General features: G+C 38.2%; 1 protein-coding gene across 1 annotated transcript; it reads left to right on the forward strand.

The window, feature by feature from the left end:
- The first annotated feature begins 1,108 nt into the window (after positions 1–1,108).
- On the forward strand, positions 1,109–55,452 carry LOC139727018 (neprilysin-1-like). The gene is made up of 20 exons (XM_071638000.1): positions 1,109–2,231; positions 23,169–23,207; positions 30,487–30,648; positions 32,149–32,235; positions 34,781–34,986; positions 35,409–35,471; positions 36,288–36,410; positions 37,723–37,809; positions 38,813–38,940; positions 39,434–39,656; positions 40,855–40,953; positions 42,964–43,041; positions 44,244–44,350; positions 45,239–45,297; positions 46,288–46,339; positions 49,671–49,738; positions 50,677–50,813; positions 51,340–51,405; positions 54,225–54,400; positions 55,353–55,452. The coding sequence occupies exons 1-20, from the start codon at positions 2,009–2,011 to the stop codon at positions 55,450–55,452; spliced, it is 2,283 nt and encodes a 760-aa protein (XP_071494101.1). The 5' UTR covers positions 1,109–2,008.
- Positions 55,453–144,179: the final 88,727 nt, after the last annotated feature.

Below are 144,179 nucleotides of genomic sequence, written 5' to 3' on the forward strand. Positions count from 1 at the left end.
TTTGGACGGAAGACCGGTCAAACGCCATTTTTAAAACATTTTAAAGTAAGTCCACTACCAGATACAGCAAAACACTACCTTTTCTGTGATACCTCACTTGTTACATAGGAATATTCTTGAAGTTATGATTAGAAATATTCATTTTCTTTGCTTCTTAGAACCTTCAACCTCAAATATCTCAAATTAGGAAAAATAAAGTTTACACGTTTTGCGATCGAACTATTCATACAGTATCTTCTATGCGATTTTGACAGCACTCGTATAAACGTAGGAGGCGACGTTTCAAAAAAAAATCGTGGCTGAATACAATGAGACCACAAGAAGTGATACAGGTGATGAAGACTTTCTTTATGCCGTTTCAAATTAATGACTTATAGCCGTGGTAACAGTCATGGGCATACAAACTCGGGCAGGATTCGAATCAACGACCTCCTGATCACCGGAAACAAATATTCTTCACTGGACTACCTAGCTTTTGCTCGACAGCCAACGTTGTTTCTAATCCTTGTAGCATGCAGCGGGTGCTGCGTAATTCTGATCAATGAAATTCTAGCGTAGAGGTGTTTTTATTGCAGTTGATTGACAAGTTGTCCTAAATCGACGTAAATAAGCACCGGATTGATCAATGTTTAGCAGAAGCCATGCAACCTTATGCTGTTTGTTGGAAAATATGTTGTCAGAAGTTCTTTGATACATATGTGCATATGAACATGTATATGTATAGTGTACACATTTTATTATACTAATTGGTAAAAGTATAATTGCCTCCCTCCCTCCCCCCCCCACACACACTTTTCTCTCCCCCTCTCCCTCTCTGAGCAGACGAATCCCAAAGCACAGGGACATTTTGCGGGCAGCACTCAACTGCTTTTTACGCTGATCGATCATCTCTTTCCTTTGTTTTGTTTCTTTCATTTTTTTCTTTGACATCTATATTATCGATTATCCCCAGGGTCATCGTGCTGGAAACTGAAGCGGCGCAAGCGAGTGACCATAAACCCACGTTCGAAAGACAGACAAACACCCCACTGTTCACCTTGGATGAACGCGTCACTTGTCCGTGTCTCGCTCGCTGAGCAAAAGAAACAAGATTTCCTTTCATCTGGTTGGGAGGCAGTGATTCCATACACAATCAAAGCCGGAAAAGACAGGCGAGGAAGGACGTTGATACACTGCTTTAGTATTTAGGTCTGCCACTACAGGAATACCAGTCAGCAAAATCCTCTCCACGACATCAAGTTCAACCTGACGACTTTAGAAAGCAAAGCAGCCTATTCTGAGCACATAATACGAGGTGTATCTTTTGCTACGACATACCCGTGCGCTCTGGCATTACTGAGATCCTGTGTGTTTTTGTTCGCCTGAATATCCCCTGATGATTCTAAAGGCACATTTTACGTCGTGCGAATAAAATGACTGCTTCGCTGGCTAGCAACAGCACTCGCCGGTTCAGTTCGTAACATGCATTCGTGTCGAAACACTGGCGGAGCACACACACGAGCATGACACTTCTCACAAGAAGCAGCAAGGTGCGAAGGCGAGGCGGACGCGTGCTAAACGCGGCATTCTTCGCTAGGAAATTGGTTCTCACGAACGGGCAAGCATCGGCTTACCCTGGATCTGGGCACCTCCGTCTTGAGTAGATAATGAAGTAATCGGAGAGGGGGGAACATTGTCTCGGCTGCGGGGTCAGAAAGAGTCAACGAGTTTTTGAAATTGCGATTATCCGCCCGAGATTCGCTCTCACTTCGCGCTACTCACCTCTCTGAATTACCGTAGCGCCACTGAGACGCTATCGTCACCTGCGAGCTGTGTGGAGAGAATGTACGCCGGAAGGCTCGCAGCCGATGTACATAACCAAACACTCGAACACGTGGGGTAAATAGAACGATTACCCGCCACAGAGCTCTTTCTGAAGTCGGAGTGTGTGGGGATTTTTTTTTCTGTCTTCTTGCCGGTAAGTCGCGAGCTACCGTTTTCGCGCGTTATTAGGAAATACTCCAGCATCATGGGTGACTCGAAGGAGGCTGAGTACGTTTCTGTATCTGTGGAGGAGCCGGGCAAAAAGGCCGCGAACAATACAAATGCGAGGAAATCGTCGCTCCGGGCGCAAGGAGTAAAATGCGTCAAAAGACGGACTACACTGGAGAAGATTCTCATCTTTCTCCTCCTCATCATCGTCCTGTTGGCCGTCCTACTCGTCGTCGGGCTCGTCATCAGCAGGCGAAAAGGTGAGACGTTACCGCATTCAAGACATGTCTCTGTATATGGAGTGTTGTGAGACCCCAAAACAGATTGCATCACATATTGCATTTTTTTTTCTAATTTCACTTAATGTAATAGGAAGTATAAATCTGTTTGACACCACAGCAGAAAAAAAAATCAATTAGAATAAAAACTACAATTCCTTTACTAGGGATATAATTTTACTATGCTCTGTTGTAAAAAGAAAAGAAAAGAAAATAATGTGTGTGAATATTTCGCGATCAGGCCCCGCTAATGTATATATATATATATATATATATATACATACCTACATACATATAAATACAAATACACACACACATATATAAATGTAGGCCTATGTATACAAAAATACATCTTAACACACCGTCTGATTAATTTCACAATTATGTTCTAAAAAACGTTATTCAATTTTAGCTCGAGATTCCGTGATGGTAATCATATGAAGGCTTCTTCATTCAGACGTTGATTATCATGATACATTGCAACTCCTGAAAAGAAGCATCCCCTTATATTAATGGATTATGTTTGAAAAAGTGCTGACCACATACCACCTATCGGAGTCTTGAAACCCGACGTGGAGTGAGTAGATAGCAAACACGAGTCATCGTCTAGATTCTATCACACCGCGGATGAGTCACAAGTGTGGTGATTACCACTGTGATGACTTAACGTTTATCTAAGGATGACTAAAAGACGCCATTTTTTTTCTCTAAAGAAAATTAAAGACATCTATCATGTGCAAAGAACTCACTATATGTAGGAGTAAAGTATAACACTGATTGGGGGAAAAACAACATCTACTGCAGATGTGAGCTCAATCCTTTCCTAAATCACGTCTAGTGAGAAAAGCAGTATGAACTTTGTGAAGTGTGCCATAATCACGCCATTGTGTCATATGGTAGTTAGACAGCTTTTCAAGAAGAAAGAACAAAATTACAGTTGGTGGTGCTGGTCATTACACAGTATCAACACTACCCCATATGGTATGTTTACATTTGGTTCATTTCGTGAAGAAAAGAAAAAAATTACTTTTCGTCACTGGTCCTTACATCTATTCTCCAAGTTGAACGGACTGATTTTTCCTCGCTCCGCAAGTACATTATTCTTTCCTGCTTGCTTCCATTTTAAACATATGCATGTACGAGTATGCTTGTATCGATATACACGTGTGTGTGTGTGTGTGTGTGTTAAGATTAACATCATTTTAGGTTCTTTGTATAAAGAGAAGCGCCAAAAGTTGTTTAAAAACGTAATTGTGGATACACTGTAAAAACATCGGTGTTAGATTTAACACCACGGGTGTTAAATCTAACACCGATCAAACTTCAATAGAGGACCACACCCACAGGTGTTAAAAATGCACTGTGATGGTGTTGAAAAGTGTTCACCTGACACTTCGTGGTGTTAATTTGACACTGTACCTGGTGTTATTTTGACACTGTACTGGTGTTTATTCAAAAATGACACCACATGGTGTTGCTTTGATATTTGTTGGTGTTAATATCAATGGTTTAACACCTGTCCAGCTTCAATAAGAGACCACACCAGCTGGTGTTACTTTGGTGTAAATTTATTTTCACATTTTTTTCAAAAATCTAGTATTTTAATGTGAAATTCTTGATCGTCTTGTTTAAATTAAAAATCAACAAGAAGTGCAGTTACTAAGAAACTCTTCAAAAAACAGTTTAAAATTTGGAAATGACACCCGGAGGTGTTAATTTAACACCATAAATGAGCACCGAAAATTTAACACCAGCTCGGCGTTCAATATTAAACACCGGAATTTTTGCAGTGTAAGCACAATCGCGAGAAATAGTTTCACAATCCTACACCAAGGGCATTTCGGCTTATTCTTGGGATAATAAATCTGGTGTACACAGGTGAGAGTGATGGTCCGTTCACGCGAAAGTCCCAGTAATCCGGAATCCCTCTAGTAATTTGATCTTCCAGTGTTCTAGCAATGAAAGCTATTAAAGAAATAAAGAATGCAGTACAGGAGACCTCCATCATAATCACAGCTTGATCTAAAGGAACACCATCACAGCCTATACAGTAACATATGGAAAGGATTTGAACCCACTTACCTCAGTCCAGGGTTGCAGAACTGGAACTACTATGCCGCGGCATTGTACTCTATGTTTGTTGTCCCATGTTTTGATAACCATAGTGAATGATGAATCACGAACTTGGTGAGGGACATGTTCAAAGGCACTGGATATTTACTTTTTAACGGATTAGCTGGTTGCAGAATCATCTGTGTGCGGGGGGGGGGGGGGGGGGGTGGGTGGGGGCAGGGACTATTTCATTATACCATCTAGCATCCAGCACCATGACTCAGCACTCCTGTCGCATCAGTGCATGGGTCAATTTTAGATGTTCGGCTCTCTCAGCAAAGACTGCTCGGAGATGAAAAAAAAAATAGAAACCCAAACAACCAAACATAAAAGATGAATCGGTGGTCTAGAGTACAGTGTAGCGAATCAGGTATCCAGGTGACCAGATAATGTACATGTGAAATGGTTGCGACTCACACTTACTGTGCATATATATATATATATATATATATATATATATGTGTGTGTGTGTGTGTGTGTGTGTGTGTGTGTCTGTGTATGTGTGTGTGTGTGTCTTCGACTTACTGGGCGTCATCATAGATAATTCAGGAAATTCAGGTAATTCAGTGTGTGCGTGTATGTGTGTGTATGATACTGTATCACAAAACCACCAAAAAGTCGCCATACATGGAGTTTTAGTCAAGGGCAGATTCGAAAAGAGCAGACTTTAAGCATTAAAATCAAATGACATATAACTCAACACAAAAGAACTCTCTTAACCAATCTAAACAATTGAGGAAAGTATACCCCGTCGAAAAGTGTTTACTGAGAAAGGAGGCTTTGAAGGTTAGGGTCTATTCAAGTAGGCTCCTACCTATTCTCATCCAGCAGAGCTATGCGCAATGTTTAGTGGAACAAAAAACAAAAAACAAACAAACAAACAAACAAACAGAAAATGAACAAACAAACAGGATATAAATCTCCTTAGCGACTTCAACGAAGGGATTATCAGATTAAGTAGAAATGTGCTCTTGTCATTAAGGGCATTCTACGCATGACTACAACCGACTGTAAATGCAGGCAGGTAGCATCATCCTCTCAAAAGCTATAGAATTGGAAGAAAAGTGTATTAGGGATTTTTAAGAAATAAGAAAGGACCTCTTGGGTATGCCTAATCATACTATTTAAGACAAAAAAGTTACAGAAAAAATGCAAAGCAAACAAACAAACCCAATTTGCTATTAATTTTTTGTATAATAATTTTTTTTCAGAAAAAAAACCAACAAAGAAAAGCTAAAGAGTGACTAGGATGACGAAATTTCGACTATTTTGAGTCTTCTCGTAAAATGCGACTTTTTGTTGGTTTTGTAATGCACGGTCATTTACGGTCTGTGCCTCAATGTTTGTGTGCTTTATAGTATGTACAACGATTTGAGTATATCGGTCAGACATGTACATGCAATTCGTGAATCGATGTTTTGCAAGTCAGACACACTCTATGTACACATTCGGGACATTCCCATTAATGAGCCATCAGGTGCGTACATAATATGTGTGTGTGCGTGTCTATTTGTGTGTGCGTGTTTATTTGTGGTTTTTTTTTATAGACAAAGTAGGTGATTAGAAGTAACTCGATGCCTTCTAGGTACCATTGCTTGCTGTGCGTTCAGTTTATAGGCCTACCAAGCATGGGTATAACGAATATAAACATATGTTTTATAGAAACCGAGGTCATGTATTAAAACTCCCTTGATTATACTCGTCTTAAATGTATTTATCATTATAAGCGAAGATATGCCGGAGCACATATTCATTTAAGATATGGCTTGGTTTGGTTTGTTGAGATTTTATTTTTCTTTTTTTATTTTCTGTAGGGTACACTTACAAATGAAACAGAGAGCATGCAAGACAAGCAGAAGATACGAACCACAAAACAAATATAGTTACTGTCAATAATCAATTCCTTTTATCAGTGACCGTGCATAAACATAACGTGTAGGAAAGAGATTTCAAATACTTCTACGATAATCATCATCAAAGGAGGGCAAAACCATACAGGAGGGGGCCGTTATATAAGCAGAACCTGACATGGATGTATCTTTAAAAAAAGAAAGAAAGATAAATACTTATACATTTACATTAGTATCACCAAACGTATTTTACGAATTTAAATTTTGCGATGATGATTTCTTGTTTAAATGCTTTTGAAGGCAAGTGTTGGGGGTGTTAGGCTTTAATAAAGGAAATCGCAGTATTATTGAGTTTATGTTAGAATGTTGTGAGTGCAAGTCTGACAGTGTGGTATGCAGTAACAGAAAACATGACGACATGATGTAGTAGGTCTATGTACAGCGGTATCAGATCCCGGCTTCGGGAAGTATCTCAAGAGTTTATTGTACTACAGAGTTGTGTTTTCCATATAATTTTCCAGAACCAGTCATCAAAATGAAAACTGACTTCATGATTAGTTGACGCTGACAAAAAGAAATGAAATCAAATAAACAGTGCTGTGAAAGTCACAAAGCCGTCGATACACACACACACACACACACACACACACACACATATATATATATATATATATATATATATATATATATATATATATACAGTGCGAGAAGGGGTCCCGACCGTGTACAGAACCAGTGTAGCTCCTTCATTATTAATATTCAGTGCGAGAAGAAGAGCAATCGTGGACGTAGCTAGTGATCAACGTGTGTGTTTATTGCCGAGCTTTCGGTCTTGTTTAGACCTTCATCAGGGCTGTGAAATGATACAAAAATGACTCACTCGTATGGCTGCACTCGTAACGATATAAATCTGACTAACATGAGTCTATAATGACTATCATCAATGAATCCGTAGTTAATATAACAGAATACAATAATGATATACATAATTAATTTCATATTATTGAGTGCATTTCATAAAAATATAATATCAAACTGAACATCCCCTTGTTATTGGTTATAATGAGGGTATACAACAACAAAAAACACGCCAATTTAAAGGGATCGTACAGTTTTGGTTGAGACCTAATTTCATGTTTCTAACATTTTTTTGTGAAATAATGAGAAACCTCTTATGAAATATGACATAGCATGTAATTCTATGAGGAATTCAATGTTTATTTGATGAAAATTGGTTTTGAAATGGCTGAGATATCCCCAAAAGAAGGATTCTAATAAAGTGTGGGACCCACACTTTATTACGATCGCTTTGTTTTACTTTGTTTTTGGATGTTTCAGTCATTCCAAACCCGATTTTCATCAAATAAACTTTGAATTCCTCTTAAAAGGGTAAGCTCTGTACTATATCATAAGTGTTTTCTTGGTATCTCGCAAAAGGTTAAAAGCCCAATTCTCATCTCCACCAATACTGTACCATCCCTTTAATATCTTCATGTTGTATGTTATAACATAAGACTATAATATAAAAATAAAAATTTTCATGTTGTCGACAACAATACAGAGCATAATGTGGCAGCAGTGCAAAACGTATGTGGCTATATATAACGCGGTAAAACAGCCACGCGTTGTCTTCTGGCTATCGTATGATTATGACATAAATGATACTAGTAACATAACAAAACCATTCGTTCACATATTATAAACCAATAGCATAGCATAATGAGAGAATATTACATAAAATACAAAAAATGTGAACGGTTCACAAACTAGCAAAATAAGGGTTTACCTTGTTGGTGGCGGATATAATGTCTGTGTGGGTTGAGTGTGTCTGTTCGTGTGTGTATGTGTGTGTGTATATGTATACATATATAGTATTACATATGCGTATATATATATATATATATATATATAACAGATATATATATATATATATATATATATATATATATATAAAACAGGTGACAAAATTAAGAAATCGTATACAACTTCAAACGTTTTTACCAAAAAATAAATCCGCAACATTCTCATGAAAAAATAAAATGAAACGATGATGATGTTACTTTGAAATTATTATCAAGGTTTTAGAATACAGTACGCTGAATTATTACCAGAGCTGCTTCGTTGCTGTGATGTTAGACATCTATAATCTAAACATGGAGGAGGATTTGGAGGAGCGCATGCTTGTGTCTATTGCGGTCTAGTTTTTGTATCTCTCATATTGCATTTGTGCACGGTCTACTTGGTAATAAATGGGGCGGGTCGCCAAAGTCAAAAACCCATTTTGGTGCATGATTTATCACCAAGCGTCCGAGATTGTACGACATTCAGTTGAACAAATGCATAGATTCCATGCATTTACAAACAGACACTGGAGAAAAAAAAAGACACAACAAAAGTAATGCAGACAAATATAATACGGGAGCCCCCCCCCCTAAAGGGATGGAAAAATGATTATCCAAGTGACTATCGACTGGCAAATATTTCCTCTCGCACCTTTTACCTGTATCTCTTTTTTTCTTATTTTCATTTGTCTTGCTCTACCTGGGGTTCATAAAATGACATGGTGTAAATTACAACATCATAACAATCGCACAGGTGCGTTTTGACTCTGATAATCAATATAACAAATATCCTAAATATTTTGCTGTTTTTGACATATTCTACCTCTTTTTTTTTTCCTAAAGAATCGTAATCTTTCAATCTATACACTAGCTTCAGCTGTCGATATAGTGTTTGCATTCCGCAAGGTGAGCTAGCAGCCAAGAACTAAATGCAATAACGTGGACGCTTAATAATTGACTCTTTTATCCCCCTGCGGCATTTCGCTCCGTACATGACACCTGCTATTGAGATAGCGTTGTTAGTTAGCACTCCAACAATGTTAACAGTCATTTTGGAAGTCGGACTTCATCTCAGCTCCCAACAAATTCCCCCACCCCCTCCTCTTTCTCCCTCTCTTTCACCCTCTCCTCTCTCTTCTCGCTGTCTAACTTCAAGAACACTTTTTCATGCCACCGCAAATAAGGTAGTGAGGGAAAGAATGAACTATTAGAATATTTAGCCTCAGGTACCTGCCGAAACCACCATTAGCAGAAAAAAAGACACCTCAACTCTCTTCCTTTGAAAACAGCGTTTGTCGAAATCAGGCTAGCATGTAATCCCAGCAATGAATTTTCATTTCCGTTCATTTGTGCCAGATACACGGCTGATACATGCAAAGTTACAGATTCCACCCCCCCCCTCCCCTTTCCACACTCGCATCTGCAGGCCACAGGCGCAAATCAATTCGGTGCTCTTTCATTCCGTCTCATTATTATTGCATGATCGACCATCATGCAATCTAGGTACAGATTCTGTCGATTGGAAAAAAAAGGACACACACACACAAAAAAAGGGGGGGGGGTCACATACATAATACACGTCGACGTCTTGACTTATAGATTGCGTTTTTGCCCAGCGATGTACAAATTCGTGTGCTATAACCCCTCCGTATTGGTGCATTTACCCATTTTCCTCCTCGACCAATCTGACATGGTTGCCAAATTTGTGCTTATTGTTCTATGAAGTGATTTCTTATTAGCGCAGCTTTGGATAGGGCTTAAAGGGTATGCCGAGTACAAAGATGTGATGGCGTTCGTCGTGAAAATACATGAAGTCATGTAAGAAAACTTATAGAAACTTATAGAAGGATATACCGTCGGCCTTATGCCAAAAGGGTCTTAAAAAAACTTCCCCTCTTATGCCAAAAGGGGACTAATAGTGTACAAAGTTTATAGTGTTAAGGGCCTTTTGGCATAACAGTGGAAGAGGTTTAAGGCCTTTTTGGCATTAAGACCGACGATTTACAGTCTTTCCTCAAACTCGCAGTACCCAAGAGCATAATAATAATAATAATAGTAAATGATAATTACAGTGGCCTCTTGTAAAGCGCTGAAGTCCATCAAAAATGACGCTCATTGCGCTGTAACATAACCAGCATGCATACAATAAGAGCGAAGTAAATTTTTCGTAACACACACACACAACACACAAGCAGAAACACACAGGCATACACACATACACGCACACATACACACACACGCACACACACATACACACACACAAGCAGAAACAGGCAGACATACACACATACACACATACACACACATACGCACACACACACACACAAGCAGAAACAGGCAGGCATACACACATACACGCACACACACACACGCACACACACATACACACACGCACCGTCTCTGCCCTTGTTTCCAAGGAAAGAACAAGCAGTCTCCGAATCCTACAATCACATTGAGTTCCACCCACCTACACAGACACCCCTGGTCCCCCATCCCACTTAACGGCAAAACGAGTTATTCTAATGGCCTAATTCATCACAGCCACATCCGAAGCACGCTGCAATGACAATCGTCATTCAATAACAAATCCTTTTATTCCCTCAAAATGACCGACGTCGCCTAATGGTACACCCGCCTATATTTTTTCCCCACTACGAGCACTGGTGGGCACGATAACTTAACTTGTGGAGCATTTACTCATTCTGTTCTGTACACGTGAGATTAACGAGGTGAGCGACCTTCGGTAAAGGTGTGTGTGTGTATTATTTGTGTGTGTGTGTGGGGGGGGGATGTAAGAATAATAATAATAATAATAATAATAATAATAATAATAATAATAATAATAATAATGGCTACTTGTAGCGCAGAGGTGTTTTGTATAATGTATTGGAATATTGGAGGTAGGTTTCCTTGTTATGAGGGCAGATATGTTACAAGGGGTGTGGGGTGTACCATCTGTACCGTCGGGGAAGTTAATGCACATGATATCTATTGTACCTTGTGATAAACATCACTGTGTTCGTACGAAAAGGTTTGGGGTCTCCTAGTAACTTATCGTGCATGCAAAATCTTCTATTCGACTTGCTTGCTGTTATTTTTTTTTTCTTGTATATCTATTCTTCGTCCTTTTATATTGGATAGTACTCTATAAAATACCCCCCCCCCCAAAAAAAAAAAAAATGTAAGTATCAAGCTCTTTGTTTGAGACTACTTTTTTTTTCACCAAAAATATTCCACCTACCTACAAAGCGACGAGTGATTGTCGCCAAGATTGAAAATTCACTTCATTTATCCACCTGGAACAGGCAATGATTTTCATGATTGCACATCCTTCAACTTCATTCCAGAGATCTTTGATTCGTTTGTTTTTCTTCTATTTCTGTATTTGGTTTGTTTTCAAGTACAAAAACAACAAATTAATACAAAATAATTATGCTCTGAAACAGAAGATATATATATCAATGAAGGAATTGTCAATAGACTGTCCCTTATAACGTAACACAAAGGGAAGTAGCGATAGCGATTACAATGTACTAAAATCGTAATCAAACCCGGAAGGAATGAGTTGATGTTGGAATGGGTGGTTTGGTTTGATGTGTGTGTGTGTGTGTGTTTCGTTTGTTTGCAGGTACAACAACAGATTCAGAATGTGCTCGGGAAACAGAAGATTATACATATTAATAAAGAAATTGTCAATAGACTGTCCCTAACAACGTAAAATAAAGGAAAGTATAGCTATAAAGCGTACAATGTTATCATATTCAAACCAAGAAGGAAAGGGCATAGGTTTTGGGACGGGTGGTTTGAAAGAAGTCGCTTTATGATATAATGTCTAGATATGAAATAAACCATACATAAATGCGATTTGATCTATACTTTCCATGCTTTTTAACGATACATACCATTTTTGTGGAGCAGAATTTTGCCCTCTCTCTAGCACCAGCTCTGAAAAAAAGAGAGAAAAGGATAGGCCTGCATCGTCAAACAAAGTGTCTTTGTTATTCAATCCATTGCAATGATTTGATAAGGATAAAGTGCCTTGCATAGCAAGAACACTACAGCTACAATAAATTGAACGTTTACTTGAACCGGAGGCCCCAAGACTCAGTGTTTATATTGTCGCAATCCACTGATTCAGAACCACAGCAGCTCTTTTTTTAAAGCAAATATAATAGGCCTATACTGTATCCTAACAGGCTTGTTCTTTTTTCATGACTCTCTCTCTCTCTTTAGTATATATATATATATATATATATATATATATATATGTATGTATATATATATATATATATATATATATATATATATGTAATGAATTCATATTTATGATTGAAATTTAAATTAAAATCTACTTCATCTTTAGAGCGCTGACATTCCACATAGAGAATAAGACAAAGAGTAAAGCAGAAGATCATATAAGTCACAAAAAATTTCCGGTATTTGTAACATGATGATTCTGTTTTTAGGAAAAGAAAGGAACTTCAGTAAAATTTTGTTGAAAGATGAACGAGAGACTAGCAAGGCGATGCTGCTATTACGTTATCCGATTTGTTTATTAGATTTTTACTAATACACCATTTCAAGAAAGAGCAAAGCATTGAAAATCTCTAACTTTCGACTGTTCCTAATGAAATTTCAATGTATTCAAAATAATGAATCTAAATATGAACGACTAAGTAGCCTATGGATTTCAACGCGGTTATTACTCAGACTCGATGTCTATTTACGTCGATAAAGGACAATTTGCAAATTGGTTGTAAAATAACATTTCAAAGCAATTCACCGTGATCTGTGCCGCAAACATTAATATCTCTGCATTCTTGTCAAAATTCGCGCGTCTAATGTGAAAGCAATCAGTTTGCCGATCATCCAACCCAAATCCTCCAGATCACTCCACCAAAGTTCAGACGAAATCACACTGATCGTATTATCACCTATCGCTATGCCATTCAATGGAGTGAGGATTAAATTCTTGCTGTTATCAATGTTAGTACATTATATATATATATATATATATATATATATATATATATATATATACATATATATATTCCACTGGTATATTCGCTGGTATATTCGATATTTTTACATGTCGTGCGTGACTCAAAATTGGTGTCCATGCCGTGTCACTGCGGGAAGTGGAAACTAATAACGTCAGAAAAGGGGATCGGTGATGCCTGCGAATTCAGGAATAGAAAGGATCGTTGGGTTCATGCTGAGTTTGGAACACGCCACTTGTAGCGGCTCCTGTCAATCACTGCAAAGGCTGTCTCCATCTACAAAGGGGGAGTTTATCCTTTTTAGCAACTTAACATTCTGTACATAATGGCCTATGGTTCCCTGGAAGGTACAGCAATATAGCTCTCATTTCGACAAATTTCTAAATGATGTAAAATAGCTGACTGCATCTTTATTTCTGTCTACTATAAGTTATGTTTATATATTTGAAAGCCTAATAAGACTTTACCAAGAGAATGGTGTGTCACAGAAGTACAGCTGTAATTCTGACATACTTCTGTTGACGTTTGACCTCTTTCAAAATACATAATTACATATTCTATAGGAAGAAAAAATGGTAAAGCATAAAAAAAGGGGGGTTGGGGGTTTAGGGAGTAAGAAGACAGGCAGTTTGGGGCGTTTCGGTGACTAATGTATAGGTTAGGCCTACGCACTAAGCATACGTGCATCGAGATCAGAAATTCTCATTTTATGTTTCGAAGCGGAGACTGAAATACATTCCAATTCTACTAATCAAAATAGTATACCATGCACTGAGAGGTTCCAGAAGAAATTATGGATTGTGAGTTGACTGGCAGTGCAGTATTTCCGAAGACAAATAGTGCAATGCTAGTCACCGAAAAATTCAGAATTTCAACTGGAACCTCGAAAAGAGTGCATGGCATAAGAATTATTTGATTTATATCCTACTAGAAAAAAAAAAATCTAGACCTAGATCTAGATCTAATTTGGACGGATAAATCCGCCTTTTGTTAACTGTGGGCCTACGGTCGATCGGTAATAGGTTGGCCCCGTATTACCGAAGGTAGAATTTACAAGAGGCCACCGAACAGGAGGCAGATTTATCGGTCTAGACCTAACTGATAATAATGATAACAGTAATAACAATTATAACAATAATAAAATAATGATAATGATGATAATGATAATAATAATAATGATGATAATAATAATAATAATAATAATGATAACGATAATGATAATAATATAATGATAAAATGTCTTTCTATATTGTATCAACTAGGTTCTTCTTGATGATACTAGACCAGCGCAGTATACGGCACTAGTCTAGACCATGAATCTTAGGATATAGACCCGAGCATCTTTAACCTTTAACGATGCGACAGTAACCATTGGTAACGACGAAGACTTGAAGTTGCATTGAATAAGATAAGAAACGATGAAAACTGGAAAACTTGAAAGACAGTAACAATGTCTATAGTCGTCACGTTTCAATCATTTGTTATTAATATTTACCACGCAACCATTGAAATGGAATGAGTGCGGTTGTGCTATTCCCTGCTAGTGCGGCGTCTTTATAACCGAGTGGTGCCAGTGCGTACTCGATGCACACAGCACAGTGCTAGTATAGTGCAGTGCAGGCGCTCGCTGCTACGCTGACTGGCTATCAGCGCCGCGCCGAAGTCTTATGCGATTGCGATTGCGGTATCGCTGGCTCGATACCCCATTATTTAAAAAAAAACACTAACCAAAGTGACATCATGGGGGCATTTCATGAAGCATTTTGTCCGACAAAGTTGTCGGACAAATTTGCTCTCAGCCAATCAGATGTAAGGATATCAGTAGCTTGTAATAGTTTGTCAGAAAAATATCCGACCAAACTGCTTCATGAAATGCCCCCCCCCCCCAGGAAATTGGTCGGGCGAAAAATATTCCGAGGCTGACGTCACGGCACATCCGCTTTTTTTTTTTCCATGGTGAACTTATCTTGAGTCACATGAGTTTCGGCCAATGCTAGTTCTACAATTTAATGATGTAGGATATAATATTAACTATCATCTCCTGGAAATTTCCAGATTAAGTGTTATTTAGAAGTAAAGTGGATTCCTCTGTTTCTGATTATGTGTCCTTTAAAAAGAGTTGGATTCAATATTTATGTCCGTCGAAAGCTGTATACACATTGACGCGCATAAAGTACGCCGCCTTCTAACTTGCGTGCTTGTATGACATTCCACACAGAGAGTAAACAAGGAATTTCTGTAGGCCTACTATGGAAGTGGAAGTGGTGATGTGAAGTGAAGATGGTTGCTGAATTTTACGGGGTCATCCCATGAGACCAACACCCACGAGTCGTACGGCCCACGAGTTCGACGTTGAATAAAGGTCCATGGGTCATACAGCCTACGAGCCATGCAGCCCATGAACTGGATAGCAAATAAGGGCCATGAGTCCAACACTATAGGCAAGCAAGGCCCGCAAGTTTGACACTAAGCAAAAAAGGTCCGAGTTCGACACAAAGTAAAAACGACCCACGAGTTCGACATTACATCACGGAGCTTAATGTGTCGGTGTCCTGGGCCTTGATTGCTTAGTGTGAACTCGTGGGCCTTTATACCTAGTGGACTGTAATATGACTCTTGGGCCGTGTGACTCGTGGGCTGTATGATTCGTGGGTGCGCCCAAATTAAAGGAGACCTCCGGATGATTTTAAGGCTTTTACATATTAACAACTATAAACATTATTGGTAACACTGAGTGCAGAGTTTCAGAATTTGTAGTGATTGGGATGAGGAATATGAGTGTTTTCATAATGATTATATAACAAATCACAATGAACAAGGATGATGACATGGCAGCCTCACAACAAGAATGCATGAGTTGGGGCTCAAGGAAGCAGAACAAAAGAAGAAGGTATGCATAAATTTTACATAGGCTATAGGTGAACTTGTTAAGCATGTGGTATTGTAATGAATTACATTGCCACATTTCTGAAATATGTGAGGTTCCTATGTCATCATCTTTGGTCAGTGTAATTTGTTTTGGGTTTTCAGAGTATTGATTTCGCTGCTCAAGGACCGAAAGGGTCTTGATTGTTGAATTTATTAGTAATTCTTGAATAAACATAAATACATAAACATAAGATGAATGAACTTCTTAATTCTCTCTTAAAGACGGAATTTTATAAATTTCTGTTCGATTTTATACAGGCATACTGAATAAGTCTAGCTCCTATATCACCTTTTCCCGATATGAGATATACAGGTAAATGCAGAGATGTCAATGTAAAAATGTCATAATGCTAACTTTGCCTCCAAGTCAAAATGGGTCTTATCGAATTTCCGTTGCCGGGGAGGGAAGTGGGTCTCACCGTATTTGAATGGACTTCTGGCGGCATGTATAGTGTGAATGTTTCACGCTGCTCCACGTATACTGTAAAGAAAAAGGAAAACAGATTGAGAAGGCGAACAAACACGACCCTTTGACCGCATTCATCCATCGACAGGTGTGCGAAAAATGTCGTCACACAAGACGGCACCATTTTTCATCAATACCTCGTTAAAAACCACTCGCTGTTGTACACCAGCCAACTTCCCGTGTTCAACTCAGCGTGCTTGGCGTTTGCGCGCTGTGAATTAAATAGATTCCACCATGCGGCTAATTATTCCGTTCCCTTGAATAGGTGGAAAGGCATTTTGTGTTTTATATATATATATATATATATATATATATATGTGTGTGTGTGTGTACTTTTGTGTGCGTTTCCACTGGGATTTTTTTTTTCTCTTCTGAAATAGAAACGTATCATACAAATGCAGGCAATTCTTTTTATCCATAGCGTCTGAATATCCGAAATTCTACTTTGTCTGCCTCGCTCCGTAGAAAATCAGCTGAGGCATGGACTGAATTTTCAATTTAGAGCCCGTCCCACAGAAATAATGTGTAAAAACTTTCAAATGAATAAGCCAGTTCGGAGTTCCACTTTGCGCATGAGCAAATAAAGGTCATTTGTACCAACAGGCGAATTGTCTCTTCAGTTCACTGAGATAAGCATTTGTTATGTAATGATCATTCATGTAATCCTACGTATTAAATGGTGCATGCCGGCACATTCAACAAACAGAAAACAGATGACAAGCCTGGTAGAACCTATTTGGATATCATAATAATCATGAAATGTTTGCTAGTGCATTCATTGCTACATAATGATATTGATACTTCTTCATGTGCTTATTGACGGACCATTCTGGTCAACATGCTACGCAAGTTCATTCTTTATTTCAACGTGATTTTTGAATCCATAAAATTGTTCCGTCGGGGAGGTTTTATCAAGAAAAAGTTCATTTTTACCAATACACACATGAGCTATCCCCAAACTGACTTATTGCAATACCATCCCACTATCTCATCTAATGTGGATCTTGGCAGCCACCGATATAACCTTTCCTATTACACCTTTAAGATCGGATAATTTCTTTAATCTTGATGAAACCATTAGCAATATGTCGTGTTTGATTTGACTCTTTCTCTCGCCTATAACGTCAACTTGAAAATGGGGTAGAATTGCACTTTAAACCAGCGGGAAAACCCTTTGCCCGGAGAGAGAGTGTTCAATAACACAACGGCAGCCAGTTCTTCGTAAATTACTAGCAATATCGGAGCCATCAGCAGCGCAGATGGTATTTCGATCCGGCCGATACGAGATACTATCAGATACGAAATTGACATTTCCGCATGACTCCATCTACTCATTAAATTGGCAACACCTGTGGGAGCATCGCGAGGCAGCAATTGCATCGACTCCAGCCGCAGCTATTACAGAGCAAAAGCTTGGACTCCAAAGAGATAGGTGCCGATTTCCTCTATTTATAGGAAGAGCACAACACACTTGCAACTTCCCATGGATCCATTTTGTTTATCGTCTTAGTTTTGGCATTAATTCAGGGTATATATATATATATATATATATATATATATATATATATATATATGAAGAGTTTGTTCGCAAAAACCATAAGTCCATTTTTGAAGATTTTGAAGTACGGTCTCTGTCATAAAGTACAAAATAATACTTTTAAATGATATATTGGTCACTACATATAAAGGTACATTTTTGAAGTTATGGCCAAAAGAAGCAAAAATTTGATTATTATTCTCTTTATTTTTCTTGAGCTTTCATCGCAAATATCGCCATTTGGCAAATATGGACTTACCGGTTTTTGCAAACAAACTCTTCATATATATACATATATATATATATATATATATATATATATATATATATATATATATTGTATCGTTTGATGGTCGATGGATTCTGAATCTGAGAAATGACTGTATTTGAGAATTTGCCTGTAGTTCTATCAGCGACTACCCCTTCTGTCTACTGTCTGATGTAGAAAGCGTGCCTTGCGCCAGGGACAGTCTGCCTCGTCCACGGTAGAACACTCACGCATGATTACACAATTCAGCATACTCACACAAAGCAAGCCCTAACACACACACACACACACACACACACACACACAAACACACACTTTCTTAAACATACACACGCACACACACACACATTATTATTGTGTGGTACCACTGGCACAAATTCACCATTCACTGAAATTTAACAATAGTGGGGAGCTTTGCTCATCGTTTGGCATGTTTATGCAAGCAACCAACAAAAGAGAAACAAAAAGAGTTCAACCACATCAAAGATACTAAGTAATCGTATTCTTTGCTGAGCTCGACTTTTCGTCAAACGGAAACACATTCAAACATTTTGCGCACAGAGGTGCGAAATCAAGCACTGAAATGTGTCTTTAGGTCACATCTATTTTTTTTTTCAATTGTGCATACTTATTTACAATCATAAATGTTAACTAAAAATCGATCACAAAGTTTACTGTAATACGCACACACACACACACCCACACATAATATGTATTGTATCATGTATAGGCCCTATAGGCGGCTCTCCTTATAACCAAATCCTCGAAACCGGTAGGTTTCTTGCGGTTTATCAAAACTTGGTTACAGCGGAACAAAAATATATATAAAGATATATAGGTAATAATTTTGGGACCTGAACTTTATCGAGATATTCGTTATAATTGTTGTTCGTTAAGACGGGATTGCACTGTATACAATACGTATAATTAACGCCAACAAATAGTCATCGATGAGAATTTGTCAGTTAAGGTCGATTCTAAAAGTCGATATTAATTATGTTCTACATTATTGTAACCCACCAACTGGATGATGGAAAAAGAAATCGAGTCAAGTAGACTACTTTTGAGAAAATGAGATTTGGTCTCACGGGGTCTTTTCCTGAATCGTCTGTGGAACCATGGAGCTACTACATTAATGGTGGAACGAGGACGGGATTGAACACTGTGAGACAAAAGTTGTGAAAGGATTATCAGAACACATACTGTTAGTAGATGATATAAAGATAACTCCGCCATGCAGAAACACCCAAACTGAGTTGATTCGGAGTGTACTATTTTCAGGTGTATACATTGTACTAGAAACTTACCCTCATCTAAATTTCACAAGATGGGTCACAGAGAATCAAAGTTGCTTTTTTTTTTGGTTGTTGTTGTAAAAACAATCTTTGTGTCATGTCTGTAGTGTCTGCACTTTAAAGTGTACATCACTGGTTTTGGAGCTTTCATGCAACACGTTCCCGAAGCTCAGCCAAAGGAAATGAAAAGCAATTTCATGAGACTGCAATATGTATGATTTAAAAGGAAAACAAAAAGAAAGAAGGAAATGTTGATCTTTCGTTATCGACGTTGACGTCACAGGTAGAATATTATATCAAGTCGTTTTCGGTCCCGTGATCTGCTTCAATTCGATTTCATTTTTATCCCTACTTCCTTTCAGTTATCTCCCATTCATCCTATATCCCCCGTCTGTTAATAGACGAAATTGCCAGAGTGGTATTAAAGAGTTGAAGTTGTGATAGACTCCCGGACGTGGGAACTTTTTTTTTCTTCTTTTTCTTCCAAGTGGCGCGACGCCCCTCTAAAATGGCACAATGCGTCCGCCTCGGGTTTAGTCTCTGCGGTGGAAATCCGATAACCTTCGGAGCACTTCGCGGGGCCTGCCATTTTACCCGCGCCGCCTCTAAAAATACCACCCCGCTTGGCCAGACGAGATGGGTACTGATCCCCTTTTCTGCTCCGAGATCGTTGTATGTGTGTGTGAGTGAGTGAGTGTGTGTGTGTGTGTGTGTGTGTGTGTGTGTGTGGGTGTGTGTGTGTGGACGTAAAGCGAAATATTACACGGGTAACCTTTAATAAGCCAATTTTCGTTCGAATAAGTTCCGCGATTAGATGAGAAGTGGAAGGGATCTCCCATCTGTGACAGATTGGCAATGATGATGTCGTCAATGATGCAGATGGTGAAAGTGACGATTATGACGATACCGATGTCGAAAACACACACACACACACACACACACACACACATACAAACCGTCAAACATTGCATGATATCTTAGGAAGACTTATTCATTGTTGTTCCACACGCTGGGGAAAACGGAAATGGGGAAAAAAGATAATTGAAAATCTTGCATCTTGCAATCACCAGTACAGGAAGAAAATTATATCAAGAACAATTTTCAACAAAAAAAGAAGAAGAAAAGATATGGCTAATATCGGAGAGGGAAATACAGTGTTTGGAATGTTTTGAACATTCTGTTGAAATCGTAAAAATCATTACACTCGAAAGAGTGACATGACAGAGCATCTGACATCAAACTGAAAAGAAGAGAAATAAACGAACGAATATCATAGGCCATCTTACGCTTATCTAATTTACTTCTTTGAGGGTTTCATACGGTTTTTTTATAACCATCCAGACGACATCCATGTTTTTAGAAATTTGACATTTTGTTTCGTAAGTTCTTTAGCCTTTGCCCTTAAATCTACCCACAAAAATAAATGCACTTGACAAATGAAATAAAGCAAAACAAGCATAAATCCATATGCGCGCAGATATGGATAGATATTTTATACATGAATTTAGAGGAGTGTTTGTGTGTGAGAGAGAGCGTTTGTGCATGCTGTGTGCCTCCAGAGGTTTAAGCAGTAATCGGATGAAGGGCAGACGACTTTTAACATGCACTGTATTAAAATTCTGTAAATGTAATGTAAAGTGGTGATGCCATTTTCGGGGTGGGGGTTGGGGTTGGGATGAATTGTACAGAAATGAAACAAAAACTGACTTTCTCCGTGTTTACACGACTGTCTGTCGCGTAATTTAGCAGAATGCAATCATCGTTGGACTGCTGTGAGTCATTGGGGTGTATAAAATCAGTTGGTCTCACAAGTGTGGATATTGATGCCATGTTCCACGAAGAAAGGTGACAACTAGGCAAAGGCGCCATAATAATATTTGGAAATCAAAATATCGACTGGAAAAAATAGGTCGAGTTATTGTAACTGACATAGTAATGCACGGTCGCGTCATCAGTCACACCGATTTTCTTGGTGTGCCGACAATTCGTCTATTCATAACCCAACAACAAAGTGGGTGTGTTGATCACATACCATTTTGTTTATGTTTGCCGCTTTACAATGAGTGAATGAAGACGTATTCAGACCAGGTGCAAGGCTCCAAAAAGGAACAAAAGCGACTACCTTGATAATGCGCCGCGGTCGTAAACGCGAGCGTCTGCCATGAAACATACATCCAGTTCATGACTTCGGTGACAATTCCACAGAGGGTAAATCACACACGCTATGTTTGAAATAATCGATAAAACTTTAAGGAGACAGGTGCATTTGAAGCCGCTGGCGCGTCGCGTGGAGGCAAGTCGATGACTGTGTATTACCTTTGGAAGCGATGGGTGACGTCTGTTTATGCGGCTGTCTGCCGAGTGGCCAGCGATATAAACAGTCGATTATTTGTGCTTTCAATCGGTTTAATGCGGACACTTGTTGTCACGTGTTTGTCAAATGGTGCGCATTGATAGTTTTCACAGCAGTACGTGATTCTGTGGCTTAGGTTCTGTTTTTTAGGCGTGCTTATGGAAACGTTTTCTTTTTTCTTTATTTCTTTCTTGGCACACGTTTTTAAAAGGTATATTTTGTTTTTGCGATTTATTTCGTATGTAACTAATGATCTTTGGAGTACAGTACAGTATTAAAGGTCCTGTTTACCTTTGGGAACAGTGATTTAAAAAATGTTTAAGATAGCAGTAAGGATCGTTATTCCAAAGGTTCGTTAATCCGAAAATGAAACAAAGCTCGTTATTCCGAAGGTTCGTTACTGACCTATTCCATTTTCGGATAAACGAGCCTTCGGAATAGCGAACCCTATTTCATTTTCGGATTAACGAACCTTCGGAATAACGTCACAAATGTTCGGATTAACGAATCCTTTTTCATTTTCGGATTAACGAACCTCTAGGTATAGGGAATTTGTGTGTTTCAGATTAACGAACCTTCGGAATAACGAACCTTTGGAATAACGAACAGCACCAGTATGACTAGTGGACTGTATGACTCGCGGATGTCGATCTTGTGACGTGCACCTCATCTGAACAACGGAATATCAGGCCGTGTCCACCATTATTGTATTATGTGATCATATTCGTGTTGTTGTTTTAAATGGGATGTCTAGTACCTGATCAGTGAGAATCAGTGGGAATGCTGGAGGATGATTGCTCCAATCTTTGTGGGATTCATTTAAAGAGTACATTATATATCTATTGTTGTGTGAAAATCATTTGCTTCAGAATGGTCTCATATTCAAATAATGTGCACTTTAATGTTTCCATGTTAGCGTACCTGGTCAGTGACGGGGCATTAATCTGCACATTACTTGAATATGAGACCGTTCTGAAGCAAATAATTTTCACACAACAGTAGATATATAATGTACTCTTAAATGAATCCCACAAGGATTGGAACAATCATCCCTCAGCATTCCCACTGATGCCCACTGATCGGTTACTAGCCATCCCCTTTAAACAAAAAATGACAAATAAAATTAAAAAATACCAATGTGTTTAACTTTACTCATTTGGGCAGATCTTAATTCCATGCTAATACCTCTAAGCGATTTGAAGATATATCGCATAACACTTTTTTGATGTTCTTTATTTTTCTTTTCATTTTCCTTTCCGGTTTACCAAGGACCAAACATATGTATGTCAAAAGAATGCGTCGCGGCAGGTGAGTTTAATTCTTATTTCTGTCATTTATCTTTAATAAGGCACTTAAGAGAGCAAAGAAGAAAACTTGAAGATCATTTCCAAGCTTACTGATGATTTATTGAATAATGAAACAGAAAACAGACCTGTTATTAAATTTGATTAGTGGCTTGAGTAACAAAATCTTCTGTTGATGTTCTTAATCTTCACTACACTTATCATACTGCATTGTAATCCATCGAAGATGAATCACCGCATCGTGTGTTACTGTATATACTTCTGTTATAACTTAGAAATGATGCATTTTAATAGTTGAATGGACTCTCGGTGCACTATTCATTAAAACGCTAATGATACATTATTGTGAATGTGGGTGTGTTTGGATGTGTGGTTAACTTGCAGAATCGTAAGTGACTATCATCTCATCATCTAAATTCCTGTTTTAGTTGCTATCAGTATTTCATTAAAGAAATGAGGATCTTTACGATTATGAAATATTCTTCATCAACAAAAAGTAATACATAATACAAAGTGTGCTTTTGTCATTTCATTTTATTGAGCAATAAAAAAAAAAGACATGAAATGTATCGTACAGGTAATCACATAATATTCTAGTATAACTAACAGCATTCCATGCCTACTGAAACCTCTTTTACTGCGACTTGTTTGATGATTTCAACATGGATACAATTTTATTGACTGACATTTTTATGCACAGATCATAACAAGAAACAGTATGGCTAATGTGAATGTCAACTCGTGTACATGCAGATTCAATTCTTTCAGTGATTACCTAATGTAAAAAAAAATCTCGCATTTTAATGATGTTAGGACAAAAAAAAATGTCATTTTTAACCCTTTCAGTGTCATTGAGTCGAATATGCACAAATTTCATAGACATATCTGTGGACGAGATATTATTTCATGGCACACTGAGGGTTAATATAAGGGATAACATATCATCGTCATACGAGGTAACATCCTTTCACACGCCTTGCATGTCACATCAAATTCAGCCATGAAATGTTATTTAGAAATCAGCTAAATACTTTGCATATCAATAATGGTTAACGATTTGGTCATGATAAATGAAATTGTATTTCTCTTTTATTTGCTATTGTTTAATTAATCATTGCAATGTCTTCCAATGGCTTTTATACAGATAAATTTGTATTATCCATCTTCAAAGTTCTATAGAACTGTCTTGATTTAACCGCAGTTTATGTTGACTGATGTTTTAGGCGCTTTATCTCTGAAGTTCTAGGACACTTGAATTTGCTTGTATTTGCATGTTTGCCCGCTATTGATGGAGAATATATAGCCCTCATGTTAATTTCATCATTACAGAATCCAAGGGGTAGCGACGACGCGGTGAAACATTACAAGCTGTGTCGCATTTGGACTTAAGAGTGTCTCGGTGGACTGCACCGTATATCCACGACATTTTAGTTGACATTTGCGGCGTCTGATAAACCGAGGTCGGAAACCCCACTTGCGGGCGTTCCTTTTGATCCGACAAACAATATAATACTGATAAAAATGCCAAACGTATCGAGATATACAGAGAATCCTCCATACATTTTACATGAAGCCTACTTGCTGACTTTTGCAGACGGGTACACGCGTTGCATGCGAGATGTTTGTTCTCATCAATGCGATATTGGAGAAAAGGTTCCTCGACAATGTCAAGGCTCAGTTGGCGAAATAAAATCGGATTCGGACCCTTAGGGCGTCGAGTGTTGTTTACAGTTATACCCTTGTAACCACGGCTAAGCAAAACTGAGAGATGGAGTATGTGCGTCACATAGCCTGAACAATACGTCAAAAAACGATTGAATAGAGCTTAGTGAGAGAGAACTCTTTCGTTTTAGGCGCTAATATCAGTCAAATAAATGCGATTACGTTTCTCGGGTATATACTCGAACGCTGGTTTGATAGACAAATGAGTGATTGCTTTGACCGAGAATTCCTAATCTCGCCGTTTTGGTGTCATATAGCTTCGTTTTACAAGTTTTCAGTTCCTTATTGATAGGAAATCACTCCAAGTTCCAGCTGAATTAGTGTCTATTGCTCACCGTGCTCACAATAAACCGCATTAATAATGTATTCAATGGAATATGAAAATGTAATTGAAATAATTAAAGAAAAAACACGGTTAGACAATTTGTTTTAAAAGTGAAATGATATGAGACACATGTCAGAGACATTACGAACTTTCGATTTCGATGATTAGCCTCATACACTTTATAGTACATTATGCAATGATTATAATAGGTCTTTATACAACGCGTTTCAAACTTGTTGATATCTTCAACGAGCTTTATACAGACTACATTTTACACATTATATATGTGTATACATATTATATGTATATATATATATATATATATATATATATCTTTGTAGGGCTCAATATTCAAATTCAATTCAATTCAAAGGTTTTATTTTCACTTCTTTCAATGGAATGTACAAAAAATATAGATTCGACATGCGTTTGAAGGAATGATACAACGATAGCAAAGAATAACATTTGTTAATAATCATTACAAAATTAGGCATTTTTCATACAGACATATTTATACATTCTGCGAAAAAAAGTGGTCGTACCCACTCAAAAGACTATGCTTGTACAACGTGGGCACCTCACAGGAGGAAAAAAAAAGTGAAAACTTAACTACAAGTGTGCGGGATGAAAAAAGAAGTGGAAAAGGGGAAAGGGAAGAAGCAGAAATACAAGTAAACAGACGAGACAACTAAAAACAAAAAGCCTAGATCAATCGATACATTCAAGATCAAACCAACAGAGACTATTAGCCATGTTAGAAGTGTAGAACGTTGAAAGCGACGAGAAAGTGATATATACAATTGTATGGAATTGCTGATAGCAGAACATAATCTGTTCTGTGAAGGCACGTGTAATAATGTACAAGTTTGCAATAAGAAAAACAGGGGATCCGATGCGGAATTCCGCGAAAGACGCGACCTAACAAACCTATGAAAAATCAATAGCATCCTGGTGCTTACAAAACCTACTTACTGAAAAAGATAAACAAACAAAATTAATTTCTTTCTGTTACATTATAAGACTTAAGAAGGAATGATTTCAATCTTTTTTTAAATGAAAACAAAGAAGGAGCATTTTTTATGTCTGGACTAAGGGAGTTCCAGAATCTTGGGCCTGTATAAATAAATGTCTGCTGAGCTAACACAGCTCTAAGCAGGGGCAAATGAAATTCATTAGACTGTCTTTTTGGGTAACTATGGTATGTCAGGTTACGAGGAAACATAGAATCAAATCTAAGCGGAAGACAGTTATTATTATAACTATACATAAATTGTCCTAAATGAAATAAAAACAAATCTTTAATTTCCAGAATCTTATTTTCAGAAAACAAAGAAGCTGTATGAGAGCAAGGAGCGGCATTACAAATGATTCGAAGTGCCTTCGACGAATACAGTATGAATAATGAATGTTGGGGAAGAAACAATTTGAACCTGTTAATGACGCCTATATTGCGTGAAATAATTTTACAAACATAATCTATATGAAATTTCCAAGAAAGTTTATTATCTACTGTAATTCCAAGAAATTTTGTTCATGAAACACTTTCTAAAACAGTATCATCAAAATAAATATCCATATTCAATTTATCTAAAGTGTTACTAAAAAACATATACTTGGTTTTATTGATATTCAGGGACAGCTTATTAGCTCGTATCCAATCTCGTAAATTTTGTAACTCCGAATTTACTGTGTGCACAAGAATATTTGGATCTTCATGTGAATAAAACACATTTGAGTCATCGGCGAAAAGTATGAATGATAGCACTTGGGAGGAAGCACATAAATCATTAATATAAACAATAAACAACAACGGCCCCAATATACTACCTTGTGGCACGCCACAAATTAGTTCTCTCATATCAGAGTTATAATTGTTTATTGACACATATTGTTTACGATCAGTTAGATAACTCCTGAACCACTCCAAGGCCTTCCCACGTATACCATAGTGGGACAGCTTATAAAGCAATATTTTATGAATAATAGTGTCGAAGGCCTTGGAGAAGTCCAGGAAGAAACCGATCAAATGAGAGTGATTATGTAAAGCATGTGCTACTTTATCAATGAAATTCAAAAATGCATGAGAGGTGCTATGCCTTTCTCGAAAACCAAACTGGGAGTTTGTTAGAACACAATGCGTCTTCAAAAAATTCATTGTTCTTTTATATATAATTTTCTCTAAGATTTTTAATATACAAGATAATAAAGAAATAGGTCTATAATTACTAATATCTAAATTATCACCATTCTTAAATATAGGAATAACTTTTGCTATTTTCATTTGTTCCGGAAACTGACCATTTGACATTGACAAATTGATAATATACACCAAAGGATCCACAATTGAATATATTGCTCCTTTTAAAATCATATTGCTTATATCATCATAACCTGCACTTTTTTTATTTTTCAAACCAGAAACAATATCAATAACCTCATACCTAGTGGTAGGAGTAAAAAATATAGAATGTGTATCATACTGATTCAAAAAATCAGTAAAATGTTTATCAGTATTGGGAATTTCTTGAGCAATATCTTCTCCAATAGTTGTAAAATATTTATTGAAAATATTTACAATATCTTGCGAATTATCAATAACCTTGTCATCAAATCGAATTTTCGATATACCAGAGATTTCGGTAGATATATTCATAGCTTGTTTTAATACATTCCACGTACTTTTTATATCATATCTATATCTCTGCAATTGCTTATGATAATATTTTTTCTTTTCTATACGTAATATTTTTGTGAGGGTATTTTTATACGAAGTGTATTTCAAACGTGCTTGCTCAGTTCTTTTCATCTTAAATGAATAAAACCATCTATTTTTCTATTAATAGATCGCAAAATGGACTTTGTAATCCAGGGAAGCCTTGGTGTTGTTTTATAATTCCCCCGTTTGTATTTTCTTTTGGGAATACATATATCCAAATGATTATTCAAAACATCAAAAAAATTATTCAAAGACAAATTAATGTCATCTGTATCAAACACACATTCCCAATTAGCATTATCTAAAGAAGCACAAAAAGAAAACAAGTTTTTTTGAGTTACTCTACGCCTTTCCTGACGATGAAATGAATTAACATTAATATGATTATTACTTAAAATGCGTCATAACAGGAAAATGATCAGTCATATCAGACAAAATTATAAAAGAATCTGGGAGAGTTAAAACATTACCAAAAATATTATCAATCAAAGTAGCCGAATGACTAGAAACACGAGTTGGTTTGGAAATAAGAGATACAAAAGAAAAGGATAAGAATGTATCAAGGAATTCACCCGGTATATTGTCTGTTGTATGTTTTAAAAAAATCAATATTAAAATCACCGAGTATAAAGGACTCTGAGTTAGCAAATAAAGGATCTGTGAGCAACTCGATGAGATATGATAAAAAATCTTTGTTATTAGAATTTGGGGGTCTATAAATAATGCCTATCACAATATTTTTACTACCGGGAACATTAATTTGAACAAAAAGGGACTCCACAATATCATTCATTTTGCTCAACTTTTCACAAACAATACATTCAAAACTGCTTAAAACATATAAGGCAATCCCACCGCCAGAACGAGCGGGTATGTTATTCACAAAAACATTATATCCTTCAAGCGAGAAAGATCGTTTGGGGCATGAAGATAACCACGTTTCAGTTAGTCCTATCACTGTAAATAAAGGGTTATTTGGGTTATCCAACAATAACTGTAATTCATCAAAATGCTTACTTAAACTTCTTATATTCAAATGTATCAACGAAAATGTGTCTTTACGTAAACCCTTACGAATTTCTTTAAATTGATTCATAGTAACATAACTACATAATGGGGCTTGGGTTAAATCATCAGAATCATACTGCATTTCTTCATCTGTTGAGTTCATATTATCGGCAACTATTCAATTCAATTCAATTCAATTCATTTATTTTCATTCTTCTTCTTTCTTCTTTTTCAACAAAAACATAACACAAGATAAATCAGGTTTTACATCATAAACAAAGAACATTTGTCTTAATTAATAAATGGTATCAATAAACATAGGAGCGCATACTGACAAAAAAAAATAATACAAAGTCATGCTTCAGTTGAAAAAAAAAAAGGAAGAAAGAATAGAGAGGTCCACTAAAAAGCAAAGCTTGTAGATTGTGAACCACTCATAAAACCTATAAATTACTTATTTACAAACACTTGTGACAAATATAATATACGACAGGACGGGACAAAACAGAAGAAACGCAACAACATGACACAACTTGCCAGAATAGATGAAAAGTATGGAAGGAAAGAAAGAAGAAAAGAGAGAATGAGAGAATACCTACACGCTGAATAAGGGAAATGGAACAGAGGATGGTAGAGAATGTGCTTCATAGAGTTGGTACTGCATGCAGCTGAGCAAGGATTGTAATGGCTACTTCTTTACGTAATAATAAATTCAGTGTTTGAATGATTGGTGGGTGGATGATGAACTCTGAGGTTAACAAAAACTATAGCTGTTAATGGAAAAAAAACATGTCAGGGAGGATTTAATAAAAAAAGTTTCAACTTGCGCTTAAAAGAATACAAAGATGGGGAATTTTTTATTTCACAGCTCAGTGAGTTCCAAAATCTAGGACCAGTGTATATAAATGTATTCTGAGCCAATAAAGTTCTCAGGAGGGGTAAATGAAACTCATTAGATTGTCTAGTGGGATAATCATGAAAAGACTGGTTCCGTGGGAACATTGAATTAAAAATACTGGGAAGTGCATTTAACTAACATCATAAAAAGATGTATGCGAATTAGAAACTAAATCATCTAGGAAATCATATTCTGGTGTAAATGGTCTAAATAGATCAAAAAAACTCATTATCCAATACGGAATGAAAAGGCACATTTATCCCTTCAGCCATTTTGAATGAGAAATTCTCTGACAATTGAGCGCGCAGATGATGCTAGCAGGGAGAAACCAGCATAGGCATAACAGCAAGCAGACTATTATATTGCATATAATAGTCACTTTTTTTCCCCTGGTGGCTCGTTCGGCCACTAAAATATGTAATTTTGGCGGCCCGAAATAAACGGAAATATACTAATCCCTTTTGAATCATATAAGTGCCCGATCAGGCCAGCAAAGGATAACCTCTTGGAAATTTGGTGGCCGGACATAAATTTCAATGGCCCCAGGCTTCTCGACCACCGTTAATGTCGAGCTCTGATATATAAGCACATAATGATATTACACCACATTACAGCTGGCGCCTTGATCGAGAACATGGATCTGAACGCGGATCCGTGTGAGGACTTCTACCAGTACTCGTGCGGAGGATGGAAGAAGAGGACCACGATACCAGAGGAGAGGGATCGCATCACTGTTTTAGCCCAGCTCCAGGACCGACTGCAGGTGTTGTCAAGAGGTAAACGTGGCAGAAATAATGTTTGATGCCTCTACATGGTAATCTCTTTATTATAGTGATGCCATCTCTTCGCAATTTGATAATGAAAGCACATGTTCTTGTTTTTTTTTTAAACAAACACTTTCATGGAAGCACCCCTTATAATAGTGTTCCCTAAAGTTTGTTATCACAGCATTGCAAAGTTTTAGATAGACACTTTTTTTGTTTAAATCTATGGTCGAGACGGTTTGTTTGGGTAAAATACAGTAGGGCCTACTTTGCTTTGGTATCAACGGAATGCGACCTCAACATCGCCCGCTCCCTATCCAATAATCCCGGAACTTTATCTGCCAGTCGTTCTTTCTGGGTGTCCTTTTGGAATTAGCTAAAATCAGAAGGCTTTAAAATCGGCCACAACAAACATCAGTGTTCGTTTGGATATATCTGCCCAATAGTGGCGAGGTTACATTCCTTCTCGTCAGGGTTCATCTGAAACAAGTGCATATCATGGTCATTTAGATAATACAATTCGAAATCTATACAGCTCAAACTACCTAGCATGTTGGGAGTAAACGTAAAAACGAAATATAATTTGAAGATTTCTGTCAAAAACATTTGCAAATATAAATTGCATAATGTGAATTATCTGAGACACAAGGTTTATGACATGGACTGTGAATTTGACTCATTATATTGGTTGCTTTGTTGTATCTTTACCACGAGCTCTTCTATCGTCTATAATGATTCAACGAGTAGGTCCCATTCTGTTGCGGCTTCTAGATACTTTGAAGTTCTCATGATGTAAAGATTAAAATCATCAGGTTAACTCTTTTCAATAATCGAGTATGAAATCCAGGGGGCGTTTCATCAAGCGTTCTGTCAGATTTTTATTTTTTCCCAAACAAAACTGTTTTAAGCTATATTATACTGAAATTCTTGCGCCTGATTGGCCGAGAGCAAAATTGTAACAAAAACAAAATCTGACAAAACGATTTATGAAACGCCTCCTGCAGGTCGCGCCAACAAACCGTCCAATACGTAGCGTACACGATTATAATCTTTTAGCTTCGTTGCGGAAGGAAATAAAAGGCATCCTCGGAACCATCATCAATCCCAATTATCTGAAAAAAATTACACAATGTACCTTGAATTTGTTCCCTCCCTAAATGCAAGCGAGAGGAGAAGAGGAAGACATTGGTCGAATAGCGAGAGTGGATGGGAGATAAAAACGAATTCGAACAGAGATAAAACAAGGAGAATATACGCGATGAAGTTCACGCTCTGTAGAAAGCATGTATGTTTGTAAGAACGGAGAGGAACTACATGTATGAAAATAAATGGCAATACTCTTATTTCATTTCAACGCCAACTTGTTCGCCTGTCGCATTCTATCTACAAACCTTTTTTTATAACAACGCCCCTCGATGGTGACCCGGGGAAAGTGCTCGCTGGATTTGAAACAGTCTAGACCTCGTTTTGATCGATGTGGAAGTCACAAAAAGACTACTCCTCTCCCATTAGGTCTCTTGGAGGAGGAAGGTACTATGTCGGATGAGACAAGTGCTGAGTTCAAGGTCAAAAGGCTCTACAGGGCTTGCATCGACGAGGGTGAGACCTACATTAGCTTACTACGATGTCAAGATATGTCTTGATATATTCCACTATTCAAATAGTGATTTACAACAGTATAGTGATAAAAGTTTTATTAATATCAGTCATGATTGTGGTAACACCAATGATACTACTATTGCCGCTACTACTGCATATAATCTTCAGTATCTATTTCATTTCCGTGAGGGGATATTGTTTATACTAACATATATGTTATGTATACCTCTTCCTGACGAATATTAATGCCATTGTGCTTCATTGGCATAGCTAATGAGTTTATTCACATTCATACATTGATCAGTTAACAGTTACTATGTTTTACATACATGCATATGTAATGATAGTATTCATATATATTTATTTACTCATTTATTTTGCGATATGAATTATGTCATAACGTATAAAGGTTGCATTTGCAGAAATTTACCTCACAAACAGTGTGAAAAAACTCCGAAAAAATATGTTCTTCTTATTAGACACAAAAGATAAAGACAGAGTATTCAATTAGCTTTTGTAATGCAACAATAATGTGTGTGTGTATTTATATAAACCGTAACGCTGTATGCGCTTACTAGAGCTAGACTCACCATTTACCATGAGCTGTGCAACGCAAATTGCATCAATATGTTTATGTTCGGTTGCCTCTGTTTGATTCAAATCAAATCAAATCAAATCAAATCAATTCAATTCAATTAATTTATTTTTCATTCTCATTCTTCTTCTAACAAAACATAATTCAGAATAAAACATGAATTATACACATTCGAATGTGCGAATATAAACGATAATTAACAAATAAAGATATACATATTTTACATACCGGCAAAATATAGAGTTATGTTTGGAAGGGAAAAAGAGAACTTAGAAGTACACTAAAGAGCAATATGAGATGCACGAACCTAACACCACACATGACCGAGAAAAGATCGAGGAAACCGACTTTTTTTTTGTTGTTGAGAAGAGTGATGTCTTGGAAAGACTACTAAACATTCTGTGATTCTTTCTTTCTTTCTTCTAAAGTCACTGGAGACAAACTGGCCCAATTTACAGGCACAAGGGTGTCTTGATCTAACAAAAGAGCACATATTGAGTTACCTTCCGCAAACTTTCCGCAAACTTTCCCTCAACTTTCCTTTCTACCTCCTTCTTTAATTCCCACCCCTGCCTGTAGGACCGGTTGCACGCGAAGGATATTGCGTTTTTATACCTCTTTGTTCGTCATCTACTTGGAAAAAAAAAGAAGAAATATTAATGGGCGTTAATGATGCTAAACATGGCAGATGGTTTTACAAAGATGGTATAGTACTGGTGGAAATAACTTTTTTACGAGATACCAAGAAACCATTTATGAAATAATGTACAGCATACCATTCTAGAGGAATTCAAAGTTCATTTGAGGAAAATTGGTTTGGAATGACTGAGATATCCAAAAAGAAAGTAAAACAAAGCGATCATAATACAAGGTGGGTCCCATCTTTTATTACAATCGCTCTGTTTTGGATATCTCAGCCATTCAAAAAACAATTTTCATCAAATAAACATTGAATTCCTTTTGGAATTATGTGCGAAAAAAAATATAAAAAAAACCTGAAGTTAATTCTCAACAAAAACCATAGGCTCCCTATAAGATCCTTTTAAGCTATTTCGGGGGTGCTGCATTCGAATCAGCATGAATCTGCTCATGCATCCATGAGGTTTTTGAGATATCCAAAATAGCCGTCAAAAATGTAAATTTTGATATAGCTATTTCCTTTTAAAATGTGAATGAATTGGAAATAGATTAATGGTTTTACCCTATTTCGAAGGTGCTGAATCTGAATCTGGTTGATGCGCGTCTTGCATCATTGAGGTTTTGAAATATTCAAGATAGTGGTCAAAATGGATATAAAAAATCTTGAATATCTCAAAAACCTCAAGGATTAAAGAGTTACATCGACAAGATTCGGATTCAGCACCCTGAATAGGATGAAACCATTAATTTACTTTCCATTTTGTATAAAAATCTTTACGGAAATATTTAAGATTAAAATTTCAATTTTGGGCGGCCATTTGGATATCCCAAAACCCTTAGGGATACAAAAAAAAAAATGGCATATCCATATTCGGATTCAGCACCCTGGAAATAGGTTAATCCATCAATCTTTTGAACTTCTCATTATCTAAAAGGAAATATACAGGAATGTAGTTATATATATATATACTTAGTATATATATACATGTATATATATATATATACATATATACATATATATTTATATGTATATATGTATATATATATGTATATATGTATATATACATATATATATCTATATATTTTTATTTTTTATTTTTTGCAGCCATTCAGAATAATCTCTGAAACGTGAAAAACGCAAAAGTTTCATCATCCAGATTCGGATTCAGCACCCTTGAAATACGGTGAAACTCTATTGTTAATTCACATGCTAACATGTTTTCTTTACAGTTTTGACAAAAGATCTTTTTTGTTTCTTTTTTTATGTTTAAGTCTGCTAAATGTCTTCATTTCCCCTCCCCCCATTTTCAGAGAGGATAACGGAGCAAGACGTCGCGCCTCTCTTGAAGTTCGTTGACAGTGTCGGAGGATGGCCCGTCATCAGCGAGGACTTCGACGAAGATGCGTGGGACCTGGAGGAGATACTTGCTAGAATTCGCCTCTCGGCAGACACCAACTTTCTCTTCACCCAGCGCGTTAACCGGGATACGCGGAACACGTCCATCTATTTACCTTTCGTAAGGCCGTTTACACACTTCCATGATTAAAGGAGACCTCCGAATGATTTTTAAACACTTACTTTTGAACAACTATAAAGTGCTCCTACTGGATACAACTTTTGAAGTTTCAGAATTTATAGTTAATTCATTCATTTCATAAAAACAAATTCATCTATATATTGTGTTATCATTTCATAATGGAATAAATAAATAAAATAAAATGAAGCATTTCACTTCACTTCCTTTTATATTTCAATTATTCCCATCTGTGTTATTAAGCTACCTTGTTGTAAGATACACAAGCCTTTTCAAACTGCATTCTACTTGGAAAACTTAGAATATGCAACCAATGTATGCGTTTATCTGCGTGTTACTATTCTTGTGGAAGTCCGGAGGGGTATATTTCACCGAAATGTTTCCTTCTTTTCCCGCCTTGACAGATAGACCAACCAATGCTCGGTATGAAATCTAGGGAAAGCTTCTTGAAAGACAAATCGGACAAGGTAGGTGTGTGTACATTACACCTCATCCTTCTTTACTGTTATAGAGAGAGTAAGCTTGTAAGAGAGACAGACAGCCGTATTTTTCACGCAAAGTTTTCGGCAACAGGGCATTGGTGTCTACTAAAGAAAAGGTCCCCTGACCTAAAGTAATCATTGAAACTTGCCTACATAGTTTATGTTTGCGCGGGTAACTGCTTCTAACGTGGTAATCTCTGGTGTATTTTAACAAATTACAGTTCGCCTACAGCAGTATTGTGACCCACAGACGCATGGTTTATCAAATTACATTGCGATCGCACCAGCGCTCCATGGATATCGAATGTAGGGCAACGATGTATCGAATCACTCATTACAAGTAGTTTCGTCATGCGATTTGCTATGTACAAATATAACCTCACGTTATGAAATATGCTCCAGCGCACGTCACACACTGATATACATGTACAAAGATAAACCATGCACATTATACACATACAATGTGCTCACATGAATACATGTGCACATGCGAACGTACATTATTAGGTAGGTGTATAAAGTGTGTGTATGAGTGTGAGTGTATATATAGACACAGTCATACTGTCAAACAAGAGGATAAGACAAATCACACGCCAATATGTGAGCTTCCTCAATGTAATGCGAAAAGAAAAAAAATGAGAAAGGAAAACAATGATGTTCTTTAGACATGTTTGTACAAAAACGCGTCAACATTTTCACGTCTGCGCTACCTACCTTAAATGATCGTCTGTATAATATATATATTTCATATATTGTCACGTCGAAAGCATTCTTGTCTTGTTCTCTCTCTCACTCTTTTAGGTTATCCAGGCGTATTTAACCTTTATGGTTTCCTTGGCAACCGAGCTGAAACCGGACGTGAATAAAACAAAGGTGATGCGAGCAGCGGATGATGCCTTCGAACTGGAGAAACAAATTGCAATGGTATAAAAGACCACGTGTTGCTGAATTCACGGTCACTTTCTCTCCATTATTTGATTTGTTCACCATTTGCTTGCCTTCCTCTCTCTACCTGACTTTGATGAAGGAAACAAACAAACCAACAAACAAACCAACCAACAAACAAACAAACAAACAAACAAAAGAATTCCATTTTATAAATTGAATAAGGGTTGCTTTATTTCATCTCAGTAGACAGAATATCTCCACTCTTATTCCCCTGCGAATGAACGTTGGGCGATTTTTAGAGAAAGAAAGGAACAACTAAGTCACATAACGGTTTGATGATATATATATATATATATATATATATATATATACGTCTGCTCCTTTCGACCAGGAGCAGACGTATACCCTTGTGTGTATGTCTGCTTCAGAAACGGATTTTAATTTAACATCACATCGCATCCTGGTCGCTGATGAAGAATGCGATGACTATTACCTGTTTGGTGTCTTGTTTCTAAATCATGCGCTTTCCTCGCCAGGATAAAGCGTTTTTAGATCTATTGCCATTTTAGGTTTTTATCACATATATATATATATATATATATATATATATATATATATACAGGGCTCGACACTAAACGGTGGCCCGGTGGCCCGGGGCCACCAAAAATGAAAGTCGGGCCACCAAATTTCAAAAAAGGGCAAATTTGGTGGCCCGCCCACCAACATTTTTTGAAAAGTATGTCAACAAATTCGTAACTTTTTGCGCCGGAAATGCATAAATGCATGCAGTGAGTGTGTGACTCATTAAAAAAAACAAACAGGACTTTTAATGCTTTTTATTGTTTTTTTTTCGGGCCACTAAATTTTTCTCTCGGGCCATCAAAAAAAAAAGTTAGTGTGGAGCCCTGGTATATATATATATATTGTTTTTTGCTTGTTTTTTTTTTGTTCTGTTTCAAACAATGATGACGTCAGCTGCATGATTATCAGGATCTTGCAATCACCAAATGTCTTTAACTGACAGACAACCAACATTTATCTTTGCATTTATTCTCTATGTGTGGGTGTATGTGTGTATGTGTGTACTTATATGTATATCTGTATATACGTATGTGTGTATATTTATTTACATAATAAGTTTTTATGTTTTCATTCATTCATCATTCGTTAACATGGCAACGTAATCGTTTATATACCTGTTCAGTTATCTGTTGTATCTTTATCAGTTAATTATTTGATTGAATAATGATATATTTATTCATTATTTGTTTCTTCCTTATTTTCAGCTACTTACACAAGTAATATTCATGTTTTAGTGCGTATCTCAATCATATTTCCTTTCGAACAGGCCTCACTTCCAAAGGACAAAAGAAGGGATGTGCTACAGATGTACGACAAGCTTACCATCCAAGAACTGAGTCGTCTTGCTCCTCAGGTGAGAACAACGTGGATTAGAATCATTGGCATAAATGCCTGGGTTCCGCAAGAACAATTGACACTTAACAGAGTTAACACATGCTTTGAAATTACATGTATTTTATGTACTTGAATAATTTATGTCGTGATGCGTTCCAGAATTTCAGAATTCATTGCACACGCTTTTCTTTGTCCCAACTTCTTGATGGACCTTGTTGACGAATATACACAGCCGTCATGAGACACCTATGTTTTTCAAAACTTGAATAAAAACCATAATACTTATATTGATAACTATGCCACATTCAAAAGTGGTTAATGAAGGTTTTGGAACTCAAAATGTTGAAGAAAACCCAAACACACACTGACACAAGCACGCAAAAAAGAAGAAACAGAAATTTCAAAGCGGATGCTACACTCGTTCACCACTATCTTTTATAACATGGAGATAGTATTTGTTATAAACCATCAGAAAATTTCAGTGTGCAAATGGCTACCCTATCTGAACAGATGTCTGTGGTTCCGTGAAACCAAATTACATAATGATTATACAAAATAATTATATTTCCAGTGTGGTGTGTGAAATTATTTTTGTTAATTTTAACTATATGGAGCCACGGAACGTGTCAATTTTGGCGTCGATATTCGACATTGGGCATCGCTCAGTACCGAAACACTTGGATTGCGGTTGGTACGTAACTAGCCTGTTCGGATTTTGACAATTTCTCATCGTAATGAAACTAACCTCTTACTTGATAATACGGATCAGCTCCAGCGCTGACATTCAACTGGGGTTTACAGAAGCCTCTGACACATGGCGTATGCGTGAATGTTACAATTCTTTGTGAATCACGTGTACCATTCTAAAATCTAATTCTGAAATACTGCCATCTACGACAAAGGAGATCACGCTCTACGTTCGTGTCACTTTCCATTCGCATTTAAAGTACTGACGGTAATGTTATCTCGGGTGCATTGTTTTTACACATCTGTATTAAATTTCTTTACATGGTCAACCTCAGTTTAACTGGATTAAATATTTCCGACTGGTGTTTGACGACGAGAATTTCGACGGGACGAATGAGGTTTTCACCTTTGACCTCCAGTACATGACCAGCATGGCATCCTTCGTCAGCCGTACCCCGAAAAGGTATGTGGAGAAATGATAATCGTTTACATTGTTCAACAGTATAAACTTCCAAGAGTTTATTTTGTGAGGGGTAGTGGATTAGTAAATAATAGTAAATTGTGCATATGCATGAGATTGTCGTGTGCTATTCACTATCAGGTGCTTTTTATCCCAGGGATCAAAGTGTCCGTGGACATCGTGTTTTACGGTTTAAGAGCTTAAATTTGTCACAAGGCTACATATGATTGTTGTAATTGACTTCTGCATCCATATTGTAACGTCTTCGAAAAAAATTGAAGTGATATCTACGAGGGGGAAATTCATTAAATTTAGTGGATTTCGGTTTTGTTTTGCTGAGGATGTCTAAAATGTCCGCGTGAGTATAAGAAACGAATTGCTAGATATGTTATAATCCTTGTTACTGATTTGATGTCGTAACGATGTCCCTCTTTGCCAAGAGTAAGGGTCCTAGCCAGATTATGAAAAGGTTTGATTTTTTTTTTCTTCTCTCCAGTGTCTTAGCCAACTTTTTCATGTGGCGATTAACAATGAAGAGTGTGGACCACCTTTGCCCTCGGCTACGGCAACATCGTCTGAACTTCCGCCGCGTCGTCGGCGGAGAGGAGGGCGACGAGCCCCGATGGAGTACATGTGTGCAGCGCTGCAACCGTCTGATGGGCAACGCCCTGGGGGCCATGTTCATACGGGAACACTTTGACGAGAGAAGCAAAATTGAGGCAAGAATGTTAGAAATAATGCAATCCTAATATGGTCATCAAATTAGCAGTGAGTACTTATGGTAGCTTATTCAGGGAAACCACTGTGCGACCATCCTTGTTGCCCCATCTACAGAATGTCCAAAGAAAAAAAATAATGTCCCAAAAAGACATTTGGATTTCCGCATTGATAACTTTCAAAATTATTAAACAATCTAAATACTATTTCAGAGAATGAAACTATAACTTCTTACCAACATTTTGCAGAAGACCTCATTCAGTTAAGTTTGGTTAAGTGGTCACAGAGAATTATGGATTGTTTTAACGCATTCCATAGGTCCGTTTCTTCCATGTGTAGCACTTGGATGCTCTTGGGAACTGTAAACACAATAGACAAAACTTGGAGGGAAGGGATACCTCATTTCTCTTTGACCACTGAAGTAAATCGGATATGATTTTCTGTAAGATGGAGGCAATAAGTTATAGTTTCATACCTTGAAATTGCATTTAAATTGATTCACTTTTTTTAAAGTTATCGTTGCAGAAAGTCCGATTGTATTTTTTTTTTTTTTTGGGGGGGGGGGGGTCATACATTGCTTACCTGCTTCAACAGAAACATTGTTGATAAGACATCTTGCCAATGGTTTCTTAACTGAGAAGAACCTGAAGAGCGAACCTCTAATGTAAAATGTCCGGACCTGTTTACCCTATGCCAAAACATGTCCATAAGTCCAGTCAATTCCAACAGTTCTGTCATTTCCCAAAGTCTCTTTTGAAAAAGAGCATGATGATGACGACAGTTAAAGGGGAGGGGGTGGGGTAAAGACGATCGCGAATATTATCAATGATAGTAATAAAAATCTTTACATCAAAGGAAAAACAACTACAGTATCAAAAGTATTATTATCAAAAGCACTGTCAGCACTGGGATGCTTTACACTTGGTGATGTATGTTTAACGCATTAGAATAGTGGCATAGTATGTGACGTTTACTAGGAAAATTCACTGGTGCGGGTATGGTACTAATTTGACCAACAGAATTAGCAACATAAAAAAAGAAACCTTCCATTAACAATCCAGTAACAATAAAAAAAAAAAATTCGTCACACGTAGGTGAAGGTGTCGGTATCTGTTCCTTATAACATTATGATATATTGTGCCAGAGCCATTGCAATAGTTATGTATATATGTTCCCCCAATCTATCTGGTACTCCTAAAGGCAGAGATTATGGTGCACGATATTCGGGCGATCCTGCTTGAGATACTGCAAGCAACAGACTGGATGGACGAAGATACGAGACAGCTGGCCATTGACAAAGTAAGCTGTCGTACAATATAATTCAAACTCCGCAAAGCCAAGGTAATAGTACGTTATTCGGTCATTTCGGAGATTCATTATTGCCAAGGTTCGTTAATTCCGAAAGTCAATTATTCCGAAAATGAAATAAGAATCGCTATTCCTAAAGTTCATTCATCAGAAAATGAAATGAGGTTTCATGGAGCCGAAAATGAGATTAGGTTCATAATTCCAATGGTTTGATAGTATACGCACCCTTTTTACTTTTGTTTTCGGATCAATGAGCCTTATTTTATTCTTTTATTAACAAATATGTAACGATATAGCAAACCTTATTTCATTTTTCGGAGTAACAAAGCTTCGGAATAACGAACTTTAGAAGTAATGCCATAAAAATGTTCAGATTAACGAATCCTATTCAATTTTCGGATCTATGAACATCTAGGTAAAGGGAATTTTTGTGTCTTGGAATAACGAACATTTGGAATAACGTACCCGAGGAATAACGAAAATCATCCCAAAATTACACACATACCAGAAAATTCCACCTAGGGGTGCTGACAAAAGGCTGAAATAATATGAAGAAGTGAATTAAAAAGTTGTCCATGGATTGTGCAAATTTTGACTGCGTGAATGCATATAAAAAGTACTCGTGTTTCGTGTTACGTGTTTCACTCGCATGAACTTGTTTAATTTCGTTTTGTTTCGACTTTTTGATTAAGGTGTTTAGGGGTTTGTAGAGTTTGAAGGTGGTTGCTGTTTCTGAGTATATATGTGTTTGGTTTAATCCCTTTTCGCTAGGTTTTGTTTCAATTTCAATTTTAAAGTTTATTTCATATGTCGACAAATCATATACCCTTCACTTCCTTTGATAACATAGAATAAGGTGAACAGATCACTGTAGAATGAAAAGACTATACAACAATTGAGGAACCCTATAGTTTGTTTCTTTCTAAGACATCATCTAGAATTTGCTTTAGTGTCCGTTTTCAAAACATTCGAGTTTGTCAGAGGGTACAATATTAATCGAACCATCAAAGATATGTAAGAGTATTTAGAATCAGCGCTGGTTTTGTTCACGTTGCTAGACCATAAAGCCCGGTCACACTGCGCTTTAAGGCTTAATCAAGGCCAAAACACGTCAAAAAGTGGTCTCCTGTGAAGCAGACGATGTTGTTCACGTTGATGTCGAGTTTAAGACGAGCTACGGTCGATTTATAGACGTGGCAGGACGCGGGGAAAAATCGGAACGGCGTCGCACGTGGTAAAAAGTTTTGAACTGCTCAAAATTTCATTCCGCGGACAACCACGGGCGGCACACGTGGTAAAGACGTGCGGCACACGTGGTAAAGACGTGAAACACACGTGAAACACACGTGATAATCCGTGTTCCGGCAGTGATTAAAACTTGGGGAGACGCGGTAAGACGCGAAAGTTTAGCGGTCTGTCACGGGCAGAGCACGGTCATCTGACGCGTGTTACGCGTTGGTATCACGGGAAATAGCGTGTGTTTAGCGGCTTATCACTGACAAATGGATTTTTCCGCGTACATACACGTGGCTGGACGTGGTTAGCCGTGCTTAGGCAGTGCTTCAGCAGTGGAACAGCCGCCAACGGCCATACCCCGTACAAAGCACGGCCAAACCAAAATTGACCCAAAAATTACCACTTACGACCACGTCCACCAGATTTTCATAACTTTTTGTCCGTGATTTAGACGTGGAGTGCTGTGTGACCGGGGCTTTAAGTTGTATCTTATTGATCTCTTTAATCATGCTCAGATACTTGTGAGAAAAAGAATAGCATGCAAAACAAGAAATACACAAACTGCTGCAGTTGAATTATACTTTCAGTCTTGATTTAAATGAATATTATGTCTGGGTCTAAGAAATACCTTTAAAAATCAATTACGCTATAGATCTGTCTCCTTTCGAAATGATTGCCCACTGCATTGGAAATCAATATTTGCTTTAGATATCGCTTCATTTACTGCCCTGTGTTTTAAAGTTTACCTTTTGCTTTGGTGTACAGGCTTCAAAAATTGTAGAAATGATCGGATACGGAGAGCACTTAACAGATGTCGATTATGTCGATCATGAATTTGAAATGGTGAGTGCATTTTATCATAATTGGTATTCGTAGCAGACGTTGCGTTGTGACGTGACCACGCACCGTGTAAATCGTCACAACAATCCCGTATAATGTCTAAAATTCTGTAGATTTCCCCTTAAATTTTGTGATATTATTGGTGCGATAATAGCTAGCACACATTTTTCATCGGTATACACGCTATCAGTGTTTGAGAAAGAAACCGAATGACTCATATTTAAAAACATCAAGTATACTAGCGTTTGGACATAAGCTTACATCTCATAATTTCATATTCGCAATTTCTCATGGCTTTCCGCCTTGGGATTTAATCCAATGCTATCAGTCGATCACGTCGAATACATAATTACGAACTATTGTAGAAATTTTAGAATGGATTGTTTTAATTTTGTTTTCTTCCTCCTCCCTTTTTTTAAAAATTCATCTTATACATGTACTGCTACTTCTCCTCATTCTTCCTCTTCTATTTCTTTTGCTTCTTGTCTTTTTTTTTTCTTCTGTACAGTATAGTTGCACATTATGCCAATACAAACAAAGCTTTGAAAATTAGCTTTTGAGACCTGGCTAATTCTGCACACAATTACTATCGGAGGAATCAAAACTTTGTGAGAAAGTAAATCTAAATACATCACATTCTCTTAAAGGGATGGTGTGGCATTGGTAAAGATGAGGATTGGGCTTTCAACTTTTTGCGAGATCCCCCCCCCCCCCCAAAAAAAAAAGAAAAAAGAAAAAGAAAAAAAGAACTTATGAAATAGTACAGACAACACCATTCTAAGACGAATTCAAAGTTTATTTGATTAAAATCGGTTTTGGAATGGATGAGACATCCAAAAACAAAGTAAAACAAAGCGATCATACTAAAAGGTGGGTCCCACCTTTTATTACAATCGCTCTGTTTTGGATTTCTCAGCCATTTCAAAACCAATTTTCATCAAATGAACGATGAATTCCTCTTGGAATTACATGCTCTTTCATATTTCATAAGAAGTTTTTTCATTATCTCACCAAGAAATGCTAGAAAAGAGTAGTTAAGTCTCAACCAAACCTGTACGATCCCTTTAACCAATAAGAACAGACTCCTCCTTATGATACCTTTTGTCGGCATGCCGACAGAAAGAGAAAAGAGAGATCATTGCATCTAACTTTGCTCACCTGATCTGCACGCTTATATCATAATTACCCGTCTTCTCTTGTAATAGGTAAACATCACAAGACAGTACCATTTTGAGAATGTCGTCGAAATCTGGAAGAATAATGCGAGGGATCAGAGAGCACAGATGCAAAGACCGGTACATAATAACAAAGAGTACGTAGGTATTATTTCCTCTTTTTTAATTTCAAATTCAGTATTGGAGTGAAATCAAATATCAACACTCAATGTATATTTTCGCACAGTTTATGTCTAATTTTCCTTTAAAGTGCATTTATATATACTTTGAAAGGAAAAATGGTACTTCACACTTGCGTCGTTTTTAAGTCATCATCTTTAAACTGTGGGCGAGATTGTTAGTAATAGTTTATCTTTGTGAACGCTTAAAGGGGATGGCTATAGTAACTGATCAGTGGGAATGCTGGGGGATGATTGTTCCAATTCTTGTGGGATTCATTTCAAAGAGTACATTATTATATCTATTGTTGTGTGAAAATTATTTGCTTCAGAACGGTCTCGTATTCAAGTAATGTGCAGTTTAATGCCTTGTCATTGTACAGGCGTGCTAACCTACATGTAGAAACATTAAACTGCATATTACTTGAATATGAGACCATTCTGAAGCAAACAATGTTCGCACAACAATAGATATTAACAGCTTGTATATATATGTACTCTTAAATGAATCCCACAAAAATTGAACAATCATCCCCCAGCATTCATATTGATTCCCACTGATCAGTTACTAGCCATCCCCTTTAAATGTGTTTTGGGTCATATTTATTCTAATCTTCTTTTTTCCTAATTAGGGAAGTTAGCTTAATTGATTATGCAATTCTAGTCTAATTTCGAGAAAAAAACACGAACATACGTTTAACCTATTCATTTCAATTGTACAGTTACACTGTTTCCGTGTTTTGCTGGAAGACCATTGTACTATAAGTTCCAACACTGCCAGAGGAAGTGCACAGTACAGTAAGAAACTCTCTTTTTTATTTCTGGTTGTTTTTTGAGGTTGTCAGTCATTTATCCATATCGTTACAGATCTCTGGAAACGCCGGTAGTGGCCAACGCGTTCTACTTGAACCAGTTCAATAGGATATGTGAGTCATATGCGATGTATTTCTATGTAGAACTGCCCAGTAAGGATTGCATGCAAGAGGAATGGCTGGATTATATTATCAGGATTACTATTTGAAATAAACACACACACACAACACACACACACAAAAAAAAAACCCCAATATAATCTTTTGGGTATAGGTCTTTAATTTTGTGTAAATCGTTGTACCGCATGTTGCTTTGTTATATAATCTAGGGTCTTTGTGTGTTCATCGTACCTTATAAACATAATGGGTTGCTTATCTTTTTTTTTTTTTCAGTTCGACATCAGGAGTTCACTCAATCATTTAATATAGGAATAAAGATTGTCGCTTTCCAAACGTATTTTCTTCTAACGCATTCATTTAAGGTTTTATATATTTTGACTTTTAATTGACTATCAGCAAACTCAAAGTGACGAAAATTTCATCACCTCACTACTGCGCCTCGGATGTTTGCACAAAATCTTTTTTGAGAATAATGTTCATGTTCAATGCTTTAACAACTGCAACATCTCTCCCTGAAAGTCATCGTTGCTTGATTACTGCAAGACTGATTTAATGTTATTCGAAAAAAAAACCCCACAAGAACAACAACATCTCATTCTCATTGATTTTATTACCAAAGAGGATATCTAGGTAAGACCTGTGTAACGTTGAATGTGAAATTTTCATATGAACTTTGTGTAACGTTGAATGGGAAAATTATGACATCATTACCTTGCCAATTTGAGTATGGGATTGCGCCTAACGCGCCTAATATCACTAATTTGTAGACACAAGGGGGGCTTTGAAACTCAAATTCATCTGGTACCTAAGGTATGCTTTTGATGAAAAATCGACCATGCTGCTCGTTTGAATTTTACTCTATTCACTATAGCCAACTCAAGCGGAGTGTGAAATAGAATATCTGTTTAGTATTGTCGTTTGTCAGTATCCATGAGAAGTATTAAAATGTGATGATTATTTTCTCTTGTTTTACTTGGCTCTTAGATTTCCCTGCTGGAATTTTCCAACCACCATTCTATTCGAGGCACTTTCCAAAGTAAGTTGTTTACATGATATATGATTTCTCAGTTTGTTTGTTTGTTTGTTTTAGTTTTGGTCCTGTTATCCTTTCTTTTTTCATCAACGTATCAAGTCTTGAAGGAATCTTTCTGCTTAAATCATCATTTTATCATCGAGTTAGAATTTCCGAATTTTATATGGATCTGGTTAAATTTATTACATTTTCACGACAGACTAAAGTTTACAAGGTTTGTCAATTTGTGAGCGAAACGTGAGCTTTAATCTTCTAAAATTTGTCATTAATATACAGCCGGGTTTTACCAGACCTCACCCCGACAACGTCGGGACAAAGTCCGGAGCAAAAAATTCCGGCAGGAGAGAGCAAGGGGTACCGATTTAACAGATACACATCAAAAACCTCCCGGTGTAGGTTTCCATAACGGGTGCACGTCACGAGACCGACACCCACGAGTCATACAGCCCACGAGTCATACAGCTCACAAGTCATACAGCCCACCAGTTATACAGCCCACGAGTTCGACACTGAGTAAATAAAGCCCACGAGTTCGACATCAAGTAAAATAAGCCCAGGAGTTATACGGCTCACGAGACCGACACTACGCACAAAAGGCTCATGAGACCGACAGTAAGCAAACAAAGCCCACGAGACCGACACTACACTTAAAAGGTCCACGAGACCGACGCTACGCATACAAGGCTCACGAGACCGACATTACGCAAAAGAGGTTCACGAGACCGACACTAAGCAAAGAAGGCCCACGAGACCGACAGGATGAACAGCGCCACCTATAGACCAATAAATTGTATAGGGTGTCCTGATAATAGCATAGGAAGATATGAGAGATGGAAAAGAAGAGTTGCCATCTCCGGCAGGGTGTAACCCTATCAGTTGCCCCCCCCCCCCCCCCCCCCCCCCGAAATGATCAGGATCTTTAATTGTGTTTGCATGGGTGTTTGTTTGTGAAAAAAAAAATGAACAAAGTACAGTAAAAGTGTATAACAGATCTTTCCACAGTAAACCTGCCAGGGTGTTGAATTAGTATTAATTAAAAATAAAAAATAACGTAATCGTCTATTAAGGTAGCGTAAGGGATTCGGAAAAAAATAGATGCATCCATGAAAACAGCTATTGTATTTCACGAAAAATTGTACTGTTTGGAGGAGAATAACACAAGCCACAAATTGAGGTGAATCCCTGCGATATAAAACGTTTTAATCAGTAGCATTACATTATAGTTACAGAGAAAATTACAAATAGATCTTACGGCAAAACTTCCAAGCAGGAGGGTAGAATATCTAAAATAGAATAAGTAACTAGTGAATCGGGAAAGAGAAGAGGTAAATATTATATCCTGTCCATCTTCTAGCTAAAAACTGGGAAAGCCTATTAAAATAGCACGATGGCATTATCAAAGCTCTAAAATTAATCCATACATCGTTCTTGCCCTCTTTTTAATTCATTTGTGGGTTTGTTTGTTGTTTTTTTTTGTCTCTTTTTCTTTTTTTTTTGGGGGGGGGGATGAAGAATACTAATTCTTCTATTTTTTTTTTGGGGGGGGAGGGGGGCATGAAGAATACAATTCTATTTTTCTACTTGATAACAATGTCGCTCCCTGACACACTTGCCCCCCCCCCCCCCGAAGTATGTAGAAATACATGTTTGATGTCGTTCATAATTATGTAGATGGTCACCATCTTTCGATTGATAGCGTGACGAAATTACAACCGCCAGTATGTTATTTTGCCGTTCATGGAACACCCTGTACAGGTGATTGACATGTAGATGGCGCTGTTTATCCTGTCGGTCTCGTGGGCCTTCTTTGCCTACTGTCGGTCTCGTGGGCTTTCTTTGCTTAGTGTCGGTCTCGTGAGCCTTTTTAGCTTAGTGTCGGTCTCGTGGGCCTTTTTTGCCTACTGTCGGTCTCGTGGGCTTTCTTTGCTTAGTGTCGGTCTCATGAGCCTTTATTGCTTAGTGTCGGTCTCGTGGGCTATGTTTGCTTAGTGTCGGTCTCATGAGCCTTTTGTGCGTAGTGTCGAACTCATGGGCTGTATGACTCCTGAGCCGTATAACTCGTGGGCTGTATGACTCATGGACCTATTATTGATGTCGGTCTCGTGGACCGTATGACTCGTGGGTGTCGGTCTCGTGGGATGCCCCCTCCATAACAACCTACCACTTCATGCGCAAAGCGGTTGTGGTTACAATACATGCACGTGATGGGCAAGCGACGTGTCATTCTGTGTGGAGTATTGCGCGTGCGTGTTGAGTGTACTAAAAGGAATGTTACCGCGAGAGCGTTTTAACAGATGGCTTGTCGGGGTAATGTCGGGGCAATGTCGGGGTAATTACCCTAGGTGCGTAGAGCATAATTTTGCAAAAGTTTACGCGACAACGTCTGAGCAACATTTTGAGGGGACTGTTTTAACAGGCATGGCAAATATATATATAATCTATATTGCTCGGACGTTGTCGTGGCAGCTCTGGTTTGACAGGCTCTGTGAAAACGGGGCCTAATGAAGATTCTGCAACTAAAATTACAGATACACATAAAAAACCTCCCGGTGTAAGTTTACGCGACAACGTCTGAGCAACATTTTGAGGGGACTGTTTTAACAGACATGGCAAATATATATATATAATCTATATTGCTCGGACGTTGTCGTGGCAGCTCTGGTTTGACAGGCTCTGTGAAAACGGGGCTTAATGAAGATTCTGCAACTAAAATAAACGCATATTTTTTTAAATGGGAAAATGTGTTCTTTCGACAGTGAAAAGTAAATAATCATTACAGCACAGAACCATAAAATTGTGGTACCTTGGACTTGACGGCTTTACGACAAATTTAGTTATACAAATTTGAATTATACTTCGGTTTTACAGAAAAAAGTGATATAACTGGAAGAGTTTGCCGCTATCAAAAGTCGACCTTCCAAAAAGATATCCAGGCCGTTGGTCCCAATATACGATTGGTTACGGTAGAGTTGATATTATAGTAGATGATTATGTAAAACAATTCAGTTCCCCTCCGAAATGTCAAAAGTTTTGAAGCTAATTTCTTTTTAAAGAATGTAGCCTTAGTCTACATTAATTTTAAGTTTATCTCTGTGAACAAAAGACACGGTAATTACCTACACACCAAAAAAAAAAAAAAAAAGGGTATTGTGACTGGTTAATACTATTTTCTCCTGAAATTGCAGAAAAGGAGACATTCGAGAAACAAAGAACAGTGTAAAACAAACAAACTAGTTAAGCAGTATTCATAATTATACAATTGCTCTATGTTATCCATCATCAGCAGTCTTTGATTGTTTGATAAAGTTTGCATCCTCGACATTACTTTCCACAGAGCCATGAACTACGGCGGAATTGGAATGGTCATAGGACATGAACTTACACACGGCTTCGATGACAAAGGTAACGGACATTACGATAGCAGAATGATTTAGCTCCATTTTGTGTTGATAAATGTCTTTATTCATCATTTTCAATCCTTCTAAATTGACTTCCGAATGAACGTGTTTCGGTCTTATGATTCCACACTCTTTTTGTTATATTGGGCTTCATCAATGTTCAACAGTTATTGTGACTGATATGTTACAATTCAATGTAGTATTCCTCAACTCTAACAGAATCAGGCACAGTGAGAAATAAAAAAGAAAGTATTAGCTAACATCACTAGTGATCGCGCTCCATGTTGCTAAACCAACAGGAATGAGATTAATATGTCTTAAAAAAAGGAAATCAGTCTAACACGGCTTGGCGTATCATCTTTGGCTGAATATCGACTTACGAAGTTGTCAAAGGTATCGATGATGTTACGTATTTATCTCACCGTCACCATTATGACACTGCTTACATTATAATTATCTTGCTTGTCAATCCAGTGTGACTCCAATGTTCGCAAACTATACATATACATTCCCTTGATCATTTAATCATTCGTGACTGATCATAACAAAATTAAGTATTTATTAAGTATTAAGTATTTATAGTTAAGTATGATATAAGTCTGTAACAGGCATAGGCTAAATACTACTTTCGCCTTGTCCAGTTCTACTAAATCATTCCAAAGACCGACTCCTGTCGACAAGAGACGCACGTTTGGTAACAGGAACGCTTTCCTGGTTTTCCAGCGCTAATTTTTCTCTTAAATAAGTCTATTGTTTTCATTATACACAATACTAAACAATTTATACATTATCATAATATCTGGCTGACATACGATGACTCACTCGTAGAGAACATTTAAGCAGACGAGCTGTGTTCTACGTTTAGTTAAACGTTTTGCTGCCCTCCCCGACCATTCTGTTACAACTGAGCTAACAATATATTATGATTCTCTGCTCTTTTAGGGAGGAATTTCGACAAGGACGGTCTACTCCGCGAATGGTTCTCCGAACACTCCATTGAAGCATTCAATAAAAAGAAGCAATGCTTAATCGATCAGTACTCAAACTTTAGTGAAACGATTGAAGGAGAAAAGGTTTACGTGAGTGACTATTCTCTGTTTTCCTTCTTTTATCACTAATGCGTGTAATCACAATACAATAACGCACCAATGTGTGTAATCATAAAATTACTTGAATTGAATCATCGACGTGTACATTGTATAAATTGACATTTTCTGTTATATTACAGAAAAGAATTTTGATAAAAGATATGAAATTATGTTGAAAAAAATGAATAAAACAAAAGACAAAACAAAAAGTATAATTAGTCTCGTTCTGCTATTAATATGATGTTAGTTGATGAAATCATTCCACTTTGTGTGTTTTATGTGATATTGTCACTATACAAAGCATCTATATGCCTCTTAGTTCTTACTATGATGTTATCTCTAACCCTAATATATCATTGTGGTAGAACGATCCCACATACCGGTACTTAATGTAAGGCCTCAAACACATGATGTTGGTGCCCGCTTGCGACTTCAATGTGATTCATTTCCATATCAACGTTACTAGGAAGCACTACAAAAAAAAAAACTTTAATCCTATCAACCATTTCCCCCGCAGCTTAATGGCATTCTCACACAGGGGGAAAACATTGCGGACAACGGCGGACTCAAAGAAGCATATCTGGTAAGGCGCCCCCTGTCGTTTACGGCAGCGGAGATAATCAGAAAACGGTCATTTTGCAGGCAACTGTAATATTTTTCTTTCACATAATAATTCTGCAACTCTAACTAAGTTTGTTTGAGCTGAGTGTATAGACGCATATCACGGCAAAATGAAATATTTGTGTGTGCATTATGTGTGTGTGTGTGTTTTTTTTTTATACTTAACTTCACAATAAGAATGTTTGAGAGATATACTAACCCCCGGCATTTGCTTTTGAATATGGATATTATGATTATATATGCATTTATTCTAAAAATCTATAAACTGTAGTTGAATTTTTTTCTCAACAGCTTATACGTTGTATTACTAACCACGTCCCTGAATGTCTATTATATTATACAATTATCGTTACTATGTATCTTTAAGTAGCTTTAAAATTGACGGAAGTATGATATAAATCGTCCTTGAGCACTACTTTTATCTTGTGTCTCTGATATTGATGCATGTAAACACTACGAAGAAATGATATCAATAGGGCGATGAAGAAAATAACAGGGATGATGTTAAACGTAACCACAAGAATTAATCTGGTACGGTAGTAGATGGTGAATCTCCCTCATGCCATGATTGAACCCCGCCTTGCCGTGAGCGTTGATGAGGTCAAAAAGATACATCATGAATTGAATTAGGATGGACATGATAATCAGACCACCTCCACCACGGCCTCGGCGCAATTCACAACACTATAATAGCATGAATGCCACGAACTGACAGCTTAGGTTATAGTTGAGACCATTTCGACCACTTCGTATAACGAATGAATAAGCCAGTTCACAGTTCCCATCTGAGCATGTGCAGATAAAGGTCATTGCAGACCTAATCTTGAAATGAATTTGCAACTGAGGTATTCAAAACCTAGATAGGGCTTCATGACTACCTACTGTGTTATAAATGAACCAGGTGCAGATTGGTATTTGCAGGTGAATGTGCATTCTTTTCAGCAACATTGACAAAAGCCATTCATGCAGCTCTGACATGTAAATTACTTCCTGCATGGCTGTTTAACGCTCTTCTTGAAGACTATTCCATGTTTTACAAAGTCTGTGGTTGGAGAGGTCATTTGAGACTAGTGCTAATTGTGAACTGGCTTATTCATTCCCGCTATTTGCGCGTCGTTATCTCGAACACCTGCAAAGGGCGTCGGCACCCTCCCCATTTACCGTCTATGTCCATCTAATCTTTCTTCAATCATGCTAAACATTTCACACCAAATCCACTTTTTTTCGGTTCCTCCTCTATACCATTGCTTCTAATACCTGCACATAATTCGCTCTATCCCCTGCCCATTTGAATGCGCAGATGTACGTGGAGAGAGAAAAATACGTTCGGTTTTTCATTGTATGTTTGTTCTCTCTCTCCCTTTCTCTCCCCTCTCTCTGCCTGTTTATACATTGCCCTTTTTTTCTCTCACTCCGTTGTATAAACATATAGATATAGATAGATATATAAATAGATAGATAGACGAATAGATAGATAGATATATCATACATTTATATTCAGTAATTGTACACACCCTTACTTCAGTGTCGCTTGATCCCTGGACTGCGTTACCTGAGATATTTGGCGCCAAACCACTTAACTCAATGCTAACTGGCATCAGATTATGGTCTTAAGTTATTTGTCTGTCAAGGTTAATTCAACAGGTCATGAAATCTGCATCAGCGACATGCAAGGACGCGAATCTCTTGGATTATGTTACCCCTCAGAGCACCGCGCCAACGTGCACGCACACGAAATTTTACGGCTGCACTGAGCAGATTTGACAAAACAAAAATCACACCTACCGCAATTTGCCCATTTCGGTACCCCGATGTGAAATAAAGCACGACAGATCAGTAACGGCCTCGAATGCCTGGCTACCCTGCGATTCATGTACTCTATAATCCTATTCCAGAATCACCTTCATGAGATCTTTTAATCATTCATACTTGCTGGAAGCTCGGATTCAGACAAAATGAATGAGATGGAGCGATCTGCTTCAACAACAATGGCACTTCGGCGAGATGCACATAGAATAATAATAACTCGGCGGAAATGAATGTAATGGATGAGAGATTTAATGTAGCAGTCGTCATTGTCGACAGATCCATATGAACTCCAAGTGAAGTTACTGTGTTCACCAAAGCTGCAATACTGATTCTATCGAAATTAAACAAATTACATATATATTATACTTTTCCCTTTAATCAGGCTTTCAGCCTGTATTGGCCTTTACCAGGATCTACCAAGAGAACACACATTGCAATAATAGCATTGATAGCATAATGTACCATGATATGATAAGTGCAATATTATATAATTGTTGTTTATAATTGTTATATAATGTTGTTGTTTTTTTTTTGCAATTATATTTTTTTCTCTATGAGGGGACTGTAATATTGTTTATGCATTTACCACAGTGACGTAACAGTTTATATTTGTATATTCTGTTGAGAATTTACCTGTATCTCTTTTACAATGTTATTCTGTTCATCGCATTGTGGTACTGATTTCATGACGTCTGTGCATATGAGCCTTTCTTTGTATTTCTAATTATTTGTTTGTTGGAAGTGAAATAAATCAACTTGAATATAATTTGATAAATTGTGATTTGATATGATTTATCTTGGCACATTGGACAATAAGATTATGTAATGCGTTTTCTTGGTAGATGCTGATGAAGGCTATGCGATTGCATTTTGTTGCATTATATGTATATATACTTTTTTTAATACTATGTCTATGTGTGTCTGCGTACATGCTTTTGTACTCATGTATGTGTATTTACCTCATGCTGTCAGGCCTACAGGAGACTGATAAAACGCCAGGGAGCTGAGGAGCCAGTACTACCCGGACTGGGCTTGACCAATAACCAGCTCTTCTTCCTCAACTTCGGCCAGATCTGGTGCAGCATGTATCGGCCGGAGTCGCTGAAGGAGAAGCTAACGGGGAGCGCCCATCCGCCAGAGCATGTCAGGTAAAACAAAAACAAAAAAGAGATAATCTATTATACAGTATTATGATAGTGGGAGATTGTTACGTCTCACCCTCTCTTTCCTGCACATACCCTTGCTGATTATTCGAAAAGACCCCAGTCGATGTGAACAATTAAAAACACATTTCTGATACAATACTACTGCTACTACTACTGCTAATATTACTTCTATTGCCATTTGTACCACTACTGCTGCTACTGCTACTACTTCTATTAATACCATTACCACTACTACTACTACTACTACTACTACTACTACTATTACTACTACTACTACTACTATTGCTTATACTACTACTCCTACTTCAACAACAATTACTACTACTGCTACTATTACTATTACTATTACTATTACTATTACTCCTACTACTACTACTACTACTACTACTACTACTACTAATCCTACACCTACTATTACTACTACTATATTAAAATAAGATTGACAATAGAAATCAAAATAATCCCGATGTAGACTCTTCATTGGTTGCACTACACTCGCAAAGGGACCATGAGCAGAGTCGTATCCCCCGACCACAGTGCTAATTCGTGTTTGATCATTTTACGCAATGTCTTGAAAACTTTAGACTGAAATACATTTTCCATAACATTCATGTAATTCAAACTATGCCGATTGACACATTCTTTTTTTTTTTCATGTGATATAGATTTGGAAACGGTCAATACCAGGAGTAGATATTACACAATTTATCTGATCTATCTATCTTCCTTAAATCAGAGCAATTGATCAGGAAAAAATACCGAGTTAGAAGGACTATTAAGGCAACATACCGTCTAAAGTAAAAGAAGTTAAGAACAACAGCAAAAGAGTACAACGTGAGTCTTTAGTTTCTCCCAAGACTGTTTAATGTTTAAGATGCATTCGTGTCAAAAAGGGAGTGTATTATTCTTTCTGTGCGTTCGTCATTTCTCACAGAGTTATAGGCGCCATTACGAACTCGTACCACTTCGCCAAGGCGTACGGATGCCAAGTTGGATCACCAATGAACCCCAAGAATAAGTGCAAGCTATGGTAGTAATCGAAAGAGCACTTACCTAGAGAGATAGAGAGGGAGGGAGGGAGAGAGAGGTAAAGCGTAGCCGTGCTCGGAGATGGCGCCAGTGATTCCACCAGCCCATCCCAATCATGCCGACGCCACGAAGACCACGCCCAGATCTTGGTCCGAATTGTACGAGGATAGTACTCTCTCCGCATATCTGACGCAATTCTTTGCTCGGTGAAATTATGCATATTTCTTTTTCTTTTTCTGCCACATACTCTTAGTGTAATTTCGAAAGGGTTCCTTGTCCAAGTCACATTCATGACGTTGCACGTGTTTATGTTGTTAAGAAATGTTGTTATCTCTATAAACACATTAGTAGAAATAAAGACATTAGTAAGACATGTCAACCCCTAATCAAACTGCAGCATTTTATTGATAAAAGACGAGGGCATAATCAAATAGACATTTGAGACATATCCCTTTCCCAGTCAAAATGAAAGGAAAATGTCTCACGGAATGTATGACTCCTCACAATCTATTCTAACACCTTTTTTGTACATGCGTTCATTTGTCTAAACATAGGAAAATATTACTTCAGTGGCATAGTGGCATAGTGGATAAGACTCCCGACTCCCAATCGGAGGACCCGAGTTCGAGTCCCGCCCAGTGCTTACGTCCTTGGACAAGATGTTTTTACCCACCATGTCCCTCTCAACCCAGGTGTGTAAATGGGTACCTGGCAACGCTAGGGTAATAATAAGGGCAGGGCCCTTTGGTAGAGCAGTGGCAACACTGAAAAGGCTACCCTCGATGAATAAGACATTATTATTATTATTATTATTATTATTATTGTTATTATTATCATCATTATTATTATTATCATTATTATTATTATTATCATTAATATTATCATTATTATTATTATTATCATGATTATTATCATCGTACTTTACTTTAACTATTTGAATGAATAAGATTTGTGATGCTATTGTTTGATATTTCCGATGTAGAATTGTCCGAAAACACATGACGAGGATATTGTCTTTAACAATGTCCATTGTTTGCTCTTTTTAAAAGTGGGAGAAGTAATCATTTATTGAACATCTGACAACCAATATTGTAGCATAATACTTCTCAAACTTTCTGTCTGTATCCTGGCGATGTTTTAGTATGCACATCTTGACGCAGTGAAGTTTAAATCAGTTTCGAATCGTTTCATTGATACTTGATATGAAGTGTTTTAGGTATATCAGTTAAAACAGACATATTATACTTCCATTAATGAATTGGAATATGGGTGCTCGTTTTGATGTCTACAAAACCCTATACCTTTCATTTGAATGAAAGGAAGAAAGAGGTAACTTGAATTAATATTTCGTGCTGTTTCCACAAAGATTTCTTTTCTTTTTTAATTGTTTATTGGCATTTCTGCGTTATCTTACTACATTACTGACTTCGTTCGTAACGCAGATTATGAGATACTGGCCAGGTATTTGCAAACATTTTACGGAAAATAAAACTAAGAATTACACCTGACATCAATGTTTATTTCACGTGCAGTTAAAAAGTGTTCGTTACTCGAGCCCTGTATATTTGGATGCAGACTGTTGTATGTTGAAATTGCACACCGAAAGGGCAATATAGTTATTGACTTTTTTTTTAATCAAATAATTTTTCATCTGACATTCTTATTCTAATATAGACATTTTGTGTTACAGTCATAAAAAAGCAAAATGTCTTGGTGTAATGTATCTGTCTATGTCACTGAAAGCTATGCTCATGTCACGTTCATTGAATGTAGAAATAAAACGGTCGAAGAATAAATTCTCTTTATACTTGACACTTTTTAGAATGCAATTATTTTTTCTAGACTTTTATATTAATGAAATGGGTACTGATGGCTCAATTCAGGGTCAGAGAGTTTTGATTCACTCGTAAGAGGTAATGACATGATCATGTAGTTTTGCTCGCAAGATTTTTTCTCAATTTTACGTTTCATAGTAGTAAAGCAATTTGCATTTGTTCATGACATTTAAATTAAGAGTCTGTACTTGTTTACTTGTGTTGATGCTGACGTTTTTTCTTCACTTATTTGAGGTATGTAATCAATGTATGATCTATGGTATATTATCCTATCGGTGGAATATATTATGGAGTAGATGCCAGGAACACTCTCACACAAAAGAAAGCAAGTCTTGGAGGCATTAAAAACACACACACTCACACATGGTTTAGTGCGAAGAAACTGGAGCAGCATACATAGTTCTAATCTTTTCATTATCTTATTGTGTAAACATAAAGCCACTGTAAAGAGAAATGTTATTGAAAATCATCGCTGGATGCGTAAAAGGGAAGGTGAAAATGTTTGAGCGACCAGATTCACTATACTTTATCTTATCAACAGCTATACACGTTATTAAATATTCCATTTCGTAATGGTTTTGAATGATCATGACATTTGATCATCCATGATTGTCGACTTTTTTTTTTGGTACACTTTGGTGTCTTTTCATAGTACATTATATTATTTAAATATTGTGACACTTTGTTTGGCTCTTTTAAAGCGCCACTGCGATTCAAAGCAGAGTGTTTAATCTAATCTACGCAATCTAAAGACCTGGCAGGGAGGGGAAACATTGGTAGTCTGACTGAATCGGTCTTCGTTCGCTGCCCACCGGGGTACAGTCGAAAACCACGGATAGAGCCCGTCTACCACGTGTCAGCGTGTGTGTGTGTGCATATATCAAAACGTACGCTCATTGGTAACAATCGACTCCTGTCGAGATTTTTCGGCTGTGTGTCTTGACTTACGTAGAGATTAGGCAATTCGTTGCGGGAATTTTCGAATACATCCGACCCGGGCCAGCCTTACCAATCGATGAATCCCCACGCCATAGGTTCTTTCAAAAACAATTCAAGAACTATGGTGTCACTGTTAATGAGAAAACGATGTAAGACAAATTCATTAGAATATATGATTTGAGACATGAAGGCATTCTCTCAACTGAGTGTCAATTTTTAATTACTGCATATTATTGCATCATGTCTATTACTTGTGGATATTAAGAAAAAAAACTTGCGATGTTCGTTGTTACTATTATATTTAAATGGAAAAATTGAGAGAGGTTCGTGTACGATTTTTTTTTCACTGAGGCTATATGTTAATACTTATTACGACGTAATATGACGCCTTATTCTAAGCTAGGATTGTTGATGTATTGATATTGCCACTAGCAATAGAACTGTAAACGTAATACTATAGACGTACTTCATTATAATGCAGCTTTATCATTAAAATTTTTGTATGGGAAAATACGGAGAGATATAGTATTTATAATATCTGCGCTGCGTTCCCATTTCCATTGTTAATTGATGTCGTGTTTGTGTTTTATACTGATAATGGTAAAGTCATTGCAAAGTTTAACGTGCGCGGAAAAATAATGGCCCGAATTCACGAAGGTGGTGCAAATGAAACCATGGTCAAAAACCATGGAGCGCCAAGTGTCGCACGGAATATTTCGTTACGGAATCAGTCATTTCGTCAATGAAATGATTATTTTGTAACGAAATGACAGCATTTTGTAACTAAATGAACTTTTCGTCCACGAAATGATAATTTCGTTAACGAAACGGTTATTTTGTCGACGAAATGACCAATTTCGTAACGAAATATTCCGTGCGACACTTGGCGCTCCATGGTTTTTGTACATGGTTTAAACCATGGTTTCATTTGTACCACCTTCGTGAATTCGGGCCAATATGTCTAACTTCAAGTGGTTTCGTTATTTGATGTCCTTAGATATTCAACTGTACTAAGCGGCACACTATTCATCATCTACGCGTGGCTTTTATTTTGCTTTTTTGTTTTTTAGTGTGCACTATATTCGATCTCTATGTACAATCCTTTTTCATTATTTCAAAACGATACCCGCGTAAATGCCATGAGCAAAATAATGAGTATGTGATTGCAGTCATAGGATTTAAATCTACAAAGTAAATCAAAGAGAATCATGTTGTTTAAGTGTTCAGGTATCATCGATACTCTTTAATGTAGAAAGCAAAAAAAAAAAGGTCTTTGCAAATCAGCCAAATATGAATGCTTTACCTCGACGCCTCACATAATTTAGCATATTCTGCGATTGTAAATACATTGTGTCCGTTATGAAATGTATATACTACATCCCTAGTAGAATTCACACAGCAATTATGTAAACTAGCACATTTTGTACTTTCCCATTAATGCACGTGTAAAATATCTTATTGTGAATGTAACGAGACAATAATGTGGTTTGTATTGTTGCCAGATAAATTGCTATGGTAAATAAAGTAAAAATGCATAAAGATCATGTAAGAGTAGTTTTGCAAGACTGAAATATACAGATTATGTGAAGAAAAACATGAACTCTAGCTGCCTCTGCTTGTTATTTTCATTCGGTGTAAAAGAAGCAGACAAATGATTATATATATACATATATCTTGTATTTAAGTACAAGTGTACGAGGACATTGAAAATACACTGTCATAAACGCACCCACACACGGACTTCCTCGCTCCCTCTCTCTCTCTCTCTCTCTCTCTATATATATATATATATATATATATATATATATATATATATATATATATATACACTCAGCAAAAAAAGTAAGTTCCCCCTAACATTTTTGGATATATCTCAAAATGTATTTTACCGATTTTCATAATTCAAACGGAAATGGATAAGGAATTTTATTACTCATAACATGAGTGGCAAATCATTGCCACCAGATATTATTATTGGTGTGAAAAAATGCATTGTATGTCAAAATGCATGGAAACAAAATTTGCACTTTAGTGATTTGCAGTGACTTTTACACAAATAATCAAATAATCATGATTCTGAACATTTAAGCGTGGTTTATTGCATATTTTTCTATCTCTTTCTTTTCATGAGCATACAGTCAAGTCATACTGTTAACTGAAGTTTGTACTTGGCGCTGCTCAATGTTGGCCCATGCTCTCTGCAAGATGCGCTGAAATTAGTGCAGTAACGTGTCATTTTTCACCTCCTTGCTTGCTTTCCGCTTAATGATATCCCAAAGATTCTCTACTGAATTACAGTCAGGGGATCTTGTAGGCAACTCCATACAATCGATGCCAGTTCCCTCAACAAACTGATCTACAACTTGAGCGCAGGATGCAAAATGGCCATAGGCACATTAATGTGATCAACCCAAATTGGATTTACAAATCACATGGCTTCTCCCAACATTTTCATATTGAAAAGGCTATTGTTTAAAAAGTATGCATAACATCTGTTTAATAGGGAAGCACATTGTACCTGAAGAAATTCCCGAGAATTACCCAATTTAAAAAGGTAATTTGCTAACTTACATAGGAAATGTATACAATATGCTTCAAATAGCCGAAAGGGCAACTTTTTTCCCCATGCATTTTGACATAAAATGCGTTTTTTTTTTTTACACCAATAATGATATCTGGTGGCAATAATATGCCATTCATGTTATGAGTAATGAAATTTCCTATCCTTTCTCGTTTGAATTATGAAAATCCGTAAAACACTTTTTGAGATATATTAAAAAATGATAGGGGGGAACTTACTTTTTTTGCTGAGTGTATATGTATATATATATATATATATATATATATGTATAAATGTTATATAATAAGAGAAATATTAACTTGAAAAAGTGTTTACTTTCTTTGTGTATATATTTATATTGTACACATTTTAATTTATAATATTCATATGAATACATAGAAAGACAGAGAGAAATCTGTCAGTGAATGTGTGTATGTGTGTATGTGTGTGTGTGTGTGTGTGTGTATGTGTGTGTGTGTGTGTGTGTGTGTGTGTGTGTGTATTTGTTTGTCTGCAGGACACCCGAATAAACTTAGGTAAATGTAAAGGGATTAAAGGTGATAGTCAAGAACTTAATGTTTGGTTATAAATTCAAAGCTTGATGCATTAAAGATTTCAGTCCACATTTCAATATCAAGAAAGATTGGCTCAAATAAAGCTTTTAACCATGGTATTTTTCAGTCGCACTGCTGTTCTGAAAATACTGCAAACCCAACTTTGTTGACACTTCAAGAACAATGCAAATGTCGAACATGAAATCAATCAATCAAACCGGCACTGGCACATTAAATCATATCCCAAAACACTTACAGTTTTGAACAAAATTGGGATTTCTCCGTTTTACTTTTCAGAATGTTTTTCTTGTTCTTTTCAAAAGTCAAAGACATCGGCCCATTTACTCATTTTTTTTTGTGTGTGTTGGCTGCTATCATCAACAGAAATCAAAGAATGCACCTATACATATTTTTATTCATGTCTTCTGTAAAAGCAGGGTCGTCCCATTCAGAGCCATACAGGCCTTCTTCACAAGGGAGCCCATTCGTTTCGATTTGCAATATGACAATGAGTTTAAATCACAGCTGTCCATGTCATATATTGTCGATTTTTGTTCGCCGTCAAATTCCCTTTTACTTCGGAATCCTGACCCCCCCCCCCCCTCCAAAAAAAAAATGGGGGGGGGGGGGAGGGGTGTTGTTTCAAGGGTGTTCCGTAAGAAGCTGTTTCAATGGCAGCCGTTCATCACCACGACGTTATCTAATTATAGTGCCAATTGCTGTTCCATCCACCCACTGGAGACCGGAGCTTGACAATTGTAGCGAGAAGCGCTTGTTACCGACGATCTAACGCTTCATTTAAACTTACTGTCTTGATCGGGAAGACGCTTACCACATTACAGGCTGGTTTTTGTTGTCATTTCATTTCTGTTTCCCTCTTACTACAACTATCTCCCTTTCATTCTTTTCCCTCCATCTCTTGCTTTCCTTCTTTCTATCTCGTTTTCTCTCACTGTTTCTGTCCTTCTCTCTGTTTTCAAAGTACAACGCCAAAGGTGATGAGTACTTTCCGAACGCACGTCGACTACGTGGGCATTCCACAGAACTAATCATTTGTGAATTCTTCTTACATTCCCAAGCTGCAATACTTCATGACGAAAAAGAAAGCAGCAAAATCAGAATTTATAACAGCCACACACAGCCATGCACACAGCACAAGTATGACCACACGCAAATACGCAGGCCTACAGCAGATCACTTTTAACAGAAATCTACGTCCACAAACACCATTCAGGTAGGAGAGAAAGAGAAAGGGAAAGAGAGGGAAAGAGAGAGAGAGAGACAGAGAGACAGAGTGAAATTTGAAACGTTCAAGTATGTTAGGTACCTCGTGTCTAATCACGATATCTGAGAAATTATTGAATCTCCTTTTTTCTTTTTAAAGAATACTTAGCATTTTTCTTTCAAACTTGTGTTCATCTACTTTAAAGAAAAAATAATGTTTGCTTTTATTTGGGGGAATAAATTCATTTAAAGTAGAAATTGGTGTAAGGTTCACAAGCTGAAGTATGGCACAAGCATAAGAATGGAATGGAATGGAATGGAATGGAATGGAATGGAATGGAATGGAATGGAATGGAATGGAATAGAATAGAATAAAATAGAATGGAATAGAATAGAATAGAATAGAATAGAATGGAATGGAATGGAATGGAATAGAGTAGAATAGAATGGAATGGAATGGAATGGAATGGAATGGAATGGAATGGAATGGAATAGAATAGAATAGAATAGAATATAATAGAATGGAATGGAATGGAATGGAAGAGAATAGATTATAGAATAGAAAAGAATGGAATGGAATGGAATGGAATGGAATGGAATGTCTACGTTCTTGTTTACTGTGAGCGTCTTGTACCTGTGTGTGTGTATGTCTGTGTGTTTGTGTGTCCTTACATTTACATTTATTCTATTGTAAGTTCAATGTAATGGATGACCCACATTCCTACAGGCTTGCCTTTTACGTGGGTCCCTCTTTTCCATTAACACCATTATTATTTTTTAACAATATCAGTTCCATAAGTACATAATTCTGCATATATTTTTTGTTTTTTTGTTTGAATCTGTATCGATAACAAACGTTTGTTATTGGAAATAAGATTTTATTTGAATTAAATGTAAAAACAATTGTGTCAAGCGTTGACTGTAATATTTATTTGGTTTGGGAAAGGTTAACGTAAAATTAAGCAGTATCTACAGGTTATATGTGACAGAACATAAATATTTCCCGACTTGCTCGTTATATCCTCATGGTGGGTCATCTTCCTCCCCCCCCCCCACCCGCTGCCCCTCCCCCTCTCTCTCTCCCTCTCCATGAATATACGTATATTCAAGTTCGAATGGAAATAGATAAAGTAACGCTGCGTGAGGGTATAAAGTCACCTAAATCAGTACAACGTATCCATGTGATCCTAGAGGGATTTTGTCTATTTTATATTTTCTTCACTCGTGCTTCGTCTTGATGGTGGTTTTGTTTTTTGGGCTTACATGTTTCCTTTATCCAGAACAAAAAAAGTAAGTACTGAAGAGCAGAACGGAGACATTGCCTTTGTCAGACGAGTGGTTAACCTCATACTAGCTCGACGTCCGCAATAAAAGCTTCCCAGCTGTGACGGGCAATATATTTGTTTCGCAATAAATGAGGATACATACCTGCACTGCTCCAATATGAACAGAAGTGTACAGGCCACAGCAGGAGAAGGAGCCTTGCTGTACATATATACATTATATTCGGCAAACTCGAAGCACCGCAGTCTTTACCATGTCTGCAACTCTTTGGGACGATAATCGCAGATTCTAGGAGGGAAAATGCGTCGTGGAATCCAACACTCTTACATTAATCTGAAAGGTTTGAATGTTGTGAACATCTCTCTCTTCATTGGCACTTTCCATTGAGTGGTGTGCCGGCCCGTTTCTCCGTTGCAGGTTTGCCTTCCTCCAACATTGAGGAGAGCCGGTATAACCGAGGCTTCCGTTCATCTCCACGTTATGGATGCCTTCCTGAGAAATAATGTTGCCATAGGTGAGTATCGTTTCCTTTGGCCTTCTCATATCATACCCTCCGTCATAAAAAAAAAAAAAATCCAACAATCACTGACAAAGCAAGCGAAGGCATTGTCGTGGTATCGCATCAATTTGGCCTGGGACCAAGTAAATGTCTTGCACTCTACGTGTATGGATGGTCTAATCTCTCTGAAAGGAAGATCTACATTAAGTATAGATATCATCCGTTGCCTTGGTAACCTGAAACCTGACATTTTCTGCAAGTTTTAGTTTCGTTTCCACTTATCCCATGACCTTTCATCTGAGCTTATCATAGTGTTGTCGCACAATATAGAGTTGTTATAGACTCCAATCTCTATACTGACTTCAATTTTCTGGAAACGTTTATTTTGCTTTCTTTCTCTCTTTCTTCTTTTGTTTTTGTTCGCGATGCATTTACAAAATACATTTAGATATGATATCACCCCAATAGCATTACTTCTTATTTTTTTTGTTGTACATTTTTGCTTTTACTCTGCTGATGATCCACTTCACAGCAACAAGAATACAACCACCAGTTCCCTGGTATGACCTTAGCTGCTATATGACATTTTTTTTCTGTGCTAGGGGCTTTGGAGAGTGTGTACAATGTTATGGATTTTCTGTTCTTCTCTGCACTTAAAGCTCAAAAAGGGTAAAAAAACCGAACAAACAAATAAACATACCTGTTATGTGATTGTATCTGTTATCAACAGGTAAAAACATGACTATGTTAAAACGAGACGAGCGGCCCCCTCCCAAACACACACGCACACGCACACACACACACACACATCTACATACCATCACACACACACACACACACACCCTCACACACAAACAAACAAACACAATAAAACAGTGAAGGAATTCCCGAAATGCTATTAAGATTCTACTCACACAAGGTCAGGAAAGGAACAGGCTGAAGTCAGTAAAAGCTCCATTACATTTAATTCGTTATCATTTTACAACTTGCAGAGACGACAAAGATGATACAACATTAAATACTTCACCTAGGCATAAATGGGTCTGAAAAATGCAACTGTCATTTGCATGGATGCAACCATGGTATTTCCCGTGTCGATTAGGAACATTAGTCTGTCTGGAATAAGATTGGCAGTAACTTGCATAACCTTTTCGGGTTTACATATAATCAACATGTGCTATTATACTGCAGGGGTTGATCTTTTTTTATTCATTTCTACAAAATTGTCCATTATCAATGTAGCAATCTAGGATACCGAACATAATTATAAAATGGCGATATTATCTACCGACGTGGCTGAAGAAAAGAAAAATAATACTGAAATTGAGTTCATATTGATACGGCCGTGTCTCTTTCCAGATCAGATAAAAGTGATCAATTTGCTAGCCCCTTTATACATATAGGATGAGATTGAATGAGACCGCGGCAAAACAGTGCGTTTATCATTCCATGTGTTCCTGTGTGTTGTTGCAATGGCTGGTCTATTTTTAGTGTGCTATTGAAGTCAGTACAATGCACATAATATCGCCGTACAGTGTGTTTTCATTCTCTTTTTCTTTTTGAGAGTTAATATTTAATGTTTAGATGAAATGACATGGGTGATTAAATATTTGTCGGCATTATTGTGAATGCTTTCGGTTTTATTGTGTATCGAACCAGTATCTTTTTCTCTCTCTCTCTTTCTCTCTATTACCTCTCTATTCCATATGTCTATTCCAAATGTCTGTTGTCTTTCTGTGCTTCCTCTCACATAGAAGGTTCTTGTTTTGAAAATTTGGCATTAATGTTTCTATTTTCTCCCTTCCACGCTGTGTTTCTCATTTTACAAGTGCACTCTTCCCGACTTACCTCTAATTTTGTCTTCTTTTTCTGTGCACTTATTTTGAAAGGAGTTAATGTTCCTATAAAAGAAGGTGAATTAGTCGCATCCTTTTCTCTCTCGCGATGAAATTAAAACATGGTATCGTCAACCATAACCAAAAATCCATTGTCCCTTAATCCTAAAATGATCGGCCATCAGCATTATTGCACTAGGAGTTGAAGTCTGTATGTGATGTTTCCCTAGAATATGAATACTGTCGTTCTATTCCACAGATACTAGAGACGATTCCCCGTTTCTGCGAAATATGGGTAGAAAAAGAATTTCATATGAATCGGCAGTAATGGCAGATGATTTGATTCATTACAAATATCATACAGGAAACATCACCCACATCGTACATCGGGAGCAATCGGTATAACGAAGGATAAACGCAATATGAGTACCCCCTATATGCCGCCCGCTCCCGTAGAACATAAACCCCGCCAGCCAAGTGGCGCTTACCAAAAGTGACCCCTATACCCCTCCGATTATTGTTTTCAGCGGCGATCGGCCGCATGAAACGGACTGGATCCTGATTGAACTTGTCACGTTAATAAAGTGTGGTCCGATGCCCAAGCGAGCGCACACTCCTCTTCCGACGCGGTCTGCGTAGCTTATGGCCGGACGCCGTGAAAACACAGCCAACATGCCAAGATTATATTATTAAACTTTTTGGGAGGCATTGGAAGTCCCCACTGTACTCAGATTCAAATTGTTTTCAGCAAGATGTATCCTACAATTGTCGGTGATAGGTATTAGACAGGACAGAGAGAATGAAAGAAAGTGTGTGCGAGAGAGGACTGAGAGTAAGAGAAAGCGTGTGTGTGTGTGTGTGTGTGTGTGTGTGTGTGTGTGTTTGTGCAGGCGTGTTTGTGTATGTGTGTGTGAAAGAGGGAGAGAAAAAATACAGACAGACAGACAGACAGACAGACCGAAAAAGAAAATAGAAGTAACCTTATTCGAAATGGGTCTCAAACTCAGATTTCCCAAAGGATGATACACGACGCGGGGATCGCTTATCCATATTGGGTTGAATCTCGGAGAAATAATGCATTCCCTGCATAATATATTCCCGACATCGTTCCCGTATTCTACAAACAAATTTAGAGAAAAGGAAGGAGCGGACATTGAGTGGGGGGGGGGGGGGGGGTAAACCAAGAATGTCGGTTGGAAAATGTGATTTATATAACTTTGATTGCAGGATGAACGGTAAACGTGCAGTTCATTAAATTCGTAGAAGCACTCATTAATGTTGCTTTTAACTTCTACCTGTACATAAACAAAAAAGCCAGGATTATTGCTGCGTTGATTAAAACCCTTCTATGATTAAAAACAGAAGTGATATTTCCCCTACCCTTAAAAAAAAGGTCTATAGTGGCTACTGCAGATATTGTTGACTATTGTGGTGGTTCAACTTAAAAAAAAAGATTGTCGATATTTGCTGACTGATTTGTATAGAGACCCTCAAGAGCATGGAAAACACTTCAGATATACGTCAAATTCTATTTTACACTCTGTAGAAATCTACGAAGAGTAGCACCTGTTAGTGAGTAGTTAGTGTCTAGGTTGCTTTTAATACGTAATTTAACCTTCCACTAGTGCATAATTATGTGAAATAATCATCAAATATGGCAATCCTACCTGTGCAATCATACATTTTGTGTTTTTAATCATTATCATTTAACCTTTATAACCAACTTCATTTGTTAGAAACTTCATTGACATGTTAACACACGAATTTCCAGCTATTTTTAAAAGAAAGACATAACAACTTATGAATATTAGATTCTGTCTTTTTTAATCAATGGGGGTTGCGATAACTTATAGCAGTCGAGAAATTCTGGGGGATTGTAACTGCTAAACTACGGTTGAAAATCATGATTTTCACATTTTGTTTTCCTCCAGAAACTTTTTTTTAAAAAGGTGTGAGGAAATAAGGTCACTTTCTCATCAAATGAATGAGCATGCGCAGTTGTGACCAAAGGCACTGCTTCAAGAAAACACGTGGAACTTAAAGTTCTCCAACCATTTGCTAACTGTTACCTTTAACACATCTTTCCCAAGGCATATTATGTCCAACTTCATGAATCTTTGATCATTTTAATAGTTGCCGGAATTCGTTGATCGATTTTGTTGTGTCATTCAAAGTCACTTTGAGGGTGGTAGAGGTGAGGGGTGGTTTTCACTTCTTTGGTCTGGATGAGCTAATGAACAATAAAGAGATGGAAAATATCATGTAGCTCCTTTTCAGCCAGCCTTTCAGCCCAAATGTAGACTCATTACAGGCATGATAAGGACCGTCTTCAGGGGCGGATCCAGAAATTCCGAAAAGGGGGGGGGGGGGCGCCAAAATATTTCTGGTGCCACCTCCGGGTTTCATCGGCTGACAAGCAAAAAACAACAAAACAACAATAACAACAACAACAAAAATAAAACGCTTCCGCGCAATTTTCTGCTGCCACTACAATCGGCTGACAAACATGTTTTTTTTTTTCAAAAATGAAAGGGGGGCGTCCGTGCCCCCTCTCATTTTTTTCGTTCCATTTCTTTGGTTTAAAAAAATGGGGCGGGGGGGGGGGGGCGCACCAACCCCCAACCCCCGATCCGCTTATGGTCTTATTTTTTATAATACTAAGATCGAATACATGGTTGCTTATCAATGAGTTTCTTTATGTTGTGTTTTGTGTTTTATGGAGTGTGGTTTTTGGTTTGTGAAATGATTTTTTTAAAAATCCATTTTAAGAATAATCTTGGTCAATTTCAGAGGGGTGACATATGCCTTGGTATGTAATCACATTAAGCTATAAAGCGTCATTGGAAGGACATCTGGTTTTCTAATGCCATTAAATCATTATTATCATCAAGTCATTTCGCTATTTGCGCGCGCGCGCGCGTGTGTGTATGTGCTTGTGTGCGTTCCTCACAAAAAAAAAAAAGCTAAAGAGATGAAAATAAAGCAGGAGTACAGTGTACATCAGGGCCCTGTTGCATAAAACCCTTACCGCTGGACTTACCGCTCCTTTCTAGCGGTAAGTCTTCAAATTAGCGGTAAATTTTATAATCCTTGATGCTGATTGGCTGTGACGCCTAATTTTGGCGGTAGTTACCATTGAAATTCAATGGTAAGTTTTATGCAACGGGCCCCAGGTATGACCAAGGACATCATCCCATTTTTCATGCGGGAATGAATGCTAATTACAAGGAATGATGTTTTTGTAGGTGAGAACGCTTACGATATAATGTGTGTAATGCCCTGATAGATATGCATCGAACGAGAGGTCGAATGTGTCTATTATGTTCTTTAGTGCAGTGATTTTATGACGCGTAATAGCTTAATTAGACAGAAAAGCTGAGATTAACGTATTAAGGGACACGAATATTCTTTGTTAGCCGCCATTTCGATAAACTTCCCTTAATGACTATATCGTTATTGACGCAGAGATATGTCAGACAGGTGTTTATGCCATGTCCGGGTAATACGCACGTCTGTACCGAGTGTGTTGTTTAATCCTGGACCGATATTGCCAGGTTTTAATTCAAACCCCCCATGTCCCCCCTTGGAAACATGCCGGTAATGTGCAAAGTCAAAAGACATATCCCCCACAATACATTTATGCGGCTCACATCTTCCCTTGTCTTTCTAAATTTATTTATATTCACGTCGCCTCTTTTTCCCACCTCTCTCTGTCTTCGTATGTCAAGAATGTTATCGGTATCATTGCAATGATATCGTTATATTTCGACATTTCCGTAGAACAGCGTTCATGAAATATGCAACACTTCTGCCACTTCGAAGTTAACTCTTGCATAAAGACGCACATGAAACAGTAGGAATTTTACGAACACTCCCACCCTGCACAAAAAAAAAAACACAACGAGAAACGAAAAAGGAAAGGCTCACTCAAAGGTATGAAAAAGGGAAGAGACTACAACGTAGCTGTATTTGTTATTAGCAAGAATGGTACAAGTTAACGCACCAAATTGTTCCTTTTAGTGAATATTATTATTGTATAATTATGATTATGATATTATGATTGTTGTCTGTAGTACAGGCATATTCAATACAAGACCAACTTTTTCCGTGGTTTGGCAGTAAACGCACGTTAAAGGAACTCTGTATTATATTATTTCATATTATATTATATTATATTATATTATATAATATTATATAATATCATATTATATTATATTATATTATATTATATTATATTATATTATACCATTTTATATTATATTATATTAATTATATTATATTATATTATATTATATTTTATCATATTATATTACATTATGTTATATATTATGTTATATTACACAAAATTACATCAAATTATGTTATATAATATACATGACTACAATTATTGACGTTCTTCTTATGATTATACGCTGCCTCGTGAGCCCTTCTTTGCCATTTCGTTGGCATGAATATGTTTCCCATGAGGGAGCAGCACCAAAAACATTACAAAAAGTTTCGCTATCACGTGAACACTATTGTTTACTCTATCGATCACTGGTATTTGATTAACGCATATAGTATATTATGTTACATGCATGGCATGTGCATAATTAGCAAACGCGCTCTTTCATTTTCCCTGAGGTTTTTAGCTTTGGTAAAAATAGAATTGTATGTGGGCTTGTCATGCATTTGGAGTGCCTGAGAAGTGTATGATATATTATGCGCCATTTGTCACGATCCGTAGAAAGTGTATGTTTATCATCGATCATTTTTTATATGATTAGATAACACACTGAAGCTAAAGCTAATATTACCCCAGGAAGCTTTTATGTGTGTTTCTCTTTGCAAGCGAATCTGCCTCGATATTTTGATATCTTATTGTTCGACCTGTTGGTTTTTTTTTTTGTTTCCTCTCAGTTATGTTTTGTTTTTGTTTGTTTTTGTTTTGTTTTAGGCATGATATTGCGCCTTTTCCCTTCTGCTCGAATCTGACTCTTGTGCCCGATTTTGATATGTGTTTATTGTAGAATCAATTCATTATATATTACATAATGGGGAAATGAATTAAATTATGACATGAATACCACATTCAAAATATTAAGCATCTGTGTGTTTGTGTGTGAGTGTGTGTGTGTGTGTGTGTGTGTGTGTGAGCGCGTGCGTTTTTATGTTTCGTTGGTGGTAGTATACAGCCGTCTGAAGGTAATAATTACTTCTATGTATCAATCGTTGTATCTTTCACAATAGATTACCGTCACGCAGCCACTCTCCCTTCATTGACAGACCTCATCGAATGATATTGCGCTGATTTCGTCATTATATCTTTTTTCTTAATCATGTTCTCTTCTTTTCGCATGAAGAGTTCTCGGCCAACCAATTAGTTTGACACGCGCAAGACGCGAGAGGAGTCGGGGCATGATCAGAAAGCCACGCCACCGCGCAATTTTTTCATCTACCTTACCTTGTCCTATTCAGTTTGACGTATCTTCACCACACATGGGTTGTACATTACACATTATGCAGAAGGTCCTTGATGATACTGACGTAGAGCGTCAGCATTCATCAATTATGAAGCATTAGTGTCCAACAAAAGGTGAATACATTCCAAACCCTATTCAGACGCCCACAAAATTGTTTGAACTTATGGTAATCCCCATCTGTTTTATCGAGATCCTTACTTGTTTTTGTTTTTTTCAAAAACGAAAATAATGTGACATTGTGAGGCACAATGGCTTTATAACCAAATGGTTTAGTTTTGGCTTAGCTGACAAATTTACCTCAAATAAAATTTCATGTACAGTGGCATGATATAAAATTACATGACATTAGTTATGATCGAAGGCAATGTAATAAAACAATTGAAATGAGACAATAAGTTATCTATTGAGAAGCAGAAACAAAGGGTGCTTGTCGAGACTATAGGATCATCACCATTGTTGTTTCAGAATTTCGCCTTTACCCATGTTACTCCTGACATAATGAGTGATGAGACACATTATTTTCATGTTGTCCACATCCATATTTGAACACCAATAATATCATAAACATCAATCTGTCACATTGTGAATTTTTCTATTCAACATTCAAGCTCTCATTCATCCGAAGGTGTGTCAGCTTTATCCACTTGGGTCAGATCGGTATCGGATCCAACACACTGTTGTCATCTGTACATTGGATAAAGTGCAGGGACTTGGAGACCTAAGAGTCATTCAGAAACATAATTTCAGGATATAAACCGCCCCATTATAAACCTTTAGAACACTCCACACCATGTTAGCTTCAAGTGGTATTCACTTTTTTTTTGCCATCAGGACACATTGTTTCCGATCTAATAAGTGATTTGGACACCGATGGAACAGAATGCCTTTCATTCCATAATTACTGACTTCATCTTGCAGAATTAGATGTGTTAATTCTTTTGGCTAGGGTAGCACTTATAGACAAACGTCACATCTTGAGGACGCCAGTAGATATTGATAGCCGGCAAGTGGAACACGATTTGAAGAGGTACAACTGACAGCATTTTTCATTTAGTTCACGGCGTTTGGTATTTACTCTATGACTTTGGGAATCTCGTATAAGGAATCAGATAATCAATGAACATAGGTCCAAATCAATTAATGGGGCAGAGGAAAATAGCTACTAGACAACCAACTTATAACGTATCATTTAGGTGAAATGACGAAACTTAATAATTTACAGAAGTGTGTTAAAAATCCTCTTTTTTTTCTGGCTTACTCAGAGGGTCCTACCTTCAACGAGCATTCGTGAAGAGAAGAAACTTTGTTTAAAATGTATAAGGGTTTATCCGTCTGCTTTCAGGATTACCAGCTCTAATTGCACACACATTCACATACCTCTACTATCACGTGACATAGGGACTCCCACAATGGTCAACTAGCAAGAATGAATGAGGAGTACAAATCTATATTGAATATTATGCTGACTTGCATGTCACTTTCAAAAACTCCTATCTAAATTAGGTTTGAAAAGATGCAATGAAAAATGACGGTAGGGCCTTTTGGGAGATCAATGTTCACACCAAAGGGGCCCTGGTCGGTGAGTGACACCATTTTTGAGATCACAAAACACTTTCAAGCAAGGCACTTGCTCAATTTGTCTTGATTTATTGCAGTATCCGACCTGCATTTTAGACTTCGTATCGTATTTTTTCTACTTGTGGACGAAGCCACGTAACTTGCCGGACGTAATACTGCCTGAAGTTGGCGCGAGACATACGGGTGCTATTTTATTATCATTTTACAGCGTGACGCTCTTCGCAGGGTTTCAGGATTTTGCCGAATAGCCAGCAGATTTTGTTGTGGATTGCAAGCAGTGGAAAAATGGATATTCCTTGGCTTTTTATTACAAACCATACGCGCTACAATTGCCATGCCCCAATTCTTGTATTTGTTCTTTCTTTTTTTTTTTCTCGATCGGTATGGCACATTTTGCCAGAGTAGAATCTGAAACGAGATGATTCCCTCACCTTGTACAACCTTGGGGTTGGCGGATTCTTCTGATGTCATTAGCTATACAGTCACCGGTGTGCCCGGAATTCGCCGCAGACAATATTCTATTGTCATCGTTATGAAGCTCTCTTGAAAGTCAGAGGTTAGAAGAGCAGAGACAAAACACCATGCTTGCGAGTCTTCTACGCCCGGCAGCGAGGGATGCGCTGAAAGAGAGCTGTTATTTCTTTGACCTTCGCGGCTTTGAAACAAAGCGCAAGCAGGTAGAAATACAGAGAGAAAGAGATAGATAGATAGATAGATAGATAGATAGATAGATAGGCCCTAGATAGATAGATAGATAGATAGAAAGATAGATAGATAGATGGATAGATAGATAGATAGATAAATAAATAGATAGATAGATGGATAGATAGATAGATAGATAGATAGATGGATAGATAGATAGATAGGTAGATAGATAGATAGACAGATAGATAGATAGATGGATAGATAGATAGATAGATGGATAGATAGATAGATAGATAGACAGATAGATAGATAGATAGATAGATAGAAAGACATATAGATAGATAAATAGATACATATAAATACAGAGGAAGAGAGAGAGAGAAAGAGAGAGAAGGCAGAAATAGAGAGAGAAGAGGGAGTAGACGGAGACAGAGGGTACTCCATCTCAAAATGTCGTCTATTGCAGACATTAGGACATGATTGGTTTACCGCCCTTTCTTACCCGGGAGTACTCTTGGGTACTTATGTCAACCGCAATGTTCTCAATTGGTTCGATATGCAATCCCGTTAGACACAAGGGAAACATTGAGACCAGTAGCACATTCTCTGATTCTTTATTTTACCTTTTTCCACTAGGAGAAGTTGGATACCGTTTTAAGGTCAAATTCTTTGTCATGTTTGTTAACAGTGCATCTTCGCTTTGATAACTAATATACTATAACTAGTATTGATTTCAGTTGTTTTCTCCTCCTTTTGATCCTGCAATAGATTGATATCCTGGTATTTCCACTTGGTTAGCCGTGACGGAATGTTTATCGGGGGGGGGGGGGGGGAGTGTCGACGGTAGTGCCTTCGTGGTTGGGTGAAGGTTCAATGGTACCCCTCTCTCCTTCGACGTCAGGTCGTCATGGGTTTAGCTGTGATTTCTTTTTCCGATTTTATTACCTTTTTTAATAGCCATAAGTGTGTGTCTGTGTGTGCGTATTAGCCCCCCCCCCATTCCGTGACGCCTGGTACTACTGTATAATAGTGTGTTTGTGTGTGCGCGCTTGCTTATGAAAGTGTGCGTTATTAAGCAATGACCCGGTGAGGGTCCATTTGGAAGAGAAAGTTTGGCATTTGTATCGTCACTCCCCTCAGATGCAAAACAGTCAAATAGTCAACTCACCGGGAATCAATAAGATTTTTTTTTCTTATATCTACCCGAAGCTCATCGTTCCGCGCGTCGATAAAAACCTTTTCATTGAAATGTCACTGGCAGCGGTAAAATTACCGATGAGATTTGCAATTTGCCGCCAAACCAAGTGTATGGTAATTCTAAGGCTGAAGGAGGTTGCATCCCCTTCGCTCTCACGATACAACACGTTCTAAAAGTGCTGGCAAAACATTTGTCGTTATCACTGCTTATAGCAAAACAGAGTGGTCCTCGTCGATAATGGAAATCGTGTGCTGGACAAAATCTGAACCGAAAAATGGTTTTTTTTAATAGATGAGGTTATATTTCATGCATTTTGGGAACAACTACAGTTAATCCTGGTTTCGGTCCCATTGAAGGTATATCATGCGTTACCTCGGATGGTTTTATAAGGTAGCATTAACTCTGTTTGCAAATATAGGGGACATTACAGACCCATATTTGTGACGTCATTAGTTTGGGATCCAAGACAATATATTCCTTATATTTTCTCCACTGCAAGACCATTTTGAAGACAATGTAGCCCCTATATACAGTAAATAAATACATCCACCTAATTTAGCCGTCCATATTTTTGATTACAGAGACGTTTTCAATCTTGAGCTTCTGCAGTTTTGTGCTTCTTGTACTTGTATTTCACAAGCCTTACAAACAGTAAACGCTGACAATGTAGAATTCTTAAATCGTGCCTTCGGTTATAGAGTTAAATGATAACTTACTGAAAAAAAATGACCCAGTAGATATTCACAACACAAACTCTCAGCCATTGTTTGAGAGACTCACCAATCTTTATTCTTCTGATGCAGAAAGTTAAATTGACGCCTAGATTCTGATGGCAAAAGGAAAACAAAATGTAGAGCATCTTGCCCCTGGGTATGAACAACAGGCATCTGTTATAATCGCTCTACTTCATACTGGCTTCTCCTTTCCTAAAATTTACCTTGTTATTGAGGGCTTTTCAACTGTAGCTTTTAAAAAACCTCAAACCTTTCTGTGCAAAGCTCAAAATCTCTGCTGACACAGTAAAATTTCACCCCTTATCTATACGTTGATTCATTGTTATTTTTTTTTCTCAGAGTTTATTATTTTTTTTTACCTTCTTTCAGGATTTTAACATGGCATTTATTGAGCTATCAAGGGTAAAATATGGAAGGTGATGGCAGTTTCTTTGGTAACCACTTTTGATTTTATATTGTTACACTGATTATGCCACAAAATAGCAGCATGTATCTTTGCTTTGGCTTGCTGCCTGTAGACTCGCTTTTGTTGTAAACTGTAAGACAGTAGGCGTTAAACAAGCGAAAAAGAAAATGACTGTTAGTTCCCCGTAGCCCTTAATGTAATTTCATTTTAAATTATATATTGTAAATTCATTATGAATTTCAAGTGACATTTGGAATATCGGCATCTTTCTATAGTTATTTTCATAAATTTGATCACAAACAAGAATAAAGTGTTCCGAAGAAATTATAGAAAAAGGGCAAGATAAAAATGAATGCATTCTGTATGCTGTGTATACTCAACGACTTATCTTATTCTCGCGCGGTAGATCAGACATTCAAACATCAGAAAGATTCGCACAGTATTATGAAATGCTCGAGTCAAAATGATCGAATTAGAATGACAGCTTGGAGATCGCTGTGGTATGCATTCCGTGACACTGGTGCATGATTGTTTTAATCGTAGAACTTTCGATCAACACCCACCCCCCCCCCCCCCCCCCCGAACTGACACGATATAAGGGCGCTACATATTATGGAATCACTGTGATCTGGAAGGTGAGATTCTTTGACTTTCAAACAGGGGATACCCACTTCGATGACTTTGATTTCTTGCTTGCATTCTCGGCCGAGATTTAAAAAAAAAATGAGCCCATAATGTCAGACAGGAGGAAAATACTGGTAGGGTACGCGAGATAAACACTGCTAACACTGAAGAGGCAACATACATGGGTTAACAAACCCTAAGAATGTATGGTATTTTAATCTTCATCCATATACTTTGATATTTCTTTCTTCCTATGATTATACATTGGAGCCAACAGGTCGCTGTCCCTAACTTGAACTCCAATATAATTTTACCCACTACATGAGAATTTAATACAAGATATCAGTACTGGGACCTGCGCTCAACAAGCTTGCATTAACTAGGTTCCATTGTATTTTTCGTATTTCTTTAGAATTTATACTTCTATTCAAACTTTTATATAGATAGACCACCATGTTCTTGATGTTTGCAATATCATCCTTGACTGGATATCATGCATCATTTTATCTTTTACTATATTTACTTGATGATGTCTTTTTCATTGAGAAAAATGAAAATCAAACGAAAATTTAATGAAGTGAAATAATGATTACATATATATATATATATATATATATATATATATATACATATATATATATATATATATATATATATATGTTGCATTATAGATTTAATAAATGTTTCCCTCTGTGTATTTATGTACAAGACTATTGTGTGTGTGTGTGTTTGTGTGTGTGTGTAATAGCATGTGATCATAATATATACAAACACACGAACAAGTTACATACATGTATACATACCTACATACATACATACATACATACATACACACATACATACCTACACATGCTCATACACTATGACATACATATTGCATTCACATTCGCATTCAAGAAGCCCTCGCTATTTCCGTCTCTTCTCAGCTCTCCCCATACTTATGCCGGGGCATCCATATAGCAGGTCCTTATGTCATTTATTTCCAAGGGCCGACATCGAGATCAAGTTATTGCTTTTGTAAAACGCATTTATCTATCCCTCACTGTTATGTCAAGAGTGTAAGTGTTTTACAAATAAATCTATCTGTTCTATTGTCCACAAGGAGACTGCAAATTACAAGCTTATCAGCAGTCCCCTCCATTTCTAGCAATGTTATTTTAATTCGGTATAATCAGAAAGGCCACAGTATTAATTGTCCGTTCACAGTATTTTTTCTTTGTTACAACGTTGTACTGATGTGTTTTTTGCCGTGTGTATACAAATGCTTTGTGCTGTTGAAATGAAATGAAATGAAATGAAAAGCAGTGCAAAGTTTTGTTATGACTATGTACATGTGCACTTCATTTCGTCCCCGTTATGTATCAACTCTGGTATTATGTTGTTCTCTTTTTCTGTTTCAGAAAATGAGGAATTAAAAAGGACATGTAAATTAAGACACATTACACATCTCAACATGTCCACTTTTTAGTAACAAATGCCGAGAATAAAATAGTCCGTTAACAAACTTGATAATACTGGCTCTAAAGTTCCTTACGCTTATCTAATGAAGATATGAACGTCCATCACTGTCTTAAGGTAGTGACTCAACAAAGAATTTCTGGTGATTGGCCGCTTACAATTATGTTTTGCCATATGAATAAATACAACCAACACACACACTCACACGAGGACACACAAACATAAACACACACACAAACACACATGCACACACATACACACACACACGCAATATATACACGTATTTCTGAATTTGCATAAATCTGAATGTAAGTGCCATAGGTTGGTGTGAACAAGCACGAAATGCTAAATGCCATCCCATTCAAAGTCATGTAGAATAGTATATATATATATATATATATATATATATATATATATATATATATATGTAAAGTCACGGTATCTTTTACTTTGATATTAAGCCAATTTGAGGTCTTTAGAACTACTAGGTCTCCTAAATCATGATTTAGGATTTTAATCGGGAATTGACCGTCTTGATCATACTACTTTTGTTAGGTATTTTTGTCCTTACATTATTCTGAAATGTTCTTCAACCTTCTGTTTGCTTTGATTGGCTATTGGTACAGACAATCGAATACCATTATTATACTGTCTAAAGTCCTCGCCATTGAAAGAGTTGTATCGCTTATTCCATTCACTAAACTGTATACGTGTGTATTTTCTGTATGTGTTATCTCTCCCTTCTCTCTCTCTATCTCTCTCTCTCTCTCTCTCTCTCTCTATCTGTCCTTCTCTCTCCCGTTCTATCTATCTCTTTTGTTTTCTCCATCGCCCTCTTAATATCTCTCTTTTCTATATCCTCATATCTCCGAAATTTCCCTTTCCCCGCTCTCTCTCCACCTTTCTTTTATTTCAAGGAATAAAGGGATATGATTTGACTTCGTGTTACCAAGCCAACACTTTCTCGGTCGCCTGAGTTCAGCTGTGTTTTGCGTGTCAATATTGGCAACTCTTCAACCACCGTGTACACGCGTGGAGGGGGCCCCCCGAGCACCGGTGTATTTTAAATAGACTTGGCTGCAACATGACTTGCACACACAAACATTTCAATTGAGCCCGCTCTGAATCGGTAACTACGCGGGCTGCATGGCGCTTTTTATCGTTCACTTTCTCGGTATTCAATCATACATCGTGACATTGAATTCATCATAGTCCCAAGGCAAGCATCTCTCCTGTCTATTTTTGCCTCTTTTTTTCCCCTCGTTCTTTGTTGTCGTTACGTTCTCTATAGGCAAAGCCGACGAGTGCCAGGAATTTCTATTTCAGATTATCTATATTTTACCCACTTATATCTCTCGTGTTGACTCTCTATCTCCCTCTTTCTTTCTCTATATCTATCTGTCTATCTATCTATCTGACTATCAGTTTTTTCTTTTTGCCTTAAATCTATAAATAATGTACCTTAAATTCTTTGAATATCATTAGTTCGTTTTGTTTTGCTTTTCTCGTTGCGTTTTGTTACATTGTGGGTCTGTGTGTTCGTCTATATAAGGGTCTATACATACACATGCGCGCGCACACACACACACACACACACACACATATATATATATATATATATATATATATATATATATGTATATATGTAAATTATAGATTAATCAGTCATGTACAGATGTGTATAAATATATAAATATTTACACACATCAGTAGATGACTAAGTAATTTATAATGCAATTAATTGTAAATACACAGCCAGTTTCCGTGCAAAGAGAAACGTGAATATCAACATAACTCTTACTTTTATCTCCAAGATAAAAATCCATTGAGTTTTGATTGACGTCTACCATCCCGTCTCCTCCTTTCTCCCTCAGCTCCCAACCCACCATCCTCATCACCCCACCCCACCCCAGCCCACCTCCTTTAAGTCACTAGCAATTCCCAATCACCGCTTGAGATATTATTATTCAGTGAAAGTATAGGAGAGATCAAAAGACTCTTCCCTGGCAATCAAATCGACGGAGCTCCAGCTTCGCTGGGTCACGAGGAATAATGGTCGATTGTCTTGCTACCTGCAGCTGAGCAAATTTAATTATTGTTCTACCTTCCAGTCTCCCCTCGTGGCTTCCATTCTAATTCATATTTCCAGTGAAAATGTGTATACACCGTCTCTATCTCTCACTGCCCAATCTTCGGGTCATATATTCTCTTCTTCTCTCTCTCTTCCTTTCCCTTTCTCCTTTTTTTTCTCTCTCTCTCTTTCCTTCTCTCTCTTTGCTACATGTATCTTCAACATCACGTCGTTGTCTTGTCTTTCTCAACTCACACTCTCTTTGTATTGTTGGAGCTTTTCCCCCTCTCTCTCATTATATATCTGTATCTATCTCTCATTATCTATATATCTATATATCTCTCACATTATATTTCGCTCTTCTCTCATTTTAGCCCATCGCACTCTTACTGGCTTATATGCATGCGCAAAGTATTTGTGTGGAGGTGAGTGAGTTTGTGTGTAGATGTGTGTGTGTGTCTGTGTGTGTGTGTGTGTGTGTGTGTGTGTGTGCGTGTGTGTGTGCTTGTGGATGTGTGTATGACATTGGTACACTGTATTCGTTAGTATTTTCGTATTTTCGCTGGAGAGTGCCTGATATGTGCTGCGCACTGATTGTGGTGAGTAATGAACGGAAATTAAAGGTTTGATGAATTAAATCATCTTGGATTAAGAATAGAATTCCAGCTCTGCAAACGCTGGAAAGGACGCCCTAGAGAGAGCATAATAGTACCTCTAGACGCAACTCAGCTCAACTGGCAACCATGCAAAGTTGAGGCATCCATAAACAAGTTGAGCGCACAGTACTAAGGAATCTAGATTCCTGTCGGAATGCATAGAAATTGTCGCCTTTCAGTCCCAAAATTTTCACAAAATATATGTCAAGGACCACCTGTAAAGGAGGTGCTAGGGTAGGCGGACAATACTACCGTACACTGAGATTATTCACCTGCAAATCAGCAAATTAAAACGACATTGTGAACTCATTTCTTTCACTGCTCAGCACATCGGTAACTCATGCCTGGGACTTAACACCTACATTTTATACTAATTGATATTCACGCGGTTGAAGTGCCTTTACAATTAGGAAGGCATGATGGAAAAATGCTTTTCTATTACGGGTTAAAAATATGGCACACATAACTCTACTTTTTTTCCTTGCACCGCCGAACCGCAGAGAAGTTTTATACAGACTCATATTTGTGTAACGATAACAATTGGTATGTTGATAATAATAATTCCAAGGTAACAGAGAGAGGAAAACTTTCACGATCTTATATGAGGGAATATGACAAGCAAAAAGTCTTCAGTGTAATATGAGATTCACGCCTGCGTGCACTTTCATGTAACACGTGTACGATACGATTCAATCGATATCATTATGTATCACCTATGTTGGGGTGGGGTATTGCTGAGGGGGCTGCTTGCTTTGTTCAAATGCCCACCCCCCCCCCCTTCAATGCAAGACATTTTGCTTCCATCAGTTTATGTGACTACGCTTATAATCATATATTTTCTCTTATTCTCTGCCTTTATCCTTCCATTTCTCTCTCTCTCTCTCTTTCTCAACTTCATGTCTATCTCTTGCCCTCATTATTTTTTATTCTGGTTTTGATGTTTATAGTTTTCTTGGCAGATATCCTTTAATTTTTGTTTTTCATAATCACGCAAAACAAACACGCTTCACGCATGTTTCCAAGATAGCCAGAAATGAACTTAAGATGACCTTCGCAGAAGCAATTTCCGTACGATTTAAATAGATAAGTAACTGAAATTGGCTAATTTCTGCTACGTTATTGAGTGGGGCTGATTTTGTGCCATTGCACGGATGAACTGCTACATTTTTGTGTCAATTTGACTAGTCTTGCTCATGCCTGTGAAATAACAAAATCGAAACACTCTCAATTGATTGGACCTCAACAGTTGAAAAGTGTAATGTTATTTCCTTTAAATATGCGCATGGGAAATTTTCAACATTGTCCAGTTTAGCCTTCTGCAATTTTATCGATTATACAGAAACAGTTTACCTAGTCGTCAGTCATCGTATGACTTTTACATTTTTGAGCGACTCTTGGTTGTAGTTACCTGACTGGCAAGGTCGGAATCCGAATAAATAAATATAAAAGCAATCGAGTGAAAATCATGAAATATGGAGAGAGAGAGACAAGATTGATCAATGCCCATTTATAGTTGCATGTTATTTTGTTTGTATGAGATGGTGAAAGGGTAAAACATGCAAAAAGAACATAGCAGAGTTCAACTACTTGATATCAAACTCACGTTATAAAAAACAAGATGCGCATTTTGAATTAACTATGATCTCGAACAAAGGAACAAAGAAACAAAGGAACAACAACATTATGATGCCATGTAACATACTCCGCATTGTACTTTTTCCGGGGGAAACGCACACAGCATTGATTAACAGCCATGGACACACAACGTGAGAACCGTCACTGCATACCAATGTTTGTGAACATAGCGCCCCCATGACTGTGTTGATAACTCATTGGTTTGTGTGTATAGACGCACAGTATGAATGATGTGTATGTGTGTGTGTGCTTGGATTTCATGCAGACGCCACGATCGGGAGGCGTACACAAGGGGCACCAAAAATGCAAGGAAAATGTCGAACTTACGATGAGTTGTGTTGATTGTCCTCGATGGATAGTTGTCTGGCTGTATATTTACCACAATGCTATTCATTCTTCGCATTATACATTGTGTGTTTCTATCTCAATGTGCACACATTGTTACATTCACTTTTTTTTTTTTTTTGGGGGGGGGGGGGGAGAAACATGCTCACTATTGAGGGATATACGTATAAAGTGGGAGTGGGTATCCCCCTCTCCCCCTCGCACACGAGAGAACCTTTCTATTTTCAGAATTGAAACTCAACGATCTGGCGTACACTTTTGGCAGAATATTTTGGAAAATGTTTGGAAATTTTTCAGTCAAAAAATTAGAACCACTCAGGGCAAATGTGAATGTCTATATCATGGTACTAGTATGTATCACCTCTTGTTCCGCGTGTGAGTCTTCACTGTGTACTATAGAGTATGTACAGTATAGGAAGGCGGATAGCTAACACCGGCACTAGCAGTGTAAATACCTGTGACAAAGTGGCAACACATACCGCGAGGACGTCATGTGCATTTTCACATTATAAGGGTAACAAAAATGTCATCAGCAGACCAAAGAAATACAAGGAAAAAATATATTCTTCAATAGTTGCATGATTTTTTTCATGTATTTATCAAATAATTGGACAGTCCAAATCCAAGTCTAAAGAAGAAAGGATTTGTATTACTTTTTGGAGGGGGTATAGACCCCCCCCCCCCTTTCTCCCTGTGGTCGTTATTCTTAGTCAGTTTGTATTCCGTCTTTCATCTCCCACTGGCTGCTTGTTCCTGTCTCTCGGAGATATCAATATCTTCGAACCATCGTTGTCAATATGTTCCAATCATGCGACGACAGATTAAAGACATTATCATCACTGTCTCGATTGCGCGACTCCAAGCAGCATGGTCCTAAATGTCAGCAATGTCGCCGACATTGTGTAAACATGAAACAAACAAAAAATGACAGAACGACAAGTCAAAATACTTTCAAAAAGTTGGAAAAATATGAGTGAACGGATGTATAAGTATTGATCGAATAAGCCATTTAATCAACGATTCATTAGCATGATTATATAAAAGTCCTGAGATGTCTCAATTGTGCCAAATGATTAAGAAACGAACCAAAAGTGTGTGTGTGTGTCTGTTTGTGTGTGTGCGTGTGTGTGTCTTAGTCCATACGACAGGGCTCGACACACTTTATTTCTTTTTCTCTTCGGGCCACTATAATCTTTAAATGTGAAATCTTTGTGGCACAAAAAAAGAACTATATAGTGGCTCGAAATAAACGGAAACATAGCAATCCACTTTGAATCGTACGTGCCCAATCGCGTCACAAGAAGATAGCGCGCTTCTTTGGAAATTTGGTGGCCCGACATTGATATTATAGTGTTTCCGGGACATCAGGGGGGCGTTTCATGAAGCATTTGGGTCGGATATCTTTCTGACAAGCTGTTACAACCTATACTGAAATCCTTGCATCTGATTGGCTGAGAGCAAATTTGTCCGACAACTTTGTCGGACAAAATTCTTCATGAAATGCCCCCCGGGTCACATATTCAGATGATTTCTGAAGCTAAAAAACCAAATTTTTAAACAGTGTCATAAAGCAATCATGAAGTCTTACCTATGGTGACACGACATTTTCTCCAGCGACAATTACTCCGGTCTTATTTTCTCCAAGGACTTATGGTTATGGTTAGGGTTGTGATAAGGCTTTAGGTTTGATATGATTTGAGGATTAGAATTAGGGTTCAAGGGTCATGTTTGTGGTTAGAATCTATGTTTGGCTTAGCGTGCAGATTTTTTCATGGAAGCTTTTGTAACAGGAGCAAAAATGTCATGGAACCACCTTTATTAAACTCTCCTTCTGAATTCAGACACAAAGACATGCACATTGTCACATAACATTTTCATACATACGACGATGCTACCATGACAAGTCCTCTGGATCGGATGAGGCCAGGTGTGTGCGCTCACTCGCTAAATCGCGATCCTTCTGACGTGGTCATTTATCAACTTTGTCGGGGCCGGCATGTAAATTTTCACCTCTGAATTCCCGGCACGCCCTCATTTCGTTTAACCCCCCGCACGACTCGTTTGATCAACCCACGCAAAAACACTCCCCCTTCCCCCATCCTACTTCCCAGCGAAACACACGGCCACCCCAGCAAAAAGACATACATACAGACAAACAGACATACACACACACACACACACACACACACATACACACACACACACACACACACACACACACACACACACACACACACACACACACACACACACACACACACACACACACACACACACACACACAGTCGGCGTATAGTGCATAGATTTGGGATCCTCAAAAGCAACTCCCAAAAGGAAGCCCCATAAATGTGCGTGCACATTATATCATATTAATTTTTCCTATTTACATAGCGGATTTGGTCTTAAGTGATCCAATGTTGAAACTCGGGAATCCCACATCTTGAAAATGTAAGGAAGCAAATTCAAGTTTTTGATCAAAAATTGATATATTTTCACTGGTGAAAGTCTGTCAGAAATGAATTCTCGGAGCGACTGGGTTAAAGTATTACCTAACATTAATGATATCGGTATAGGATGTTTGTAACCTGGGAACATCGTAAGTTAAAACACTTTGCATCGCGCACCATTATAAATATAATTTCATGTGTGTATGTGTTGGAGTGGTTTTTATTCTCTTCTTTTTTCCTGTGTTTTGCCATGGTATCGATCGCACTTTTTTCTTTGTACTAATCTAATTTCGACGTAGATTGCACCATGCGGTCTCTATTGTGGCTAATGGAAGCAAATTAAAACTCAGAAGTAAATAAGAGGATGTCCATACATTTATGCTGTTTATACACGTACGTTCAAGCACGCACACACAAACATACATTAACACACACTCACACACACGCACACACACACGGGTGCACGCGAGCATACTATACACTTTTGTGTACATAATAGCTGATGTTAAACTGATTTTAAAGTTTAACATCAATATCGCGTCCATGGTTGAAGAAGTGATTATCAATCTGTTTCTTGTTTGCGTATTTCTGTTTCTGTTTATTTGTTTTATTTTTGTTGGATGGAGCGTTTTAATGCAATTTTAAGATCTTCATCACGGTCGGACAGAAGCAGACGTAACCTTGTGTGTATGTCTGCTTCAGAAAAGGATTTTTAAATATTAAACATTGCATCCTGGTTGCTAATGAAGAATGCGATTACTTACCTGTTTGGTCTTTTGTTTCCTAAAGATGCACTTCCCCAACAGGGTGGAGCATTTTCATGCCATTTTTATAGGTTTTTCATCATAATGTATGTAAATGTACTGTTTGTGTACATATAACAGGGGTCTCCCGTTATAACGAAATCCTGGGGACCGACTATTTTCTTTTCGTTATATCGAAATTTTGGTATATCCGAACAAATAGAGTGTGCAAAGATATCTTCATGATAATTTCCAACCATGAGTGTTACTTCGTTGTATCCGAAATTTCGTTTTAACAATATTCATTATAAAGGGAGTGCACTGTATAAGTATGACATACATGTATATCTATCTATTATACATGTACATTATGGAACTTGCTTCCAAAAGGCGCTAAATCCATCATTTTTCAATGGATTTAGCGCCTTTTGAAAGTAAGCTCTTCATTATATATATATGTATATATATATACACACACTTAGCAAAAAAAAAAGAAAGTAAACACGTTTTCAAGTTTATATTTCGCACAGACAATTTGGCTGAATATTAATGTTTTATATACCATATCAAAGGTAATTTAATTGGCTATCAACCTGGTAGGTCAATAAAAAGGCCAACTTTACTCATGAGTGAACAAATTCATTTTTCTCTCCCAAAGCACAAAAGTAAAAATTGCATTTCATGCGTATGTGCTCTTCAATATAACAATGACAACAAAAGACAATAAAAAACAATGAATAATACAAATAAAGTGTAAAAAAGTCATCCTATGAGCTCTACAATGACTTTGTAGCCCTCAAAGATAAGGAAAGACGAAAAAATGATCGTAAAAATTAAGAATCTTCTGTCACATCTAAATTCAAATGGCATGAAAGAGGCAATATTAACAAAAAATGTAGAAATTTCAAATGTTACTTCAAGCTAGGAAATTTGAAAATGATGTTTGGTTCCTGAATTTGTCTCAGGAATCCTTAAATTCCTAAATCAAAAGAATGAAATAAAGAAAGTATGTCCATTTTATCACCTTTGCGGCTTACTTCCTGTGTATTTTCTAGTTAGATTCGACAGAAAACGCTTATTTTTCACCTTAAGTTTCCCAACTTTGTTTGTGTTTTATGATATAAAGACATACAAGGGGACGAAAACTTATTTTTGCGTTTTCATTCATGTATCTCATTGTGTTAATTTTTTTTTGTTATCATTGCTATTTTTAATGGCGTTTGCAAATGAATGAATGAATGTCAATTTTTTGAATTCTTACTTTTGTGTCTTGAAAGACAAAAATCAATGTGTTCACTCATGCATGAACTTTCTTTTTTGTATTGACCAAACAGGTTGATAGGAAATTAAATAATCCTTAACATGATATGTGACACAATTATTTTGATCACAATCTTCTATGAAAAATATGTGCTGGAAAAAGTGTTTACTTTTTTTTTTTTTTGCTGAGTGTATATAATGCCTGTACGTGTATAATCATGTGCAGAGTTCATGGACATAAAATGTTTTACTATGACGTCACCCAAACATTAAGTCAGTTCGACTTTGTCTCCAGGCAATTTGCCTGCATAGACAGGTTTTCTACAGAAATCTCGAATAGTCTGAATGAAGACTAAATGCATGTTTTAAAATGGGCAGTCAATTGCGAGACCGCCATCCCGTTTAGTTCAGTCTCCGACTTCAATCTCAATCTAATCAAACTCCATCTAATAATATGGATCTTAAGGGAAGATGTCTGAATAGATCATTCCGTCTACCGGTATGTCATCTTCTTCTATAACCCTATACACTCTGCCATCAACGATTATATCTCTTCCTTTTTTTCCCTATCTTTATACAGGAAAACATGAAATATTAAGAGCATCTCCTACTCTTTGATAACACTATACCTTCAGCATCAAAATGGCATAAATTAAAATGGCGTTGGAATAACCTAATCCATAAATATCGCACCGCATCGGATTTGAAACAATGCATCTGCTTTTGAATGTTTATTTAACAGAGTAAAGGAAAGTGCCCTTCGTCAATTACAATACACGCAAAATTTGCACCTACTTAGTAACGATTAAAAGGTATTCCACATTTTTGTGGCCCTGTTTTATGAAGAGTTATAATTGATTAGTTGATTTCTATGGTAAGTCTATGGCAGCTTGTGTGGTAAAGAAATTTGTGATCGATTATATCTTTTTATAAAATGGGACCTAGCTACAGCTGATGTACTAAGACAAAAATGAATGGTTGAATGTCCCTGCATTAAAACTTTGCAACTGTAATTTACCGTCTTGTCTTTTTTATTTGGAATTAATCAATTCAATTCCGTTCAATCAAATCTAATCATCATTCATTTCCGTCGAGCCAAAGAGTGACACAAATCACATGATACATTTCACAAATCATATTGTTTTATAACTTTGTAAGAGTCATTAATTTGTAAGAGTCAATTATTAATTGGTAATAAATAGATATAATCCAATTAAGATAAGGACACAAATAGTTACCTGTTGCATTTATTTATTTTTTCTTGTCATATCTCCTTACAGGTGGCTCTATATCGTCAGTAGGAGAGACGTGGAAATAATCGGCTTCGCGTGGGGGAAAACACACATCTGATAACCTCCATCAACCCTTCAAGCTTTTTAGTGCATCCCTTGGGTAGACAGAGAGAGCGAGAGATAGAGGGGGAGAGAGAGGGAGAGAGGGAAAGGGCGGGAGAGAGTGGCGAGAGCTCAAAGGGTGTCTGAGATTTGGGACGTGCTAATTGAGATGTACACTGTTGTGTGGCATTACAGCGGTGATGAAAATGTCCAGCAAATTCGTGCTGCGTTGTCCTTACATCCGTGCTACGCGGCCACGCCAGGCGGCCCTCATCCGAAGTGCTGAAGAGACGATACACGGCGGCTGTGGGAACGCTGCGTGATGGTGGAGGGAGCGCCCTGAGAAGAAAAAAAGGCGGATGCGCACTTCATAGGAGCCGGAAACCCCTGATCGTCCCGTATTCTGTGAATGGGGGTTCACCCTCTCAACGCACTCTCAATGTTGTCATGCCCATCTCGAACGGCGAGCAGGCCCATTACCACTGAAGAGCAACCAGCGAAGAGTTAGAGATCGCATCACGTTAAACTCTTCTCGCAGATATACGCGCGATGAGCCTTTCTTGTTGTTGTTTTTATTTCTGTCCGCAAAATGTTGTCCCATACGTGTATCCAGTAGTCAATCACGCAATGCACGACATAACAACTGCGGACCATTGTAGTAATCACATTCTCGATTAAAACGGTCTTTCGATCCGGCAGGTGTCAGTCCATGATTGTACCAACAGAGATGCCGGACAGATATTTCGATTGTTCTTTACATGACCGAACAATGAGTTCAAAGAATCCGGCGCCTGCACAGCATTCATAATATCTAGATCCTATTCAACGTGCAGCCGACCATTGGACACACTGACAAAAACTTCGAGCGGGGAGAATTCGGTTTTATTGTACTGCTTTATCAGTGGCATACCTCATCCAACGTTCAGACGACCGATGCGTCAGCGTCAAGCGGCGGGAGGCATTCTCCTTGTGGATTAATAATATCAACGTCTCGCTTTGTACGGGGGAGAGAAGTTTGAGCTACCTATCGAGCCAAACAGCTCATTAAAAATAATTATTTAAAAAAAAGGAATCTACCAGCACCGTTAGCCAAATGCATCACTACTTTTATCTCGCAATGAACATCGGGACAGGATACTAATTGACACCGTGAAACGTTCCTAGGATCGAGGGGAGCTCCTACCAGCCAGAAAGAGATAAAAGTCGTGGACAGATGAGAATATTTGCACCATGAAGACGGACGTTGCCCTGAGATTTCTTTCCTGCGAGCTTCTCCTCGGATTCTTCCTCTTGATATCAAAATGTTGCGCAAATGGTAAGTCAAATCAAATATCATTATCCTACTCTCCTGTCAAATTTGACTTTGACTGTTTCTGGCATTTTTCGTGATTTTTTTTTCTTCCTGACTTGAACATCAAGCTTATGGACGTGCGATTGTGACTGCTGTTTTTTTTTTTCTATTCAATGGAGTTGTGCGTTGTTTTATCCATTTTACATATATCACGTATCTATGTAAATTTAGTTCCCATTAGTGACAATTGGTGCTTCAGATTTCGGTAAGCTTGATGCACTCGAGGAGAGAACACCTGCTCTTTCGGTGTGTGTGTTTTTGAAGAGACAAAAAGATAGAGAGGGGGGGGGGGGTTGACAGAGAAAGCAGATGAAATAACGATACATCCGAGTCGTAAAAGGCATCATAAAATCACAAATGAAATATTTCTAATGGAGGAAAGAAACGGGTATTGCTCCGCGTGCCCCGATCATGCACCGACCTGCTATACCTTTTGCGTTGTATTATAGCCAAACGTTGATATTCTGCCGTGGACTCTCGCGGATTTCTGGAAATTGATTACCGAGATTTGGAAGATGAGAATCAACCTCTTGCATCAAAACATACGTCTTGTTTCCTTCCGCAGTCTTCCCCTCCCTCATCTCTATTTCCCTCTTCCGAGATAGGGATGGGGACAAGAGGCGCATCTTCATGCGAGCCTGAAATAATACGGTGTGACTGGGAATCTGCTTCCCAGTGCAGAATTATGTCCCATGAATATTTGTTAGAGTTGTTAGGTTTTTTATGTTTACTTGATTTTTTTTTACACCTGTATACTTGCCAGACCAGCAGTCATTAACTCATCTCGTTATTTCTTCCTTTCATTCTGACTCTCTTGTAAACACAGGAATACATGCATATACATATACACTGGGTGTCCCTAAAAAGGTAACCGAAGTTCAAAGGTCAGCTATGTCATGAATACAGAGTTTATTCTTGTGAAATGTTTACTGAAATACAAAGTGGCTCATCAGCTTTAATTTGACACCTTACTTGCGTCACCATTGTCACGGGGTCACAGAGTTAGGGTCCTTCGAAGGTGAAGATTACAAAACCTGCTTTTTCGAAGTGTTTTTGGTTTTGAGGTACGAAACCAACCTTTCTGTGAGTTTTTGGTTTCATCGTACGATGTTTGTTTTTCACACCAAGGTTTGATGAAATGCTATCCCCTCTGTTAACTTTTTGCAAGTGAATGCAATGTTACATAACCAGTGTCCTGCTGCAAGCTCTGTTGAGGACATCCTTTCCTACATTCATTTCATTGAATAAAAATGAGAGATGAATGGCATTGATTGCTACATTTTCATCCAGCCTGCCAGCAGGGCAATTACTATGCTGGATGAAAATTCACATTTTTCACGGAATTAACAATTTTGAAATTTCATATTTTTTCCGAAAACCGTCTCTTTACCACTCCTTATGAATATTCAAATGAGCGAGTTGATGATGTCATGCTCTCACAATTTTTATGTACGTTCTATATGAAATTCGCGAAATTTTTATTTTTTCCTAGTTACATTTGAAAGCGCATTCCCATACCAAAATATATCAGAGCTAACATTTGGTTGATTTTTTTTAATATTTTAAGTGGTCTTAAAGCAAGTTGTGCAGTTGAAATATGAGATTTTCGTCATTTTCGTATATGAAATGAATAAAGAAGTTGGAGAGCATGACATCATCAACTTGCTGATTTGAATATTCATAACGGCTTGTCAAGAACTGTTCTCCGAAATTTTTTGAAATTTCAAAACGTCCGGCATAACTTCCTTTTTTCTAATCCGATTTGGATCATTTCTACACTGTTCTGCAGGTTTGGGGTGTTTTTTTTTGGGGGGGGGGGGTCTTTTTCATGAAATTTATAAAATTTGGAGTGGATGTCTTCTTTAAAATGTGAACAGGTTGCTTTTCACTAACTTATGACAAAGACATTTTGATTCTGCTCCGCCCGCGCACTTTAAACTTGGGCGCGAAGTCAATACCAGTTTCTAAGATCAAGAGTTTAATAGGAAAGTTTGGCCCACTCTCAAACTGAACGAGATATGTTTGCTAGGAATGATGACGATTGTGATGATGGCGATGATAATGATTATGATAATAATAATAATAACAACAATAATAATAAAATAATAATGATAATAATAATAACAATAACAGTAACTACAATGATAATAATAAAAGTAATCATAACAATAATAGTAATGATGATAATGATAATAATAGTAATGATAATAACAAGAAGAAGAAGAAGGAAGAGGAGGAGAAAATTATCGTGGGAAAGGTGATTCATCTAAAGCTTACGTGTCCGAGGAGAAGTTCTAAGACTTGTGAGTAAAAATTGTGGCAAATGCAGGATTTTCTCTCTGTATGTGCAAGAGCAAAATTTCATGGATCCTATAGGAAATGTTCGCTCATTTCTCGTATGTGGCCTAATCTGTACTAATCAGCTAATGGTGGCAATTCATAGTGCAAAACTCTGAAATGAGCTTGCCAAAGACATCGAGATCCATTAATAAAGAAAGGGATTGCCAAGAGCCAATACGTTTCGCAGATATCCAAAATACTAATCATTGTTTTCATGGCGTTAATGAGAGTTTTTTTTTTTTAATATTCTGGGTAAAAATTTTTCTTCCAGGACTCTGTTTTCTTCTCATTTTTTGTGGGGTTCGTGAGAGAAATAAACAAGTTTTGATATCATGGACAAAAGCTGAGTATCAAGCTAATTTTGGCTTAATTGGCATTCACTTCATTAAATATACTTCATTGATTATTTGTACTTCTTTTTAACTTTTAATTTTCTTTAATCTATCCTTGTATTTCAATCACAGGGTGTAATATTAGATCTCTTAATGTATTTATTTTTTTTAAACGGAGAGGTGTATTTGCCGATCAAATCAAGTGTACATAATTCTGGTTTTCATCTCATTAACGATAAAGAGTATGTTCTGTAAAGAAGAGCTTCCTGGTGCACCATTATAATAATAATAATAATAATAATAATAATAATAATAATAATAATAATAATAATAATAATAACAAGAAGAAGAAGAAGGAGAAGAAGAAGGATTCATCCAGGGTAGCCTCTTCAGTGTTGCCACTGCTCTAGCAGGGGGCCCTGCCATTACTTTTATCCTAGCATTATGCCAGGTACCCATTTATACACCTGGGTCGAGAGGGACATAGTGGGTAAAAAGTCGAAAAACATCTTGTCCAAGGACGCAAGCACTGAGCAGGAATCGAACTCCGGTCCTCCGATTGGGAGTCTGGAGTCTTATCCACTATAATATGCCACAGACCCCCCCCCCCCCACATATATACACAAACAAACATATTGATAAAAGATAAACGTCTAGTATAAGGATATATCACGAAGACAGGTGATATCTGATTCAGCTTGTGAATTCTTGCTCGCATGAAACACACGAGTGATTAACTCGATGCAGGGAAATGAAGCAATCTATACATAGCACATTGGTCTCACCCATGTCCAGTCGGTGATATAAAACAAACTGACAAGCCAGCATCTAAACTTGATGATCTCACCCTTCGCTCATCCACTGGAGTAAAAGAAACTTCAACATGTCGTACTATGAAAGGTAATATTGCGCACACTATAGACGTGTCGGCTCGGTGCAGGTGGCGATTTCTGTCACTTCCTTTTCCTGCGCATGCGCGTTCCAAATTGTTAATCGATCGAATTTTGAAAGACTGATAATCATCTATACTCTCTTTTCTTTCTCAGTACTGCGTACATGGTTTATTCATTATTATTATTATAATTGATCTAAAATTATATTTCTCTGCAAGTAATCACAATCATCCACTGACGATGAGACACAGAGAGATAAAATGTGTATTTGTTGTGGGTTTGGACATGTGTGATCTGACACCTCAACGCGCTGATGACATTTACAGCCATCAAAGTCAATGAAAATGAGAATAAAGAATAAGCTGATTTTGACTGAATAAAAACAAAATCTATATTTTGGGGAAAACCAGAAAGTGTGATATTTCAACCCTTAGTTCCACATCCATACCGTGCGTCTCAGGCAGCTCTTGATCTTGGAGCTTATAATGATGACGATGACAATGACGATGACGATGATAATGGTAATAATATGATATGATCTTTTGTATTCAAAGGCCTGGGAGCCTCTTTAGTGTACCCACTATTCTGTATATATCTAATATATTGTTACAGTGGTGTTAACCTCTCTATATTTGCCAACCTTTGAAGCTGAAGTCGATATCCTCAAATCTTTGTTGGTAAGATGGGATACTTTCTTACTGTTTATTCGGTAGATTTCAACTAAAGTGAAAAAATTATATATTACTTTGAAAAGATTGGAGCCTATAGCGAATAATGATAGTGTAATGTAACAACACTAATGGGGCAAATCTGGATTCGGGCCTCAATTCCCCACGACCAACTGACGACAATATTTTCAAATGAACGAAAATCTGTCTCGCAAGCAGCCCATGATACACATCGTGTGAGGGCTTCTTCAGAAAAATAAAATCCCCTTTTCTGTAACTTTCTGAGGACATCATTCAAGTTAAGTTCTGCTTGTCATGCTATCCCCCTCTTCCATTTCATATTGGAATTATAATCAGGTTATGATTGTACATTTCGAAGGTGATTTGTCTTTTGACTTCGCGAAAAAAGCAGAGATGAAAAATATAACGAGATAAAAACGAATAGAATATAATCAAATAATATTAGCTGAAATAGCACTGGAATGACAGTTTTCGATGAAAGTGAGTCAAAAGAACTTCCAGAGGATTCCAGCATGACATGAACTACAGTATTGTCATTCTATACGAAATCGTTCCTGATGTGTATGATTTTTTAGTTACATATTTCTTGTTCTTAATTTGCCCAGCTTTTTCTGTGAGTTCATTCGTTGCCATGCATGCGTCTCAAGCCTGTGTTGGAAACTCATTTGTACATCAAATTTGATAGCTATCTACACAGGAGAGTTCGAATCAAACGTGATGTGCCACCAAGGGAAAAACAAAACAAAACACACCTTTGATGACTTTTTAATGAATCAGTCGATCATCAATCAAAAAAAAAAAATCAGTGGATGTCTGATGGAATGTATCTGACTTTGATGTTTTTTCTCTTTTTTTTTTTCAGCGGCTGTACTATCAATCATCGTTAGAAATGACAAAGAGCAGGTTCTCTCTTAAATCACCGTCGGTCGTTTCCCTTGCTACTATTTACATTTGCATGTAATCTTTTCCATGAGCCATCTACATGTCTTTGTACGTGCACTGTCCATAGATTCTCAAGGACGAAAGTTTGTATACGATGCAAAAAGGGAATAAAAGAATATGACAAGACTTCATGTACACGTTTGTATCATGAATATATTTCATATTGTTTGCTTTTACTCAGACTTATTGGCCCGAATTCACGAAGGTGGTACAAATGAAACCATGGTTTAAACCATGCACAAAAAACCATGGAGCGCCAAGTGTCGCATGGAATATTTCGTTACGAAATCAGTCATTTCGTCAATGAAATGATTATTTTGTAACGAAATGACAACATTTTGTAACTAAATGAACATTACGTCCACGAAATGATAATTTCGTTAACGAAACGGTCATTTTGTCGACGAAATGACCAATTTCGTAACGAAATATTCCGTGCAAAACTTGGCGCTCCATGGTTTTTTACCATGGTTTAAACCATGGTTTCATTTGTACCACCTTCGTGAATTCGGGCCATTGAGTTGATTTGCTTTATTTCTTCAACCTAACTTGGGGGGAGGACGGCGAGAGAAACAGAGCAATTTTATCCGGCGACTTAAATTACCATGGCACTGTACTGTATAAGTTTTTAAATGCGAGTCTACATTGTACACCATGGTGTTGTTGTTGCTGTTTTTGCTTTTTAAAACCTATACTTTACGTGAAAAACTTGATTACAAAATGAGGTAACTCCATTCTTGTCAATTTGAGATATATTCAATTAAACCTGCTAAAAAAATAACAAATGATGAGAAGATATGGAATACTCTTAATCATAACTCTAAGAATGTTCCTTGTTATGCAATCAGTAAGGGATTATTGCAAAGGTCTTATTTTGGTCTATCTGACGATGGACTTACTTGAAAGTGTTTAAAAATGACGCTTTACCCGTTTTGCTATCAAACTCATCACATAAACAGAATTGAAAAGGCTTCTCAGAAGTCAAACCTGTTTGTAGAAAAGTTTCAGACTTATTTACGATACAATGATACAAGCAGCAGACCTGCGGGAGATCAGCTAGTTGATATTATTATTGTCATCACCTCGACCTCAGCTCATTTTGCCCACGTGGTTGGGACTAAGGTCACGATGACATTTCAAGATATCCTAACTTTTCTATCTTGAGTATACTATTTTGATGAAACTTTACAAAGTCAAGCTGAACCTTATGCGGAATAATTTGGCTATGGGAATGAGGCAATGGATTCGAAAAAGCATTGCATTGCTTGCGTCTTTTTGATGTGTGCTTAAAGTGCACGTCTTGGGTAAGCTTTTCTCAAGTTTCCTTTCGATAATGTATCAAAAAGGGTATCGTCTATCAGTGCAGTAAATGTATTATGCCAGCACAGAAATATTGCCACGTAGAAGTGATACTTGACCTTTGACCAGACAGGGTTTAATTTGTTTTTGTTTTTAGTTTAGTTTAGATTCGTTGGATATCACCGATTTAGGAATTAGCTAATCCAAAATGAATGTGTGTGTGTATGTGCATGTGTATGTGTGTAGTTCTTAAAGGGATTTGCAGATTCTATAATACCGCCATTTACTAGCTTCAGATAGACAATAGCAAACAAGAGCAATAACCTTTTGCAATAACCTACGATTATCTCGAACCACCTGTTCGGCTGCAGCCTCGGACAATCGACAGCTTTCGGAAGTTGTCGACAATAAATACACGTACATACCGGTAGATGGTGTCAGAAAACTGACATAGACGCATCGACGCTGTTTGGGCCATTGACGGGCTAATCTAGCATATTGGTTGCACTCACACTTTCAAACAAACACACACATAAAAACGCACATGCGAACGCAGGCAAGCACGCACACACACAAAAACAACAAAACTAACATAAAATATTGTTTCTCCAAACACATCCCCATCGACTCTGCAGCTCTATGAATGAGCCGTCATTTTTAAGCGATCTCAGCTATCACCTAGCAAACACACCCATCAATCTAAAGCGCACCATTCGTCCGCAATAAAAGAGAAAGCATAGCGCTGAAGGTGTGAAAGAAAAAAAAATGACTGAAACGGGATAAAGAAATGTTTTACAATAATGGAGGACACAAACAACAACAGGCAGGAAAAACAAAGCAGCAACTTGAAACAGTTTTCATCGTGGGTAAGGCAAAGACCTATCCATATTTTTGTCTATTTCTTTTAGTTCCTTTGAAAAACTATTCAACAGAAGGTCATACATGAGGATCCAACAAAAAAAAAGATGGCAATTTTCCTTTTTTTTATTTGTTTGTTGACTTTAAAATGATCGTCTGAATCTGGCGCAAATAATTGTAAGATGGTACATATTGCTTATGAAATATCTTGACTTATTTTTAGCAAGGATTCTAGTTTCTGTTTTTCATGTGAAAGCAGCGACATCAAAACAGATTTTGCTCTCCTTCTGTCGTGATTTAATTACTCCAATGCATCACTGCTCGACCACGAAAGTTTGCAGGCGAAAGCTAACGATCCGTAGCTAAATGAAATGCAAGCCGTCTCTCAGGTTCCCCCTTACACGGGACGACTGACGCGATAAAGAAAAAAAAAATAGAGGGGAACGCAAAGGTTGGCTACAATGAGAGAGTGTCCCTTTTCTTTCCGATTCATAGCAATCACCACACACAAAGAATGCGTTGAAAGGACAGGAGCTGACGAAAAATGGTCTGCAAAAGCGATATTTGTTTTTCCTGCCCACTCTCTCTTCTTCGTTTTCCCTCTCTCTCTCTCTCTAAAAGTCTTTCTTGCTCTGTCTCTCTGCGTCAACCCTCAGCCTGCTCACATGTTTGGATTTATCATTATGGGAAGTCAATTTGATTTATATCTGAAGTACTCCTCACGTTAGATTGCAAACTAACGATTTGAAATCGGTAGGCTCCGAGTCGTCATAAAGCTAAAGCAGAAAGGGGCGAGTACGAAGTGGACGAATTATTTGGCAGACCTTAGCGTGTGCGTATATGGATGCAAGTTGTGGGTGTGTGTGTGTGGCAGGGGGGGGGGGGTGGTGAGGACGAGTAGGACATACTTCGTTTTGTTTTTCCAAGCTCCTTCTACGCCTCGAAAATTATCTGCCAGATATCCTTCGCATCTAATCGATTAAGTTCCATTTCGTCCAGCTATGCTTTCTTTCCTACGCCTCGTGGGCAGTCATCACAATAATTGGAAAATATTACACCCGGATGGTGGAAAAACTTACGTATCGTTTTAAGCATAACCCCAGGCCGAGACTACAGCCAAACAGCGTTATACTACTTTATCCGCGAGGGTCGGAGAAAATTGCGGATGTATGAAACATAACATTTTAGTGCATTTGTTTCCAATTTTCTTCCTGAACGGCTGCAAGAGATTGTGCGGTTTCTATTTTTCCGTACAGAGTAGAAGCCAGAGACAAACATGATAGGATTAAATGTTCCTCTATGTCCTACGAATAGCAATGTTTCTGTATATTATGTGCTTACGAACCCTTGATGGCAAAAGCCAGAGCAAGAAAATCTTGTTCAAAGATAAACAGTTTGTTTCGTCGCTTTTCAATAAAACCTCATGGATTCTCTCTCTCTCTCTCTCTCTTTATTGGTACCACAATATCCCTAACTTATACCCCATAGGAAATATAAAATGATTTGCAAAAGTTACCCTCGCAATTGTGTTACTTAGTACTTAAAAGTTTGATGCTGCTGATTTTGTTTGTTTGAGTATGCTAGAAAAAGAATCTCTTGGTCCTGAGTATATACATGTATTTCTACAGAAGCATTTGTACTACTAGTTGATTTATATATTTGTTTCTTTTGTTCGTTTTCAATGTTAATTAGTCTCATTATCTCTGAAATGCTTAGAAACATTTTGTAACAGATGCTATATATTTTTTCATATCAATATAATGTAAAGACCTATGTATGTATGAATGTTGTGGGTGTGTATATATTTGCGTGTTTCTGTGCAATGGTCCACATATCTGTGTGCATGTGTATATGAGGACATGGCTGTGTTTAGGAGCCGTGGTTTACCACCCAAGCCTGCGTGAATATTTGGTACTGGAACCTTCGGTAGCGCACTATCCCAGTCTGTATTGATTCTTTTTTTCTGAAATCCTAAACGAGAACCCTGTCTTCCTGAGAAGGAGTCAAATCGGTTTCCGATGTTAGATTAAAATTTTGCTCCCCTTAGCTACTCCAGTCAGGACTAGGAAAACTCCATCTCAAAGGCAGGGGGGTTAGTATTAACGCATCCTGGGATCTTCAGGCTCTTCAGTCTGCGTTTGGTGATTATAGAGTGATGAAATGCATTTTTTAATTCATTTTTCATTTTATTTAGGAATACATATATTAGTATGTTTGTGTGTGTGCGTTCGTGTGTTTGTGTGTGTATGTGTGTGTGTTTTATTTGTCCTCGACTTGTGCACTCAAAAAAAAAAAATAGGTTCGACTTTGCACCTTTGTCAAATGTCACACTGAAGCACCTTTGCGGATGCAACTTTGCACCTTTCAGACCAGAAAGGTGCAAAATTGAACCTCTTTTTCGTAGAATGTATCATAAATTATACATTATGTGGTTCACATATCATTATAATTATTTCAAAAGAAAGTTATATTCGGTGCAGCTGTTCACTTCACCCAGTCTGTGTGATGAATAAGAACTAAAACAAATAATCTGTATGTTATAAACAAATGTATACATACTATGTTAAGTATTTCATTGTCAACGCGTTGGCCAAATACCAGCGGTTAGTAGCAGTAAAAGAGAGGTAGGCCTACTACTCTGGAAATTTGGCTGTACACCAACTGTACATTTTCACTCTTAGACTGCAATACACTTCGCAAAGGGCAAGGTACTCGAATATTTGTGAATAGAAAATACACTGCATGATAAGTTTCCAAAATAATATCTATATCTATAGAGAGAGACACAGAGAGATATGGGAGCGTATGGGTGGAGGGAGGGAGGGAGGGAGAGGGGGAAGAGAGAGGAACAGATACAGAGGAGAGAGAAAAGCAGGCAAAAGTACTTCTTCAATTTGTTCAAAATAGTCGATGAAACATCCCCTATGAGGATTTCTGAATACCAAAGGTAAAATAGATATTGCTTTGCTCTGTTTGGAAGTGATTTTTTAGTCTATTGTTACTGCTGTCGTTCTCAGCGGGATCGTGCGACAGCCTTTTTGTCCCTGCCTGAAGAATTTAGAGGATTGAGAATACTGCACTCTGACGAATTTGCAGAAAGTTAAAAAGTTGAAGAGGAAAACAAAAAATGTCAATCGCATTGAGGAGACAAGTCGTGCTGTCGTTGTCAGACTCCCGCTCACAAAAGATCGATTCAGTCACAGTGAATCTATGTATTTGACGTGATCATGCGATGACTGTGTTCGGTATAACGTGTTTATGGCGTGCTCCCCGTGTAAAACCATCCCGCCAAGTTCCACAACAAATATTGTCGCTGTCGTGGTTTGAAAACTTACCCCTTCCGAGCGAGCGGGCGGTAGAAGCACGTGAGGAACACGGGAACAAATTTGATTGATATCGTATGGAGTTGTTACGGTATTATTTTCGTACTATCTCCCCCCCCCCCCTTCGTTCAGTGAAGGAATCCGCCTTCAGCGTCGATTCATATCGATTGTATCGATCACTGAGAAATTAAGCATGCTTTGCTCAAAGTTTCTGCGCTGTCTATCACGCTTGCGTTTGGGATTCAACCTCCATTTAGTCTTCAGATGCAGTTGAGTACACATTAACGTTCCTATTATCAACACAGCACAATTAAAACTAAAGTTATTCAGCAAACATCGAAGTTAGTCCCCTCCCCCTTTTTTCACATAGATCGGTGACCAAAGCAAACGTGTTTTGAACATAAACTGGTGCTAAAAGCACGACTCACTTTGGAGTCATCAACCAGTTGTTACACTGAACTCTCTACGCATGATACATTTGAAGAAGACTGCCGCTGCTTTACTTGGGCAAATTGTCTACCGTGTTGTCTGCCTTAATAAACACATATAATTATCTATTACATAGTCCAGTCTAAATTTTTAAAAAATATCTCTCCTACTTATTCCTTTGACGGTGTTAAATAAGAAAAAATATGCATTTTTTTTTGTATGGTATCATAAGTTATCTAATAATCATTTAATCCAGAGATGTTGTCTAATCATTGTAGACTTTATTTCTATTTAGTTTTGTTTGAATGTACCGATGGTACGTCTTGTTATCAGCGAAAAATAATAAACAATGATTGTATGCCGTTTGTAATATGTTCAGTGCGTGCAAGTCTGAATGAAACAACCACCCCGATATCCTCCCAAAATACAGGGTTTGAATGCATTGATAGAAAGTTAGTCCAGACGTTACACCCAGAAAGTTTAATACTCCCCTTTACAATGCACCATTGACTACTTCATACACAAGCTATCTATAAGCCAGCAGGGTGTCGGTCTGAGCATCTGCAACGGAGTGATCAATTACCGGCATGTTTAATTGATTATGGTATCTAGTTGGTAACACATCGCCGATGGTTGAGATGATAATGTTTGTCGCTGGCATAGCTGTCTAGAAATGGATGGACGATTAATACAGGGTGGCAGTTTCTTTTTCTGATTCTCTTAGTGATTCTCTAAGTGAATCTCTTGATAGTGATTATCCACTTAATCCCTTAGTGATCTCTTAGTGAATCTCTGCATTGATTATCCACCTAATAAATCCCCTTCTTCCACGTCCTTTCCCTCCTAGCTCATTACTGTACCTTCTCTTTGGGTTGTGTCACCTTTGGGGTAGCGTCACTTTTGTTGCAACGTCAGCTTTGCTCTTGGAGTTAAGGACCAGAAACAGAAACAGAAACAGAGGGAAAATAATCGTTGATTTACTGTGGTTCTTTCATTCACGAGCTGTTAATTACGAGAAAATACCATGTGATCTTTAAAGAATTTAGAAATCGCTTCGGCGCTTTTGATGGAACATTTCCTCCCTCCCTACAGACTAAAATTTAAAAAATCGTCGGAATATTTGCTCAATATGTCATAAGACCGAACAAAATTAATTAATAACCTAAGAAGTCAAAGAGATACCGTGGCCATGGATTAGAAGGAGGTGGCATGATAACGTTGTATGCTATCATTTCAAATCCCGCTTAAATCAATTGCTTCTTTGTGGCAGATTCTTAACGGCAATCATTTCCAAGTGAGTAATACCAACAGCTTTGAATATTTCCATAAAGATATTGAGGAATATCGAAGGTTCACTGAACGATAAGAGCATTGCCAGAATATTTCTGAGTATGGCTAATCCACTTAAGCTAATTGGTCCAATCTATACGTGACCAGCTTCAGTAGCCACTGCCGCGGTGACCCAACACGTGTATGGGCGCTAGGGCTCTACTGCATACACTTAAAAAAAGCGACCTGGGAATCAGGTTCGCGACAGTGAGTGTGTGTATGTGTGTGTGTGCGTGTGTGCGTGGGAAGAGAGAGAGAGAGAGAGAGAGAGTGTGTGTGTGTGTGTGTGTCTGTGTGAAAACGGCGGAGAGCGAAAAAAACAGAGTTAGAAACGCAAGAGAAAGTAGAAAGACAGAAGCAGGGATGAGTGTGAGAGTGAAAGGGCAAAAGAGAAGCAGAGAGAAGAGAAGAGAAGAGAAGAGAGAGAGAGAGAAAGAAATAGGGAAATGAGGGAAAGATATAAAGGAAGATGACTAAAGGGTCAGGTGTGGTGAGAGTGATGGTGAGAGGGAGAGAAAGAAAGAGAGAAAGGATGAGAGAGAAACGAACAGAGAAAGAAAAAAAGGTCGTGGCTTTTAGGAAGCTACAGAAACTTCTGTAGCTCACTCCTCAACTATAGCTCACTCGTCAACTCCATGTATCTCAATTTCGCCTCTTTCTTGATTGAATTGAATAATTCATTTATCGCCCAGGCCAAAAAGAGCGCGTCCAAATTCCTTGTGGACGTTGTGCTAATTATGAGTGTTGATATTTGTCGATGTTTTATGCAGAAAACATAGAAAGAACTGGACGCGACGCACACTCTCAGTCTGTACACCGTATACTCGGATACCAAGCGAATTACTGCAACTTGTTCAAACTGTTTTCTAATTAGATGATAGCGAATGATAATAAATTGCTTTCGATGAAAGGTGGTAGATATCTATCCTAGCTGTTGAAAGTATTGGGGTTGAAATCATACATTTTTATACATTAATGTGTTGATAAGGTGTAGGAAACCGCAATATATGCAGGCAGGTAGACGTAACTCCAGAGGGTACTAAACAGCACATCACTCATAACTGCGGAGGCGGTTCATTATCTGGAAATTTTATAATTTGATTCCGATCTCGAATTCCTCCAGAAGCTTTGATTCAATTATGCTTAAAAAAAAATCATCAAAAAGATTTATACAGCGCATCCTAGTCTAGTAAAGACGATGTAAATGATCATCGTTTAGTGTGCAATCACGCTGAAGGGGCAGTCGAAATTTGCAAGCTAATGTACATTTTCTGACAGTACAGCAGCAAAAAAATGAGCTACTACACACGTTTATAAACGCACGCACTCACACACACATGCACAAACTCACATAAACATGCACGCATGCATACACACATTCAAACGCACATGCACGCACAATTATGTGCATCACGTGCACATAACGGCGTTGCAGACTGTACTCATGTACAGTGAGCATTCATGACAAATCGACTGTCCGGATTCTTCGCTTTAATTGACTTTGTCTTTTTTGTGTGTCATTTGATATTTGATAAGTGTTCATTTCGTCGAGGAGATCGCGATCATCCCAAGTTCGATGATAGTACAACGTAAGCCTACTTGAATAGTGTGATAGCAGTAGGGAAACTTGCCAACCTGCATTAAGCATTCTTCAGATCGTTGCTTACAGGTAAAATCAATTTTTTGTGACATAAATCAACTGCAAACATCTTAATGAAAAGTGTCTCTTACTTCATCCAGACATTTCTGCAATGATACCCTAATATTGGAGTGCCTCAAACGACGGAATGAGAGTTGGAGGAGACTCGAAACCAAAATATCCATCAAATTAAGATTTTAGAAACTTAGAATCAGACGCGTCCTCCGCGTTCGAAGGAGCGCTGAGCAGCGGGCGACAATTTTGAATGATGACGCCCATAAATCATTCCATTATTGTTCTGCGGTCGTATACACCCATCTCTGTCTGATTGTGGTAAACATATGATGGATATCGGACCGTGGAGGGGTGGGGCAAATTCGTCGAGATGATAATAGCCCGGGGACCTTCTCCTTCCCTAGGAAATGGAACGTTCCATCTCCAGCGACAGGTGTTAGGCTGTGCCTCCTCGACAATCTCACTACAATGTTAGCTATATGTGAATCCAGCAAAATTTGTTTCTGCCAGAGCAATACAAAAGCCACTCAATCTCTTAATTCTGCATGTTTCCTCTCTTAATCATTTGAAAGGTTTATAATAAGATGATGAAATATAGATTTATTCAGTAATGTTCACAAAGGTTATCTTCGTCAGTGTTAACATGCACTATTCCATTGGAAGACTATCCTCATTAGTAACCATGGTAACCAAGCATTTATATACATATACGTGTATATGTATATATACATGTACGTCTGGTTCTAGAGTGACACGGTAGGTAAAACATTTTCGTATAATTATGTGTAGCACACCGAACAGTATCCAAAGCCACCATGTCTCGTTTCGAACGTAGTGAACGTTATTTCACTTCCAAATCATGGTACATGTATATCGCTTCGAACCTTTAATATCTCGTTTCGAATCAAGAATATGCCCTCGCGCTACGAACCTACACATTTATCCTTCCAAACCCACTATATCTGCTTCTGAACCCATGATTAGACCAAGCAATACATCGTCTTAAACCTTAGCATCGATGGTGCTGCCCTCCTATGATGGTGCTCGCATTAGATAACATGCAGAGAAAGGAACACACATATCACAGCGAGGAATGTCGTAATTATACGAATTTACGTGTTACCATTGAAAAGGCGAGAAGAAGAATGTGGTACAATCAAAATTTATTTATATTCATATATATATATATATATATATATATATTTTTTTTTTTTTTTTTTTTTTTTTTTTTTTGCAGAAGACAGGTTCACGACAGGACGGGCTATGTCATATCAAACCATCTATCTATTTAGGTCTCTGTCACGGACTACAGTATTGTGTAGCTGGTTGTGTTTTTTTTTTCCCCTGACAATTACATGTGGTTCTCACATGACGTAGACTCTTTTCTTCCAATCACCTGCCAGACTTGATCTCTTGCTTGATTGAGACTGTATTCGGGCATGCGTTCTTGATAGTTCGTCATTATTGATTTTCAGTAACTTGCAAAATCCCCACTCAGATACATGTAATAGTCTAGTTCTATGACATTTTGATTAGAGCAACCGTGGTAGATATACAATTATTATTACAAATGTATTGATTTTATGTTAAGTTTGTCATCAACAACGAGCATACCTATACAGCTGTCAGTGTTTTTAAACACACCTGTTGTTATAGCGCGGAATGCAAGCACGCGCTAGTATGCTAACTACAATAACGATGGAAGTGCAATAAAGATGGACGTTACGCGTGTCCCGTCAAGTTCATATCACAAACCTCTTTATCGCGTCATGAGCTCTGTATGACAGATATGAAAGTGAAATCAAAATGACTACTGAGGACATTCCCGGAATTTATCTGACGGATTGGGGCTTTTGCTGACTGGTTTTGCATCTGCTATGCAACCGCTGAGAATTAATGATGAAGTCCCCTTTTTCCAACTACTAGGTAATTTCCCAGATTTTTTCATTTGTTTGTTTGTATTGTTGCTTTTTTTTCATATGATGTTATAATTGTACTCCCCGTTCACAGGTGGTGTCGTTGCTTGAAACGTTCATGCACTGCGCAGTTAGTACCCTGCACAAGCACATCTGAATCACAAACTGTCTGCATTTTACCGTATACCAGACATTCTGTAGACCCCAGGTAATTTGTCAAAGGAAAGGTCGTGAAGAAAATTGCGCATTTATTTTTGCTGATTGGCTGACATTTAACCGGTGATCATTTTTCGAAGTATTTGTCTGGGCAAATGTTAACAATTCATTATCTACCATATTCTCTCTCTGTCTTTTTGTTGTTGTTGAAATTTCACCGCTTTATGGAAGAAAGGGTCTATGTGTCAGTGGTGAATAGAGTGCATTCAACAACATGTTAGTATATTATTTATCGCCAACATCTTTTTGTACGTCTCAATAAATCAGGTTGTAGATGACAGGCAATTACACGGACATGTTTTATCCATGCAATGCGTCTCTCTCTCTACCTCTCCCTCTCTCTTTCTCTCTCCTCTCTCCCTCTCTCTCTCTCTCTTTGTCTTCTATGCTTATTTCTTTCCGTCTGTCTCTTCCTTTCTGTCTCCTCTCTCTCTCTCTTTCTCTCTTTAACTTTGTCTCTTTATTTTTTTGTCTGTCTGTCTGTCTCTCCCTCTCTTTCTATAATGTCCCCTCTCTTTTTTATTTCTTTAATTCTCTGTCTAATTTGCGTATCTCTTTCTATTTTCATCCAAGTTTATTTCTCTCTCTATCTCCCTCTCTCTCTCTCTCTCTCTTTCTCTCCCTTCTCTCTCAATCTGTCAGTTTAATTCAAAAGACAATTGGCCAACCATCCCCTAATTTCCGGTGAAGGTAACAAGTGAGGTGAGATAATCAAGCTGGCACGAAATACTCTCCTTCTTTCATACCCTGTCCTTCTCCGCAGCCGCAATATCCCATCTAGACATGACTTGGACGAGCGCGCCTATTCTCCAATATTTTCTTCTTTTGTTTTTTGTTTTGCGTTGGTTTCGTTTTGTTGTTATCAATATTTTTTTTTCTTTTTCTTCTGCTCCTTTTTTGTTAGTGTCTTCCTTTTCTGTAGCATACGGGGTTATTGAAAGGTAGTAGCGCTAATTTGCAACCTCCCAGGTCCGATGAAATGCGATACGCAGAAAGCATTGTGCCATCAGCATCGCACGCTATCTGCTTTCCATTTTGAAATAAGAGAGAGAGAGAGGAAGATAGATGGGGGGGGGGGGGGGGGGTGGAGGAGAGGGGGAGGGAGAGGAAAAAGGTTTTACCTCCTTCTCTTGTCTTTGTTTTCTATAGATTCTTCTTGGTCTGCTAAAGGGTGTCTGTCGACGTACAATGTAAATATGACAATGTGGTTAGAATGTTGAATAGTGTTTTACATCTGGTTGCCATCGTTACAAGAATACAATAAAAAGATCTTCCATCCTTTATGAAAACAAAAAAAAAAACGCCTTGTCAGTCAAATTGAACAGAAAGATGGTTGAATTTTGATTGATGATGTTTTATTTTGTGCTGTTTTCTTCCATTAACGAGTATCAGATTCTCATATAATTATACTGCCACCCTTTGTCGCAAGGTCTGCGCTACTCAAAAACACTGGTTACCACAGTATTGTTTTCCCTTAAGTGGATAAGGCATACCTTCTGCCAATTAAAGACGCACGTCCAGAACCTTTCAGACTTGCTGTGTAACAACTCATTTACAAGCCTTGCAGACGATTGAAGATATCCATGTCTGCATCTTGGCTTATTGATTTGTCCCTTCTCAACGCGCGTGCCTCGGTCTGTTCTATCTACCTACCTGGACGTCGCGTTTAACCTTTGGAAGCGGAAAGTGCATGTAATCATGAACTGGGCCTATTTTAGGGCTGTGTGTAGAGAAGATTAGGGGCCTTCTGGTCCAAAATGTGGATCCCGGATTTGTTCCATTTTGAGGGAACTTGTTGACCTGTGTGTGTGTGTGTGTGTGTGTGTGTGTGTGTGTGTGTGTGTATGTCTGCGTGCGTTTGTGCGGGTGTGTGTGTGAGAGAGAAAGACAGAGGAGAGAAAAAATAACCTATTTTTGTCTCTAGCATGCTACATTGCTTGTACTGTTAACACGAGACACAGTGAAACGAGCTAAACTCGATTTGCAGGTAATAGCATTTGGCTCAAGTTGCTGTAAAGTTGTTCAGAGCAGTGCGCAAAACTGACACTTTCTTAATACGTGGTTTAACACATTTTTTCTTCATTTTTCTTTTTCTTTTTTTTTTTGTTGAAGCGTATGGTAACGAAGAATATGGCGTATTCTGGTCAGTAAAGGATAATATTACAGTGTCGTAAATTAGCATTGCTCTGAAAATATTATCATAGTTGAAGGTAACCAAAACCCAAAGAGCAATGTGGATTGAGTGAAAGCAGCAACATTAGAAGAACACATCAGTGAAAGTTTGAGGAAAATCGGACAATAGTTCCAAAAGTTGTGAACTTTTAAAATTTTGGTGTTGTAATGACTGGATAAGGAGACTACTAGAGTTCATGACGTCATGTGTGGACAACAATACAAAGAAAATAGAAAGAGAATTCCACAAAATTCATTTTTCATGAAAATTACACATTCCATCAACTTGATTACTGAGATATATTAAGGGTAATAATTATTCCCCCTGCTTTCTAAAAGCGGTTAGTCACGTGCTCTTTCATTACGCTAGAAAAGTGAAAACATGTTGAATTTTCTATATAATTTCTTTATAATGTTGTCCACACACGATGTCATAAACTCAAGTAGTCTCCATATCCAGTGGTTCCAACACTAAAACTTTTAAAATTCATAACTTTTGCATCGATTGTCCAATTTTCCTCAAACTTTCACTGATGTGTTCTACTAATGTTGTTGCCTTTACTCAATCCTCATTCTCTTTGGGTTTTGGTTTCCTTTAACAGCAATGTCTACATCCAGATCTGATGAAGGTCTTCATAATTGTAAAGCTACGGAAAAATAAACAAAAGCGATCAGCGAAAACACGATGGATTCACTCATTCATTTCAGTTCATTGGCTTTCCTGACTCATTGTTTCACTTTTTACTGACCATATTTCCTGTTATTCTACGTTCCATGTCCTGTTCTTTCCTCTTTTCTTTCTTTCAAAGTTATTCATGATGCTTATTATTCATTGATTGCTATGTAAGTGTCCTATAGGAATTGGCATTTAGGTGTTTTTTTTCGTTTTTTTTTTTTTTTAGATTGAGAATTTTAGATTTTTAACGTATGCATGCACAACGTGCAAGTTTTTCCTTTCTTTTCGTGTCATTATTTGACATGTTCATGTATTTTATATAATTCATTCAACTTATTTTCAGCCAGTGAAGTACGAATTTCTGGGATTTTTTTTAATAGACAAAGAAATGAAATGAGATGAAATTGATTGTAATACTCTGAGAATTGGAACGTAACCCAGCGTCTTCCTCACCCCCAGACCCTGTCCGCCTTATATACAACACGGAAAATCTAACATGTTTCCTTGTTTCCTTGAGGATTTGTTGTTGTTGTTGTTGTTCGCTTTATTACTGGAAATAATGACACAGATTTGTATATTCCTTCAAAGTAGATACGAATGTCATATATCAACACTTGGGGAAAAGAAAAAAAAAACGAAGAAAGCAGACGGTTGTTTTCATGTCTGTAACATTTTACAGAGGACAGGGATTATTCACAAAGGGGAGGATAAAGGTAATGCTATATCACATAATCTGTGTCGATTGGAGCATTATGAAATGTATCCCACTCACAATCGCTAGGAAACAACATTTCTTGTGGTTTGATGCTTTGGTCGATCGACAATTGACGGACGTCTAGTAGTCCGTCCAACAAATTATTCAACTTTTTTTCTGTCACTTTCTTACTTCCTAAACAGAAATCGAGTGAAAATGTTCACTCTTCAAGGAGTGAATAACAGAAAAGAGTGAGTTTAGAGTGAAATTGGAGTTAATTTTGAGAGAAAATGTTCATTTTCATTGATTTTAGAGTGACCTCAGGGATCACTCGAAGATTTTGGAGTGATCCCTGAGGTCACTCCAAAATTATTGAAAATGAACATTTTCACTCAAAATTCACTCCAATTTCACCCTAAATTCAGTCTTTTCTGTTATTCACTTCTTCAAGAGTGAACATTTTCGCTCGATGTTTTTAGAGAGGATACAAAGACACCGGTTTCCTTTCTTTCCCGCGAATTATGCCATATTAAGTCAGAAAAAGACTTTTGTGGGACGTGGTAAAAATATTATTTCATATATCCCGAGTCTACAATAGTTACTTCAGACTTTGTCAGAGTACATCAGCATGAAGCTTAGTCGATTCGATCTTATGCATTAGCTAGCCATCAGGATCATTCCATTTCTTGAAACTTAACAGGGGCCTGTCAACTCCAGAGACGCTAAATTTGACAGCGACAACTTTTTTGAACTTCAATTTTATCTTATTTCATTTTACTGGATGCTATACATGGTGACGTAGAACAATGATTTCCGCATAGGAATCATAGTTGTGCATCATAAGATTATCAACCTACATTGTTACACGAATTAAAAAAAAAACATTAAAGGGATGGTATAGTTTTGGTTGAGACCTAATTTAGGGTTTCTAACATTTTTCGGTGAGATAATGAGAAACCTCTTATGAAATATGAAAGGGCATGTAATTCCATGAGGAAGTCAACGTTTATTTGATGAAAATTGGTTTTGAAATGGCTGAGATATTCAAAACAGAGCAATTCTAAGAAAGTGTGGGACCCACACTTTATTACGATCGCTTTGTTTTACTTTGTTTTTGGATGTTTCAGTCATTCCAAACCCGATTTTCATCAAATAAACTTTAAATTCTTCATAAAATGGTATGCTCTGTACTATTTCATAAGTGTTTTCTTGGTATCTTGCAAAAACTTTAAAGCCCAATTCTCATCTCCACCAATACTGTACTATCCCTTTAAAAAGCTTAACTGATGATAAAGAGCCACACAAGACAATTCTCGATAGATATTGCACTCTTCATGAGGGTAAGAGTTGAATTTGCTAAACACTATTCCACTTTAGACGATCATAATGATTCGTCATAATTATCTCCTTTTCATTTTATACTTCCTGGACCGAGGGCGCAGAGTTTAGGAGGTGTAAATGTTATACACCAAAAGTGCAATCCATGTGCACGTTGTATACACCAATATCTACACCATCTTGAACCTCATCAAGGTATTACCATAACGCGTCAACAGTTTGCCAGGGGAAAAATGATTACGCAATTTAGCTATGGAAATAAAAGCACAACTGAGCACCATTGCGTGTCCATTACAGTCAGGCTTATCTCATTTTTATGGTATATGGATATTGCAATACCGTTTCTTGTGGTGTATCATACAAGATGAAGAAACGGACTGTAATCGACAGCGTGGCCTTCAGTCTTTTTCTCAACCGCTATCAGCTGAGTTGAGGTTAAAGTACTTTTCACACCGCCATGGTAACCCTCTCCACTTCAACACCCCCCCCCCCAAGAAAAGGCTACCCATCTCCGTTTACTATCGAGTTGCAAAGTGCAGCATCTCCAAACAACATATTTCAGAATGAAACCTCACATTTCCTTTTTAGTGGTTAACATAATCACAGGGTTTGTGCGAACTTTCTTCTTCTTTTTTTGGTTGGTAAGTTGTCAAACGCGATGACATTTAATGTTCTCTCATCCATAAACACGATGCGACGCCAGTGCGAATAATGATTTTTGGCAACAAGCGCCAAATTGATACTTTCTTCACCCTGGTGCAGACACAGCAGGTTGGCAAAGGCGGGCGCCAGTCATTACTAATGCGGAGGGAAGAAGAAATTGTAGTCAAAAGATTTATTTGGTCATATCCATAATTTGGGCTCAGGGAAAAGGAAAGTATCTGTATGTGAGTCCATAAAGGCACGCTATTCATTCTCATTCGCAACCATCATCTCAGCATATGTCGCTTTGACCCTTTCCCCTGCTTTTATACAAGAGAAAACTTGAAAACTTCACCCAGTTACTATTCTGGTCTCGCCCCCGTCTTAATTGATACCATAAGTCAAGTGTCTGCGCCTCGACTCCGTTTAGCGCAGCTGCCTGTCTACATGTAGCCTTAATGGATTATCACCCGAGATATTGTTGCGCTGGTGCCATACATTTTGGGAATGCCCTCTTCTCCTTTTCTCGCTACCCCCCCCCCCCCCGTCCCCATCTTGCTCTACACCATTTCCCCCTTTCTCCTCTTCATTTTCCTCCTTCTTCTTCTCCGCCTTCTCGTTTTCGTGATCACATTCTTTCCTCTTCTAACTACTTGTTCCTCCTATCCCTCGTCCTTCGTCATTTTCTTTCCTTACATACTTTCTCCTCTACTTCAGTACTCGTCTCAATTTTAGTGTATAACTTTCATTATTCAAAATAGGATTTCCAAGGTCCGGAAATTAGTCCTTTTTAGCGACAGGTTGAAAGAATAAACAAAAGTATCATGTTGTTAGATTTCCATAAAAAAGAGACTCATGAGTCGGCTGAAGTGGTCGCCGAATCCCTTACATTCCAGAATTTTCCCAAATGGCTGTGGCGCCATGATGTACGCGTTTTTTTTCTTTTTATCTTTCTCACAATGTTGCCGAGATGGAAGAATAAAGAAGAAAGATAACGGTCTGTTCTTCGTGTTTCAGGAAATGGGACGGAAGATCCGCACATCTCACATAGTATTACGTTGTGGGTTTTTTTTTTCTAACTAGGTTATATTGCATTTGACTTGTACCAAGGAGGAGGGGAGGCAAAACGATGTGTTTGTCCGTTGATGTATTTTTGGCAATTCGTTCTGCTTGTCGTTGTTGGTTTCATCATGATGCGTGTGAAGTCTTATAATCCAGAGAGACATGCTATTGTATTGTTTTTACCTAAAATTGTTTTGTAACTTTTATTTCAATTGTTTAACAATGAAGTTACGGGTAAAGTTATACAACGTTTGATCCAGTGTTTTCCTCTTCTTTCTTTTTTCTATTTTAGTTTTCAGATTCAGTTTGAGTTCATTTATATCTATTTCCGGAAAACATTTACATACATAAGCACTGATAGCAATGCAATCGATTTGAACTTGCTGGGGGCAAATCTATAGAAGTAAAGAACTTGTGGCGAGTGTGCCCTTAACGCAACTGAATACTTTACATGCAATAATATGTGGCATCATAAAGAATGGAGATACGAGAAAAAGATAGTGACAAAGAAAGACAAGGACATAAGTTACGTTCAGACGGTGATCCTTAACCTCGAGGATAGCTATCTCCGAGAATAAGCTCGTAGTTTTGCACCGTGTGGACGCACTCGCTGATAGCTAACTTGAAGTCAAATCGAAGATAACTGTCCACGAGATATCTCAAGGTAAGCACTCTATCAACGAGCCGCGGGGGGGGGGGGGGGGGGGTCCCCACTTGTAGTTAAGCATCGTGTGGACAGAACTTGTTGATAGAAACTTGTAGATAAGCGTAGTTTACGGAGGGGCAGTGAGCCTATCCTCGAGGATAGCTACCTTTGAGGATAAGCTCCGTCGTGTGAACGCGCGTCGTAGTTAGGGGGCCAGAGTTTATCCTCGAAGATAGCTATTCTCGAGGTTGAGGGTCAAAGTCTGAACGTTACTAGAGAATGGAGTCAGGAATATACATTGACGTTGACGGGAATGTAAACATAGACTACATGTGTACATTGCAATAACAACAGGGACATGGGACATAACAGACATTTAGAACGGGGAGATTCTCGAAGGGAGAATAACAGTGGAAAATGGAGGATAGCCATCAAACTGAGGATTCGACGAACATGAAAGGCATGAACCATTAATGCATGCAATATTTGTCAAAACTAGACATCTGTAAATTATAGAATAAGCCTTCAACATTGATTATACTAATCAAGCACTATAGAATTTGAAACTGAACACTTATAATTGTATACTTTTCATGTTTGAATGTAAACATCAATCATACACTTAAGCTTAACGTGGTGTTAAGTTGCTTATTCTTCGAGAGGGCTCTTGAGTTTTACAAGAAGCATGCATTTCTTGTACGAGTGTGTATGTGTGTGTGCTTTTAGTTACAATAATGCTGCATTGATAAAACTGTCGTTACACCAGACACGTCGTTATTATGGCGTCGAGCTTTCTGTGTTACGTGTACTGCGCATGCGTGGTCATCAACAAGCATAAGCACATCGGCGCGTACACAGTATTCACAGCAAAGATCATAAACATACACTATTTTCCTTACAAGAGAGTGAAACGACACCGGCTATTTCCCCCCTCAATTACCCATAAGCTGTTTCCTCGTGTATCTGATCTAATATCAAGTATGTGCACACTTTAAGCGTTGTTTGCAACCGCCTCGTCGTTTCAAAATGGTTTCTAATTTCACGGTACATCAGGAGAAATGGACACGACCGAAACCAGAGCAAACTGGGAAAAAACGAAGGGAAAGATGTGCTGTGACGCAAATGCAAGCATGTTCGCCTATTCCACGCCGGCTGACCACTAATGAATTTGGCCAGAGCAAACCGGAGGGCTAGACGGGAGGCGTCCGCATTGCGGCACTTACACTTTTTATCGCCCTACATAGTAAACGGCCCGCACATCTCTCCCGTGGTAAATGTCGGGTAATGGCTCCAGATTGAAAATTGATCTCCGACCAAGCATATTTGTGAGACGTGCCTAAGTTGTTTCCTCAATGCCCTTGAGTCGTACTATATTTTGCTCTCCTCCCCCTCCTCCTTCTTCTCCTCCTCTTCTTTCTCGTCCTCTTCTCCTCCTCCTCCCCATCTTGTTGTCAAACTGAGGGGGGACAAGAGGTTAACACCCGCGTCTGTGTCAAAGCAGGAGCCGAAGAAAGCCTCCCTTTTCCCCTTTCCGCAGGGAAGAATAATAACTGTTGATATTTCGCGACTGCTTGCGTTTATATTAGCACTGGCGTATGAGTGTGGGAGGTCATTCTTTTTCTTTGCATCGCTTCGTCTTGTTGCCATTTTGCTTTGTGGTGAAATGGTATGCATTATGTATCTTGAGAGGTTCTTAATAGAGACAAACTTTTGGGGGGGTTTGGCTTTTTTTTTGGGGGGGGGGAGAAAAAGAGACAAGGACGGTTGACATTAATGAAGATTCTTTGATAATTTACTTTTATCATATATTGCACTACCGACCTTTTAAAAAGTCATGACTGTACAAAAAAAAGAATGTCAAACTTCTTTTTGATCCATTATTGCAATAGATTACGACTGACAAAAATGTATAAAGGGGCTGTTTTCAATGGTGTCTCGTCAGTATATTGTAATGATTGAATGTTCTTGGTATAACAAATTATCGAGGTTTAAAGTTGAAACAATGAGGATACGGAAAAACACACTTTCTTTCTCTTATAGTCTTTCTCACTGCTTCCATTGCTTTACACACACACACACACACACACACACACACACACTTTTTAATATTTTCATTCAAATTTTGTTTGCTATGAGCATCATTTTCACAATGGAAACGAATACAAACAATGATTGCAGATTCATACAAACAAAATAAAACAATCAAAAAGACTATACAAAAGTCTACTTAATGTATATTTAACAATGTTACAATACAAAATTACGTATAAGTCAGATTCATACAAACAAAATAAAACAATCAAAAAGACTATACAAAAGTCTACTTAATGTATAATTAACAATGTTACAATAGAAAATTACGTATAAGTCTTACAATACAAAATTCACCTTGATCAACTTGATCAAACTCAAAAACTTCTGCCCAATCGCAAAAACTTTTTGGACAAATCTCTCTCTCTCTGTCTCTCTTGCACACACACAAACACACACACACACACCTACACACTCACACACATACACATCTCACGAGCTTATTCATATGTACACACTGCAATTTTAATAAAAATCCCGAAGTCCCTTCATTTCTATGGTAGGACCTCTGTACCCCGCATGGGCGTAAATCCCGGGGGGGATGGGGGGGATATATCCCCCCCCCCCCCTGAAATGGAGGAGGGGGGGATGGCCTGTACAATCATCCCCCCCTGAATTTTGAGGGGAAAAAATGGAAGAAGCAGAAATGTGATTGTATATCAATTTTGGCATATTGCATGACGTTTGTACGCCGGCCTTCAGACAGGTAACAGAGCTGAACAGTATTCTATCTTGTAGGAAAATGTATACAATGTACATAATTTTCTCAAGCGCTCGCTCGCTTCGCTCGCTCGCGAAGAAAGTAACATTGACATACACTGTAAGGTATGGCTCAGACGTTGACAACGTCAATATAGGCCTAAATGTAGGCCTAAACATGCGCGAGTAACTGATGGGGACCATCTGCAAAATATGTACGAAAACAAACAAACAAACAATAACAAAAACTATATCGCCATAATTGAACCCCCTCCATTTCCTGAATCATTCCTGAGAAACGACAGTGACTAATGACTAGTCAGGATACATCTACACGTATGGGCGTACCCAAGGAAGATCAGGGGCGTCGAATCTATTGGGGTGGGGTGGGGGGGGGGGGGGGCAAGGGGCATTTGCCCCGCCCCTGCGGAAGTGTTTAGGCAGACAAATAATTTATCCTCCAAGCAATTACCGAGATGAGGACAAATCTCGAACTTTCTTAATGGAAAATTGTCGAAAAACTCTGCACCAGATCATTGTATTGCAATCATAAACATGCAAAAGCTCCGCTATACAGGATCCCTTTCGATAAACTTTGTACAATATTTTGACATTGACGTATATTTCCCTAATTTATCAAAGAGTGTGCAGCAGATCTTTCACTTAACATAAGCATCCTCATATGCAGAGGCGTCGATGGGGGGGGGGGGATGGTTCCCCGATAAAGTGGGACGAACAAAAGCGAAAAATATAGCTACAAACGGCAGTTTTTGGAGTGCAAAATGTCAAAATTTTCAGGCTCGCTCGCTCCGCTCGCTCGCATTTAACCGCTATGCCATTCTCCTCAAGTTGCTAATAGTGACTGACAGCAGTTGCGCCCAGTGCGCCCCCCCTTAATTTCCAAAGCGAAAAATTTATCTACAAACGGCAGTTTTGGGACTGTAAAATGTCAAAATTTTCAAGCTCGCTCGCATTTAATCATTATTCCATTCTCCTGAGGTTGCTGCCAGTAATTGCCAGCAATTTTCGCCCGATGCGCCCCTTTAATTTCCAAAGCGAAAAATATAGCTACAAACGGCAGTTTGGGGATTGTAAAATGTCAAAATTTTCAAGCTCGCTCTCCTCGCTCGCTCGCATTTAATCATTATTCCATTCTCCTGATGTTGCTGCCAGTAATTGCCATCAGTTTTCGCCCGATGCGCCCCCTTAATTTCCAAAGCGAAAAATATAGCTACAAGCGGCAGTTTTGGGACTGTAAAATGTCAAAATTTTCAAGCTCGCTCTCTTCGCTCGCTCGCATTTAATCATTAGTTATTCCATTCTCCTGATGTTGCTGCCAGTAATTGCCAGCAGTTTTCGCCCGGTGCGCCCCCCTTAATTTCCAAAGCGAAAAATATAGCTACAAACGGCAGTTTTGGGACTGTAAAATGTCAAAATTTTCCAGCTCGCTCGCTTCGCTCGCTCGCATTTAATCATTATTCCATTCTCCTGATGTTGCTGCCAGTAATTGCCAGCAGTTTTTGCCCGGTGCGCCCCCCTTAGTTTCCAAAGCGAAAAATATAGCTTCAATCGGCAGTTTTGGGACTGTAAAATGTCGACATTTTCAAGCTCGCTCGCTTCGCTCGCTCGCATTTAATCATTATTCCATTCTCCTGATGTTGCTGCCAGTAATTGCCATCAGTTTTTGCCCGGTGCGCCCCCCTTAATTTCCAAAGCGAAAAATATAGCTACAAACGGCAGTTTTGGGACTGTAAAATATCAAAATTTTCAAGCTCGCTTGCTTCGCTCGCTCGCACTTAATCGCTATGCCATTCTCCTGATGTTGCTGCCAGTAATTGCCAGCAGTTTTCGCCCGGTGCGCCCCCGCCCCCTTAATTTCCAAAGCGAAGAATATAGTTACAAACGGCAGTTTTGGGACTGTAAAATGTCAAAATTTTCAATGCGAAAAGATTTCACCGTGGGAGGGGGAAATCCCCCTACCATACCCTCCCCCCCCCCCCCGCTTGCTTCGCTCCCTCACATAACCGCTCCCCCTAAGATCAAATCCTGTCTACGCCGGTGATAGGCCCCATTATTTAGTAGGCCTTCACAGTGATGTCGCACAGGCGGAGCAAGAGCTGAAATACCACGATTTAGTCATTCAATAATACATTGTGAATATTTCATTTTCTTATTGTTTTTTTAAAGAAAAGAAAACAAAATTTTCACCGAAAGTGGGCACCAGATCGCTGAATTTCAGGTCTGAAAATGCAAATCTTCCACGTGTGGGAGAGGGATACCCCCCCCCCCCACATACCCTCCCCCCGTTCGGTTGTTCCGCTCCCTCTCACAGGTATTTAAAAAAAAATGTTTTCATACTTTTAAGGTCTGATTTTCCGCCGAAAGTCATCTGACAAGCAGAAAAAAAAAAGCGACAAGAACAAAAAGTCTTTATATTTTTGCTGCCACTTTCCTCCCACTTTATATTTCATGCAAAAGAGTTGGACATCCGATCCCTGTAAAGTGTGTGCTTGTGTGTGTGTGGGGGGGGGGCACCAAGCTTCTCCCCCCCCCCCCCCCCCCCCCCCAAGCCGGTCCGGTTATGGGCTTGTAATCGTGGTGATGGTGACCAATCCCCCCCACTCCTCAGTACGGATTTACGCCGTTGGTACCCCGAGTAATATTGCCTTGGATATCACCCAATTCTCAAAATGCATTACACCGCTCTTATCACCTCCGCCCCTGGTTTACTATGATAATGAAATCGTTTTCTTCAAAATTCTCTCTGCTTGTGATTTCATTCTTCAGGGTTTTATGTGTGTTTTTACAGTCTGAAAATAAAAATGTTAACAAGTTTAATCTCTACCTTTGCATGGAGTGCTTCCCACTTTAAACTGGTGTGATTGTAACGACAAGTATAGGCCTTTTTGCATGATAATGAACCATCAAGTGTGGCAACGATGAGGTTCCAGTGACGTTTAAAGGGAAACACCGACTCAATGTCCACGTTTACTTCAATGAAGAAACAAAACAGAGAAACTGCTGATATAATTATTATGTTTATATATATATATATTTACTTGTATATGATTATACTGCACATTGTGCAGATTCTCTTGACTTATTTGACTTTTGTTTAAAACATATCAAACTTTGATTTCAATGAAACTCATTTTCTGTCATTATCCTTTCATATTTGTTGATCAGTGTTTCAGTAACCTCTTTTGAAAAACTAGAAAATTCCAGAACTGTTAATGGGAATACTGAAAAAAACAACACACACACACTTTTTTTAAATGAAAAAAAAAAGATAATTTCTTGGTTTGCATTCGATTTCACTTAAAAATTCCTTACACCACTGTCTTCCATCGGTATGGAAATATTTCACCCTCGCAATCGTTCAACCCAATTTGGACGTGGCGTGTCATTTCAGTTTGGATACCTGGAATTCTGGATTCCACTCCGATCTTACCACCATTATCTCGAAGGATGTCTCAAAATATACTTTGATGTGCAGACCGTTGTTGGATTGAGCTCACCGCATCTTTACACTATCCCTATATATCATGCTCTCCGAAACCACCTACCTGGCATTACCTCTTTCTATTCTGGAGACGTTCAAGCCCGCCTCGCATTGCGCCAGCGTATTGGCATTAGCCGCCACCCGCCGCTGCTGTCTGCTATTTCGACCTAACAGTCGTTTGCCGGAACCGCCGTTATCCAATCTAGCTATGATAAGGAAATGCATTTTAACCCCTGGCCGTGGGATCATAGATGACAAGAAAAGTGGTCAGCAATTTGGGCACAAGTGAGACTTTCATGGGACCGAAATGAGTACGAACACACATATTGCTTCTAACGGGGAAAGCGCCCGTTATGCTTAAAGGGGTTCACTTCGTTTTTTTTTTGTTTTCAAACGAAGAAAAAAAAAATCATGCTTAAGAGGAGGATGAAATATGTGGATGCCTTGCACTTTTCGGGATGAGGGTAACAGCCAAAGGGATGTTTTTCTATGATTGAACATGCGTTTCACTTACGAATGAATTGTTGGATCTTTGTTCGATGTTTGTGTGTTGGTGGATGGGTTTATATGTGTATAATGTATACGTGTATTGCATACATGAAATGCGTTTGTTTAGAGCTATTATTACGAGAGTTCTTTTTTTTTTCGATCTCCTTATTGACGTTCAAATACCTTTTTTTAGTAGCAGTCATAAACCCTTCGGAAACTTACAATTTCTGCAAGCTTCGGCTTCTCGTTGATAAGTTTCCTTCATGTTTACTCCCCCCTCCCAACTCTAGCTTTACATCTACAGTAGATTACGTCCATATTAATTATGATCGTTTATGACCAGTATGGAATGCTTATTTTGTGAGATTTGATAAGATTTTGTCTCTCTGTGAATGTAAAGCGAAATACATGTATGTATATCGTGTTACAACAACGTATTTTTATTTTTTTTTTTTGTATTTTGAGAAATATGAAAGTGAAATATATAAACCGAAAGTTTGTCTGAAGCTGTGATAGGCACATATACAATTCAGGTTTTTCTGTCTTGGATATCAATCGTGGGAGTTGCACTAGTTTTACGCTGTCAGTAATCATAACGTTTGGGAAACGTTTAATGGACAATTTTTATTCATTTGTTTTTTAAAGTTGCATTCATTCAGTTTTTTTTTTTGCTGGCACATCTTAAGGCCGGCACACACGAAGTACCTCCTATATTCGACATGCGGATACGATAAAACGGAGATAAGGGCAATCTACATAGCGCACTATCGTTGTTTAGCTTACCTTCCTTGATTTTCTGTTAATTCAGAAGCTATGTTATGATGGAGTATCATACCATCATACAGACTGACCATTTGTTGAAATAAATAAATGAATATCTAATTTGGTATCTCAGGTTTTTGTCTGTTGTTGTTTTTCAGGGGTTCTTGTTTATTACAACAACAAAAAAAAGGATAGAGAAGAATTGTACGTCTATCTGTGGAGCAGTTTAATTGTGTACATTAGTCGTGTTAGCAGTATTGATGCTTCCCTGTCTCTCGAACGTTCACTAAAGTTCTACCATGTTCTGGTAGGTTTTACCTCGCTCTGGTCCTACGCACAAGATTTAAAGTCTGCCTTGTGCTCCACCTCCTCGTGCTCGTGCTATACCTATCCATTAACATCTCTACACTACACCGCGTTCCCGTTTCGTCTATACTTTTTAATCCCCCGATGTGATACTTCGCGTATTAAGGTTGTGAGTACCGCCGCGCCGTTTCACGTCGTGTTTCCATTCCCCCCTCAGGAGTCCTGGAAGCCGAAACTCGAGCCTTCGAGATTTGTTGTTGGAGACCTTTTAGTTTGATCCTCCCGATCGGGTTACGACATCCCACTCTCCATCTCGGCTCGTCTTTCACCTCCCAAGTCTAGGGCAAACACGAGGTTTTGAATATATCTCTCTCTAGCTCTGCGAGTATCTACATCTGTATTTCCTGTTCCCAGAAAAGAAGAGAGGGGGTCGGGGAGGCTAGTTTATCCGACAAACACACAAAGAAGTGACCAATCAAAAGCACATATGCTTTTCGCTTTCAATTGTCACAGAGAAAGAGTAATACAAAGATTACTTTATGCGTAATTACATACAATAGAGAGACTGCATGCATCTTTAAAAAGAAACTTCGTATTACTCCATTGCAGTTTCAATGAATGACTCAAACAAAAATTACTAAACTTGAAGGAAGTGGAAATGCGACAAATAGGGTCAAATAAAGGAAAAGGTAATGTTTTTAAAGAGAACGTTACAAAATATATGGAACAATTGATATGGGGGTGGGTGCAAAGAAATGTGTATATATTCTATTTCATCGTATATGTGAAAACAACCTGCAAGTCTGCTTGGTTAGGTATAAAAATGAATGTAATATATACAATTGATGATGTGTCGCAGTCTCGTGATAGAAACATGATACTGACAAAGAAATCTGTTAGCCCTACTGGAAAGAACACAATGTCCCACAGTGTGTTCACAGTGTGTTCACATAGTCGACTATGTGAAAACGCTCGAATTTAACAGTGTGGAGATGATTTCACACTGTGGTGTGGTTTCCACAGAGTGTTCACATATAGTAATGCTTCGTTTCACACTGTGAATTGATGACTCACATTGTGTTCACACTGTTAAAACGCTCGAATTTAACAGTGTGAAGAGATTTCACACTGTGTTCACACTGTGTGCACTCTGTGTTCGCACTGTATTCACACTGTGTTTCTCACACTGTGGGCCACTGTGTTCATTCCGGCAGGGAGATGAAGGAAAGCAGGCCAATAGGTCTTGACAAATCAAAACCTGAGCGTCATATCGAGGAAGTCTGATTGGGACAAAGACAGATGAAGAAGGGAAATGGGTACGTCATTATTCATAAAATTCGTCAATAAGCAGGGAGGTATGTAGGACAAGGTTGAATTAACTAGATAAGTGGAGCTGTCTGCACATCTTGTTAAACTGGGTATGAAAAAGGCGGGAAAAGAGGACACGATAAATTTGTTATATTATTATGATACACATCAATACCGTCTGATGCTCTAATAATGCCACTCCCCATGGACACTAGTAGTACAATAGTAAATAAACGTATCAGAAAAAGAAGTTAACATGGAATGGGCGAGCCTGATTCCAGGAAACTAGCATCTGCTCATGGAGCTGTTTGATTTTACTCACTGCTTCCGAAATACGTAAACTCCCCATAGAGTCATCACAATGTTAAACATTTTCCCGTAATCAATGGATTAACTTACGCATAACACACAAACATTTACAAAATATAAATGATATTCGTATTTTATATCAAAAAGGTAAACGAAATAATTATATATATATATATATATTTATATAGATATCATGTTTTCGATCAATACACAGTCATTAATGGCATATTTCAAATCAGTCCTGCCAAATTGATAACGATTTCCCAAAATAGATGCTTGCCAGAGGTTTGTATATTAGTTATCCAACATCCTATTCCTATCTCCAGGAAACTTTTAAACACAGAAATGCCCATTGTGCGTCACCACCTACTTCAAAACCCGTGTGTGATATGAAATAGACTGTTGAAAAATCATGGAGCTACAAACTCCAAGGAAAAATAAAACAGAAATGAAAATGCGTGACTAATATATCTATGAACCCATTTTATTACTGGCGTCGTTTTGCAAAGGTCTCTTTTTCTCTCTCGCTATCTCATAGATGACTCAGTAGTTAGATGTACAGACTTTGGAAATAGTATGCAGAAGTACATTAATACACAGCATATAGAAAAGCTGAGGTACACGAGGGCATCGAGTTCATACGCACATAATATACATACAATCAGGGATATTTCAATGTAGAGAGAAAAAAATAAATCATTACGTCTAATGAGTCTAGATTCGCTTGCAGTCTGGAAAGCTGGCCGATTAAGTGTGAGAGGTGTGTTCTTCTCTTTCTCGCTTTCTCTTCGTTTTTCATCACAACTAGAGCGGGAATTTAGCGAGAGATGGGTCCAACAGTCCCGGTGTGATGAACGTCAAGATTTACGAGCATTGACAGCCCAGATTTTGCATTTACGTCCGTTTCTCTATATGCAAAGCCATCCTTTGCTTAATGATTTCTTGGGGCTTACGATCTCACCAGGGGGTAATGGGAATCGCGAGAGAGCCCGTAGATCCCGACCAACGCTTCACCATTCCGAGACTTACACACTCTCGGCGCCATTTCCTCCACGCCGTATCCTTCCCGACCGAAAATGAAGCAAAGATACGTCTTGCACATCACTGATCAGACGACTCTTTCGCTGATATCATCTTATGGCCCAACGCAAGAGCAAAAACGAACCAAAAATAAATATGGATGGATGAAGAAATGGAGGGGGGGGGGGAGGAGGAAGGGGGGGGGGGGTCTGCACCAAGGACCATGGTTACAGACCAGGATAACTTTCTGAGTGCATGGAGCTATTAGGCCCCCGTGACACAGACCTCTTATCTTATCGCAATGCGATCTCAGTAATGATAGAATATGTAGTGTAATGGAATAACATCCCATCTCCATCTCAAAAAAGGGGGAAGGGTAGCGTGTTGCTGTTTGCAATGATGAACAGCGGCCGAGATGGGGAGAGACAGAAGACTTTGATGGTATCGGGTGGAGATGGAATGGACAGATTGAGAGAAATATGGAAAGTGAAACATAGTGGAAGAATACGGAAAGGACAAGAAAGTAAAGTAACTTAAAGGAAGCATCAATGTAAGATGAGCAGAGGAGTACTGATAATTTAATATGGGTCAATCACTGGAAATACCTAGACTTACGTAAAGCAATGTTGATAGACAAGAAGAAATCCCAATCTTTGGAGGTGAATATGATATTGAAACTTTCTTCCTTTTTTTCTGGTCGTTCTTGTGAGACTCTTCAATAAAACTGAACAGATCACATCAGGACAGATTTATGCAAACTTAACTCCATTAATATACAAAACAAACAAACAAACAAACAAACAAACAAACAAACAAATAGGAAGAACATATATACATTTTACTCTTAATGTCTGACCAAAGAAGAAAAAAAACTCACAATAGAAAGGCCAGTCAATGAAAGAGTAAATGTGACAGAATGTAGAAATACTCCAAACGGGCGGATAAAGTTAGCACTTTGCGTTAATTGCACACAGTATTGCGTGAAATCTACCACAGCACCTTAACGCCTTGTAATCTCGTAAAGCATTCTGGGCGTTTAAATCTGATCCCGCTTCTAAATATTCACGACGGCATCAAGAAGCGATACGTAATCCGCAACCCTCGAACGAAACGTCTGTGTGGAAGGCAATGACCCAGAGACGCTGGCCGAATGGGTGAGGTCATGATTGTTTACCACGTGATCAGGGCCAAAAGTTCGACGACCGGAGTTTGGTCTAGGTTAAAAGGCAAGAATAGAGAGGTTCCAGGAGTTAACGCCGGTAGTAAACACTCTATCTAGCAGCTACATGGATGAAGACACATGGACAAAGAAGAGGCACATGGACAATGCCCCTCAATTTTTTTTTCATCAAGTCCTTAATGAAACAAGATGCATTCCTACTGATCATGTGTCACTATATTTTACAAGAATATGCCATTATTTTGACGTTTGTATTACCCATTCATATTGATTTGGCAATGAAAATAAATCAGAAATGGATGAATGAATGAATGAAAAGAATCCGCACAGTGTGAAGATGATGACGGTGATGATCAATGAAAATTCAATGTGAATGAACACAAATCGATGAGATCGATCTAACATAAACCTACCCCTGTCCCCTTAAAGGGAACGCAAACCCAAAGAGCAATGTGGATTGAGTAAACTTATTAACATTAGTAGAACACATCAGTGAAAGTTTGAGGAGAATCGCACTATCGATGCCAAAGTTATGGATTTTTAAAGTTTTGGTGTTGGAACCGCTGGATGAGGAGACTACTAGAGGTTATGACGTATAATTGGACAACAACATAAAGAAAATATAAAAGGAATTCCACAAAAATTTACTTTTCTAGCAAAATGAAAGAGTCCTTGACTAACTGCTTTCAGAAAGCAGGAGGAATAATTGCTACCCCTAACAAATGTCAGTATCAAGTTGATGGAATGTGTAATTTTCATGAAAAATGAATTTTTATTGAATTCCCTTTATATTTTCCTTATATTGCAGTCCACTCATACGTCATAACCTCTAGTTGTCTCCTTACCCAGCAGTTCCAACACCAAAACTTTAAAAATTCATAACTTTTGCATCGATTGCCCGGTTTTCCTCAAACTTTCACTGATGTGCTCTACTAATGTTACTGCTTGCACTCAATCCACATTGCTCTTTGGGTTTGCGTTCCCTTTAATACCGAAACCTAAGCTGCAGTAGGATTCATTGTTAGCTCCCATTTAATAGAACGAAGCATTTTTTTATGGCAGTTAAAGAAGTGACTGCATTATCGATAGAAGAACAAGTGGAAGAGGGGAACGTTGTTATAATATCAATAGGCTTAGTGATAATGAAGGGTATACGTCAAATTGAAGGACCTGCTACATTCTACCTGTAGAATAATCCATTTTGAGCTCTTCATGCCTACGACCGCAGTGAATGCGCATCAAGTTGCCCTGGATGGGCAATTTTAGTCCCTTCAAAGTCTTAACTCGTTCCATTCTGAATTCTGAAACTCCCATAGACTTGATACATAGGCCACCAGGTTCCCGTATGGAACGGATTGAAATCAAAGTGGTAATCAGACTCTCGATGGCAGATTGCAAACTTATCTCCCCCTCTCTATGTCTTTGTCTCTTAGTTGTATATACACGCAATGTTTTGGACTGCATCTATGTGACAATAATCTATCAGAATGATTATATCTATATACCTATCTATCCCTCTATCTCTCTATGTGTTTCATGATTGCGTCTTACCTGTAATGTGCTCAAGATTTCTGATGAAACGTTGGCGTAGACTGGGAAGAAAATCTAAAGAGAAAGTAATGGGAATTACTTGAACAATATTTAGCCAGAGTGTTCACGGCAAAGCAATTCACGTTTTGTACCATGATACATGCAGGAGCATCCCGGATGGGAGTAATTAATTGCAAGGCATGAAGGCGGTTTCTATAGCAACGCATCAACAGAGCAAGCACTTCAATTTGATTCAGGGTCGTGATATGATACAGGTAAAAAGAAATAAGTGCTACATTTGCATGTCTGCTGAAGGTAAAACCCAAAAGCCCCCAGTCATTAAGATTAATAAATGTAGGAGAAGAGTAAAGGAAATCTAGTGGTTTTTGCCTGTTGTTGGTGTCGTTTAAATTATTGTCAGTTTTGTCGTTGTTATTGTTTGATAATATTGGAGTGTAGCGGGATAAGAGGAAAAAGTAAAAAAAAAATGATTTCATGATCCAGCTAAGTATAATCAAGGTTGCACGTGCAATAACGTGAGATCTTAGGCGTTTGGACGGATGATCTGTAAGGGGGTTGTGCATGATGCTGTGTTCAAGTTCGGCCAGTTGAATTCAAAGCAGCAAGGTACGAAAAGCGTGAGCAAAATCGGCTGAGCATAATGCCAAGTATGACGATTAAAAGGTAATGAAAAGGTCATAATGACGTCATCATAATGCAGTCAGATACCATGTGAGCAGAAGTCTTCATGGATGACATAGATGAACACAATTCTTACATTATAATTGACTTATGGTTAACGAGAGTAGTATATATATATATATATATATATATATATGTATATATATTTACATACGTACACACACACAGGTACATATTGATTATTATCCGTATCCACTGAGAATTACTTTACTTACTGTCGGAAATATCAGATATACACTCATTTAGACACATTCACACACACACACACATACACACACACACACACACACACACACATATATATATATATATATATATATATATATGTTATATTACATATATTTTGTGTTTATATATATGTATGTAATCGTTTTTATGTTTATATATTTAGGCCTATGATAAAAGTAGTAGTTTACATTGAAGAAATGAAATAGGCAATTAAAAAGTGAAAACCGTTAGAGCCTGAAATCCTACTTTATTAGCGTCATATATCAATCTGAAAGGTAAAATGTCATGGGACAAAGTTAGATGGAAATACTCCTTTAATGGGCTGCGACTGCAATGTGTACGTGACAGAGATATATTCGAAATTGTCAAAGTGCTGTTCATATCAACCTGTTTTTGGAATAGTGTATATCCCCTTTCCTGATCCCCCCTAATCACACACAATCTCCTGCCAGACTTATATATTTCGGAATATGAAGTATATGCGACACACCCCTGCGAGATATTTCAGGAGCTTTCTTTTGGCTTCCCGCCTTTTCCCTTAATGAATGTGCCCTTCTCGTCCCCCTCAATGTTGATTTCACTGCGCGGTGATTTAAGAGCTTCGAGTACGTCCTTAACCCGGCTCTGCGCACCGGGCAATGTATTGGTATTGATTTTGGGGTCCCGGTGTAGCCGCCGCACACCACCACACGAGTTGGTTTATATTGCCAGCAGGGCGCAGTTGAAATAACGTGTCTGTCTGGGAGAGCTAAAGAAGGGGAGAAGGTAGCGAAAGAAAGGGGTCGACTGGAGGGATGATGTAAGGAAAGATTCAATAACCGTAATTCCATTGAGATTGAGAGAGATAAAGGACGGGTTTTACACGTCTGGGGGTTTTCAATCGGTGTTAGTAACAACCCAGCGGGCAGAAAATGCATCTGTTAGTTCTACATGGTATGTGCTTGCTTGTTAGTTCTTTGGGTTACATTATTTTGGTTGTTGTTGTTTGTTTTTTTTTTTCATTCCGGCAGGAGCATTCTATTTTAAACTACAAAGTGCTTTCCTGTAGTGGTGTTATCATGGTTGTATAGATTGCAAATCGTAACAGTGAATGAAGGGCTGGTTTGGTGTTCTATGGAAATCTATTCTTAAAACTATTATTTACCTTAAGAATTGGCAATGAAACACGAAAACTCCATCAAAAAGGCCTCAATGATTCCGTGAATGGTCTTTCTTCCAGTTGCTATACGGATGTGAACTTAAGGTAGAAAAGCAAGTATCTTTTATAGGCCTATACTTATCCTGTGTTGTGTGTTTGTGTAAGTATCGAGCTTAATACCTGACTACAAATAGAAAAATAAGTTTTTCTTTTTCTTTTAATAATTTTCTATTAGATGCAGAATTGTCTGTTTAAAATATTTGATGTTTTATTTTTTACTCACAATGATACGTGAGGGCAAATGTCGCCAACGTAAGTTGTGACCCACTTGAAAAATCGAAAATGATGCAATTTTCGTCACACCTACTTGACGAAACTTCACAACATAACTAATTCCCTGCTTTTAGACTTAAATTTTGAGCGCTGTGAGTAACAGCACCTTTTTGATTTCTACTTTAATTTCACTGGTACTGTCCCAAAATATCGAATGATATGTCTCTTTAATTCACTTCGCCCAATATCTGACCTTCTTGACTAGTTCATGCTGTCACCCAAATTTCAAGTGATACAATAATAGAAGTGCACGTTCTGTCGCTTTGCATTAGCAGGTAGCATTGCCTGGGATATTATATTCATTTAATTGATGCAGACTGTTCGGCAGTCAAGGTCTCAGGTATAACACATACGTCGACATTACTTTACATGTCTAACACGGACTGGGATGAACTTGACAAATTCAAGGCAAAATAGACAAAAATATGAAAGGAATATATGCTTTGCCTTGAGAAGTTTGTCCTATAAGTGACACATAATATATATATATATATATATATATATATATATATATATATATATATATTGTGTGTGTGGTGTGTGGGTGTGTGGGTGTGTGTGTGTTGCGTGCATATGTGTGTGAGGGGTGTTGTACATTCACAAAGGAATGAATATGTCAATTTTCTTATCACGGGTTTTTGATTGATGAATGATAGGAATTGAAATAATGGCTGTAACTTCTAATGTATCAATCTGCCGGTTATGCTCAAAAGAGGATAGTTTTACGAAAACATTACTTGCATGTACGCCACTTCGAAGAAAAACCCACTACATTTAGGGTGTGTCGTCTTGTTTTGATTTGTTTTTGGAAAATGGAATGCGTAGCATATAGTCTTACTCAAATCTCTTAGAAATTGCATAAATTTCCTCTTAATTTGAGTAATCACGTAGAATGATGTAAATCTGTGAAGACTATTAAGTTTCAAACATGACTTGGAACACACTTTCTGCCACAATGTGTTTTTCTCAGTATCAACAAAATACAAAAGCATGATAACGACATTCCGCGTTATTTGATTACTGAAAACCAGACACCAGTCATTGATATTGACACGCCCTTGTTTTGTCCTTTGTCATAGGAGAGAACGGTAATAATTGCATTTAAACAAATACATATTTACGCCCTTCTGCATGTCAGATGAATGCGTCATCAGATTGTCTGCAATTACATCCAGTTATGACAGGGTAAGCACGCTGTCACACGGTTGGCTAGAACAGAATTTATTGTACGATAATCTGCGTGTGATTTTGGGTCAAATTTTGGCGTTATCATTCAACCCTCCTCATTTTCTGAATCGAATCATCTTTATTTTTTGATGAATGTACAGAGGCTTTAATTTGTAAACTTGCTAATCCAAGCGCGTAGCCCGTACGGTGATGGGTTCATATCTTCTGTAGATTACGGAGTGTTTCTTCATTCGGTGATCAAACGAGGATTAAACACTTTGAATGTTCTGTGTGTTATCTGGAGCAATTGTGTAATATTGCACATGATAATTATGTTCGCGGTGTATTTGTGTGTGTGTGTGTGTGTGTGTGCGTGTTTGTGGGTGGGTGCGCGCGCGCGCGTGTGTGTGTCTTTGTGTTATTGCACTCAATGAGTAAATATATAATTATGCGACATCGATGCAGAAACCGCAAAAGAAGGCAAGCACTGAAGTATATACACAAAACCATGATTTTGATTTCTGTTTGATTACGTCCACTGCTATATTTGTCAAAAGGCGGATAAATCCTACATACTTGCTGTCCGAATAAAAGTCGAAGAATATTATTTTGTTTAACGCAAACACTTTGGTTCTATACAGAAGGCTTCTACTATTGTGGTTGACTTAATACCATATTGCTCATTTTTTCCGTTTAATTTATGTATTATTGTTCTTTAACAAAGCGTGAACGTCAAAATATAACAACGAAGGACACAAAAATCCTTGTTGAGAATAGGTTGTTATGAAGTAAAAAAGCAAATAAAAATGAGATAATCATTGCAACTTATGACTCGTAAGTTTATCGGACGAATTCCACGATACTTGGAAAAAAAAACAACCGAAATAAAAGACAAAACTGCAGGAGACCATCATCATAACCAAAGCTTAAGTAGGATGACGAATGGACGCTGAACTGATTAGAATGGACATTGACATCGTGCTTATATGCCTTCTGTACTCCCGACTTCATTTACACTGCAATCACGATTTTTGTTCAGACGTGCGTGCTCAATTTACGGGACGGTTTCTCACGATCTCCGTGGCAGCTACTGGCATTTAAAGTTTCTCAAACGAACCTTTGGGTATATATTTCTCGCAGTCTACAGAAATTGAAAAATGCTATGAATCATGAAACAATGTCAGATTTTCCACACATTTACACATCTTTCCACACAACAAACACACGTGTATGTGCGTATGTACGGGTATAATTATGCAGTACTATAGTAGTGTGCGTGTATGCAAACATATCTATATTCATTTATAGTCAAAACGTATTAGTGTAAGAAAAGTGTGAATATGTATATTTTTCTGCGATTTTCTGCTTTTTTCGGTCGTTGGTGCCGTTCATTTTTAGAAGGGAAAGTCTATATCCAAGTGTATATTCTTCGAGATCTTAATATAAGACTTTGCACAGCGAAGTTTTGTTTGTTTTTTTATCAGTATGCGATAGGGATCTTCTCCTAGTCACGTCTGACATTTGAAAAGACGAAGCGCATGGGATTAGCAACCCAGACAAGCAAAACACTGTTCATATGCTAAGAATGAATATGAGAGGATTTAAATTGTCAAATGCATTACAGACAAAGGGGCAGCCTGTTTGTGAGGGGGGGGGGGGGTGTCCCCCTTTGTTCCTCCTACACAGTGCACAGAGGGTCAGAAGAACTCTATTTGTTTGTGATTTGATTTTACGTGACCACTGAAGGAATAGTTTAGATGCTTATGAGCTAGCTGTCACGGGACCGAAGGCTTTTAGTCCCCCCTCCCCCTCCCTCGCGTTCCCCAAAGAATTGGGCAATGCTGATAAAATGTCTATAGCCCCCGCCCGGAAAGGGGGGGGGGGGGGGAGAGAGAGAGAGACCGGGACTAGGGTCCTCCGTATTGAGAGCCCGCTGTCTTATCCGCTTAGCCAAAAGACTCCACACTTCTTAAATTTCAACTGTTTCATATCAATAAAGCCAAGCTGATTGAAAAAAAGACAAAATATATTTAGAATTTGAAGAGTTCCGTAGCAATTCAACTTCATTGCTGTAAAGTTGAGACATTTGCGATTAAAAACAAAGAAAAATGATAAGGAAATACGGGGCATTTTAATCGTACCCTCAAAAATATTCCATACTATCTTAGATATCATTGGAGAGGTAATATTGTGCTCTAATTGATAATAGATTTACATATATGTTTAAAAATGGCGGTAAGCCCATTTGCGACCACACTCTTCATTTCTGAATAACAGTTTCGGGTCTCTTTGGTTTTCCCCACTCGCATTAGTGCTCAAAGGAAACCTATACTTGTGTCTGCAATAATCTAGTTTGACTGTACACCCTGACTAACCAAATTTAAGAGCCCTATTACGCTCACCTCAAATACGATGTCGGAATGGTTATTGTCAGTCCGTCGTTAACGTTGATCCCGATGGTATCTTATTCTTGCAAAAATTGTGTTTGTGTGTCCAATAGCTTCAAATGCTCTTTCTCTTTCATATACAGGCACAAATTCACAGCAGCATTTTTTCCATGTGACCTGTGGTCATGCCCTATATATAGCAAAGTTATCATTCTGGCATTTAGCACAAGTAGCATATACGCCAGAGGGTTCAATGTTCCAATTCTGCTTGCCCTCGTTCCTTCTGTTCTTGAGATTTATCTCAACTCTATACTCTGGCCTCGTCAATCATAAATACCTATACACACCTAGTTCACCCCGTACCTTGATCCCAGTATGATTACCCGGAGGGACGCTTTATCGCTATTATCTGGGAATTTTAATACATGAGGTGCGAACGGTGAGAGGGGAGATGATAGATAAGAAGAACACACCTGGAAGCCACGTCTTACTCTATCACGTGATTGAACGCAGCTTCGAAAGAGCGCTGTCGAATTAGGAACGGATGATGCGTAGTCTTCGGTTCCAGTCTGATTTTTAAAAAAAAGATGCGATGCAGACATCGCAAGAAGAAAGACGTGGGATGAAAATGACAAGGTTACTGAGGGGGAAAGAAAAAAGATGAAAGAAAGGAGGAAGAAAGAAGAGACAATAAGATAAGGGGCAACGGGAATTAAAAGAAAATGAATAACTGACATTGCAATGCAAAAGTATATTTTCCGTTTTCAAGTCACGTGTGATAAGCATGGGTGGAGATGACCTTTGTGTAAGACCATTAGCTTGTGCGCCTGGGAAAGAAAATCTAATGTACGTTCCCTCGACACCGACTAATGCAACGCAAAATGATCTTTGCGCACACTCTTTACGTTGTGTAAAGAAAAAGCAAGCAAACAAACATGTATTTCCGGCTCTCTCGTTCACATGTTCTTTAAAACGAAATCTGTGATGAATGAAAAATAGGTCCCTTTTCATCCTCCCGCGATATTAGCCGTTTGAAAGAAAAAGACAGTCTTTGGTATTGATCCTTGATACTTGATAAAGTAAACACACGGGGAATTAACATTTCTTTCATTCTTTACTCAAAGGAAAACAACATGAGTCACCTTTTCTTTCATGGATATTATGTTTCCCATGCTTTCAGAGAGAGAGAGAGAGAGAAGTGGAATGCTAAATATTTTACGTCATGATATGAATTAGCTCTCAAAATAATCTGACTGAAGGCAAATCAGAAACTACCAAGACACACATACATACACACACACACACACACAAAGGAAGAAAATAAAACAAACAACATACATGTACGTTTGTACGTATCTATTTCCTATCCCTACAATCTTTTTTATGAAACAAATATGTGTGTGTGTGCTTTAAAGTGTGTGCCATTTCTTCTCACTCATTGGTCGAAACTTATTGACCTGTCACGTAATCTCCAGACATTCAAACGCAATCCGTACATTTCTCCAATATATCTACATCGTGGGACATATTTTTACGAAGATTTTGATAATTTATTCTGGCTTTCCGTATAACATCTGAAGTGAACGCGCACACACGCAAACACACACACAGTTGTATACACACACACACCCATATATCATATGAATTATAGAGGAGACTTCCCAGGTATTTGTGCCATAAGAGTCCCAATAGTTGTTTTGTGTGTTCGTTCTCGGCATTTGCTTTAAGATGCGTCCATCACTCCACGAGAAATGAGCGTATGTATATAGCTGAATCCCATTTTTCTAGAGAGTAGTTCGCACTGAGATTCTTTAAATGTGGCCTGATATTTTAGACTATGCCTGCGTCTCTCGGAAAACATTCAGTTCCTAATGTGTTTTTAATGCGGATGGAAAATCCCCCAGCTCCGACGAAAGTTAAGCGAAATCTTTTCACGCTAGTGTCTCGCCGCAATCGTCCCATTAAAACGCGCCTAAAGTGACACTTTTTGTAATTTTAATTTTGTGTCCAACTTCCATAACAAACCACGAGTAACTCTCGAAATCCGAGCAACGTTCCAAAAAGTGCAACTGCCGCGGGTATTTAAAATACCCGCGAGGATTCTGTAGTAAGGTTGAATGACTGCCAAACCGAGTGGTGGAGAAAACACACACACACACCCACACACACACACAGACACACAAACACAGACAAACAGACAAACACACACACACAAAAGGAAAACATGACTGATTAGTTCTTGTTTGCCATGGAGTTCTAACAGTCGAAAATCTGAAAACACATCGAATAAGTCCCCCAAAAGAAAGTGTAGTGTTAATAATAGCCATGTGTAAACGCGTTACGCTGAGTCAATATTATTAGTGTTTTAATACTTTTGTGGCGTTGTTGTTGTGTTTTACAGAAATGAAGAGAGAGAAAAATGGGGCCATATATTTTGTGGTGAATGGTGGAAATCATCTACCAGTGTCGATATGACATAATGACAAAACAACTATAGTGGTATGACATTGGCCTGTTGAGAAGCAATTGTTTGAATTTATAAGAGAGTTTACAATAACATTCTTACTTTATTTGTCTTTTTAGGTTAAAAAAGTTGCATTCCCACAATTTCTTTCGTCTTTTTTAGTACTTTTTCTGTTCCTCCGTTGTCCCAGAAACACAACATCAATAGTACATTGCACCATATTCCTGTGAAGAGTGTACACACACGCGCTCACGCACACACACAAACACATACATGAATAAAGGTACATAGATTAACAGATATATGCACATGTGTGCTGTCATTGTTACTATTTTTATTTCTTATGAATGTACTGTTGTTTTGACCCCAGGAATTCAGAGTTGTAAGGTCTTCTTTTGCTCGCATGAATGCTGCAACACAGTCAACCTTATTCGATAGCAATGGGTATGGATATTAATATTAGATAATATCAGAAGTCACGTCTGTGAAACGACATGCAATTTTGCCTTCTAAAGCGACTACATCGTTGCCGTTTTCTTTTCTTTTTTTTTTCTTTTTTTTTTGGGGGGGGGCCGAGAAAATTGCGGATCGAGACAGTATAATGGATGGGCACGTGTATAAAGCATTCAGCATTTGCAACAAAATAATCAACTAATGCCCACGGAAGGCTGTTAGAAAGAGGCGTCAAATTAGGGGGTCGCCGAAATTGTAACTCTCTCTCACTCTCACCACACTCTATAGTACCATTCCCTCGAGGTGAGAGAAAAAAAATATCTCTGAGATAAGAAGGGATGAAAATAAATGTATATGGTTGCACGTCAGCTAAAATGATGATTATTCTGATATCGCCGTAAGTATGCTCGGAATCTTCGATAGAAATCACTTCTCTGAAAACTGACTATAACTTGCATGCATAATGTATTTACTGAAGTGCTTCGCTTATGGATACCGTAAACCTTGCTGTGCCGACTTGCGTTACACCACACAAACTTCGGTGGAACCAGAGAGGTGACCTAGTGCTTGGAAGGGAGAGACAACCTGAACTGGACTCAATTGTTACACCAGAGGGAGAGAAAGGGGGTGGGGGGGGGGGGCTGAGAAGAGGGAAAGAGCTCTAGCTCAGTATTGTTATACCATCGGGAGTACACGTTGTAGTATTATACATGTACATGTACAAAGGGTATTTCCGAAGTAGTACGACGCATGGGAGAGTTCAAGTACTGTGATGCAATGGAGGGGGGGGGGGGGGGTACACACCAATATTAGAGTACACACCACCGTGATACCAGTAGGAATACACACCACTGTGACTCAAAAGGGAAATAGTACACACCAACGGGATGCCACGAGGTGTACAGACCATTCTAGTGCCAGAGGAAAGATACACCATTATGATGCAAGGGCGACTACACACCACTGTGACACTACGGTGAGAACACACCATTGTGACGTCAGGTAGTGCACACGCCATCTTCATACCAGTACACACTATTGTGCTAAAAATACCTGAAGATATATGAAAGTATCACCTAAAAACCCACGATGCAAACTATTGGCCTCCAGTCAATGTCAGTGGCGGGAAGTCCAGGGTCGAAGAGCAGACAATTAAATTTACCCCAAGGAGATGCGATTTGTACTTGTGTTAAACCCAAACACATTACATCTCAACGGAACACGGCCATTTTGTTTTTCATTGGTATCAATGCACGAATAAAGGACCGTCAGTTCGTTTCTGAAAACAAACAAACAAACAAAAAACCAAAATGATTCCTCTTGTTATTTTCAGATTTGAAATAATGCATTAACATTCTTACTGACAAGCTTGAAATATTGATGGGATACGGACTTACCAATCCTGGTTTATGATGCACCCTGAATTATAAAAAAAAGTCTTAGTTCTTCCTTTGCTATTTTCTAAGCTTCTTCTTCTTTGCTATCATTAGTGTTATTAGAAAGATCAGAGAATTACAATATCATGTCATTAATTTTAAATGTTGTTTGAGTGACTCTTTAGCGTCGTTTGTTTGTTTGTTTGTTTTATTGTCTTTTGGTTGTGGTGCTGTTTGGTGTGTCAGAAAGTGTTCGTGCAGGTAAAACGAGGAGAAGGGACAAAATAGTAAGAAGAAGTGAACACAAGTGAAATGATGAAAACTCAACCCGAAGGTACTAATATCATGAGTGCAAGAGTCTTCCTTAACCTGAGCAGTGTTGTCTTTCTTCTTCTTCTTCTTCTTCTTCTACCTCCTCCTTCTTTTCCCTCCTCATTCTTTTTATCTTTCTGTTTCTTCTTCTTGTATTGTTATCATTATTTTGTTTTCCAGCAGCATGGTCCCTTCCGCCAGTCATAGAGAAAGGCTAATTGATATCACTCTCTTTATATTTCTTCATCTTAGGGAGATATGAAGGTAGCGATCTGTGACGTTAAAGATCCTGCTTAATGAGCATTACATATTTCATGTAAAATGCGCTTCCATTAATTCCATAGCTGTTTTCATTTCTCTTGACCTTTTTTTTTCATACATTTCACTTCTGACACATTTCAACTCAAGCCGTCGACCAAATAAACGTGTGAAAAGAGGCATTTAACCACATCTACACATTGCGATTCTTCATCTTTATTACTCTCATTTCACGTAATAGCCTAATCGCCAAATCTATAGAATGCTAAGATGTACTTCTGAAGTTCCTTAACTTCGAAGTCCCAGGAATTCTGCCCCCCTCCCCCGTCTGCATCCTGTCGCTCCTGAACAAGGTTACATCACTGCCCCTATTTTTCTTCCAAACTCTCTCTCTCACTCCCTCTCCCTCTGTCACTTGGTCTGTTTGTCTGTCTGTCTCTCTTTCTGTTTCTCCTTCTATGTTACTTTGTCTGTCTGTCTTTTTCTCTGTCTGTCTCTATCTGTCTTTCTCTCTGTGTATCTAAGGTAGTCTGTACGAGTCTCATTCATTATGTAAGCAGCCCGTTAGGACTCTGCGGGTGATAGAGTGCATTCTGCCCCACGAGTGACAAGGGACGCGTGTTTATGAGTTGTCTCAATGGGGACGGGTTCAACCTCATTAAAAGGTTGGGAGCTGGTCTCACGAAGACAATCGGTGGAATCCGTACTTTGCGACAGACTGTCTCGTTCTACCAGCCCAACGGGGGCCAAGCTCAAATCTAGTGCCTCGCACTTTCACTCTATCTCTGTCTCGTTATTTAGGTTTCATGCATTGTTTATGTTATATTGTTTTTGACGAATTCAAGCCTTGGGATGACATGATTTCTTTTTTATTTTTCCTTCCTGTTTTGACATTTGCGTCAACGAGGGCAATGTGGTCTTTAGTTGCTGCTCAAGGAAAAGTGGGATTCGCTTGCGCAGGTGGTTCTCATGTGTATTCATATGCGCGAGAAAATGTGTCACCCTTAAAGGGGTGCTTAATAAGGGCTGACACGTTATCATCTGTACGTATGTGTGTATGTATGCGTGTGTGTGTGATTTTTATCCTTTTTTTACGGGGAAAGGTTGCTTTAGTTTTACAGCATCATGTTTCTCAGACAGAGTTAGAAAAAAATGATAGACAAAGGAATATATCACGTACCCGAGGACACAGAACAATTAACCCTGAAGTGTAGTTATGTACACTGGCTAATCACGGAGGTGTATATGCGTGCGTGCGTGCGTGCGTGCACATAGGTGTGAAATCGTTCGTTTGTTTGTTTGTTTTTTAACTTGCGCAGAATTTAGAAGTTTGTATAATTATAGATATATCTGACATATGGCAGTGTTCAGTGAACATTGACTTCAACTACGGTTCGCATTTGCTGGGTAATCCGAATTAGCCATGGTGCATGAGCATTCTGCAGCCGTGCAAAGTGTCTTGCGGAATGCCGTTAAACACGCTCACATTGTCAAAATTCATTTCGGCATTTGGAGAGATCGTGGTAACAAGGCCGTAATGAAACGTGAAAATGTGAGGGTCATGACTAAACGAACGCGCGGAGCCTTGTAGTCATTAGTCGCGCGGTTCATTTCGGCGAGGTGGGTGTCGTATAGTGTCTCATTTCATCACCTAGTTCTCTCTCTCTCTCTCTCTCCCCACCCCTCCCTCTCTCCTCACTCTATCTGCTATATAGTATCTCATTTAATTTGTAGAGGATGAGGAGCGCAGTGTTAGGACTGTCTACTGCGAAGGTGATTTTGAATGTGAAAATATTTAGATGAACATATTTTCATTACACTTTCGCAGAAAGGCTACTTCCGTGGGTTAATTTGAGAGGGGGGGGGGGAGAAAAAACCACCTTGTTATAATGTTTTGCAAGTATCTCCCATTGTCCATACACATCAGTCAAGGTTGCCTTCAAAACGACACTGCATCCCGCACTCATTTCCTCAAGAGAATTCGATAATACAGAACAAAGACGTAACTCAAGGCACAGGCCGCAGGGAAGGTGTATCCATAATCCATGGCATAAGCTTATGTCGGGTGGTCTGACCGATATCTCGAAGGCAAAACCATCTCGTGGTCCGGATCCAAATTTCATCTCTAACCCTCATCGTCCGCCGTGTACCTGACTCCCATTCCGATTTGCCGGTTAAGCTTATTCACTCCTTCGCTTACATCAGCCATGCCCGGATATTTTACACTCTTCCAATATACATCTTGGTCAATATTTGATCTCGTGTCGGTTATGTTTGCCCAAATTAACTGGATACTTTCCTTCATCTTTTTTTTCCCCTGCTCTTCTTCTTCTTCTCTCGCTTACGATGACCTCCGCGTTTAGATTAACCCACGCAACTGCGTTTGCCTTTATGACTAGCGTGAGGGAGAGAGAGAGAAAGGCGCGGACCCAAATTTCGATCGAAATGTACGAATTTTGATTAACGCGGAGTGTAGGGTGTCTGCACTATGCAAGGCGCAATCACGAAACGGGGACGCAAGTGTAACTCCCCTCCCGGTGTCTTATCGAATATTAGGATTATTGTTGACGGACGAACGACTGGGAAGACAAGTCTCAGGTTGCAGGAAACTGCTCTACTTCATGTTTCATTGCAAGTCCGTGCGGCTTCCGCAATTTGCAGTGTCCTGCTTTTCTAACTCATTGTGGCTCGCTGGAGAGGACATTGGAATCTCGATATAAGAGTCATCAGTTCTAGTCGATTTTTGCAGCAGCGTGGCACTTTATCCCCATCGCCTACTTATAGGGAACGGGAAAAGGGGGAGGGGGAGGGTTACTACAAGCAGATCAGTTTCGTCAACTTTTTCCGCTGGTAACATTCAATTATTGGTTGCTATCTTAAGCTCCCTTTACACAGGAGGAAGTTCCCGCTACGTCCTTGAACATCAGGAAAATTGCTTATTCAAGCTTGCACTCAGATCCTTCCACAGTTATATTTAGGTATGTCGAATTCACTTCCAATGAGTACACTGTCGTGGAAAATTTACACACAAACACAAATACATGCAATAACTATACCAAACAAATATGTTCAGATCTCTTGTGTGCTAAATCTATAACCTTTCTGCTCACAATTTAAGGTTACTTCCGTTAATTCAATGACATCGGAAAATATGTGTTTAAATGCATTTGCTATACTCACTTCGATTGTTATTTCTTTTGAAGATTTTGAGATCTACACATTTGTCCACAAGAGTGAGGAAAAAGATAATGCTATTAAAACATTCTACACAGAGTTGACCCTCAAGAGTCCATGGGAATGCAGTCTACGCCTGATACATTTGAAGGGATTAACATTGATATTTCTGTGGGCATTGTGTACAGTGAAGGCACTTCACTGTAGAGAAGAGCGTGTATAATCGTAGAGACATGTAACCTAGGCCGTGTTACACGTGCGTTTCTAGCCACTACGGCGATCCACTCTCCTATATTGACCACGTCGGTAGTGCAGTTGTCATAAGACGAATGTGTGGCAAAGAAACCAGCAATGTTCAAGGCAAATTAATCAAAAAGTTAACGCTAGGTCTCCAAACCTCCGTACGCGCACACGCAAGATTTACTATAGTTATGTGAGGTCTTAGAAGTTATATCTTATTGCCGCGCATGCTTCATCCACGCTGTTGAGGATGAACTGTTTTGTGGAGATTTGAGGACGCGTGTGGCGCACACGTGAAGCACTGGAAAACAGAATGACAGAGCTAGGGGACACATTTCTATGGTCCTCAACTCACGAGTGAAAGGACACTTTTGCCGAATGTCAAGTCTGAAGAGCTTGGCTGACGTCACGACAAACCGAGAGAAAAAAAAAAGTGTTCCCGTCTTGGCTCCATGGGGTCAGGTTTCACCCCGCTCCACCACGAGAGGAGAGTACATACGGGGTGCATGATGGCACCCATGTTTAGGAGCGCGGAGTGCCTCCTTGGGGAGTAGGACGTGCAGAGTGGCGGAGGGTTTGAGTAGCGCGGATGTGGACCAGACGCCATTTATCCCACGCGCTAGAAACAACAGCAAGGGCAATACGTTGCCCCAGATTGAAACTTTCATCTCATACGCTTCGGCGAGCCCTCTGGATACAATACAGTACAATGCTCAACCTTTACAAGAATTCCACTTATCACGGGCTTCCGGGGAATGCAAATTTCAACAACATGGAGTATTCAAACATGACCTATGTTGACGGCAAACAGTGCATGTTTTCAGAGCCTTCGAAGTGGTGTGTTCGTTAGTGTAGGTGAATAAACTGGAACGCGCCTAAATAACGGATTGTTCCATTTCATAACTTTTCCAGTTTGTTCGCCAGATTAAAGTGCAGAGAATCTAGAGAGTGTCAACGGTGTCAAAATATCGGCAAATCATTGCGGCCACTTCTGAATTCGAACTCTTGAACTGGCTGCTGATAAACATCGACACACCATGGAATTGAGGGGGTAGTCCTGAATTGCAATGATGATGATGGTGGTGATAATAATGATCATGATAATAATGACAATAACAATGACAATGACAATGCTACTACTATTACTACTAATAATACTACTACCACTACTACAACTACTACTAATAGTAATAGCAATAATAATAATGATTATGGTCTTCTTTATCCAGTGTAGCCTCTTCAGTGTGTAAATCTGTTCTACTCCAGAGGATCTACCATTATTATTAGCCTAGCTGTGCAAGGTACTCCTTTAAACACCTAGGTCGTGAGTGACATACTGGGTTAAAACATCTTGTTCAAGGACATAAGCACTGGACTAGATTCGAACTCGGGTCCTCGCATTGGAAGTCGGGGGTCTTAACCACTACCCCACAGTGCCCCTATGACAAGCCAAAAACAAGATAATGACACGTTTAGTTCTAAAGACTGCCGGGAACAGTTTGGTTCTGATGTAACACAAGCCACTTTCGCTAATCTGAATCTGGCTCATGGATTCAAATATGCATTACACAGCAAATATTCCACGCCCAGCTAGTATATAGCACTTATCCTATCCTCTTTACGTGGCTTGGCTTCCCTCCTTCCTTTAAGTACATGTCTCCGGATACCTTACCGAAGTGAACCATTAAAGTAACGAGAGTCGTGTGGTATTGACATGAAAGTGAATACAATGCCAGTCGAAATCTTCAATCCAAGCACTCGAGAACGTGTGTGTTGTTTTCAACTTTAACCAATCAAGTCGCAGGAACCACATTGTTTGATTTGGCGTTGTATATTTCATTGAAACTTTCACTGATATTTCATAACGTGGAGTGCAGTTGTAATTAACAGTATAGATTCTTTTTTAATTGAGCCAACGAGGTTCACATAAAGTTGTCCTTTTCGGCTGCTTAATTCAATAGGACATCTTTATTTTCCATTATCTATTTTGATGGGTTAGGAATAGCCAGCCAGCATGGCCAGTGTGATGTGTAATAGTTTCACTGATCTAAGATGACACTCCATAATAACTGTAGTAACGTATATTTCTACTATACACATACGATCGACCACGTCATCAAGAAATCGAGAAAAAAATCCTTTTAACCACTCTTTAAACTCATGGAGTTAACTTAACTTGACATGCTTGAGGGGTGAATGAAAGAGGCTTATCTACTACAGAAATGGAAACTATAGTTTATAAGATTAAAGTTCTTGTCTCTCTCTCAAATGTGCTTTTCCTCCCCCCCCCCTTTTTTTTTTGGGGGGGGGGGGGGGTTCGTCTCATCGTTACTGGCTGGTAGATTTTTGGTACATGTTATTTTCTTTTTCCAATACTCCCCCTATATCTTTTGTGGAGACACTAGCGCGACTAATGCATAATTTATTGAATGTTTCAATCGCATTATTACATCAACGTTAATATTGACATCATAACAACCGCTAATTTACCTGTGGTCTATTTGTTCTCCAATAATTGTATTTCAGAAAAATTATGAATTACCCCCGGGTATTATCATCCCTTTTCCTTAGTTTGGTCTTAAGTTGTATAGCCGTGCTCCTTAATTTGTTCTTTATACTAAATTTCCATTGGGACCTATGCTTTTAACAAGATTGTCTTTCAGTAGGTTCCATCCTATTTCTGTAGCATTCTCACTTAGATTTATGTTTTAATATTTTGACCCGCGCATTCTATGTTCGTATGCAATATCTATTACTCGTTCAAGCTGCAGGATGCCATGTGTCATCGTTTTTGTTACATTTCATGTATTTTTCATCAAGACATACAAAAATGAATTGAAAGAGAATTTGAAACATTAATCGAAATTGTGCAGATGTTGATGATGTCATCAGTTCAATAAAAGTCTGTCTCTCATGATTATGAGATGTGCAGTGAAATGCAGAGATACAAAATGAATTATGGTAAAGTGATGATCACTGCAACAAAATTTCGCTGAGACTTGATGGATTTTTGTTATGGGAGTCTTGTGTCATTGGCACATGAAATAGATGAAACCCAGACACCAGCGAACGTGTGTGTGTTGCCGTCCGTTTAACATTAACGTAATCAGTCCTTGAAAGATAGCAGACGGCTACTATCATAGGTTTACATACATAGGTTTCAGATACCTTGATAAC

This window comes from Diadema antillarum, unplaced genomic scaffold, assembly GCF_040938485.1.
Source record: "Diadema antillarum isolate AM-2024a unplaced genomic scaffold, OU_Dant_1.0 seq00000112_RagTag, whole genome shotgun sequence".
In the NCBI taxonomy this organism is placed as follows: domain Eukaryota; kingdom Metazoa; phylum Echinodermata; class Echinoidea; order Diadematoida; family Diadematidae; genus Diadema; species Diadema antillarum.

Bases quoted from the DNA above. Each gene is read 5' to 3' on its own strand.
- LOC139727018 (XM_071638000.1), top strand. From the start codon at position 2,009: ATGGGTGACTCGAAGGAGGCTGAGTACGTTTCTGTATCTGTGGAGGAG. The intron at 32,236-34,780 runs GTGAGACCTACA...CCCCATTTTCAG, and splicing joins CAGGGCTTGCATCGACGAGG to AGAGGATAACGGAGCAAGAC. The intron at 38,941-39,433 runs GTATGTGGAGAA...TCTTCTCTCCAG, and splicing joins GTCAGCCGTACCCCGAAAAG to TGTCTTAGCCAACTTTTTCA.